The sequence below is a fragment of the Gadus morhua genome, chromosome 16, assembly GCF_902167405.1.
Source record: "Gadus morhua chromosome 16, gadMor3.0, whole genome shotgun sequence".
NCBI lineage: Eukaryota > Metazoa > Chordata > Actinopteri > Gadiformes > Gadidae > Gadus > Gadus morhua.
Window position 1 is genome coordinate 33,271,718 of NC_044063.1, and position 144,179 is coordinate 33,415,896.

Here is a 144,179-nt window from a genome sequence, read left to right on the forward strand (position 1 = left end):
TTGCTGCTGGCCCTGCTAAGAGAGTGAGCGACATGTCTGCACTCTATTTAGCCCCTTCTTCTCTTAGAATACAAGGGGACGGCAGTTCGGCCATATTATGCCCGAACCCGGCTTTTACACCTAAGAGTATTACTAGCTCGTTCAGATCGAGAGTAATAACACTCAATGGTTTCTCTCTCCCTCCTCATCAATCTGAGGAGGAGGCAACAGCCCATCTCTTGTGCCCCGTACGCGCGCTTGCCTGTTATTTGTGCATTACAGAGAACATTCCCAGGGCCTCCCCCTGACGAAATAACGGCTGTCACATTATTATTATACAACGTCATCACCCTATTCCGCTCCAACCACTTGATGGAAACGCACCTAATTCAAATTACTTTTTTGTGACCTTTCTAAAGATTCGCATCACCTTTTAGATGGAAACGCAGCTTATGACACACTCAGTTCTAGGTGCTTTGTCAGAGTGAGTGTGATTGTGTGACTATTCCCCTCACATATTAAACAATGTGAGGTGGAGTCAAATCTTCATGCTGAGAGCTCTTGTGTCTTATCAGACACATTAGAGCTGCTCGTTGATGACGTGCCGTTAGACGCATGACGTATGTTATGCTACGTCTGACGCATGATACTAGCGCGTATGTAGCTGTGTTTCTGGTACTGATCGGGACCAATGAGGCATAGACTATATCGTGCTTCGCCCTTTAACCCAATAGCGATAGCCTTAAAAGGTGAAGCCTATACGACATAGAACGATAGTTACGTATTGTAACTCTAGATTCTATGAGTATAGGCGCAGCCTTTTAAGTGTCGGCCTCATTGTCCTTTAAAGACTATGCAACTTTTTTAGCCAAAATTACATTAATTATGCTGGTTGAGAGTTATCTGATGGTTCTGCAAACATTTCTGGGTCGTTTGGTGGGTGTGTCATTGCCCCATGTCACCTCTCCAAGGAAAAAGCGCACATGCAACTTGCTCTGTTCGGACCGACACAATCCGGATGTGACGCAGCGGAAGTATCCAATCGCGCCTCGAAAATGTAGTCAGATTGTACTTTCAAAAATGCTTTACGGCACAGACACACACCCAAACATGGCACCGGCTAGATATAAACAGCCAGTTGCGAGGCAATTGTTGCATTCATCATGGATCAATCGACTGATAAGGGACCCAAGAGGCGACTGTCGGTGGAACAAAAGAAGAATGGACCAGAAAAGAGATCAGACACGAGTGAAATGGGAACTATGCAACTTTTTTGGCTTGATTTACCTTAATATAACAGGCTAAGAGTCATTGCGATGGTTCTATTATACATTTTTGTTCGATTGTTCGTTGTTTCGACTCCCCCTTGCGCATCTTGGCGGAGAAAAGGAATATGTTTCTGCAGGCGACCCGCCGCCCACTCTCGCGGGAGTCTCGGGTCTCGCGAAGTAACAAATTGCTTTACGGCACAGACCCCAAAACACGGAACCGGCTCGATATAAACACAAGTAACTAAGGGATTGTTACATTCATCATAGATCAGCCGACTAAAAAGAGACAGAGAAACCCAATGTTGGAGGAACAGAAGAAGAGAAAAGGGAGACTGACCGACAGAGAGGCCAGACACGAGTAAACGTTGGGCAAGCTTTTCAGGAATAGCGTGAACCGAAAGAAAAAGAAGACTGCAAATCAGACGCCGACTTGGCTGTGTTGCTTGAAAGTACCCTTGGGTGAACTTTGTCTTCGTGGTATTCTTGATTCTGATAGTCTCTGTACAAATGTGTTTGCTCAACAATTTTGTTGTGAGCCCTGTAAAAATTGTTTTCTCGACCGTTTTGTTGTGAGCCCTGTATGTTTCTAGCTTGCTTGGTTGCAACCATATAAACACCTTTGTTTCCATGGGTGTTTTGCTGTTCGTCTGTCCCCCAGATACAGACTGAATCCCCGAATCCAGGTTCTTGTTTATTTTGATTATTATGTTGGCCAACACTCTTACACTGATTGTTCTGTTCAACCTAAGATAAAACAATTATAATCTAGGATATAAATTCTCCCCGTCAACTATAAAAAAGGATGGATTTATGTTTATTGCAATACAAATACACCATTTGAAAAATGTATAACCTTGCCTACACTTTATGAACATCTACTTCGGACATGGCTCCACGCATTCGCCGGCTTCTTTGAAAACAAATGCACATGGCTAGCGTAGAAGTGCATGGGGAAGGGTCGTCAACGAGTTGTTACGACAGTGTTGTAAAATATCTTCTCCGGTGCAGACATGTGGTCGCTGTTTCGGACCCTGCATACTGCTGCTCCTTTAGAGCTGCAGCGGCCTCCCGCAGCAGCTCCACGACCGTCTTTTCCGCCATTTTCACGTTATTAGGCCTACCATATACGTCCACCCAGTCAAACCTTGCACAATGCTAGGCATAGAAAATAAAGTGCCAAGTGCTAGGTCGTGGATGACCAGCTGGTCTGACGAGGAAGTGACATAGTTCCCGCCCAGACGCGATTGGCTGATATTTTTTTCTCGGATTGAAATGTCATTTGAATTTCGCAACACACGGAGCGCGGCGAAGTGCATTGCAATCACGGGGACGCTATAGCTTTTCAATTTGAATAAAGGAACTCAAAAAAATTGACAAAATGTTCTTCTATTTTTATTGTTATAACTTTTGCAAATTTAAGGATTTCATTGTCACTATGCATATTAATATACACTTTGAATAACGTATTTACAAATTACATTATTAATTGCATAATGAATTGTCAATTGCATAATGTAATGACTTATTGAATTGCAAATTGCAATGCCATTTGAGTTTTCATACACATATGCTCCCATACCCACGTGTTCATGTTTGGATTGAGGATTAAAAAACCTTCCAACATTTCACTTCAAAAGTAATTTTTCACTGACGTCCTATTTATAGGCATTGGGGTTTGCACCTACAACTCTGGAGGATAGAATCACATGAGAAATAGGGCAGAATAATAATATCAGAATAAAACTGTGTGGCTTGTTGCAGCTAAACTAATACGAATAAAGTATTATTTGATTTAACCTTGATGAAATGATCTGGGGAACACATCCTAAAGCTGATGCAGCGGCGGTGGGCTGTGGGCGCTAGTGGCTGTCTTCTGAAACAGACACTAGCGTGGCTCAACTGCGGTTCTTAAGCTGTGGTTTAAATTCCAGTTTGAAGTGTGTTGCAGCCTGACAGCAAACACTGAGAAAACTCTGCACACTCTGATTGATGATCCCTTTTAATGAGTGCCATGGACACAAAACATTGAGAACCCCTTGCTAAACACTAAGGTAACTTATACTATGGGTCAGCCATAAATACATGAACTTCTTAAATATGGCCAGGATCTTTGTGTGTTTAATGTTTACCTATGAAAAAATGCAGACCAATATGTGGTTCATCCTTCAACTTTAATATCAAACCTGAGCATTTTGTCAAGATAAAAACATTGATCACATTTGACACGGCAATATCCTACAACATTGACCAAGTCTTGTTATTTATGATATTGATAATGTTAATATAAAATACACTTCGAATCCAGAAGTTTGCCCAGGACCCTAAACCCTGGGTCCCTAGACTTCACTGCTCCCTTCCATGTGAACATAGAATCATACCGAGGCTGCTTGTTTTTCCCGGCAGTAGCACCAGCATTCCTGAGGTCCCATGAAGACCTGAGCCTCCATGTCTTGGACAGGAGAGCTTCTTACATGTTTGATCTTTGCATTTTTGAAGAAAAACAGGGGAGGTGATATTTCAAATCGTTGACTGACCGCAGCTCTTCTGTAGCTTGAGGTAGTTGGGTGTTCAACTGTGGCCTGATGTTCACGGCCTTCTAAGAGCTGATACCTTGCTGGTCATGTAGATCTTCATGGAGTCCAATGTCCTCTTCTTATACACTCCCATGATAACCACAGGGATAACACCGCTTCAAGGAGTCTCATATTGTCTGTTATGAGAGAAAGTTACACACACCCACCCCACCCGATGTGTTTCTTTTGAGGCCTGGTTCTCCTCCCTAGAGCTTCATTAGGTGGGGTGTGGGCTGGTCTCTAGCTAGACCCCATCATTACTGTTTAACAAGCCCTTTTATCGCAGATTATCTATAACTCCAGATTAACTATAACCCCAGGGCCCCGTTTCCCGATATCGATGGATCTTCGCTCGTAAAATGGTTTGAAAGAGGGATCTTTCGAACCATCGATAATTTCTTTCGAGCGTTTCCCGAAACTCCTCTTAACGTGAACGCGCATTCGCTGCACTCAAGACGATCTTAGGATTGTACCTGTCCACTGACATGGTGCTGAAACGGGCTATGACGCAGGGGGAGAAGCAGGAATGTCGCAGGAAAATGGGGTTAAAAAGGGTTAAAATATCTCCCCATCAAGCGCAGAGTAGCCTACGAAAAGAATAGATTGCAATAATATGAATGCTAAAGATATTAAAACACAATTGATTAAGCCTAGGCCGACATATACATCAGTCCTAATCCTGAGCGCACGATCGGGAGGTGGAAGTTGCGCTTTAGATGCCTTCACAAGTCCAGCGGAGGGCTCCAGTTTTCGCCGGCCAAGTCATGCGCTGTGATATGTGTGACGGCTATGTTGCACAACATTGCAGCTAAGGCTGGGGTGGCATTGCTTGAACCGGAGGACGCTGAGGACGATGACGACGAGGAAGATCGGTGTGAGGACGGCCTCCCTCATAACTACGCGGCTGGTTTTCATGCACGTCGAAGAGTGATTGAGACTTTTTTTTAACCCCCTCCACCCTCCCACATGTCACTAAACATTCCCGTCAACGTGACCAATCCCCACCATATCCCAGCCTTTTGCCTGCTCCTTTGCATTTTTTTAAATATTTTTATAATTAATATTTTTATTTTTTATTTAATTTTTTTTTACATTATTTTATGCTACGTTTTATGAGTAGCCTATGTCAGTCTGCACAAATCCCCCCCACTTTCTCTCACACATTTTAAGTGCCCTGCCTGCTCAAACATTTCCTGGACTGTCTGTCTCAAACTAAGAACATAATGGCCCACATAAGGCTCAGACGCACGTGATACACCATTACCAATGTGTTATAATAAAACGCATTCAATACTAGGAATGTCCGCTGGCTACGCCACTGAGGCTATAGTAGGCTAACGAGGCTCTTGGCGTCCTACGAGTACCCTGGAGCACTCGTTAGCTACTCGTGACTCGTGAGCGTTTTTAAGACGTTCGTTACCAAAGATGCTTTCGGGAAACGGTGTGAAAACTGTACGATGCTAGTACGACCCACTCTGCGATCCACTTAGGCTAAAGATGCTTTCGGGAAACGGGGCCCAGGTCAACTATAAACACGCATTAACTACAATACAAATAAAATAAACTAACATAATTCCATATTCATTTGTAACCCAGATTAACAGCAGTGTTTCCCCCAGTACTGTGTAGTTAAGGCGGCCGCCTTAACAATAGGGCCCCGCCTTGACTACCAATGTATATTAAAAAAATATTATTATTTTTTTATATAATAAACATTTTTGAATTATTATGCATTAACAAAGTAGAAAACTCTCGTAGGGAAAGAAAACATACTTCCATCAGGTGTAAAAAATAAAGATCAATAATGCATCAGTAATACTGTTACAACAATGGTCGTGCCATAAGGCTTTTTCAATGTAATTGAAACGGAGACCCCCCCCCCCCGCTCCTTGACCACCTTGACTAAGACATTTTCTGGGGGAAACACTGAACAGTAAACACAAATTATCAATAATCTACATTAAATGAAACCCAGATTAACATAACCCAGATTTAATATAAACCACATTAACAAAACCAAGGTTCACACTAAAGCATTTTATTAGAACTCCATATTAAGAATATCCACAGATGAGCCAACAGGCTGAGTGTCACTTGTTGGTCCAAACATGGAGGCAGCATGAATGCTTTATGTCCAGACTGGTTCTGATTTAAAGAGTCCTGGACCAAGACCGTCCTGGACCAGGACCGGGTCTCAGCTCTGATGCCCTACTGACGACAATGGAGCAAGAGATGGGTGTAGGCGGGGCTAAGGATGTAGGTGGTGTTTTGGTAGGTGTCGGGGTTAGAGGCTAAGTGATGTGGGTGGTGTTTTGGTAGGGGTAAGGGTTAGAGGCTAAGTGATATGAGTGGTGTTTTGGTAGGGGTAAGAGTTAAAGGCTAAGCAATGTGGATGGTGTTTTGGTAGGGGTAATGGTTAGAGGCTAAGTGATGTGGGTGTTGTCTTGGTAGGGTTCATAGTTGGGGTCGTTAACTAGCTGCGTGGCTGTGGGTTACGGGACAGGGCTGAGGGTGGGGGTGGGGGTGGAGCCAGGGCTAGGGGAGGTGGGAGAGTTGATCTGGAGGAAGCTGGAGGAGATGGAGTGGACCTCTCTGTCCAGAACATCTTCATCAGCACCATCTTCTTGGTCCTCCTCGTCCTCAGAGTGGATGCGGCGCTGCCAGCTGATGGCCACGCTGCGGAGAAATAACTTTTATTGTGAAGGGCTGCCGAGACGTGTGGGTGACTTTTTGTGAAGGGCTGATGAGACGTGTGGGTGACTTATTCTGAAGGGCTGATGAGTCCCCAGGATTGTCAAAGCTAAATTTAAGACTTTTTAAGACCTTTTTAATACCACTTCAAATGAAATTGAATACCTACATCACATCCATTTTGGCAGAATATATCAAAGACAAGATTAAACCTCAAATAAAGTGTTTGAACGATCATGACAACATGACAGCTTGCCTCTGTAAGGCCAAGACCCAAACAGCCTAAGCCTTACCGTTACCCAACAATCAAACCCAACTATCAAATTGTTGAAAGAAATACATATATGACTACTAGATGGCGCTAAAGAACATGTGTTCTGATTGAAGGCAATTCACCCATTGACAAAACCGCAACTCACTACCCGTGAACTCGTACCAGACTGATTCACTCCCAGTTCCAGCTCGTAACTTACGGGCTAAAAAGTGTCCCTGGAACGCAGCATTAGGTGTAGAGAAACGCTTGTCTTTATTTGAAGCACAATTATATATAAAAATAAAAATAAAGTGTTTCAAGTTTTTCGCTGAGCTGAAAATTTCTGGAAATTTTAAACTAAGAAATTTTGCAAAATAAAACATTTCCAAATAAAAAGGGCTTGTGCGGGTCATTCAGACTCTCTAAATAACTACTCTGAGTAGTAGGGCAGATTGGAACAGTAGGCTTTGTTTTTTTGAATGAAAAAACATACTATATTTTTACCTTGCTTAATTTTCCACGTTATTTTGTCGCGTTTATTTTCTTTATCCGTTTCAGTTACCCTGGCGCTAAAGTCGTTCACAATTTAAAAAATATAACACAAGCAGTGAACAGGACCAGAACCAATCAGAGGCAAAGGACCGACCGAGCTCTTTCTCTTTTCGGTTTAGACCACGATCTGATCCTACCATGACTAGGGATGGGGATCATTAATATTTATTGATATCGATACCATTTTCGATACTCCTTAACGATCCGAGTCTTTATCGATACCACTATCGATACTTTTCTATTAATTGGCGGAAATACAAAGCATTTTTAGTAGAGCTGTCAAGCGATTAAAATATTGAATCGTGATTAATCGCATTAATGTCATAGTTAACTCGCGATTAATCGCAAATTATTTTTCTATGCTAAATATCCCTTGATTTATTTGTCCCATAATTCTTCTCATTTTAATTCTCTTATCAACATGGTGAAGTGCATCGGCTTGCCTTGTGCAAATGATTTTTTATTGATAACAACATTGGCATATACTGATCAAAACAGGACGATACAAAAAAAGAGCCTATAGTGCAATTAAACGACTGCTTTGAACAAATGTCATTTGAACATAGCAGTCAGGCTACTGCTTCTTTGTTTTGGGCCAAAGGAAAAAATATATATAAATATATTTTTTTTAAATAAAATAATTGCGTTAATCGTGCGATACATTTTTTAACGCCGTTAAAATTGGTTTGCGTTAACGCCGTTAAGAACGCGTTTAACTGACAGCTCTAATTTTTAGTGATGAGGAAAATATTTAGGAAATAAATAATTGCATTTTAAATTAAATACGTAATTCTTAATAAATATTGACATCATTAGTTTTAGTTATGTAAACTAAAATGATTAGAGCACTATACAACTGTATTAGTACTACAGAAACATGAGTAATACAGTATTACTCACTGTCACCAATTGTCACCAAAAACTAAATTTACCGTTTCTTTATGTTACATTTGAACGCATCATGATAACAGTTGTTTTACTGAGCCAACCACAACACATCATCATGCAGCACATCTGAAACTTTATTTACTTTTTGAGATAAATAGCTTGCATGCTGCTGATTACAACACCGATTTCACAATTGGATTTCTATTTTTGACTGACGGGGCTAGCGACAATGTCTGTGTGTGCGATTACCGCTCGTAGTTTGAGTGGATGTTTAAGACGGGCCCGTCTGTGGTGCGACAGGAGAAGGAGGAGACAGTCTTTTCAACTCGGAGACAGTCGAAGGTACTGCATTTGGTCTTTATTTGATGCACAATGCTAATGTGCTTGGCCATTGAGGTTGTGTTCCTCTCATTTTCGTCCGCTTATCCGGGGTCGGGTCGCGGGGGGAGCAGCTCAAGCAGGGGTTCCCAGACTTCCCTTTCCCGGGCCACATTGACCAACTCTGACGGGGGGATCCCGAGGCGTTCCCAGGCCAGTGTTGAGATATAATCTCTCCACCTAGTCCTGGGTCTTCCCCGAGGCCTCCTCCCCACTGGACGTGCCTGAAACACCTCCCAAGGAAGGCGCCCAGTGGGCATCCTTACCAGATGCCCGAACCACCTCAGCTGACTCCTTTCTAAGTAAAGGAGCAGCGGCTCTAATCCGAGTTCCTCACGGATGGCTGAGCTTCTCACCCTATCCCTAAGGGAGACGCCAGCCACCCTTCTGAGAAAACTCATCTCGGCCGCTTGTACCCGCGATCTCGTCCTTTCGGTCATCACCCAACCCTCATGACCATAGGTGAGGATAGGAACGAAGATCGACCGGTAGATCGAGAGCTTTGCCTTGCGGCTCAGCTCTCTTTTCGTTACAACGGTGCGGTAAAGCGAACGCAATACCGCCCCCGCTGCTCCGATTCTCCGGCCAATCTCACGCTCCATAGTACCCTCACTCGCGAACAAGACCCCGAGGTACTTAAACTCCTTCACTTGGGCTAAGGACTCGTTTCCTACCCGGAGTAAGCAATCCATCGGTTTCCTGCTAAGAGTCATGGCCTCAGATTTAGCGGTGCTGATCCTCATCCCAGCCGCTTCACACTCGGCCGCCAGTCGATCCAGTGAGTGCTGAAGGTCACAGGCCGATGATCCCATGAGGACCACATCATCTGCAAAAAGCAGTGACGAGATCCTCAGACCACCGAACTGCAACCCCTCCCCACCACGACTACGCCTCGATATCCTGTCCATGTATATCACAAACAGGATTGGTGACAAGGTGCAGCCCTGGCGGAGACCAGCACCCACTGAGAACGAAACTGACTGGCTGCCGAGAACACGAACACAGCTCTCGCTTTGGAAGTACAGGGATTGGATGGCCCTGAGGATAGACCCCCTTACCCCATACTCCCGCAGCACCTCCCACAGTTTCTCCCGGGGGACCCGGTCATACGCCTTCTCCAGATCCACAAAACACATGTAGACCGGATGGGCATACTCCCAGGCCCCCTCCAGGATCCTTGCGAGAGTGAAGAGCTGGTCCGTAGTTCCACGTCCGGGGCGAAAACCGCATTGTTCCTCTTCAATCTGAGGTTCGACGATCGGCCGAACCCTCCTTTCCAGCACCTTGGAGTAGACTTTACCAGGGAGGCTGAGAAGTGTGATACCCCGGTAATTGGCACACACTCTCTGGTCCCCCTTTTTGAACAGGGGAACCACCACCCCGGTTTGCCACTCCTTTGGCACTGTACCCGACTCCCACGCGATGTTGAATAGGCGTGTCAACCATGACAGCCCCTCAACACCCAGAGCCTTTAGCATTTCTGGCTGGATCTCATCAATTCCTGGGGCTTTGCCACTGCGGAGATGTTGGACTACCTCAGTGACCTCCACCAGGGAAATTGACGACGAAACACCATCATCCTCGAGCTCTGCCTCCAACATAGAGGGCGTGTTATTCGGATTCAGGAGTTCCTCAAAGTGTTCCTTCCAACGTCCGACGACCTCCTCAGTTGAGGTCAACAGAGTCCTAACCTTACTGTACACAGCTTGGATGGTTCCCCGTTTCCCCCTCCTGAGGTCCCGGATAGTCTTCCAGAAACACTTTGGTGCCGACCGAAAGTCCTTCTCCATGGCCTCTCCGAACTTCTCCCACACCCGCTGCCTAGCCTCCGACACGGCAGCAGCTGCAGCCCTTCGGGCCTGTCGGTACCCTGCAACCGAGTCAGGAGTCCTCCAGGATATCATATCCCGGAAGGCCTCCTTCTTCAATCGGACGACTTCCCTGACCACCGGTGTCCACCACGGTGCCCGAGGGTTGCCGCCCCTTGAGGAGCCTAAGACCCTGAGGCCACAGCTAGCCGCCGCAGCTTCAGCAATGGAGACTTTGAACACCGTCCACTCCGGCTCAATGCCCCCAACCTCCACAGGAATGCCAGAAAAACTCAGCCGGAGGTGTGAGTTGAAGATACCTAGGACGGGGGCCTCCTCCAGACGTTCCCTGTTCACCCGCACTACTCGTTTGGGCTTACCAGGTCTATCCGGAAATTTCCCCCATTCCCTGATCCAACTCACCACCAGATGGTGGTCGGTTGACAGTTCCGCCCCTCTCTTAACCCGAGTGTCCAAAACATGCGGCCTCAGATCAGATGACACGATCACAAAATCGATCATTGATCTTCGGCCTAGGGTACTCTGGTACCAGGTACACTTATGAGCACCCTTATGTTCGAACATGGTGTTTGTTATGGATAATCCATGACTAGCACAGAAGTCCAATAACAAACGACCGCTCGGGTTTAGATCAGGGAGGCCGTTCCTCCCCACCACGCCTCTCCAGGTGTCTCCATCGTTGCCCACGTGGGCGTTGAAGTCTCCCAGCAGAACTACGGAGTCCCCTACTGGAGCCCCATACAGGACTCCATTCAGGGTCTCCAAGAAGGCAGAGTACTCTGAGCTGCTGTTTGGTGCATACGCACAAACAACAGTCAGAGTTTTCCCCCCCCCGCAGGGAGGCGACCCTCTCGTCTACCGGGGTAAACTCCAACACCGCGGCGCTCAGCCGGGGATTTATGAGTATCCCCACACCCGCCCGGCGCCTCACGCCCTTGGCAACTCCGGAGAAGAATAGAGTCCAACCCTTATCCAGGAGTACGGTACCAGAGCTGAGACTGTGCGTGGAGGTAAGCCCCACCAGATCTAACTGATAGCGCTCCACCTCCCTCACAAGCTCCGGTTCCTTTCCCCACAGCGAGGTGACGTTCCACGTCCCCAGAGCCAGCTTCTGCCGCCCGGGTCTGGTCCGTCGAGACCCCTGACCTTCGCTGCCACCCATGTGGCTGCGCACCCGACCCCAACGGGTCTTCCCACAGGTGGTGGGCCCATGAGATGAAGAGAGGGGGGGTGCCACGTTGTTTGTTCGGGCTGTGCCCGACCGGGCTCCGTGGCAAACCCGGCCACCAGGCGCTCGCCATCGAGCCCTCCGTCTGGGCCTGGCTCCAGACGGGGGCCCCGGGCTTCCTCCGGGCCGGGTCACATCTCCTCTTATTCCGATATTCATTGAGGATTTTTGAACCTGAAGGTTGTGTTCCCCCCTTTACAATAAATTATTTTCGCCCTTTTCCTACGTTCAGCCATCCTCACGAGAAAAGTAAACTGCCAGACTTCACTTGTTTTACTTGTAATACCTGTTTGCTTACAATTCCCTTCAAAAACATTGGTGGACACGCTGCAGTGAATGGATTATTTCATTTAAATGCCGTGACGCGACTTGAGGGACACAACATTACGTTACAGGATCTACGGGACAAAAATAATAATAAATGAACTACGGGACTCGATAGTGGTACCGATAAGCCCAAACGTTAATGATTTTCGGGTTTTGAAAAAAGTGGAACCGGAAAGATAGAACCGGGTTTCGATCCCAACCATTAGTGTGAGTTAGATTACAGGAGAACATAGAGAGATGATGCCATTAGGAAGGAAATTCGCAGAAAACGCAGCTGGTATTTGCGTATTGATACTGCAGAGATTATTGACATTTAAGACCTCCAGGAAAAAAAACCAAGACTTTGATGATGAAATTGAATACTTTTAAGGCTGTAATTTGGGGAAATGTAATTGAATACATTTCAATACTTTTAATACTCGTTTGGGTGACTTATTGTGAAGGGCTGATGAGACGTGTTGGTGACTTATTGTGAAGGGCTGATGAGACGCGTGAGTGACTTATTGTGAAGGGCTGGGGACTTTACCTGGAACAGCTGAGATCGGCTCTCTTGGTTTCAAACCTAGAAACATAACTACATTTGGACCACTACACACACACACACACACACACACACACACACACACACACACACACACACACACACACACACACACACACACACACACACACACACACACACACACACACACACACACACACAGTTAGTGATGTAGAGATTGATCAGACTGATTCCTTATCAATTTTTTGTTGCTCACCATGTGGGTGGGGTCGCTGGTTCCCAGGTGGACACTCTTCTGACAGAGAGACCTCAGCAGAGAGACGCCTGGTGGGAGGAGACACGGATTACTATAGCAACAAACTATTGCTATACAGAAACACACGCTACTATTGCAACAAACTTTACTTTAGCAACACATCACCATAGCAACACAACATACTATAGCAACACACCTGTCATTATACAGGGGTTGACACTAAGGTTTCAAAAGCACTTGCCCATCAGGCAAGTATGGGTCATGTTCGACTTGCCCGAACATAATGTTCACTTGCCCAAATTAATATCAGAATTGTGAACGGGCCTCTTTTTGCCAGGCACCTGGTCTAATTTTGGGAATCTCAGAAAACTCATCCTAGCTCAGACTGAAGCTGAATGTTAGCTTCCACATATGTAAGTGTATAAAAAATAACAAACTTCTTCTTTGTTTACTTATTTACCAAATGGTCACATCGTGCCATGAAGTGATTTCAGTCCACCGTTGCAACCTATTAATGCTATCGCCCAGTTATATGTAGACCTGCATGCTTTCATCTGGATTTTATGCAAATGTAAATAACTAAATGTCCAAGGTAGTAGCAAAGATATGTTGTGCCAACCCGGCTTGGTGAGTGACCCGCCTCCTTCCAATAAGCACACCAACTGGAGCTTACTTAAAGCCAAAAGGGCACTTATATTAATTCATAAATGATAAATCTAACAAAGCAAACCAAAAAACTAAGCTTTGGAGGAATCAACAGTCTTTTTCCTCCGGGTGGAATCCCATCACCCACGAGACTGGTCTCTCCGCACACGCGAACCAGGAGAGCCCAATGTGTGTGGAAGCATGCTTCCCACCTGCTCCTCAGGTGCTCCGCATTTCAATGATTGCCCCGGCCAGTGTCCCCCCTGGAACCTGTAGGACCTCTTGCCGGAGCGGTAGTCCTGCCCGAAGCGTAGCTGCTCCTGCTGCCGGCGCAGCTTGTCCCGCTCCCGCTGGATCCCGTACCGCTCATCCCGTACCGCTCGAGCGTGCGCTGCCGCTCACGCTCCAGGAACTGCAGCTCCATGCAGTCGGCGTCCAGACGCCGCTTCTCCACCTCCAGCCAGTTCCTCTTGCGGATCAGGTGCTCCCGTTCCTCCCTCTCTTTGAACTGACGGATGCGATCCCGCCTCTCCACCTCTCGGACGCGTCGCCTCGGCTGGGCTGCCCGTCCAGGTGGCGCTGTTCCCCGTCTGTCCTGACGAGTCTCAATTGGATTGGGCTGGGGTCCGACGTTGAAGCTCAGCTGTTGGGCGACCTGCCGATTCTCTTCCAGTTCCTTCATCAAACCCGACAGCTGGGCCTTCAGTGCCTCCCTCTCCCGGGACCAGTCCATGCTTTGGGCCTCGTTTCCGGCGGCAGTCTCCTCCAGGGCCATCTTGTGCTCCACCCTCATCTTCTCCAGCATAGTCCTGCTGGCCACCAGCTCCTCACCTTTCCTCTGGTCATCCTGGAACCTTTGTTCCTTCAGCCCCTGGATTATGTGCTCCTTCTCAGCGAGGGATTCCACCAACCTGGTGAGGGCGCTGTCCGTGTTGGAGGTGTCCGCCTGCAGCGACTTGATCCTCCCTTTCAGGCTGCCCATCTGCTTCTCCTTGTCCTGAAGCTGTTCCTGCAGGTTCTCCATCCCGTTCTGTAGGTCATTGACCTTCCGCTCCTTAACCTCCAGCATGTCCTTGAGGTCCTGGATCTCCCTGTTCAGGGTGCCCTTCTCCTCGGTCGTCTCGTTGAACGTGGGCCCCTGCTCGAGCCGTTGGACCGCCTCTCGGAGGAGGAGGAGTTCAGTTTCTCTCTGGGTGGCAGCTGCAGCTCTGTTGGGGCTCTGCATCGGTGTTCTGGGGTCCCCTGAAAAACCTGTGGCTCGGTCGAGGCTCTGCGTTGGGGTTCGTTCATCCATTGAAAAGGAAAAACAGTTGCGTGGTCGGATTGCCTCCATTTGGAAGTCGGCGTTCACTTAAAAAATGGTCCGTAGATTGGTCGAGCTGCCTGCATGCTCCACCATATGTCGCAACCCGGCTTGGTGAGTGACCCGCCTCCTTCCAATAAGCACACCAACTGGAGCTTACTTAAAGCCAAAATGGCACTTTTATTCATTCATAAATGATAAATCTAACAAAGCAAACCAAAAAACTCAGCTTTGGAGGAATCAACAGTCTTTTTCCTCCGGGTGGAATCCCATCACCCACGAGACTGTTCTCTCCGCACACGCGAACCAGGAGAGCCCAATGTGTGGCTCAACCTGCTCCTCAGGTGCTCCGCATTTCAATGATTGGCACCGATGTTCTTACTGGCGCCATCTGTCGGAAATCTGTGGTACACCGCCTCCACAACCTGCCCCCTTGGCCTCCAGGGGCGCTGTGCCAGAGACGGGCATTTCATTTTTGGTTGTTAAAAGAAAGGGGGAAGTTTCTTCTTAAGTTGTTATTTGCGAGTTTTAGTCCCAGAATGATATGGTTTAGATTGTCGGAATCAGTGGAGGCTCAGCTTTAATTTAATATATAGTTTGCAATTTCATGAAAAAGTCCGCTATTGCTGTGCATGTGCACAGTTATGAAACCCAAAACCCTGTTCTTTCATTTGCATATGACTTTAAATGATTCCTTTGACTTCCCTTGGTCATTTGCTTTGATCTAAAGTACTTCCAAACCGCACTCCTCCATCACTACTCCGTCTACCTTCTCTACCTAAAACGGTTGCAGCGGCGCTGCACTTGAGATGCTAGCTGTGTTGGCTAACCTTTAGCTAACACCGTCACACAGAGCATTGAGACTAGTGCCGAATCACTGCCAGAGACCGCACTGCGAGGGAGTGACAGGAGGCGGGGCTATGTTCGCGCTGCAGCGCTGTGAGTCTGTTAACTCCGAGAGAAGAGAAGACAGCTTGCTGATCAATAGCAAATACATCTATTTTGTGTGATTATGCGGAGGAAAGTGGTTGTTCTGCAGCATTTAGAAACTCTTACATAAATAGCCTTGATATGAACAAACCCTAAAAAATGCACTTGCCCTTACGTGGCACAAGAAATGGGTTACGGGACAGGGCTGGGTATACATATCACCCCATCTATCAATTGCCTGTATAAAGCATACTTTGTTCCCCTGATTCACAGAATTAAAGAGGACCTGGCGCACTGTACCACTCAGCCACTGTCTCTCTTGGAGTAAACCTTTTTAAGATGACCATACTCCAAGGATTTATTTTGTACCCCTTCCAAATGATCCCAGCTCGCTTATCTCTGTTATAAACAGCTCTCTATCTTCCTTTCTTTGGCGCAAAAAGCGGGCTAGGCTGAGACTTACCATACTGAAGTTCCCTTTCAATGAAGGTGGTCTTGGTGTTATATTAAACAAAAGATATTAAACAATACTAAATTGCATGCCTCTGCAGTTATTTATGGCAATGGTTTAAAGACGACCCTAAATCTACCTGCCTCACTTTTGCGGCTTCCCAAATGGCCCCTATTCCTCTCCGTAATGCTTGATACGCCTAGAAAAAATGGGTTAGTCATAATGTTAAGGGCAACTGTATTCTACAGAGCACTCTTAAAGTCTGGAGACTGCCAAGAAAATTAGCAAACCAAGACGGCTTCATCTCTTTCCTCCCGCCTATTCACTTAAATCAAGATTTTCCCCTGGTTTGGTGGACCATGCCTTTACTTTGTGGTCTGACAGTGGAATAAGGACAATGGGGGACTTAGTTATGGATTGCACTCTGGTGTCTTTTGATCAGCTCAAAGAAAAGTATCGTCTCCCTCAGAATAATTATTTCACATATTTGCAATTCCGTAGCTTCTTAACATCTGCCATTAAAATGCACCCTCTCAGCTGTGGAGAAGGCTATTCTAGTCCAAGACGCAAGAAAACTTGTCATCAGATTCTATAGAGCTTTGTCTGTCCCGAGCGGGGACTGCATGGTTCATGCCACGTCTCTCGCTGATATAGGTGTGAAAATCCCAGATGAGGAGTGGGGCAACATTTGGTCGAGCTCTTAAAGCTTACTTACCAACAAAGCCTGGGAGATGCAGTTTAGGGTTATAAAAAGGCTACAAATTACCCCAGTGAAACGTAACAAGATTAATCCTTTGTGGTCAAAATACTGTAGTAAATGTGAAACATTCAAGGTTAATATTTAGACTGTATTTTTGCATGCCCTCTCATGAATGATTTCTGGGTTGATATTTGTAAGGAACCTATTTTTCGAATCCTTGGAATACAATCGGCAGCGCTGATTCTTTGCCCCTCCTCACTGAAGCTGCTCCAGCTACTTATTTTTAATGCAAGGAGGTGTATTCTTCTCCAATGGATCTCAGACTCTGTCCCTACGGTCACTCATTGGATTCAGAGTGTTATGGAATTCATCCTATTAGAGGCTAAAAGCTTCTGGCTCAAGGAAAAGCCATTTCATTTCTTTGGCATATGGGACCCCTTTCTGGACTATATTGTGGATGAGGGGGCCCAGGCTCCTAGGAATGGTCTCTATGGACTGGCATGGAGTGACATCCCTAGGTACATTTCCACGTAAGCTATATTACTTGTCTACTAGGGCTGTAACGATACACAAACTCACGATTTTTGACCCACGGTTCGATACATCCCACGATTTTTTTTTAATTTAAAAAGCATTTTATTTAAACAATATAACAATTACCTTAATGTAACATTTAATAACAAATAATATGGAACACTGAACAGATTTGAACAGAAAGAATACTATTAAAGTATAGCTAAATTAATAAATACATAACCAAAGATTGCAGTTGGAGGATGCATGCAGGTAGGCAAAAACCCTCAACTAGTTTGGTTGGTTTAGTCAAATATCCTATTAGCGCTTCTTATTAGACTATGTAGCTTAAATAATGAGGCCGTATAGAATGCAACATGTTTAATATCCTAACTTTCAATAGATGGGAAAAACCATGAACGTCTAACACGAACGTCGCAATAACGAGGCATAGTGTTACGAGTAACGTAGGCCTATGTGTGTGCGCGAGAATGGCAGTGTGCGTATGTGTGTGTGTGAGTGACGTCAGCGAGCGAGGAGAGCGAGCGGTAGCGTGTGCGTCTAGTGAAGAAGCGAAAGAGTCCGGTAGAATAAAGTACCCATCCTGTCAATAATCGGTGGCCGCTTCATTACGACCTATAAGCAGACAAACTGCCAGTCAAATCACACAAAACAATAGAGACAGGGATCACAAAGGCAATTTTTATCACGCTTGGCCCACTCTGGATAAATGTCGTTGATGTCGCATATGAGGACTTCGACGAAATGCAATCCTCCGTAGTCACGGAGAGCTGTCATCACAGAGGGCATCTCGTCGCATAATTACGGCATCGATAAGAGGGGGCGGTGTCAGCAGACTATTATTTAGACAAATTATAAGCAAATTTCAATCTGACAATTTGACCGGAGAGTTAGAAAGGGCGTATGGCGCTTCTGCCTTCTCACACCGCGAGACAGGTTCGTGGTTCTGAGTGTCGCGATTTCGGTTTCGATACGCTTATCGTTACAGCCCTACTGTCTACCTTTGAAGTCTGTGTGCAAATCTAATATCATTTGTTGAATTATGTGTATCTTTAATTTTTTTGGTCTCTTGTGTGGAGATCGTGTTAAAAGAAGGCTGTATATATTTTTGTATTGCTCTCTCATTTATAATTGCCAACCCTTTGAAAATCAATAAAAAAAGTCACAGCAACACAACCGTCACGATAACACATCATCACTATAGCAACACACACCTTACTATAGCAACACACCTGTCACGATAGCAACATACCATCCCCATAACAACAAACACCTCACAATCGCAACAAACACCTACTATAGCAATACCCCCTTCATTATAGTAACAGACTATCACCATAACAACAAACACCTTACTATAGCAACAGCGTGGCGCAGTAGAGTACCTGTGTTCCTGTTGCTGGCATATCTGTGCTCCCATTGGCTGAGCAGGATGTTGAGGTAGCGGCGACACTCGAAGAAGCGCAGGTAGTGAGAGGAGGAGGAGGAGGGGAAGATCCTCTCAAAGTCCCCCCGACGCCCAAGCTCGTCCTCGCTCTGAGCCAGCACACACACGTCCTCCGGGGTGAGCACATCCAGCACGCTGGAGTACAGGTCCTAAAGCACAACAACGCACAACACACTATTATACACACTGATCAGAGTACAGGTCCTAACGCACAACACACCATCATAAATACTGAGTACAGGTCCTAATGCACAAAACACTTTAATAAACACTGAGTGCCGGTCCTAATGCACAACCAACTATTATACAAACTAACAGCAAACAAACGTCCTGTGGGGACATTGTGGCATCGGGTGTAAGCTGTGTGTGAGCGTACCTGTTGAGTCTGTGAGATGAAGAAGGCCCTCTTCACTTTCTCGTCAGTAGAGAGCTGCGTCCTGCTTTGCCTGCTGCTGCCACCACATACACTAAAAAACAGAAGTTTATACCTCAGTAATTTGCTCTCACATTCATTAGAAGGAAATCTAATCCAATGTGATTCTGATGAATGGAATGCCAATGTCATGTTACCCTGTGGTTACATGTGATTGTTAATGTGGAGGTTGATGGGACAGGTAAAGGCCTAATGTAACATTTCACATTCAAATATCGACAAATTACTAGAACTATGTTATTTAGTTGTTGAGTTGTCAACCTAAGTTTTTATATCATCCGGGGAAACACGCAAACACACTATCCACACTATCCATACTTCTCTAGCCATCTAGCTTATCACGATGTGATACTTCAACAAGTAGCTAATGTACTTGTCTGGGTCATTTGCTATTTATCCATTGAAGAGAACGACGCCGTCCAAGAACAATAGTGTTTTTCATACAGTGATTATTTATATTTATATATTTCATTGTAGAGTTTCATTGTAGAGATCTGAGAACGGCCTCTCCTCTCAGTACACTCTACGCAAATCTGAATGGAAACACACTCTAGACCTCCACCAGCCCTCCTTTAGTAGCTCCTAACCTGGTCTGAAAAAAGGCTGCTATAGTTTCCACCAGGGGTTTGCATCTCTCCTTTGAAGGACGATCAGATACACACCTAGATACATGCGCTACGATACGTTTCAGGGACGATACAATTTAATATGGAACGATTCGATGCGATTCAACGCTCTAACGATCCGGTGCGATTTGTTTTAATCCAATAGATGCAGTTAACATTTGTTTAATGTGAACGCATTAATCTTTCTATTATTCAGATAAGCCTTCTATAAAAGAACCATTGCCTACTTTCAAATAGATATATTGTAAAAGGCCCATGGAATCTTTTGATATTTGTTTTTTTTTTAATGGCATGGGGAAAAAAATTGAAGATAAATTTATAAATTTAGAACTACATGTCTATTTATTTGTTTATTGAAAGACTTAATCGCTGTCCTACACAATTTACAAATTGCGAGGCTTTTGTCAATATTCCCCTCCTTCTTATAAAACCCAAATGACTTCCACATGTTTGATTTCAGATTCGCTGGTGCATTGAAAATCGTTTCACCATTTTCAGACATGTTGTATTGTTCTATTTTTAATATGGCTTGCTTTCGCTCACTCACAACTCCGGTTGTTCCCTGCTCGCGAGACGCGGCGGTGCTCACGGAAACATACACAAACACACACACGGATCCGCCCACTTCCTCAAATTCCATTTTTCAGATCCGTATGGAAACAAAATGAAATTAGTTGACAATGCTATCTTGATATCAGGCAAAAGCTCAATCAACCAATTCACAATGTTTAAATCGGTGCATTGACCGATTCTTGTTCATTTTAAATAAGGGCCCACGTATCGATGTAGTCGCATCTGTGTTAATCCAATCAGATCCGATTCGTATCGGTGAATCGGTACACCCTTAGTTTCCAACAATGTACACAAACAGAAAGTCAGTTTAACCTGTTATATACAGTATATGTTAGGTCAGTTTAACCTGTAGTATATACAGTCTAAGTTCAGTCAGTTTAATCTGTATTATATACAGTCTATGTTAGGTCAGTTTAACCTGTATTTCATACAGTTTATCTTAAATCAGTTTAACCTGTATAACATAGTCTATCTTAAGTCGGTGGTCTATCTGTAACCGAAAGGTTGCTAGTTCGATCCCCAGCTCCTCCTAGCTGTTGAGTGTTGATGTGTCCCTGAGCAAGATCCTTAACCCTAACTGCTCCTGACGAGCTGGCCGTCGCCTTGCATGGTTGACTCTGCCGTCGGTGTGTCAATGTGTGTATTAATCGATGTAGGTCGCTTTGGATAAAAGCGTCTGCTAAATGCCCTAATTGTAATTGTAATTAAGTCAGTGACCTAAATTAGACTGTATATACTACAGGTTAAACTGACCTAACAGACTGCATAATACAAGTTAAACTGACTTAACTTAGACTGTATATACTACAGGTTAAACTGAACCAACATAAACTGACTTTCCGTATGTTTACATTGTTGGAAACTAGGGGTAATAACGATTCACCGATTCGAATCAGATCCGTTTGGATTAACAGATGCAACTACTTAGATAGCTGGGCGCCTGATTTGATTTAAAATGACCAAGGATCGGCCAATGCACCGATTTAAACATTGCAAATTGGTTGATTGAAGCTTTAGCCTGGTATCAAGATAGCCTGATATACAGTATACAGTCTATGTCAAGTCAGTTTAACCTGTATAATATAAAGTCTATGTTAAGTCAGCTTAACCTGTATTATATAGTCTATGTCAAGTCAGTTTAACCTGTATTATATAGTGTTAAGTCAGTTGAAAATGTATTATATACAGTTACGTTAATACAGTTTAACCTGTAGTATAAACAGTCTATGTAAGTCAGTTTAATCATATGATATAGTCTATGTAAAGTCAGTTTAACCTGTAAAATGTACAGTTAATGTTAAGTCAGTTTAACCTGGTAAAAATCGAAGTCTATGTGAGTCAGTTTAACCTCCTGTTGAATTTCCTTTTAGGTTGGCCATTGTTTAGTGAAGGATACTTTTTGACCAAACGATGGTTCAATAGAACGTAGCACTGTCTCCTGGCAGATACACCTGGTATATACAGTGCTAGAGACAGGACTCATACCAGGCTTTAATTCCCCGTGCACATCGCTGTTATCACTTCTAACCTCTAGCCAGCTTCCGTTCATCTACTTCTAAGGGGAACACTGTAGTGTGTGCGCTAACGTTATGAAGTTACAACGTTCAACTGAGAAACATTGCAAAAATCCGACCCATGTTATCTGCAGCAGATGACATGGGTCGGATTTTTGCAATGTTTCTCAGTTGAACGTTGTAACTCCTTTTAGGTTGGCAGAGTCACTGATTCACGCATTTATATCATCAAGACTGGATTATTGTAATTCATTGTTCTCGGGTCTACCTAACTCTAACACGAGAAGTCTACAGCTTGTACAGAATGCTGCAGCTATTGACTAGAACGAGAAAGTTTGATCACATCACTCCTATTCTCGCCTCTTTGCACTAGCAACCAATAACTTCCAGATTGGATTTTAAGGTGCTACTGCTAACCTATAAAGCCTTGCATGGATGACCTGAAGGACCTCATCATTCCTTATAGTCCTTCACGGCCCCTCCAGTTTTCGAGAGCTGGCCTTCTTTCACTACCAAAGGTTAAAAAGAAATCGGCTGGACAGAGAGTGTTTGCCTATCGAGCCCCCTTCCTATGGAAAAGTCTGCCACCTGTGGTCAGGGAAGCTGACTCTGTGCAGCTATTCAAAGCAAAGCTTAAAATGCACCTCTACAGCCTTGCGTTTGAAACATAGGGGTGCGAAAACGATACAGATGCGATATGATGACCGCTGTGTGTTTGTTCGTGCTTTTGTTAATGCAGTTACTAAATTAGAAGCAGTATACATTTCCACGATGTACTTCTTCCCTTTAATTCCCTATTCTGTCTGTCCTAGCGTGTTGCCGTAACTGTGACTGGATGCTTGGACGCTTCTCATGGTTAACCAACCAGCAGCACCCCATCATCAATTGGGCCTTGCATGGATTACGGGGGTCGATGCAGTTTTCACAACCTGACCGTTCGTGTTGTGTTAGTGCTGAATACGTGGACGAGTTGGATGACAAGCTCCGGGAGTCTTCGTCGCTGAATATCATGCAACCAAAGAAAAACCAGCAGAACGTGGACGAGATGGAGGATTTAAGGAAATCTCTTAGCTTGTGGCAAAACAAACACAACTACTTGGACTAATGGAGGAAGTGCGGCAGCTCAAGGTAATAATAAAGGAGAAGGATATGAAAATGAATAAACTGGAGCGACGAGTCGATGACTTGGAGCAATATTCAAGAATGAATGACTTGATAATAAGTGGACTAGTGACAAAGCATCAAACCTATGCCCGAGTGACAGGTGTCACACACTTCCTCGGAAAGACAACACCATCAAACCGATCATCATAATACGCTTTGTTAACAGAAAAGCCAAAGCCGAACTACTGAGCCAGGCCAGGAAGCTGCGGGGGACAAATGTGTTCCTAAATGACCACCTAACAAAGAAAAATGCGGATACTGCAAGGCAGGCACGTATCCTAAAAAAAACAAAATAAGATACAAGCTACGTGGACAATGAACTGTAAAGTGTGGATAAAGATGAATGGATCTCCCGAAGAAGCTAAAGTTATCATGGTAAAGGAGCGCAAAGACCTTGACATATACTGATGAACAGACAATGAATGACATGAGAGGACCAGATATGGATTACTCCCTACCATTTATAGACATACATGATGATGACTTTGGAGAAACAGGACCATTGGAACATACGGGCAGCAGCCTCAATAGCACGCTAGTGGTGCCGAGATGGTGCCTCATGAAACGTCAAAGCCTCGCAGCCAGATGAACCATCAAAGTGGTTCGACCTCGAAGCTTCAAATGAGTACGCTAGGGACACCTAGTGGTGAATGAAATTATGATGAAAGAAAGAGTTTCCTGTGATGATGTGATGTTTGCTTCGTACAACATCAAAACGTTTAAGAATTAGTCATTTCAGTGATACGTGTGAGTGTGCCGTTCATAAATATCTCCCGAGCTCATGGTAGAAAAAAAATCATTTGACAAAGATTTTAAGTCATCCCGGGCAAAATAGATTGTCTTATAACTACAGTAGCCTACTAATAATTGTAATAATAGAACTGCATGATGACTGAGAATGAGTGTGATTAATTACATAGCCATAAAAGTGATCTTGGAACTGGGCAGGGTCTTCTTTTTGTAAAAATGTGCCAATTGTGAACCCATATCGCGGAACAGCCCGAGATGAAGCCTCGAACGTCACACGCTACGACATTTCGCCTATGTGAATCCTACTCGATACGGAGCTTCGCTGGGGGAGGAGCCGAGGTACTCGACACACGCCCCGCCCCGATGCCTCGACGCAAACCATAACATCACTACCGCACGCCAGGACGACGCACGCCAACACGGCACGCACCACAAGAACGGCCTCACCGACGGGAGTGACCTCCCCCTCCAGGGACGAACCGGCCCGGCCGGAGAGACAATTCCCCTGGACACCACCGTGGCTCACGGAGTCACACGTATGATTTTTGGTTTTCCCGCGTTGGGCACCGACCCCGCAGGTTTTTCCCCTTTATTTAATGAATAAACGCCCTACCAGGCTTTGAACGACTTAAGTGTGTTGATTTTGGCGTGAGAGAGAGACATTCCTGAGGCCAGGTCGCCACGTATGGTGTAGAATGCAGGCAATCCGACCAAGCTACAGAACACTCACGCATACCAACCCGCCCGCCCATGCAGAATCCGGAGGGGGCCGCCGCCCAGCGTCAACAGCGGGACCAAGACCTGGCCGCCGCCACGCAGAGGGACACCGCAGAGAGCCACGTCCTCCTCCTGGAGGCGGTACTACGCCTCACACAACAGGCAGTGGGTGTGAGGCGGAGGCCCCGACCTCTGCCCCGACCTCCGCCCCGACCAGCCGCCTCACCAAGCTCGGTCCGGACGACGACGTGGAGGCCTACTTGGAGGTCTTTGAGAGGACAGCACGTCAAGAGAGCTGGCCGGAGGACCAGTGGGCCCACATCCTGTCCCCCTTCCTCACCGGACCCGCACAGCAGGCCAGCCAAGATCTGGTGCCGGAGCGCGCCAGCCAGTAACCGACCCTGAGAAAAGCGATATTGGCCTACTATTGACAAAGCCTCGCCGCCAGGGCCCAACGCTTCCACGAATGGCGATTTGACTGCCGGGGCGCCGTGCGGACGCAAATCTCCCAACACCGGAGGCTGATCCGCAGATGGCTCGCAGACGGGGAGGGACCCAGCCTCCTGGACAGGGTACTGATAGACAATACCATCCGTCAACTCCCTGCCGAAGCCCGGAGAACCCTCGCCAACAACCACCCCGACACGATAGATGAGCTCGTCCGGCAACTGGAAAACTGGCAGGTGGCCCAACAATTGAGTCGGAGCATCCGGAACCCCTCGCGGCCCACCGAGATCGGCGAGGACCAAGTCCCGCGCCCCGAATACCCCCACCGGGACCGCCGACCATCTCCCAGGAGCCCTGAGAGGACAGAAGGTGCTTCGGTTGCGGTCGTACTGGACACCTAGTCCGACAGTGTCCCGGGAACCGGGACGTTTCCATGCCGTCGGCCTTCGACCAGGGACGGTCAGGGCCGTGTCTCCTGACCACATGTTGGGCGCACCAGAAGCCCGGGTCCCAACCCTCCCAGTGCGGGTAGGGAGTCAGGACACGCAGGCCCTCCTGGACACCGGCAGTGTGGTGGCCCTCCTGCGCCCAGACCTAGATGGAAGGCGGCGAGGGGAACCCATAGAGGTTGCGTGTGTGCACGGGGACACACGCACATATGAGACCTGCCACGTAGTAGTGCGGACCCCCGAGGGATGTACACGGCACGGGCCGGGATCGTACCCCACCTCCCCGTGCCCCTATTAATTGGGAGGGACTGCCCAATATTCTACAGACATATTCTACATCGGGCTGCCGACCTCTGCAGGGCCCGCCACGACGACACGGTCGAACCGGCAGACCCGCCTACGGTGCTAGGGTGGCCCACTCAGCCCCATCGGAATCGTCCACCGAGGACGACGGACCCGAGGGAGATGGCCCCACCCCACCGGGCACCCCAGGCCACTCGACAGGGGGAACCTCCCGAGTGGAACCCACGGAACCCCCCCCGGACACTCCGGACACCCTGACGGCCACCGAACCGACCGGCCCACCAGGAGAAGCCGAGACCTCGCCTCTCACTGAGTTCTCTGATTTCCTTCCGACAGGGAGGGAAGGACCGGATCGACCCGGACAGTTTGCCAGTGCCCAGCTGCAGGATGACGCCTTGAAGCACGCCTGGAGTCACGTCCTAATATCATAATATCATATAATACATAGAAATCTGTATCATTTAATACATATTATCACGGCCAAAAGCTGTGTGCGCCTCCAGACGATATTATTAATCACAAACGACTTTGTCGGGTTCTGCGACGTCTCTGGTTCTTCCACTTTCACATCAACCTGAAGTCGACTGAACCGCGCGCTGCCTGCTGCCGGCTGCCCGCTGCCGGGCGATGGTGCCTCGCGGCAACCGGCGGCAAGTCGCAGTTCATGTACTTCAGCGAGTCAAAGCCAAAGTTCCTTTCCCCAATTCCTTCTCAACCATGGCTGAGATAACCCCCAATACGAGTCTCGTTGTAGAAATACCAGAGACGAGAGTCCGACGTGTTATGCGCCATATAACACCAAAAGCAGAACGGTTATCCAAATAATAAGGAAGTGTACAACACTTGCGTTACAGTCCTGGAGCTCTATATCTAAATAATATCATATAATACATAGAAATCTATATCATTTAATACATATTATCACGGCCAAAAGCTGTGTGCGCCTCCAGACGATATTATGAATCACAAACGACTTTGTCAGGTTCTGCAACGTCTCTGGTTCTTCCACTTTCACATCAACCTGAAGTCGACTGAACTGCGCGCTGCCTGCTGCCGGCTGCCCGCTGCCGGGCGATGGTGCCTTGCGGCAACCGGCGGCATGTCGCAGTTCATGTACTTCAGCGAGTCAAAGCCAAAGTTCCTTTCCCCCAATTCCTTCTCAACCATGGCTCAGATATCCCCCACAACAGTCTCGTTGTGGAAATACAAGACACGTCAAAGAACCGGCAAGAAACACTTGCGTTACAGTGTGTGTATACACACACACACACACACACACACACACACACACACACACACACACACACACACACACACACACACACACACACACACACACACACACACACACACACACACACACACACGGTCGAGTCTCATTGGCGGGCCAACGTCTCTGGGCGGGCCAGGGACGTTGGTCTACAACCAGGGAGCCCAGCTGCGCATATTCAGGCCCGGCGACCTGGTTCTGGGACTCATAACGACGGCGGAGTGCAAGTTCTTAGCAAAAGTGGCAGGGGCCCTACGAGGTGGTCGACCGGGTTGGGGAGGTGAACTACAGGGTGCGGCAACCTGGGAGACGCAAGCCCACCCAGCTTTACCAAGTCAACCTCCTGAAACATTGGCGAACTGGAGCGGACCCACTGGCACGGCAACCCTGGTCCTGGACGCCGGACGCGACCCACCAGTAGTTCCCATGGGAGATGACCTCAGCCCAGCCCAGAGACAAGACCTTGAGGAAGTCGTCCTGCAACACCAGGACGACTTCTCTGAGATTCCCGGGAGGACCACAATGGCCCAACATGAAATCAAGACGGCGCCAGGCGTCACGGTGCGCGTACCCCCCTACCGGGTCCCGGAGGCCCGTAGAAACGCAATCGGGGAGGAAGTCGCCAGGATGCTCCAGCTCATCGAGGAGTCGTGCAGAGCCTGGTCCAGCCCCATTGTCCTCGTCCCCAAACCCCACGGAACCTATAGGTTTTGTAACGATTTCCGGAGACTCAATGAGGTCTCGGACTTTGACGCCTACCCCATGCCCAGGGTCGACGACCTGATAGAGCGACTCGGGCCCGCCCATTACCTCACCACCCTGGACCTCACCAAGGGGTACTGGCAGGTGCCGCTGAACCGAACCGCCCGGGAGAAAATGGCGTTTGCGACCCCAGGGGGGTTATACCAATACACGGTCCTCCCGTTCGACGTCCACGGCGCACCCGCCACCTTCCAGAGGATGATGGACCAGCTCCTTCGACCACACCAAGCGTACGCAGCAGCCTATATCGACAACATCATCATTAACAGTGCCAGCTGGGATGTCCATCTCCGACAGTTGCGGGCGGTCCTGGGAGAGTTGAGGAGGGCCGGACTCACAGCCAACCCTGCCAAGTGCTGCCTGAGACTTGAGGAGGCGGCCGAGAGAGCATTCGGGGACCTCAGAGGAGCCCAGTGCTCGGAACCCGTCCTAATAACCCCTGATTTCTCTCTGCCCCTGATAGTCCACACCGACGCGTCGGAAGTGGGGTTGGGAGCGGTACTCTCCCAGGTCCAGGTGGGAGAGGAACACCCCGCGACTTACATCAGCAGAAAGCTCCTCCCCAACGAGAAGAATTACTGGACTGTGGAGAAAGAGGCCCTGGCCATCAAGTGGGCACTGGACAAGCTGAGGTACTATCTCCTGGGCCTGGAGTTCACGCTCGTCACCGACCATGCGCCACTCATGTGGATGGCCAGTGCGAAGGACTCCAACGCACGGGTAACGAGGTGGTTCCTGGCCCTCCAGGACAACAGGTTTCAGGTAGACTACAGACCGGGCAGGGAACACGCCAACGTTGACGCTCTTTCCCACCGAGACGCCTGTCTCTGGGCACTCACACGACCCGAGGCTTCAACCAGCGGGGGAGGAGTGTGGGAACCTGACCCAAAACCCTCACGCCAGGCGGCCAGAGGGAGAGGTGGTGGATGGCGTATACCGCCGATATCCACCAGCCGGAGCCAAAGAGCAGCCCTTGCGTAACCGCAATCAAGGCAATGGAGAACACCTGTGGCAGAAGATCAGGTACCCTTTAAAAGGCTGTTTGTTGCTCTCCCAGGGAAGGAGACCGGGAGACCAAGCGGAGCGGAATACCTCCAGGACCCGTTACGGACGGGCGGACTCGTGGAAATAACGGACTTTCCCCAGTGGCCACGAGAGGACCCGCACGCCAGGATGACGCACGCCGACACGGCGCGCACCACAATAAACGCCCTACCGGGCTTTGAATGACTTGGCGTGTGTTGATTTCGGCGTGAGAGAGAGACATTCCTGGGGCCGGGTCGCCACAGGTTCCACAAGGTTCAGTACTCGGACCCAAACTATTCTTACTGTATATAAATGAAATTTGTAATGTGTCTAAATTGTTGAAATATGTGTTAGCTGATGATACAAATTTATTTTGTTCTGGTGGGGATCTGAGGCAGCTTTTGGATACAGTGGAGAAACAACTGAAAATCCTAAAACAATGGTTTGAAATCAATAAGTTTTCTCTAAACTTAAAGGTTGGGTATGGGATTTGCGAAACGCCAGCAGAATTTGAAAACACACAAATGGTCCTACCCTCTCTCCTTCAACGCTGACTCTGACTCCACCCATTCCAAGTACATGGGTCACTCGCGGGGAGCGGGGGAGGGGGAGTGCAGTCCGACCTTTTGATTGACGTACTTACTGTCCTATGCCACTCGGTGGGTCTGGAAATCATTGGCTGGAGTTTTTCGAGCCCTGCCCGTTCCACAGATGATCATGGTTCTTGCACCATTTTTAAAGTCAAATTTAAGACTTTTTAAGACTTTTTAAGACCAACACATACATAAATTAAGACCCAAAAAATTATTTGATAGAAAAGGTGTGTATAATTGAGTCACTTATACACATCAACCGTAGCCGTAGTACTAGCAGTAGTAGTACTCTTGCAAAGTTATCTCGGAAGCGCGCGGACGCGACGATACGCGAACACATTAACCCACCCGTGTCACCCATAGTCACCCATGACCCGTCGCTTAGCAACCGGCACGCTGGGGTTGATATGTTACCGGACTACTGTAACTACTACGGAGTGATAACAAAGACATGAATCAGGCAATAAATCCACCGTCCTTGACAGCGGTGAAGTTTGGAGTGCGGAGTGGACCAAATGCGAACTACTGCAGCTTTCCTAAGTTAAACCCCAAACTAATCGGAATAAGTGTATGCATGTCGATTATAGCAGACTACACCACCTCTTCTGTAGCCGAATAGAATTATATTACGAACAGATAATTGTATTCCGATTGAGGCGTATTATATGATCCTTTTCTATTCCGATTGAGCTGTTCTTCCACATCTATGCGGATCAGATGTGTCCATGTAAACACGGCTGACAGTGATCACACACACACACACACACACACACACACACACACACACACACACACACACACACACACACACACACACACACACACACACACACACACACACACACACACACACGCACACGCTTTGAAGACGAACTTCCTTATTCGAATATAATGCGAATATCAAAAAATAAATCAAAATTCAAACGAATATTAGGCAGCCCTTAATATTCGAACCTGTTATGGCAGGCCAAGAGGGAGAGCGTCGGAGAACCCGACGCAGTCTACTAATAATGTTTTAATGACCACAGAAGAGGCATTGAATGAAGTATTGATTAGATTGACTTGTTCAATTTTCATGTCAGTACTTCTAACTCAGTGGCAGTAAGTGGGTTTTCAAAGGATTTCAAGTCATTTTGCAAAAATTGCCAAAAAAGAGAATTCCATACCCAACCTTTAAAGGTCCCATGACATGCTATTTTATGTATTCTTTAATATAGGTATTAGTGGGCAACTAACACAGTATTCAAAGACGTTCCTGAAATTCAGCCGTGGTGCAGAGTTACAGCCACTCCGAGCCAGTCGCACATTGAGCTTCCCCCAAATGCGCTGTTTCGGTGGGCGTGTCAAGGTGGAGGGTGGGGGTGTGGCCCTGAGCAGCTTGCAGCCAGGGACGGTACCATGCGCTCTGTTTACAGTGGATGTATCGCAATGGCGAGGCGCACACAGCCTTTAGCCGTGTTCTGTAAATATTCTAGAACACACGGGAGTCCTGGAGCTCTATATCTAAATATTATCATATATCCTACACAGATATCTATATCATATAATACATATTATCACGGCCAAAAGCTGTGTGAGCCGATATTCCGACGTTCCTGGTTCTTCAACGTCCACATCAACGTGAATACACACACTGTAACGCAAGTGTTTCTTGTCGGTTCTTTGACGTGTCTTGTATTTCCACAACGAGACTGTCGTGGGGGTTATCTGAGCCATGGTTGAGAATGAATTGGGGGAAGGAACTTTGGCTTTGACTCCCTCAAGAACATGAACCACGACATGGAGGAGAAAGGGATTGTTGGCGGCGAATGTCTCCCGCTTGAGCCCCGCTGAGGGACCACCGCCGGAGGTGCCTAAGCGCTGCCCGGCAAAGATCCCTTTCTCCTCCTTGTCGTGGTTCATGTTCTTGACTTGAGGGAGTCGAAGCCAAAGTTCTTTCCCCCCAATTCATTCTCAACCTTGGCTGAGATAACCCCCAATACGAGTCTCGTTGTAGAAATACCAGAGACTAGAGTCCGACGCGTTATGCGCCAAATAACAAGGAAGTGTACAACACTTGCGTTACAGTCCTGGAGCTCTATATCTAAATAATATCATATAATACATAGATATCTATATCATATAATATATTGTGTGCGCCTCCAGACGATATTATGAATCACAAACGACTTTGTCGGGTTCTGCGACGTCTCTGGTTCTTCCACTTTCACATCAACCTGAAGTCGACTGAACCGCGCGCTGCCTGCTGCCAGCTGCCCGCTGCCGGGCGATGGTGCCTCGCGGCAACCGGCGGCATGTCGCAGTTCATGTACTTCAGCGAGTCAAACCAAAGTTCCTTTCCCCCAATTCCTTCTCAAACATGGCTCAGATAACCCCCACGACAGTCTCGTTGTGGAAATACAAGACACGTCAAAGAACCGACAAGAAACACGTTACAGTGTGTGTATTCACACACACACATGTGGCGCTCGCACGGTCGAGTCTCATTGGCGGGCCAACGTCTCTGGGCGGGCCAGGCAGAGTAAGGGGAGGAGCCGAGATTCCTCATGACGTCATGAGCACAGACATTCCAAATCAGCGCGCTTGAGCCTCCGTTTTTTCAAAGGCGAGCAGAACAGCTAGTGCTCGTTTTACACCAAACGCAAGTTTTAGCCACTGGGGGACCATAGGCAGGCTAGGGGAACTCATATTTATGTTAGAAAACCTCACAAAGTGAGATTTTCATGTCATGGGACCTTTAAAGAAAACTAAGAAAATCAAACATGAAATAAAAATCATGATAGACAATGTTGAAATAGAAAGAGTCTATTAAAAACACATTCTTAGGAGTGATCATAGACCACAAATGATGCTAGAAACCACATATAAAACAAGTGAAAATAAAAGTATCTATGTCCACCGCAATACTAAAAACAAAAGATGTACTCAATGCAAAGTCTTTACACATGTTGTACTGTTCCTTAATATGACATGACATACTGTGTGGAAATATGGGGAAACACGTACAAAACCGTTACAAACCCTATTTTTATTTTACAAAAGAGGGCAATTGGAATCATTAACAGAACAGAATATATTGAACCAGCCAATACATTATTTATAAACTCAAACGCACTTAAATTTAGAGACTAAGTGGAGTTCAAAACAATGCAAATAATGTATAAAGTTAAAAACAGGATAGTTCCAGACTGTATCCAGAAATTGTTTCAGATTAGACAGAGCAAGTATGAACTAAGGGGAATGTGCATGTTTACAAAGATAAAGATAAGAACAAATGTAAAACAAAGATGTATATCGGTAAAAGGAGTAAACATGTGGAATGCCTTGGATGAAGAAATTTAAATGTGTAACACGGTAAAAAGAATACTGAAAAAGAAGATGCTTAACAAGTATAAAGAGATGAATGTCACTGTGAATATGAATTGTGGAATTATCTTTTTTTTTTGTGTTTTTACTTACGAAATAAACTCAACTCAACAAAAATGTAATAGGTTTTGCCTGTATGTATGTATGTCAATCACGGTTCCCACTGCACTCCCTGCCATGCCATCCCTGGAAGGAGGGATCCCCCACTCTGCGTTTCTTCCCAAGATTTTTTCCTTGCTGATTAAAGGTCCCATGGCATGCTACTTTATGGATGCTTTCATATAGATATTAGTGGGCCCCTAACACAGTATTTGAAGACACAGCCACTACGAGCAAGTCGCACATTGAGCTTTCCCCAAACGCGACGTTTCTGTGTCTGTAGCTTTAATGCAAATGAGGAGAAAGGCGGGTCAAGGAGGAGGGTGTGGGTGTGGCCCTGAGCAGCTTGCGCCCACGGTACCATGCGCTCGGTTTACAGTGGATGTATCGCAATGGCAAGGTGCACACAGCCTTTGGCCGTGTTCTGAAAATATTCACAAAAAAAATAACACTTTGGGTGCTCCAGCGGGAGTCCTGGAGCTCTATATCTAAATAATATCATATTATACATGGATATCTATATCATATAATATATATTATCACGGCCAAAAGCTGTGTGCGCCTCCGGATGATATTATGAATCTCAAACGACTGCGTCGGGTTCTCCGACGTCTCTGGTTCTTCCACGTCCACATCAACCTGTAGTAGACTGAACCACTACATGGAGAAGAAAGGGATTGTTGCCTGCGATTGTCTCCCGCCGGAGCCTCGCTGCCGAGGGACCACTGCCTGGGCACCGGGCAGCGCTTAGGGCACCACCGCCTCCGGCAGCGGGCAGCGCCGAGGCGGTGGTCCCTCAACAGCGGGCAGCGGGAAGCGGAGCCGTAGTTGGAGAAAATAGCGGGCAACAATCCCTATTTCCTCCATGTCGTGGGTCATGTACTTCAGGGAGTCAAAGCCAAAGTTCCTTTCCCCTAATTCCTTCTCAACCATGGCTGAGATAACCCCCACTACGAGTCTTGTTGTAAAAATACCAGAGAAGAGAGTCTGACGTGTTATGCGCCATAACACCAACAGCAGAACGGTTATCAAAATAACAAAGAAGTGTGCAACACTTGAACCGCGTGCTGCCCACTGCCGGCTGACGCCTGCTGGCTGACCGCTGCACGCTGCCGGGTGGTGGTGCTTTGCAGCAGTGGTGCCTCGCGGTGGCCAGCGGGGCTCCGGAGGGAGAAAATCGCGGGCAACAATCCCTTTCTCCTCCATGTTGTAGTTCATGTACTTCAGGGAGTCAAAGCTAAAGTTCCTTTCCCCCCAATTCCTTCTCAACCATGACTGAGTTAACCCCAACTACAGTCATGTTGTGGAAATACCAGAGACGTCAAAGAACCGATGAGTTATTCGCCATAACACCAACAACAGCAGAATGGTTATCCAAATAACAAAGAAGTGTACAACACTTGTGTTACAGTGCGTGTAATCACACACACACACACACACACACACACACGCACACACACACACACACACCTCATTGTCGGGCCAAATTCTCTGGGCTGGCAAGGCACAGGAAGGGAGGTTGGCATCTCCCCATATGACGACATAAAGGGAAATTCCAAAACGGAACGTCTGAGCTTCGTTTTTTCGAAGGTGGAGCAGAATGCCTATCGCTCGTTTTACACCCAACACAATTTCTAGCTACTAGGGGAATATATATAGGCTAGGGGAACTCATATTAATGTTAGAAATCCTCAGAAAGTGAAATTTTCATGCGATGGGATCTTTAAGGGAGTTTTTTCTTGCCCTTGGTGGGACTTGGGTCAGGGGGGGCTCATAAAATATATGTGCGGTCATGCATATTTGGCTTGTTAAGCCCTTTGAGACTGTAATGGTGATTAGGGCTATACAAATAAAATGTATTTGAATTAGGGCTGGGCGATATGACCAAAATATCATATCCCGATATAGGTCATTCATATCCCGATAACGATATAGCACATTTTCTGTAAATTCAATGAATAAATACCGTATTTTCCGCACTATAAGGCGCACCGGAGTGCCGCAGCAGCTAAATTGAATGATGTGTAAATATATAAGCCGCACTGGACTGTAAACCGCAGGTGTTTTAATGTTTAATTACCATTAGCCTTGCCCAAATGCCATTCTTCAGGCTTCGAATACTCCGAGCGAATATTCAAATACTCGTTCCAGAAAAAAACACCATCAAGACAACCTTAATAATCCCTATATACTCCCTGGAACCAATTTTGTATCTGCATATTTTGTTGAAGATTTAATAGCTTTTGAAGGTTAATTAGTAGGCAGTAGGTAGGTAGGTTGAAGTTCCTTAGTTTTTACCCGTGAAAGCGAACAGCGGTTGTTCCGTTCCAAATCAGCTTTCCTCTGCCGCACCGTTATATAAGTCGCAGAATCGAAAAAAAAAAAAAAAAAGGCACGTCTTATAGGCCGAAAATTACTGTAGTTTATATAAAGTGACCACATGGAAAGGCCTATTTCGTAGCCCCTCTTTTAGGTACGAGCTCACTTTGGCTGGTCGTGGGAGTCCTTCTCCTATTCAGAATTGTCACGTTCACTCTCCTCCATGTTTGTTTGTGTTGCGTTCATGTACCGTGTGGAAGAATGTAAAGAGTCGTCCAAATGACGTAAAATATTACTGTAAAGAGTTTGATTTGCGACAAGACGATATAAACGAGAGGATAATATGAAACGATAGACATTTTTATATCATCACACGATATATATCGTCATATCGCCCAGCCCTAATTTGAATTGAACGTACTAAAAGTTATTATTAGAATGATTGTTTTGAGCACTGGGCCATTCCACCACTGTATTCCCCACATAACCTCATCTACTGCTGTTTGAGTAGTAGACTCAACTGGTTGTAAGTAAGCAGGTTAATGTCAACGTTATTTTACTTGCAGTGATTTCGTTAGAAAGAAATGACAAAACATATATATATATTTTCCCTGGCAATGATGCTGAAGACAACTCCCAGGATCCCCGGTACTTCAGGACGTCCTCAAACAACGTATTTTGTTATTGTTTTGATTGAGTAACATTGAGCAATATTTTTGCCTCTAGTGGCAATATTACTTTAATATGATGTTAATGTAATGTTATGTGATGTGAAGGTTAATCTGACGGTGAATGAGATGTTAAGGTGTTGATAATCTGATGGTTGATGTGATGTTAATGTGATGGTATTTCTATCCTAATGGGAGGTTAGTCTGTGTGTGAGGTGCAGTACCTTCTCCCTACCTGCTGGAGGAGCTGGAGGTGCTCTGACTGCAGGCCGCAACCTGCTCTCTGGAAGGCAGCAGGAAGCCAGCTAGGTTCAGCACGTCTCTGATCATCTGACCTTTTATGGTCACATCAAGAGCTGTGTTGGAGTGGAGGCTAAACACATCGGAACACAAGTTAATACACACAGTTCTGCTAAATACTCACTACATACACGGGACCACAGGAATAGTTTAACCACCATGGGGATAATAAGACCACAGGACTAGTTTAACTACCATGGGGAAGAAGAGCATAGGACTAGTTTAACTACCATGGGGATGATTATGCAACAGGACTAGTTTAACTACCATGGGGATGATTAGACCGAGGGACTAGTTTAACTACCATGGGAATGATTACGCAACAGGACTAGTTTAACTACCATGGGGATGATAAGTCCACAGGACTAGGCTCTCCCGGTAGAGGCAGGTTGGTTAGTCCTCTAACCCAGATCAATGAACGGTTGATGTGTTCATGGTCAACTGTAGCTCTGCCGTTTTGAGACTAGAGTTTCCGGGCAAGTGTTGCGCGTGCGTTCAACCTCTGGTTGTTATTAAACCCATAGCTATGTGGAAACCCCATTCGATAATGTAACAAATTTCTGAGCGCATAATACAATAACATTTTGCCTATAATGTTACAACATATAACATTTGGTTCACCTATTGGGTAATGAAGCAAGCATAATAATTTCCTCCTTATGTTATAAAGCAAGCATACACATTTTCTACTTATAAGAGGTTTTCACACCTGTCCTCTGCATTTTTGCCACATTTGTATATCAGGAGATTCGACCCGACATCGATGTTGTTTAGACATCAGTAGAATCAACGGGGGGGTTTGGGGGTTGGGCTTGGATTATGCGGGATACGATGTAGGGTCTAAGTTTGCCAGAGGCGGGATAAGTGTGGCCACTGTCGCTGTAGTTTGTTTTGGTTTGACCACAAACAAAATTTAGGCAGATTGGAGAACTCATCAAGATCATCACCACAAAATCCGAAGCATTGATCGATGAAAGATTGGCTTATGAAAGACAAATAGAAGAAACGACGAAGATAGAAGAAAGGCGTCGCGAACGACATTACCGGAGAAAGAGAGCGTATTTTTTCACATATAACAAACGCTTGGACAAATGTAGTTGATTTCCGTGTTTAACTGAGAAAATGGAGTGGAAGGACAGGACCCTATAATGTTCAGCTGACTGTTGTCAATGATAATAAGAAAAACATTTTCTATACGTGTGCAGCTGTGAACTCTTTTAGCATTCACCACGAATGACTCTTAAAAGCAGTGCCAACATTTAAATATTTTTTAACCATCAGCGAATAAAAGGTAACAGGCTGATTATCATTTTGGGGGGCATTAAATGACCAGCAGAAGCGTCATAAACACGGCCACTCAAGTGGTGCGAGAAATCGACTTATCTTCTCCTAATTCACATATAAGGTAATTTACATTTCCTATGGAGAAAATACTACCTCAGGGGTAGTATTATTCAGGAGATTTTCAGGGTACAAATGTCAGAATATGTTGTTTACACATACGGCCCATCAGGAGAATATCAGGACTTAAGACATGTGTCTGAAAGCAGCAAGTGTGTGATCATTTGATTAAATTATAAATGAATCAATTAATGGGTTACAGGGGTAATTATTCAATGGAAAGTGTAGTATACTATGCATGCAAATCAATTATTCAATAGCTTTCACTGTTATTCTGGGATCAAAGTGCATGGACATTTTAAATGTTAGTTGAAATTAATAATAGGGCTGGCCCGAATGTCATTTTTTAGGCTTCGAATACTCGTTGGTTTTTCCGAGCGAATATCCGAATACTCGTTCCAGAAAAACACACCATCAAAAACAACATTAATAATCCCTATATACTCCCTGGAACCGATTTTGACAGTATCTGCATATTTTATTGAAGATTTAATAGCTATTGAACGTTAATTAGTAGGCCTAAGTAGGTTGAAGTTCCTTCGTTTTTCCCCGTGAAAGCGAACAGCTGTTGTTCCGTTCCAAATCAGCTGTCCTCTGCCATCTCAGCCCTTACGGGAGCTTTTTGAATTCATCCTGGAACGTGAATCTTTTCAGGGAATTTGTACAATAAATCCAGAACAAATACCGAATATTGATTGTCTTATGCGTCCATATTATATCCATTATATTGACCGGGTATTCCCAAGACTCTCACGCTCTGCAGAAAGCCAGTCACAGTTGATTGGCGCAGCGCTGTACAGCGAACGTAAACAAACAACTAAGCTAAGGTTAGCATTTCGCTAAGTATTACTTTTCCTCCCGAGATCCCGCTAATGTTGTGTTATAAAGTAACGGGAAACAAGATATCTATTCTTCCTCCACCTCTCTCGCTTCTCTGCTTGGTGTCGCTGATGCTTATAATTTGCCTCCCTCGCTCTGGTAACGTTGCGTACGTGGAAAAAAAACAACGAAGCTCTGAATACTGATTTAAGCTTCGAAAACTAATTTTCCGAATGAGTATTCGAATATTCGAATAATTCGGGCCAGCCCTAGAAAATAATAATAACAAACAACTGAAAATTGAGTTCATTTACAGAAGCGCCTTAGTGAAATAAACTAAGTGTAACAACAGCAAACGCAGCAACCTACCTAACTATAGTGAAATAAAGCACAGGCTTGTGTGGGGGAGAGGGATAAGGGGGGATTTGAGGGCAAAATTGCGGACTGAAAATTGTCTACTTCACGTGAGAGTTTAATATGTTTATTTTATTATTTTTTTTACCAGAAGGATACTTCATTGAGATTAAACATCTCTTCTAGTGACCTGGCCTACACCAGTGGTTCCCCCCTGGGGGGTGCCAGAGAGCCAAGGGGGGGGATGAAGCCTCTGACGGCTAGAAGCAAATTGACGTCCGAGGTGTGCCGCAATTTCAGAATGTAGCAAATGCAGCAGCAGTGCGCCCGTGCCTGACTTTATAACAGCTCATCCCAGCTTGAAAGAAATATTTAGATCTCACGGGCCCCGCGATGGAAAATAGACCTAGTAGTCACGGCCCCCGTCGTTACCATGACGAACTTGGAAAAAACAAACCAGACTCGATAACAAAAACATATGGAATAATGTCAGCTGACAGTATATCAAAGCAGGTTTTGGAGAGGTTTCTTTCAGGATCAAACGAAAAGGGCCTACATTACGCTATGGAGGGATACTCAAAACTTTAAAATACATACAGAAGGTAACAAGCTTGAATTCAGTAGGTATTCTGGCATGCCGCACAGTAGCCGTGTTTACATGACACTTCTCAGATTAGATTTCTAATTGGAATAGATCTATTCCTATCATGCGATCCGAATGTACTGTATCGCATTTCCAAAAGTGAAAAGCGTACGTTCGTATGTCTCTCGCGCACACCTGACACATCTGGACCGGCGGCGATATTTTTATGCATTTGATTTTAATGAACGCTCAGCAGGAGAGAGCTTTTCTCTGCCTGCTCCTTCAATTAAGAAGAAGGAGGAAAGCACAGCTACGTCAGTTTCTCGTTCGGTCTTTATATCTACCCCCTCCGCCGCCTCAAACAATACTGCCGCAAACAGTGCTATTATGTAAAGCCAAGTTCAGACCAAAGATTCACCTCGCAACGACTTTCAACTCGCGACTCCTTGCGACGAGACGGGCTGCGACGTCAGGTGGTTTCCCTAGCAACTGTGGACGCTCTGGCACAGCTGAGAGCCGCAACAGCATCAGCATCACACTAAAAAGTAGCCTAACTTAGGTTTGCAATCAGGTTGCTAGCACCCCAATTTACCCCCCCAGACCCTACACACATTGTCGGCTTATTGGCTTTCATTCTGTTGTAAATGCAACGGCTCCACGGTTCCGGGGGGGGGGGGGGGGGGGGGGGGGGGGGGGGGTGTTGCTGTTGCTGCGCTGTCTCCACAGAGACAACGCAGCGATATCATCATGAGTAGTTCTAACTGGAGAGAAAGTGAAACCGCGAGCTGCTGATCATATGAGAGATGATGCAGTCGCATTAAACAAAGACGTTGAAAGATGGTGCGATCAACGAGAGAGACGCAGAGGAACTGTCCTTAGGAGGCTTTTTTCAGGTTAAAATAACAAGTGGTCATCAAAATAAAGAATATGTTGGCATTTTTGCAATTGTAAATAGTTAATCGCGTTTGTAGCCTACACTCAGACGTGAAATTATTCTTAAGGAGTATGCAAATTATTCTAAAGAGGTCTAGACTCCGTGCGCAACCTAGCATGGGTAGCCCGCCCATTCTGCCTGCGATTTCAGTTCGCCCTGCAGAAGGGTCTGGAAAAGAGCAATACATTTCTTTCTGCTTCCGATACGTTTTTGCGGGAGCCAATCACCAAGCTGGCTTTTCCACTTGGCGTGCTATTGGCTGTTATAACACAATGAGTTTGAAGTTTGAGCAACATAGTGTAAGGCATTACGGGAGGCTCAAGGAGTAGAGTAAAATTACATTTTAGCAACACAGTGTGGTCTTGTGGTAGACTCTATAGACATAATTCACCATACAGTGTTATTGACATGTTTCATTCTGTATTATAGGGACACCGTCTCTTTAAGATCACGTGACTTACGTTTTTTATATGATCAAATGAACAACCTGCCATTGTGTTGTAGACCTGAGAAATTGTCACTTCACTTTTTTTATCGCAATTTCTACAGTCTATAGACAGAACATCTTTCCTGGGAGAGTTTTTGTCGACGGCGGGGCCATTAAAACAGTCGGAAGGGTGGAGGGCTGGGATATGAATATCGCAAGACATTGCGGGATGCACTGTCATCTATGGATAAATATCCATACAGATATATATATCTATAGATGTAGTATTATAGATATAGATACATATCTATACACACACACCTGGGAGAGATGTTGACCTCCAACACCCAGGGTTTCAGCTTGTCGTCCAGCATGATGTCAAACCCAAACAGCTCGTGACAGCTGTATGGGGAGCGCACGTGCATCTTCAGCAGACTGTTGATGTAGGGGTCTGACCTGCAAACACACACACACATTTAGAGACTAGTAGAAGGGAGGAAACTAGTAGAGGGTGAAGAGACGAGCAGAGGGGAAGGAGACTAGTAGAGAGGAAGGAGACTAGTAGAGGGGAAGGAGACTAGTAGAGGGGAAGGAGACTAGTAGAGAGGAAGGAGACTAGTAGAGGGGAAGGAGACTAGCAGAGGGGAGGAGACTAGCAGAGGGGAGGAGACGAGTAGAGGGGAGGAGACTAGCAGAGGGAAAGGAGACTAGCAGAGGGGAGGAGACTAGCAGAGGGGAACGAAACTAGTAGAGGAGACTAGTGGAGGACACTAGTGGAGAAGACTAGTGGAGGACACTAGTGGAGAAGACTAGTGGAGGACACTAGTGGAGGACACTAGTGGAGAAGACTAGTGGAGGACACTAGTAGAAGAGGCTAGGGGAGGAGACCAAGGGAGGGGGCGGAGACAGGTGTCGGACTCACGCAATAATGGTCTTGATGACCATGTCTTTGATCTTGTCCCAGATCAGAGTAGTGTTGATCCCTTTAGCACCAAGGTACTGCCACAGCGCCTGTAGAGCCCTAGAGAGAGAGAGAGAGAGAGAGAGAGATAGAGAGAGAGAGAGAGAGAGAGAGAGAGATCTTCTTAATACCGTAGGTTTGCAAAATTGACCGTTGCTTAGCATAATTGACCGCTGTCAAGGAAAGTAGATTTTTTTTGCCTCTGAATCACGTCTTTCGTAGCACTCCACAAGTAGTCTGGTAACTTATCCACCCCAGTGTAATCAAGACCCCTCCGGTTCGCCCTTATTATCCCAATACTGACAATACTGCCGTTCTAAACATTATCTCTTACATATAGTATAGATATAGTATATATATATAGTATAGATATATAGTTTAGATACACTGCCTCCCTTCAGAGTTCGGTAGATATACAAAGTATTTATATTGATATAGTCGAAGTAGGAAAAATTAAATGCAAGCGCTACTCGTTAGGCAATGCCCTGACACTCAATCTAGATCAACTAAATAGAACGGTAAACTGAAGAGAGGGTTCATGACCAGGGAGTGCGTGTCCTATTTTCATTGTTAATAAGCAGAGTGGTGTGACAGAAAGTGGCCCATCTGACCACTAATCTGAGGGGCTCCTCATCTCATAAATACGTGTATAAATATACTTTACCCAGCCTTCACAGCAATGTAGACATTCATATGTTAGATGTGTTAATATCTAGACATAGATCACCATTTGTGTCCCTTGCAGGCCTTGTTGTCGCTGTTGGTCTGGTACTCAGTGTTCTTCTTGTTCACACTGTAGTTGGTCAGGTGCATGAACTTATTACCCAGACTCCTCATGGAGGAGGAGTACCTACACACACACACACACACACACACACACACACACACACACACACACACACACACACACACACACACACACACACACACACACACACACACACACACACACACACACACCTTGTTAGGGCCAGCTGGAGGGATGGTTGGGGGAGGTCATTGTCGGATGGCGGTAGGGCTGGGGTAGAGGGATGGTGGGAGGGTGTTGGGTAGAGGGTGGGAGGGTGTTGGGTAGAGGGTGGGAGGGTGTTGGGTAGAGGGTGGGAGGGTGTTGGGTAGAGGGTGGGAGGGTGTTGGGTAGAGGGTGGGAGGGTGTTGGGTAGAGGGATGGTGGGAGGGTGTTGGGTAGAGGGTGGGAGGGTGTTGGGTAGAGGGTGGGAGGGTGTTGGGTAGAGGGTGGGAGGGTAGGGAGTTGGGGGTTAGTAAGGTGGGGTTAATAGGGTGGTCTAAGAGGATAAAGGGTGGGGTTAGTAGGGTGGTCTAGGGCAGGGTTATTCAACTAAAATTCAAATAGGTCCAGTTAGAGAAAATGTCCTCAAGCAAAGGTCCGGAACATCATAATGTCTAACTTGCGTTATGATTCAGTGTGATATATATTGAAGTTGCCTAGTAGTTGTATCAATGTCTGCATGTCATCAACAACTGACTGTCAGATCAATATAGCAAGAACAATTCAAAAACATTTAGACAATATTCATTGTCACTTTTATACAATTATACAGATAATAATACATAACTGAAGATATGTATTATTTAAGTAGGTTCAACTGACTCAACTGAAACTAATTACTTCAAAGGAAAAGGGCTGCATTTAAAATCAAAATGGTGAAAATAAATATAATAATAATCATAATAAAATATAAAATATATTCTTCATCTTTGAAAAATAAAATAAAGCATAGCAGCAGCTTGAGTTTCCCCTTTTTCTTTGTGAATGTTTTAACATTCTCAACCAATTTCAAAAACATATCTCAACAATTGAACAGTTTTAGCTTCTCTTTCTTTCCCTCTTTTATCCAACTCCCCCACTTTCTGTTGTTCAGTGAGAGAACTGAGCTCTAGCTTGTCCTGCCAGGAGCTTAAATCTAGGCTAGAATGATGTCAGGGCCATTCTCATGCACATCTGCAGGTGCTCATTGGTGAGCCTGGATCGATATTTACTTTTAATTATGTTCATTGCAGAGAAAACTGCCTCGCAGCTGTATGTGGAGCCAAACATTGTCTATGTGTATAGGGCTACTTTGCTCAGACCCGGGAAAGTTGTCTCAGAGACCATTTGGAGACAGAAAGTGGCGGTGTCAGTTATTCCAAACTGCTCTTTCAGCGCCACATCTGCTTGGAGATCAATCAGTTGCATCTGAGAGGCCCAGCATTTTCCCATTTGAAGGGTTGTGTGACTTATTTTGAGAACCCACTGACATCTGTGATTAGAAATGGGTTCTGAATGAACAAGGTGAGCTGCTGTCCAAAGCGGAAGCTGTAAAAACGTTTGGAGTTTTACAATCAGCTTATCGAATAAGTCACTAAAAGAAGACACATCTCTCTGTCCCTGAACCTGTTCCTGCACTGCTGGGAAGAGTGCACATTCTCGCTGCAGGTGTTCCTCGAACACCTCGAGTTTCCTCTGAAAGGAGCGGACAGCTGTCATCAGTTCACAAATTGTATTGTCCTTGCCCTGTAGCTTCAAATTAAGTTCATAAGGGTGTGAAGTGATATCAACCAAAAAGGCCACATTATCCATCCTTTTCTCATCTTTTAAAAAGAGAGAAAACTCTGTTGCCTTCTGACTTCTCAGCTCTTCCAAGAAAGATGCTACTTCCCCCTCATGGACCAAAAGCGCTCTAACACCCTGCCTTTGCTAAGCCATCTCACGTTGTTGTGCAGCAACAGATCATCAGCGTTTGCATCAAATGCTCTGAGGAATTCCCTAAGCATGCAATGCTGATAGGAAGAGGATGCCCTGAGAAAATTTATCATCTTCATCATTGTGTTCATCATTTCAGCATGCTCATTTGACAGGGTGGAGCACAGGACAGATTGATGCATTATACAGTGGTAAGAGATGAGCTCAGGATTGTCCTCTTTCATTCTTGCCACAGCTCCTTTCTCTCTCCCTATCATGGCAGGGGCTCCATCTGTGGTTATTGAAACCACTTGTTTGGCTCTAATCCTCGCTTTGTTAACATCTCCTTAATGGCCAGGTAGATGTCCTCTCCTCTTGTACGGGTCTTAAGGGGAGTTACACCTAACACATCTTCACAGAACTCTTTATTTTCTTGGTTGAAGAACCTTACATAAATTAACAGCTGAGCATTGTCAGAAACATCAGTGGACTCATCTACAGCTAAGCCTACACATGGTACCTTATGAATGGCTTCATCCAGCTTGGCTAGCACATCCTGGGTTAACATTTAACTTTTCTTTGTGGTTGATGATGCTGACATGGGTATTTGCTTTATTTAGTTATAAAGCTCTTCTTTCTGTTTCCCCTCAAGTAAGGTTTCAGCCGCTGCACTCATGCACTCCTTGACCACCCCTGCATCAGTAAATGGCTTTTTGTGTTCCAAAATCCAAATGACTCTGAGGAAACATTCATTAGCACGTTGTTGGGCAGTGAATGAATAGGTCAGGATCCGGGTGGATTGTTCATATTCGGCTCTGAGACATATTTTCTGTGACCGCAGTTCAGACTTGAGTGGGTATGTTTGGTGAAAAACGTTGTGCTTTGGCTCATATTGGCGTTTCACATTGGCACTTTTTATGAGTGTTTTTGTTTTTCCAGTGGGAAGAATGAACATGACAATCAGTCTGTCCTTTCTGGGTTGAAAGCTGTTTTCGATGTCCACTTTTCTCTTCTTAGAGAGCGCCATGTGTAGTTCTTTTTCTGTCTCCGGCTCACTCTGTCTGTCTCTTTTCTGTCTCGCTGTATTACTCAATCTTCTCCCGCTGTTTTACTGACTCTTCTTCCGCTGTATTATTGACTCTTCTCCCGCTGTCTTTCTAACTCTTCTCCCGCTGCATTACTCACTCTTCTCCTGCTGTATTACTCACTCTTCTCCCGCTGTATTACTGACTCTTCTCCCGCTGTCTTTCTCCCACTTCTCCCACTGTCTTTCTCACTCTTCTCCCGCTGTCTTATCTACCTTACTCACTCTTATCTGACTTCTTTCTCTGTAATTCTCGCACTTCTCACCGTCATCTCTCGCATGATCGCTCACTGTCTCACTGTCTGTGAGCCAGGCAGCATGCGCTGGGAATGCACAGATTCAATTGGCTGGTCACCGCTTGGTATTGGAACACCACCATGCAGGACCGTAAGGCTCTGCAGAGAGTGGTGCGTTCAGCTCAGCGTACCATATGGGGGGCAACTCCCTAATCTAGGAGACATTTATATCAAGGGGCAGGACCACCAGCATACTGAAAGACCCTAGCCATCCAGGCTACGGACTATTGTCTCTGCTACGCTCAGGGACAGACACCGCTCACTGGCAGCAAAGACTAAGAGACTCAGGGGCCACTCACACTAGGGCCGCGGCCCCGTGCCCGAGCTCATTTGCATACTAAAGTCTAGAACGTTTGGCTAGTGTGACCACGCCATCCGTATTCCAGCACGGAACAGTCCCTTGGCCACGGCACACTTGGGAGAGGTGTGCCGTGGCCAAAGTACAGATGCTGATGAGATGACAGGCGGATACGCAACGTGAGCGGGATGACGTAGTCCTTTCGCGACCCATCTTTCTTTATAGGTCCATGCCCTTCTTCCCCACAACAATCATTTTAAACAATGGCGGCAAGCGGTTCACGAGTGGGTTTACGTTGGTGCGATAGTGAAGTTGAGTGTTTACTTGAAATTTGGGCCGACGACAGCATTCAAGATGTTGTTCTCCATTGTTGTTATGGTGGCGAGGACGCTTGGTGATGACGTATTTATCGTATTACGATGTGATGACGTATGTATGAAGGAGCAATCGTGCCCAGGCCACGGCCTTTGGGAGCAGTGTGACCACGGGCCAGCGGGGGGAGTGGGGAGGGGGGGAATCGTGCTGAATCTTCCTCCAGCACGGAACAGGCAAGCTTGCCTAGTGTGAGTGCGTCCTCAGGAAGAGTTTCTAACCCCAAACTGTCAGGTATCTCAATGGCACTGATTAAGCCCTTTTGAGCAACTGCACTTATATATTTATGTAAGTAACCCCCTTTATTCCTATGTGCAATAACCCATCTTGAATGTATTTACTGTTATGTTATGTTTGTTATGTGTCTATTTAGCATGGAGCCGACTGTGAACATTTCACTGCAATGTATTGTGTATGTGACAAATAAAATCTGAATCTGAATCTGGTTGGTCTAGGACAGGGGTCGGCAACCTGCGGCTCCGGAGCCGCATGCGGCTCTTTAGCCCCTCAGCCGTGGCTCCCTGCAGTTTTCTTAAAAAAAAAAAAAAAAAAAAAAAAAAAAATTATATATATATTTTGATATATATCGTCAACTAAACGAGAGGTCGCAATGGATGCGCAATTGCGCTACCGTGAGGGGGGGAGTGAATGACAAAGCTTCGTTGATTTGCAGTTGGCTAATCCCAGTAGGAGTTAAATCTTTAACTGGCATCTGGCATCAGGAAGTAGCCTAGATGCTGCCATTGGCAGGAGGCGGGACATGCCAGTGAGCCGCCAATCAGCAGCATCCACCGTTGACAGCCAATTGCACGAACGAATACTGAGCGAGAAGGGTTTACAGCATTAAAGTTCTTGTGTTGAATATTAAAGTTTCAGTACGTTATATTTTGATAATAAAGGTCCTTACAGTTTTTTCATTACTTGACTATTGTATCGCTATGCTATGCTATCTATTCCTTGTTTACATTGCTGGCCATGACCGATCACGTAGAACGTCAACGGTTGACGCTGCTGACTGGCTACTGTAGTCTACTGTACTGTAGGCTACTCCCTGATGCCACATGACAGCTAAAGATTTATGTTATGTTTTTACAGAGTGTCACAAAAAATGTCTGTGCGGTGCGCAGCGTTAGCGTCTCCGGAGGGGGTGCATTAAAAAGTTTGCGGCTCCAAAAAAATTTTTTTTGCGGGAGATGGGCCAAAATGGCTCTTTTGATACAAAAGGTTGCAGACCCCTGGTCTAGGAGGATAGAGGATGGGGTTAGGAAGGTGAGGTTAGTCGTAGGGGAAAGTATGGAGTAGGGTTGGTCTAGGAGGTAAAGGGTGGGGTGAGGAGGATGGGGTTATCCTACTTGCAGCTGGCGAAGCGGACAAGGCCATCCGAGAAGATGTAGATGCGCAGCGGGTCGTAGGAGGTGACGTAGACGTAGATCCTCAGGTCAAACTTGTTCCCGCTGATGAGGTAGGGCTTGTGGAGGTACCTGCAGGCAGTCAGCACAAATGTACGTTAAATCACTCTGGATAGAAGCGTCTGCTAAATGCCCTGATGTAAGTAGCAGACCAAATGGTAGACCATCGTGGGTACATGGGGGGGTTTCGACCCAAGGACCTTCTGCCTTGCGGGCGTGTGCTCTGCTCATAGAGCTACTGACGGACACGGGTCAACAGTGGGAGGTTAGGACCGGCTTTAGAAGTAGGCGTTTACACCATAATTGGTCTTTCATTTACTCTGGCATCACACAGTTTGGTTGAAATGGCAAATAATTGGGTCCATGAAGGATGAAGTTGACTCATTGCTATCATTGTACAGTTAAAATGAGGTGCAGAATTCAAAGAAGGAAGTGCTTTTGGTGTTGTTAGCGTTTCTCAAACCACATTGGGTCTCTAGTGGCTTCTGCCTTCAAGGAAAGTGCTACCCAGACTAGTCACTGGGTGGGGAGATCGGTATATTCTTTTTTATTATTATTTATTTTTGCATTTTTTATGCTTCATTGTAGAGTGAGGTAGAGAGGAAGGTATGGGAAATAAAGGGGAGGAAATGCAGCAAAGGACCGCGGGCAGGATTCGAACTCAGGTCGCTGCGATCAGGACTGAGCCTATAAGGTACACACTCTACCCAGTGAGCCCTGAGATCAGTATATTTTTGACAACTAAGTGTGTTAGATTCTGTCGACCAATCAACTGACGGCTTGTGTCGCGTGAACTTGCCGGCACCCTTTCAGGCATCTCAGTACCCCAACGGAGGAGTACTGCGAGATGAGTACGGGTCAGTCCGGATCACGGCCACTTTTGGCGGTGGAAACGGACGCGTGCCGCACCTTTGCCAACTGAACCGAACCGCAGCCTCCGGTGGAAATGCTCGATTAATTTGGTGTGAATAGGATTAACTGTTTCGGAGACATGCCCATTTCCTGTTAGAGTGGCGTTGGCGCACATTACATACGAGTCCCTAGAGATCATATGGTTGGAGGGTATCAGAACTATTATGACAACGTTTATTCTTTGGGAGATTGGGAATATATTAGAGTTTGATTGGTTTAAATCGGGCAATAAGCCTTGGAGGAGATGTGGAAAGCAGTCTTTGTGGACTATCATAGTAAGAGCGGCAAAGTTGGAGGCCTTGAGAAGCCAACATCATTTGACACCAACTTTGCAATATAGAGCCAATTGAGATTTAGCATTTTGAAATGTTGCAACTTTGCAAATTTCTGGTGCCAGAGACTGGGCCTATTGGTTCCTCTTTAGAGATTGTCTGTTGTCCTAGTGATGATGTTGTGTTTTAGTGTTGTCCTTCTATAGTGCTGATAGTCATGTTGTGTGGGTCATACTGACTTCTGGACCAGTAGGGGCCTCTTCTTTGGCATCTGACACCACTTATAGATGACCTGGATACCTGTTCCCCTGGCAGAGGCAGGCTGGGAAAAAAATAAAAAGAGAGAATTACCATTCATTCTACAATATAATGGACACACAGATTAATTGATGGACTGGGAGGTATATTGATTAGAACCTACAGCGGTAACGATATATGAGGTCATTAACTTGCATGCTCAAATAAAGGTTGATGCTGCATTTTTAGGTTTCAGAATATATTGGAGAGGTAGTGATGGACGTACAGGTTAATGATTACTAGTGGTGCAACGGTTCACGGGTTACCCGTGATCCGTACAGATCAACCCTCACGGTTCGGGACGCAAGTGATCCGCGGATCGGCTGATAAAAAAAATAAGTTTTGCTTTCACGCGCTCAGCGCATGTTTAGAGGACAATTCCGGTATTAACAACAACATCAAGTATCGTAGCGAAATACAGTTTCTGTTGTGTTTTATTTGGCGTTCCGTAAATCCCATTGAAACGTAAACCGGAACCAGACATGTTTATGCTTGGTTGTAGTCTTTTCGCTCGGTTCTCCGTATCAACAGTAGGGCTAAAAGACTGAGCTAAAAGACCGAGCGAAAAGACTACAACCAATCCCCCTTGCAATGAGCAATAAGTCTTCTAACCGAAATCAATGGATTTACAAAATGCCAAATAAAACACGACAGAAACTGTATTTCGCTACCATACTTGATGAAAAAAAAAAAGAAGACGAGGATGTCTGCGGTGCCTTGGGCGAGTGTAGACTCTAAACACTCCCCAGGCAATGCATACATCCTGAATTGTAATTCCAGGGTTAGGGATTATTTACTATCTATGTTAAAAGAAGAAGGAATAATGCCTCAGATTGCAATTTTTTTTATTATAGACCATGCTTACAGGAAGCAGGATTATTACCTAATTTTTCACTTTATTTTGTTTTTACAAATTTGAAGATTTTTTTAAAGTCACATTTGTCTTGTAATCTTTATTGTTGTTGTTGATCCGAAAACGATCCGACCCGTGACTCAAAAAGCGTGACACGATCCGAACCGGGAGTTTTGTGATCCGTTGCACTCCTTATGATTACAGGTCTAATATATTGGAGAGGTAGTGTTGGACGAACAGGTTAATGATTACAGGTATAATATATCGGAGAGGTAGTGTTGGATGAACCGGTTAATGATTACAGGTCTAATATATTGGAGAGTTGGTGTTGGATGAACCGGTTAATGATTGCAGGTCTAAAATATTGGAGTTAGTGCTGGACGTACAGGTTTGATGATCCACTTCTGCCGCGCCCCTGCATCCTCCCAGGCCCTCCGCAGCAGCCTGATGTCCTGCGGCAGGATGAAGGAGCGAGGGAAGAAGCTGAACTCCTGCTTCCCGAAGCGAGCTCGCATCTTAGAGAGGTTCCTCCACAGACGGTCCTTCCTCCCTATTTGGAAGGAGCCGGGGAAGTGGTTCAGCTGGAACAAAACACAACGCACATTGTGAGGAACCTTTAGACAGACACAGACTGCCGTGAGGAACACACCCTTCATACAGATGCAGTGAGGACATCATCCTGTAAACAGACACACACTGCAATGAGGAACACATTTTTTATACAGAGACACACTCCAATGATGAAAACATCCTGTATTCAGACAAACTGAAGTGAGGACAACATCCTGATACAGACACACTGCAGTGAGGAAAACATCCTGAATACAGACACATACTGCAGTGAAGTCAACATCCTGTATACAGACACACACTGCAGTGAGAACAACATCCTGAATTCAGACAGACTGCAGTGAGGACAACATGTCCAGACACAGTGAGGCAATATTGTAAATAAGGGTCTTACCTTCTGATGCTCCTCGATGGTCTTGAAAAGAGGAGACTTCATGTGATGTCCCCAACATCCGAGCCAATCATGGCTTCCTACGGTCAACAACATACCAATCACGGCTCAGCACTATTCAAACAAACCAATAATGGCAAGAACCTTTTTTGCTATGTTATAATGTAATTAGGAAAGTGATGCTAGGCAGCGCTCAGCCTAACTTCTTCTTGGGCTTCACACCACGGTAAATATTTAACCTTTGAGCTTGGTGTAACATTTCAAGCGAGCGAGGCCCTGGCTTTGGCTAAAGCAAGAAATTTCTCACATCATGGAGCTAGAAACTTATTTCCCCAAGAAAAATACATTTTAAATCTAAATCAGTTTTGGTGGTTCATGTTTCACTGCATTAAATAAGACTGCTGAAGTTGCACTGATGCAGCAGTGCATAAGGAGCAGAGTGGGCCGCTTGAAAGGACAATGTGTTGATTCTGTATAAAATTAAGGCACCGCTGGCACTTAAAAAATTAAAGTGAATGGAAAATGACTGCATGAGCGCATGCAGGACCGTCTCCAGTACCTGAGAGAGTGCGGCCACACCAGACGCGTATCTCGCGTACTTCGCGTATGAAATCGCCATTTTCTCCATAGGGAACCATTGGTTTAGGCGCGTATTACGCGTATTACGCGTATTTCGCGTATTAAGCAACATTTTACGCGCGTATAGCGCGTATATTTACGCGCAATACGCGCTATACGCGCTATACGCGCGTATATCGCGTATATCGCGTACATTTCAAAAGAGTTCAAAAAATTGAACTTTTTACGCGAAGTACGCGAGATACGCGTCTGACGAGACACGCATTGCCCAATCAGCGTTGAGCTTGACCCGACGTCACTGGCAGAGAGTAGTGAGCTTGGACAGAAGCATACGGCCGACATCTTCCTTTTTTCTGTGTGGAAATAGTAACATAGTTAGGCCATTAAATGCTTTTATGGAAACATTTCTAGCGAGAAATGTGCATTTTACTTTCATAATGTTCACTCGGTGAATGTGAAGGATGTTTGGTTTGATAGTTATGACGAAGAGGGAACGCTCCGTTCACTTGCATGGACAGAGTCTCTGGTTACTAAGCAACCTCAACGTCTTGGCGGACTATTTCTCTGCTGGGAAACACACCAGACACACCATGTGAAGTTATTTAACCCGATTATTGTTATTTATATCCGAGATTATTTAATCTAACCCGATCTAAACTCTATCACCCAAACACGGCGGCGTTGGGGTTTCCTACCTCGGACTCCAGCGCAGCCACGGCCGACAACTTTCTTTATTCTGGGTGGAAATAGTAACATAGTTACGCCATTAAATGCGTTTATGGAAACATTTTTAGCGAGAAATGTGCATTTTACTTTCGTAATGTTCGCTCGGTGAATGTGAAGGATGTTTGGTTTGATAGTTATGGTCAAGCAACATTTTGCGCGCGTATCTCGCGTAAAAAGTACGCGAGATACGCGTCTGGTGTGGCCGCACGTGCGGCCACACCAGACGCGTATCTCGCGTACTTTTTACGCGAGATACGCGCGCAAAATGTTGCTTGACCATTTTGTGTCAAAAATGGTCGCATACGCGCAATACGCGCAATACGCGCTATACGCGCCTACGTCACTCGCCTAGATGAGTCCATGTCCATGCAAGTGAACGGAGCGTTCCCTCTTCCTCATAACTATCAAACCAAACATCCTTCACATTCACCGAGCGAACATTACGAAAGTAAAATGCACATTTCTCGCTAAAAATGTTTCCATAAACGCATTTAATGGCGTAACTATGTTACTATTTCCACCCAGAATAAAGAAAGTTGTCGGCCGTGGCTGCGCTGGAGTCCGAGGTAGGAAACCCCAACGCCGCCGTGTTTGGGTGATAGAGTTTAGATCGGGTTAGATTAAATAATCTCGGATATAAATAACAATAATCGGGTTAAATAACTTCACATGGTGTGTCTGGTGTGTTTCCCAGCAGAGAAATAGTCCGCCAAGACGTTGAGGTTGCTTAGTAACCAGAGACTCTGTCCATGCAAGTGAACGGAGCGTTCCCTCTTCGTCATAACTATCAAACCAAACATCCTTCACATTCACCGAGTGAACATTATGAAAGTAAAATGCACATTTCTCGCTAGAAATGTTTCCATAAAAGCATTTAATGGCGTAACTATGTTACTATTTCCACACAGAAAAAAGGAAGATGTCGGCCGTATGCTTCTGTCCAAGCTCACTACTCTCTGCCAGTGACGTCGGGTCAAGCTCAACGCTGATTGGGCAATGCGTGTCTCGTCAGACGCGTATCTCGCGTACTTCGCGTAAAAAGTTCAATTTTTTGAACTCTTTTGAAATGTACGCGATATACGCGATATACGCGCGTCTAGCGCGTATAGCGCGTATTGCGCGTAAATATACGCGCTATACGCGCGTAAAATGTTGCTTAATACGCGAAATACGCGTAATACGCGTAATACGCGCCTAAACCAATGGTTCCCTATGGAGAAAATGGCGATTTCATACGCGAAGTACGCGAGATACGCGTCTGGTGTGGCCGCACCTTTAGGGTCAAGAACATTCTGACAGAGACGCTCTCTCTGAAAGCCAATGGATGGACTCCAGAGGAGCGCCGAGCGACTGTCTAGCGTGAGAACACCGATGTGGATTTAGTCAGGAGAAATAACCAAGGGTTGTCTCAAAAGAGTGGAAAGATTGTTATTTTGTTCACAGAGTAATGTTTTGCGCTATATTTAGTTGCAAACGTTTTATGTTGTGTGTGTGCCTGAACTTTGTTTAGTTGGTCTTAGCACTGATTTTGTGTGTGGTGTGTGTTAACCCTGTGCAAATATCATTTGATGTGCTAAAACCAAGTCAAGTGTTCCGTTTCTCAGTTTATCACCCAATGCGGATCCAGGTTGTTAGTTCTAAAGGTCTAATTGAGCGGGAAAAACTGCCAAATCTGGCACCAATGCCTGCACGTCTTCGGGCTCTTACCTCAGCGTAAATCAATGAGATCAACTGAAAAGGAAGCCGATATGGAACTTAAACTGTGATTATGAAAAAAGGATAAAGGTATTCGAAATTCTGTTTTCAGATTATTGAAGATACAAGCGTCTTGATTTTTTAAACCTTTAAAACAAAGGTTAACGATAAACAATTGACCAAATTACGAAGGCTGAAGAAGTAGGTGACAGAGAATGGGTGGACGGCTCCGCCGTCCTCCCATTGACTTCCATTGTAAATAATAGTATTTTAAAAGTAGAATATCTTAAAAAGTATCAAATATTAAAAGAAATCTGAAAAGAAGTGAGCGATTCCAAGCTAATCTGAACATTTTAAAATTGGAATGGAGTCCCTAGGTGAAAAATAGAGGAAGGAGATAAGTCCCAAAATGTGGAGAGGATAATAAAGAAGAAGAAAGAATAAAACTTATGAACAATAGTTGAGGGCTGCATGAAGAACTCACCTAATTAGTATTATTACGTTATTAAAGAAATCCACCCCATATTTCCCATAAAATAAAGCCGACAGTCAAATAATGATCAAACAGAGATGGCCTCATTTAAAGCACAGGCCTTCGATTCATTTATGAAGAAAATTTTATTTAATTGAATACTTTTTATGACGTTCAGGCAGCGTTGACAGATTGGGCGATTTTTCCAGCACAATTGGAATACTTTTAATCACGTTAGGCTGGAAAAATTTGCATTAGGCGAGTACATACAATTTTCGGCTGTTTTAAAAAAAACTGGCGGGATTATTATAATTCTTTCTACAAACATCAATCAATACCATACCTTATATCATTTATGCAGCTAGTACCACAATTACTTCAGCTACTACTACTACTACTACAGCTAGTACCACTGCTACTACCATCTTCCAGCTTTTGTAACAATGTATTTCAGCACTTTGCCTCTTCAGATAATTTAATTCAGTTTTAAATTTCAGCTTCCGGGTTTTTCAGCAGTGCAGTGGAATACATTTGAAGTTTGAGATTCTTCAATTCAATTCCTTTTACATTTCTGCATTTTTAGCAATGCTTTGCGCTTTTCATTCAGCTGCCACTTTATTTGTTTCCAACCATTTACATTTTTTTTATTTTTTTTATTTTTTTATAAATGGTGTGCATTTTTACATTGTTTACTCCATTTAGACTTTTGAACTCTGTTCAAATCCCTTTGTTTTTACATCTATGTGGGTTGATTAAAACATATTTTCAACCTCACTTTATACTACAGCACTCACCGCATTTTCTGCAGGAAAAGCATTTTCTAGTGCGTTACATTGTTCAAACTGCACCATCAACCATGACGTTTGTGTACCTTGAGGTTTTGGTTTGATATTCTTTGTTTTTCTTAGGGTTAGTCCCAAAAAGATTCAAAACCACTGCCATAGTGTAAACTAAGCCTAAAGATATATTAATTAGTAGTTTCGAAAATGCTTTACAGCACAGACACACCCCCAAACATGGCACCGGCTAGATATAAACAGCCAGTTGCGAGGCAATTGTTGCATTCATCATGGATCAATCGACTGATAAGGGACCCAAAAGACGACAGTCGGTGCTATCGTTATGTATTATGTTGACATTCTTATACTGATTGTTCTGTTCAACCAAAGATAAAACAATTATAATCTAGGATATAAATTCTCCCCGTGAACTATAAAAAAGGATGGATTTATGTTTATTGCAATAAAAATACACCATTTTAAAAATGTATAACCTTGTCAACACTTTATGAATATCTACTTCGGACATGGCTCCACGCATTCGCCGGCTTCTTTGAAAACAAATGCACATAGCGTAGAAGTGCATGGGGAAGGGTCGTCAACTAGTTGTTACGACAGTGTTGTAAAATATCTACTACGAAGCTGTAGGGGGCGCTGTGTAGAGAGAATTGCGTGCGCAAACCAAGAAAACAGCGAAGAAATGGCCGATCCTGCATAGTGGGCCTTTAATACATCCATAAAATAGCATGTCATGGGACCTTTAAAACATGTCTTTCATCAAAGGTTGGGTATGGAATTCGCTTTTTTGGCCATTTTTACAGAATTACTTGAAATCCTTATCATAACCCACTTACAGCCACTGAGTTAGAAGGACTGACATGAAAATTAAACAAGTCAATCATCTGTGGAACGGGCAGGGCTCGAAAAACTCCAGCCAATGATTTCCCGAGCCACCGAATTGCATTGGACAGTAAGTACGTCAATCAAACGGTCGTACTGCACACCCCCTCCCCCGCGCGCGACCCCTTCGTGCAGTACTCTTGACCCAGAGCTCGTGACCCAGAGCAAGCTCCTGTTTGTTGTTATCCTGCGGTAGCTACTGGAACTAGTTAATCCACATTTGGACCTAGCAGTAGAAGACAATTTCCATGGCAGACAAGACGCCACCATCCCCATGTTGTTTTTTTAATGTTGCCATGTTGTTTAACGAAAACCTACGCTAGCCTGGCTCGCTCTCGCGCATCTGTGTTCGCGCTCGTGCATGATTGCGCGTCCAGGTACTTGGAATGGGTGGAGTCAGTCAGCGTAATGCACTGTATTTTCAAAATCTGCTGGCGTTTCGCAAATCCCATACCCAACCTTTAACATACGGTGCATTTTAAGATCAAATTAATAACATTTGCATCTCACTCAAGATTCAATGCATTTCAGTTGAGTGTGGCTTGACAAGGCTGCCTGCTAGCGCCAGCATCAGGGGCTGTGGCAGCTCGTACCTGCGAGCTTGCTACCAAATATTTTGCGTTGAGGTGATATTTAAGGGGCGGCAGTAGCTCAGGAGGTAGAGCGGGTTGGCTGGTAACCTGAAGGTTGTTGGTTCGATCCCCGGCTCCTCCTAGCTGAGTGTCAAGGTGTCCTTGAGCATGGCACCTAACCCTAACTGCTCCCGACGAGCTGGCTGTCGCCTTGCATGGTTGACTCCGCCGTCGGTGTGTGAATGTGTGCGTGAATGTGAGGCAATATTGTAAAGCGCTTTGGGTGGCCAATGATTAGAAAAGCGCTATATAAATGCATTCCATTTACATTTATTTAAGGGTTGATGAACTCCGGTGATAGGAAAATTCCTTACTACAGAGATTGCAGATAACGGTGTTCCTATCTAACACATCACACCTGTCCTCCGTGAACTCCATTGGCTTCCAATTAAACACAGAATCAACTACAAAATCGTACTCATCACCAACAAGGCCGTCAACAGCCTAGCCCCCCCCCCCCTACCTTGCCGACCTCCTCCATCACCACGCCCCCTCCCGATTCCTCAGGTCCAATCCTGCCAACCTGCTACAAGTTCCACGGACTGAGCGACGGACTTGGGGTGATCGGGCCTTCTCAGTTGCTGCCCCGACCCTTTGAAATTCACTCCCCTCCCACATCAAAGTCTCTCCAACCCTCTCTTCTTTCAAATCTGCCCTCAAAACATACCTTTTCACACTAGCCTTCCCCACCTAACTCCCACCTTATTCTTCATGTTTAACCTCTGTTTTTCTTTTATTCCTAGTCTGTTTTACATAGTTTTGATAGGGCAATATGTAAAGCGTCTTAGAGTACCATATTAAGCGCTATATAAATTTAATTTATTATTATTATTATTATTATTATCTACAGTTCCGTCTGGGAGTTTAAACTTGAACTTTTCGTTCACGGGGCCGAGCAGCGTCTTCTCGTTTGCCTCCATTTTGTTTCAACGCAAATTACGCACCGGGTCAAAGGGTACTATAGAAGCGCGATTAATCTGCGTTAATTTTTTTACCGCGTTATGTTTTCTGTGATAAATTAATCAAAATTAACGCGTTTATTTGACAGTCCTACTAATAATATTACAAAAAATAACTAAATAATAATTTATTCAATAATAAATAACTTATTATTATAAATATTATTTGTGTCATTCTGTCAGTGAATAACTTAAAAATACATACACATTTTGATACTTGAATGGACCAGTTGTTAACTGATAAGATGCCAGCAGCATTTCTCAAACAATCCTTTTTTTGCGGGACACCTCACACAATAGAGGGCAGTACAGGACACCTCACACAATCCATGCCAGTATAGGACACCTCACACAATAAAGACCAGTACAGGACCCCTCACACAATACAGGTCAGTGCAGGACCCCTCACACAATACAGACCAGTACAGGACAACTCACACAATCCAGGCTCGTACGGACACCGTTAATTAATTATAATATTAAGTTTGGTGCAATCTGCAACCTCACCGCTAGTTGCTCTTAAATTCTACACACTAGACATTTCAACTTTTCTTTTAACTTGTGTTCATCTATTCATTATGTAACAATTCTATACATGTTGAACTATTGAGCGTTATCAAACATATTTTTAAGATAATTTTACAATACAACACCAGATCTTTTGCAGAGAAGGCATTCTACATTACTTTCATTAACTATTAAATGGATTGATCAATCATTACATAATAAACATGCTTTGTATAGAGCAGCTGTCTGGGCACTTGATGGCCGGTTTGAGCCCAGCTGTAGCTCATGGGCCATGCAGTCAACCCCCCTAAAAGTGTGTGGCCGTACTTTTTGTGGTCTTGAAGTGGGACCTGGCGATGATGTGTCGGACCACGTTTGGAGTCACCGAGCTCATCTTCCACTTCAGAAGCCTCCTCTTTTCCTGAGGAAGCATCTCCACTAGGGGGAGACAGTGACACATCTCAGTACTACATACACACACAAACACCTGCCCCCCCCCCCCCTCTGAACCTGACTATGTCCACTAGGGGGAGACAGAGACACATCTCAATACTACATTCACATGCAAACACACACACACACACACACACACCACTAGCCTCTGGTCCTGACCATGTCCACTAGGGGAGGACAGAGACACATCTCAGTACTACATACACACGCAAACACACAAACCCCTGCTTTGTTCCTGAGGAAGCATATCCACTAGGGGCGCGCGCGCACACGCACACACACACACACACACACACACACACACAAACACACACACACTACAGTTGTAACAGAAGGCTTGGGGTGACCTCTGACCTCTCTCGTTGGCCCTGCTGAAGTAGAGCGTGGGTGGGCAGAAGGGGAACAGGCTGGGGACCAGGGCCGACCTCACTTCCACACCCACAGAGTCCTCCACGCTGAGAAGACGAGTTATAGGAAGAGCATAGGAATTAAAAACACCCTTAAGGGCTCTTTATGGTTTCACGTTCACGCAACGCAAGGGCGTTACAGACCCCCCCCCACGTCCTTGCGGCCACCGCAAGAGCCGGACGTGCGCCTCCCAAAAAATGTAACCTTCCGTTGAGGCGACGCAGCAGCAAGGACTGTGATTGGTCCGCTTACTAAAACCCGACGCAGAACCATAAACGTTCATGACTGCGTCGAAGCGGCTGCATGGTCATTGCGTTGCGGGAACGTGGGACCATAAAAAGGCCTCTACAGTTCATAAGGGGTTCTCCCCTACGAGGTAAATTTCAGAACAGGGCTGCTGTGTCGTCAACATTAAGTCTACGCCATCATTGGTTCCCATTTAGCAGCTGTAAGGGTTCAATGGGTTAAAACAAACTTTATTTGAATAAGCTTCAAAAAGCTATAATATTATGATGAAGTGATATGTGGAGGATGTCAGTGTCTCTTGGGTCCCCTCTTTGTCCGGGTGACAGGAGAGCTTCAATGTAATGAACCCCCCTCTCACAAGACCGGGGGGCCAGGCCGTAGAATGGGCACACCTCCTAAGACTCCTTTATGTCTTGTGATTATAAGCTGGATGGTACGGATGGCCCTGCATGTGCACTAAGGTTTGGGGCATTTGGAAGGTCTGGTGAGTAGGTCGACTGGGAGAGGTCTAGTGGGGAGGTCTGGAGGTCTACTGAGGAGGTTGGGTGGGGAGGTCTAGAGTGGAAGTCTGGTGGGGAGGTCTAGCTGGGAGGTCTGGTGCGGGGGTCTGGTGAGGTCTGGTTCGGCTGTACGGAGGGGCCGCTTTGAGAGCTCTCCTGTAAAACACGGTCCACTTAAGCTCCAATAAAGGAACACAACTTTGAAGGTACTGTGTCTTTCAAATGATCATCCAAACAGAATAGCCGTTTGTTCAGCAAAGCTTCAATGAAATGGCACGATGACTGATCGGCATAAAGAAAAATAAAAATAAGTCTATTGCCTTGACTACTACTGCTGCTAATAGGTAGAGCTAGTAGTTAGAGCTTTATGGTATATTTTCCAAAATTGAAAACACATCCGGAGGAGATCAGGAGGAAGCTGGACGATAAATAGTCAACAACGATTAATCCATATTCAACATGTCAGAACATAAACCATGGAAGGAGGTGGAAAACAACGTAAATGTTTTCAACAAGGTCAAAGTCCCAGGATTGTTTATGATACACTAGCGTCTTACATCTCCTGTTCCAATGAATATTCCTCACTCTAACAAACGGAGCACAATGTGTTATCCCAGCGTTGAAGGAACCAACTCACATGACAGTCATATCGGACGGATGGCTGAAGAACAACAGATGACAGGATGGTTTCTTCTAATCCTCTCAGATGGTGGCAGCACTAGGGTTCAGAGCCGTGATGAGCTAACCCTCGGCTGTGTGCTTCATAAAGCCAGCAAGGGGGGAGCAAGGGCATGCGCTAGCAGCACAATAGAGATCCTATCCAGTGTTGTTTGGAGAATGCACTGTGGAGCAAGGCCTTTAGCTCACACAACAACAATATGACATACAATAGAGTAGAGCTTTCCACCACTCTCTGCTGGAATTCACAGACCTATTGACAATACACTATACTGCTAGTGCTACACACTACTGCTAGCACTACACAGTGCTGCTAGCGCTACAGACAGTGCTACACACTGCTGCTAGCACTATACAGTGCTGCTAGCACAATACCCTGCTGTTAGCGCTACAAAGTGCTGCTAGCGCAACAAATTGCTTGTGCTACACAGTTTTGCTAGCACACTGGTGCAAGCGCTACACAGTACTGCTAGCGTTACAAAGTGCTGCTTGCACTACACACTGCTGCTAGTGCAACACACTGCTGCTAGCTCAACACACGGCTGCTAGCGCTACACAGTGCTGTTAACACTGGACACTGCTGCTAGCAATGGACACTGCTGCATGTGCAAGACATTGCTGCTAGCACTGGACACTGCTGCAAGCGCAAGATATTGCTGCTAGCACTGGACACTGCTGCTAACAAAGCACACTGCTGCTAGTGCAACAGACTGCTGCTAATGCAACAGACTGCTGCTAATGCTAGACACACTGCTGCTAGCACTACACACTGCTGCTCGTGCTAGGCACACTGCTGCAAGCACTACTGACTGCTGCTAGTGCAAAAACAATATGTATAGCCCTTAATCACCATTAGTCTCAAAGGGCTTAACAGGTCAAATATTTATGACACCCCCCTGAGCCAAGCCCCGAAAAGGGCAAGAAAGATCTCCCTAGCACTACACACTGCTGCTGGCACAACACACGGCTGCTAGCGCTACACAGTGCTGTTGACACTGGAAACTGCTGCTAGCGCAGGACACTGCTGCGAGCACTGGACACTGCTAATAGCATAACACACTGCTGCTAGCGCTGGACAATGCTGCTAGTGCAACAGACCACTGTTAACGCTAGACACACTGCTGCTAGCACTACAGACTGCTGTTAGCGCTAGACACACTGCTGCTAGCACTACAGACTGCTGATAGCGCAAAACACTTGCTAGCGCAATTCAATTAAAATAGCCCTTAATTACCATTACAGTCTCAAAGGGCTTAATAGGCCAAATATTTATGACACCCCCCTGACTATGTGTATTACACTGTGCGTGAGGAAGTGTATGTGCCTGTGGTTGTGTGCATGTATACTTACATAGGTAGTTACACATGCACATTGTGTACGCTATGTGTGTCTCACCTGTACAGAGGATCGAGAGCAGCAGCAGCATAGGGAACACAGATGATAGAAGAACAGTCAGAACTTTCTAAAAGTAAAAACACAAAACAATGTTACCTCATCTCTCCTACTGCTCCCTTCATCCTATTTGTTACACTAGCTACCTGTCTGCCCTCATCCTAGTGGTTACCCTGACTACCTGTCTCCCCTCACACTACTGGTTCCCCTGACTACCCGTCTGCTTCTCTTCCCCTCATACTGATTAGCCTGAATACCGGTCTCCCCTCATCATACTGGTTACCCTGACTACCCGTCTGCCCTCATCCTAATGGTAACCCTGACTACCTGTCTCCCCTCATCCTACTGGTTACCCTGACTACCTGCCCTCATCCTATTGGTTAACCTGACTACCCGTCTGCCCTCATCCTACTGGTTACCCTGACTACCTGTCTTCCCTCATCCTACTGGTTACCCTGGCTACCCGTCTCTCCTTATCCTACTGGTTAGCCTGACGACCTGTCTGCCCTCATCTGACTGGTTACCCTGCCTACCTGTCATTCTGAATACCTGTCTGCCCTGTCCATTCATGCTATATAGTGTATAATCGATATGTTAAAGAGGTCTCATTATGCAAATTGTGTGGTTAATCATTTCATTTTGGGCTTCTACTCGAAGAGGCTTAAATCAAACAGAAAACACAGTATTTCCAATCTGTATATTGCCACAGAACAGCTTTCACCCTTAGCCAGAAACACTTGTTTTAAGTGCGTGTCAGAGATGACACAGCTGTAAACATCGCCCTTTCAAACGCCTCGGTTCAGCCATACCCTTTAGCCTGATACCCAATCAAAAATTCAGGCCCAAAAGGACATATCGACCCGTAACACTGCTGCAACAAAGTAGTTATTTTGTAGCTACAACGGCTGGGCGATATACCGGTAGTAAGAGTCACCGGTATATTTTAGAAAGAGATATGTAGTTGAGACAATATCGCCATACCGGTATATTATATATATTTTTTGATCTTGCCTTGCGGGGGACTGCCAATTTCTTTGACGCTCCATTGTTGCGACCTCTCAATAACCCGAAAAATTCCCATTGGTCCTACAACCCACAAGTCCGACGTCCCTTTATTTCGAAAAAAAATAAACCCTCTGCTCCGACATCCCATTGTTACGACCATATAGGCTTTTGTTGATCACATGCCATAATCTAACATCTGAATCAACAATAACAGGCAAAATTACTTTTCTTTGATATTATGTCTCTGGTACTTCCACAACAAATAAATACTCATAGTGGTGGTAATCTCATCCAAGGTGGAGAAGAAATTGGGGGAAAAAAACTTTGGCTTTGACTCCCTGTAGTCCAGATTGAACCGCGAAATGGAGGGGAAAGGGATTGCTGCCCGGGATTGCTGCCCGGGATTGTCTCTCTCGGGGGCTCTGCCGCCGAGGCACCTCAGCCGGGGCTCCACAGCCGAGACTCCGCAGCCGGGGTTCCGCAGCCGAGGCTCCGCAGCCGAGGCTCCGCAGCCGAGGCTCCGCAGCCGAGGCTCCGCAGCCGAGGCTCCGCAGCCGAGGCTCCACAGCCGGGGCTCCGCAGCCGGGGCTCCGCAGCCGGGGCTCCGCAGCCAGGGCTCCGCAGCCGAGGCTCCGCACCCAGGGCTCCGCAGCCAGGGCTCCGCAGCCGAGGCTCCACAGCCGAGGCTCCACAGCCGAGGCTCTGCATCGCGGGCTCCGCAGCCCGCGCAGGAGTCCGGGAGCTCTGCTCCAGGTGACCAGTGGGGGCCCGGCGGGAGTCCAGGAGTCCGTAAAGGGCAACAAGCCCTATTTCCTTCATGTCACGGTTTAATCTGGATTTCAGATTAATTTAATTTACACTATAGTTTTTTTCTATAAAACTACACACTTTCCCAGGTTTTTTCTTAATATCGTTATATCGTATATCGCCATTCAAACAGAAAATATCACGATCTGAGTTATGGTCCATATCGCCCAGCCCTAGTAGCTTTGAACATTTCAGATGTAATGTAACCATCATTTCTATAGATCTAGCCAACAACCACATGCTCGTGTATATTTTTTAATTTCTTTTTTTAAAGGGGAACTATGCAACTTTGGCCACTTCTTCGCCGTTTTCTTGGTTTGCTCTCGCATTGAGCTCCCCCTACAGCTTCGGAGGAGATATTTTACAACACTGTTGCAACAACTCGTTGACCACCCTTCCCCATCCACTTCTACGCTAGCCATGTGCATTTGTTTTCAAAGAGGCCGGCGAATGTGCGGAGCCATGTCCAAGGTAGATGTTCATAAAGAGTAGACAAGGTTATACATTTTGAAAGGGTGTATGTTACAATAATAAACCCATCCTTTTTCTTAGTTGATGGGGAGATGTTATATCCTATATTAGTGTTTTTGTTTTTTTTGGTTATGAACAGAACGATCAGTGTAAGAGTGTTGGCCAACATAATACATAACGATAGCATGAACAATTTGCGCAGCAATCGTACATTTATGTATTTGCTCAAGTACGTCACTTGTGTATGGATTTACAGGGAAATCGATTCAGAGATCGAGACGGTATGCTGTCGCTAGTCCCCGCAGAAGAGTTGTCATAGGCAGATGCTGTGTCTGGAAGATTAGGGACACATTTTTATTTGCGGGTAAGTGCTTGCAAATAAACATTGTAAATAAATATTATTGTATATGGTCTTAAAATGTTTCAATTTTTTTAAATAACAGATGTTTGCACCACCTTTCTTTCATTTGTTCAATACTACACACTTTGGTAAGAAAAGTATTTATTTTAGATATTGAAAGAAATGCAATTGACAGGTTTTTTTTTTATTGCCTTACGGCTATTGTGTAACATCTTCTTGAGGGTTCTCTGGATTTCCTCGTGACACTAGTACCCGCACAAGTTCGGATGTGGGTGGTGGCTGTACCGGGGCAGGCAGGCCGAGCTGTCTTGGGTCATCAAGCCTCATAACAATGCTGTTTGCCAATGCTTGAAACTACGAAAAAATACAAAGCAATCTTTTTACAAACAAGTAGGGAACTACACCAAAGGTATAACATGGCTAAAGCTATAATGGAGGTTCACGTGTCGCAACAGTTCTGTTACCGACGAATATTTGCTAACTAGCAGCTCTCGTGCAGGGTACTAAATTATATGGCCAGCCGGACATATCATATGATATAGGCTATACACTCTTAGAAAAATCGGAGTACATTCGAATAGCTGTCTGGTGATCTAAATAAACAAGAACCTGGATTCTGGGATTTAGCCTGTGTCTGGGGGAGTAGACACCACAGGGCACTTACAATTTCAAGAGCAACACGGCCATGACAAGTCGGCATCTGAATTGCCGTCTTCTTTTTCTTTCAGTTCACGCTATTCCTGAGAAGCTCGCCCAACGTTTACTCGTGTCTGGGCACTCTGTCGGTCAGTCTCCCTTTTCTCTTCTTCAGTTTCTCCGACATTGGGTTTCTCTGTCTCTTTTAGTCGGCTGATCCATGATGAATGTAACAATTCCTTCGCTACTTGTGATTATATCGAGCCGGTTCCGTGTTTGTGGCTCTGAAGACAGCGGAGCGTATCACCGGCAGCCATCTCCCCTCCGTGCAAGGCATCTACAACAGTAGATGCCTGAGGAAAGCAAAAAAGATTCTAAAGGACAACAGCCACCCAGGCTATGGACTGTTCTCATTGCTGCCGTCTGGTAGACGCTACCGGAGCATCCGAACACGGACTACCAGACTCACAAATAGCTTTTTCCCCCTGGCTGTAAGGCTTCTGAATCAGAAACACTGAACCTCTGAACAGTTGCCACCTCCGCCTACTCCCTGCTCCCCCACTCATACAATTCACTTCATAGATATATTTGCACAATTTTAAAAACTTTTAACTTATGCTTAGCATTTCTTTTTAACTTATTCTCTATTCACACTTAAACTGCTGCTAGCCCTTCTACTGTACTCTGCTACAGAGATATATGTTGTTTTTTAAATTGTTGTATGTTAAATGTTACATTTTATTGTCATATTGTTTTAGAGTTTTATGTTATTTTTGTTATATGTATGACGTCTACTGCGTAGATGAATGATGCTTGCCAAGTCGTAAGAATTTTGCTGTGCTGAAGCAATTTGGTACATGCAACAATAAACACACTTTGACTTTGACTTTGACTCTGTAGTGCCATTGTGCTGTTCTGATGTTTATTTGGTGAAAGGGAGACCCCTAGTGGTCAACTTTTAACGCAATGTTTTTGTACTAGCAGTCTTGCCGTAGTTTGACGATGCATGGTGAAACAACAGTCACGTATTTTTCTCTTTTGTATTGGTTGGCCAGAAAACACGTTTGCCTGTAAGTAGATGTCATACAGCTATCTTGACATGGAATTAAATTCGTTCAGAATGTATATTTTGATCCTTTATGCTAATCGCGAGCATCTTAATGTAATTTCCAATAGACGTTAGCCCTAAGCTAACGCATGTGTTAATGTTTGTTATGAAACGTTTTAAACAGACAATATATGAATATTGTTCTTGAACGTCTGTATGAGATACTGAAAGATGTATTTTGTATCTGTCCAGTTTTACAGTGCTTCCTAAGTAAAGTTTGGAAAGGAAACAAGCTGCTTCATTCTTTATGAGGGAAAACTGTTAGCTATCTGCCGAGCTTATGTACCAGGCTAGTTCGCGCCACACACAAAGAAGCGGGGGCAGAACAGCCATAATGCAATTCGGTGCTTCGCGAGACCCGTTTCTGCTGGCGACCCCTGCTGGCGGGTCGCCGGCAGAAACTTGCATATTCCCTTTTTCCGCCAAGTTGCGCTAGGGGGAGTCGAAACAGCGACCAATCGACCCATAAAGTGTTGAACCATCACAATGACTCTTAACCTGTTATATTAAGGTAAATTAAGCCAAAAAAGTTGCATAGTTTCCCTTTAAGTGTAAACTGCGCCGAAGGTGGAGCTGGAGCCTGAAATTGATCCCTCTCCACCGGGTGGCAGTCGGACAGTACAGACATGTCCCTCACAGCCTCAAACTCATAACCAGCCATATTAAAATCACTATTTTCCGCCGTGGAGTGTAGAAGACGTTTGTGGGTCTGCAGCAACGACCTAGTCCTACCATGCCAGTGACGTCATCGGCGCTTTAATACTAAAAGACTAATTTTCTTTTGGTGCTAAAAAAAGCTATGTATTGATTTTTAAAATAATTTCTTTAGTGTAATTTTTTTTTATCAAGGTCATAACTAACACGTTATCGATGTTGATTATTTCAGTTCAGTTCATCTTTAATACATTTCTTGAACTAGCCTTTTTCCAGCCACCGTCAAAAAATGGCCCGAGGCCAAACTTAGTTGCCGACCCCTGCCCTACATGCAACACTGTAGTTTATTCATGTATGTTGAATGCTGTGTGTTTACCGTCATCATCGCATCCTTTCTCCACCTCATCAGGAAACTCTTCCTCTTCACCTTCCATCTGCTTAGCAAAACACTCATTTCTACACACACACACACACACACACACACACACACACACACACACACACACACACACACACACACACACACACACACACACACACACACACACACACACACACACACACACACACACACACACCTAGTAGATCAATTGTAAAATTCATAATCTAAACCAGTTCTAAATCAGATTAATGAGTTGACTCACCCAGAGAGCTTCACGCCTCCGTCATACTCCTCCTCCCCCTTGAGGAGGGGGTGTGGGGAGAAAGATGCAGATAAGGAGGGCATGGTCAGCTTGGTCAGATGGATGGCAGAGATCTGATTGGCCACAGCCCCCACGGCGGCTCCAGCAGGACAGGAAGCAGGTTCTAGTAAGAGAACAGGTGAGCTTTAAGCGAGGAGCTCTTGAATACGCAGGTGAGGTCTTTGGAGGTGCTAAAGACTTGGTACCATCTGGGGTCAGCCCGACTAGCCCAAAGACTAGGTGAGAGGTCCCTAAATGAACAGTCCACCGTGTCAGTGAACCAGCAGATGGGAACGCCAGAGTGGTCCCATAGCTTTCCAGGACTACTTCAATTGTTAAGAGTCTTCTTAACGGCTACTAAGTAATGAGTTAACAGGCTCAGCTTACGGAATGCTGGCCAGTGAGTGGAGGACTGGCACATTAGTTTAGACATGAGTGATTGACATCCCTGGTGAAGAAACACCAGCTGTTTCACCATCCTGATGATGTTACATCATTTCCTGTCTCTCTACAGCAGTTTTCGCCAACCCGTCGATCGCAATCAACTGGTTGATCTTTGAGCCTCTCCCTGTAACTCCCGAAAAATTATAGAAAAAATATGCCAATGTTCAGTTTTGCAAGAGCTTCACTCTTGTTCAGGGATGGGAATAACGGTGTTATAAATAACATCTCTCTCTCTCATGATGACGATTGGCTGAGGTAACATCTGAGTAATATCTCACGGTAAGCCAATCAGAGGTGTTGTTTACACATTCGAAAGCACGCAGCCGGACACAAAACGACACAGGTGAGTCAACGAGAAGCAGGAATGCTTAGCCAAAATAATTTAAAATAGCCTTCTTTAAATGGAAGTATAGCCATTACTTTTCCCTCCAAGAAATTATTGGAACGCGTGTAATCGTGAAATACATATTATACCCGGGACAAAAGTGCTGCTCCACGTCAGTGCAGGGCTCCAGACTAGGAGCACTGTGGCCCCCAACTGAAATTTGAGGGGCACAACCAGAAATTTTAGGGGGCTCACACCGTAAATCAACGTGCCAACATTTTTACGAATTTTCACTGTACTACTAATAAATTATGAAGGTGACCTGCATAAATTGGATGAAACGGGTGAAAAATAATGTACTATGTCGGACATGGGGGCGGTTCGGGTCGGACGCCTGAACAGCTCAGGTCGATGGCGGGTTTTGTGATTGCGCGGGAGACTTCTCTGGATATGTTTATCAGGAGCGGAAGAGTCAACTAAAACCCGTCAACAGTGGGTGATGTGCTTTGTTGCACAGCAATCTAAAGCACCACGCCAAACACCAGATAGTGTTATTCCCCGGCATTCCATCTAATGTGTCTAACTTTCCTTCGGGTACGGGTCGAGCGTCGGTTTCAATTTATAGCGGGTCGGGTGCGGAATATAATTCGCGCTACTGTAGGAACAAGGGTCGGATGCAGTTTTAGAAAGGTCCCATAACTTGCGACCAGTGTTATTAGCTGTTACAAGCTGTTTCGAAAATCGGCCCCTTATGACATCACAAGTGGGCGTGTCCACCTAGATGTGTGACGGATAGATGAGCAACGTTTGCTACTGTCCACTGGGTAGGCTGGTAGAATGATATTTCCAGCACACATCTAGGTGGATACTTGTGCCCACTTGTGATGTCATAAGGGGCACATTTTCAAAACGGCTTGAAAGGCAAATCAAACTCACACCTGGTGGCATGTCAAGGGACCTTTAAGTATTGTGGGTACGGGCGGGTGCGGGTTTGCAAAATAAGACCCGTGCAGGACTCTGACTGGCACTAGCACACACTAACCGCAGGTCGGAAGAACGAGTCAATGTGAAGGGACTATTGCGCAAGCATGCAGGTGGGCAGCAAGCGCCTGCGTGCTTGCGCAATAGTCCCTTCACAAGCTCTCATTCCACAACGTACTGGACAGACGCTGGTTCTGCCTGAGAAGGCAGTATTGCTGTCAAATCTGTCCCTAGTAAAGTAACGTTGCGCCGAATTGAAAAAGGAACTACGTTGCGTTATCATATTTTCAGTAGTTGCGCGTCACTTTACTTTTTAAATGAAAAAGTAGTTACGTTACTGGATTAACGTGTTACTTAGTTTATAACGCGTTATACACAACAATGTCTACCGGTCACACGGTAACGTCAAAATCCATACCGTAGTGCAAATTCACACCGGTGAACGTTGATACCGTACACCACTAATTTGGTCACAGTCTGGAGCCCGGCGGTGTCAAGTAATTCAAACATCTTTCAACGTTGCATGCACACGAACATGCACACGTATTTTGAGTTCAGATTAAAGAGTGGTGGAGATGGTGTCCAAATTATTTGACACATGAGTATTTGAAAATGTACTTGAAAGTAACGCAATAGTTACTTTCCACAGTAATATATAATAATATACATAATAATATAATCATAACTCAGCATAACAATGGGACTTCATATGATCTGCTCACTGCAAGTAAAATGCATTATTCTTAGGGGTCCTCCGAAATCCGTAGGAAACCTATTGTAAATATTAGTATTATTATAGGGTTGGTCGATGGACGATGCCATCGTCCATCGGCGATGCCATCGTCCATCGGCGATGCCATCGTCCATCGGCGATGCCATCGTCCATCGGCGATGCCATCGTCCATCGGCGATGCCTGACAGCCATCGCCGATGGACATGCCTTCGGCGATGGCTGTCAGGCATCGCCGATGGACGGCGATGGCAACGGCGATGGCAACGGCAACTTCCCCCCCCCGGGCGGCTACTCTTACTATTTGTCACAAGGGAAACATAGTAATCTACCTCATTCATTGTACATCTTGTATAGGAAAACTTTGAATTAAAACTTTAACTACTGAGCGAATACTCCCGTTCTCTCCTATGAACGAGTCGGACAACTATATGTATCAAACATGAAGCAAAGTGCTACGCCTATCTTAAATAATTAATAAAACGTTATATTTCATGTCTAGGAAAAATATAATCATTTAGAATGAATAGCAGTAACTCAGTACAAGAGCACACTTTATTGGCAAAAACATTCAAAACAAAGTTACACTGTAGTTAAATACTGCGTGAGAAATGCAAAGCGAATTATATACAATTATCTATTAAAGGAGCATTTCACCGTTGGAGGCATGAATATGTATTGAAATTGGGTCCTATATGTAGTCGAATAATAAAATAAAATTCTAACTTGGTGCCGTCTTGACCGAGAAAAGGCAGAAAGTGACTTTTTGGCGCTTGTGGATTGAAGACAACAACTCCCACCATGCACAGCTTCGCTGGCCACTCCCGCTGATCTAGATCTCTGCCTATCGGACACCTCACTGTTCCATCTACTAGGCTGATACCGCAAGACTGCTTGAAAATAATTTCACACACTTCTAGTGAAGAGTATTAGTTGGTGAACTCAGTGAATTACCGTATTTTCCGCAGTCTAAGGCGCACTTCGTAAAGACGGAGTCATTTCGAAACTGCATCGAGCTGTAGAAACGCTGTAGTAAATATTCAAGGCGCTGGTTCTCCACAGAAAAAAGTGGAGCGCATCAAGCCTGCGCGCTGTATACAAACATTCAGTCACGAGGAGATTCAACCTTTTAAATTGAGCAGAAATACTTTTTTAATGTACAGTTAGTAATTACATTTATCAAGGGGCTTTATTTAAAGCTACAAAAAGAATACAAATAAAATTCAACGCAACTCTGACGTCCCCCAGCTGGTGGAGAGCCACTGCCATCAAGCGTTTCAGACGTCCACACGAATCCTAACACGAAACCGCATGGGTCCGGATAGATTTGAAACCACCTCCGAGGGTGGTTTCAGAAATGTGCGGTTTGGGAAACCGGATTCGCCGGCTCCGTCTGGACGGTCGGCCGAACGGACAAGACTTATGCGGTTTCACCAAAAAATCGGCTTTGTGTGGACGGGGCCTTAGAAAGCGAACACACGTTCACCAAGACGGGGAGAGAGCGCCGGGCGACTTACGCCACTATCTGCCAATGGATCGTGGATGCCTGGGCTCATATAACAGTCTCAACTGTGCAGAGGCGGACAGAGTACACAGCTTCCTTACTTGAGTAAAAGTACAGATACCCCTTGCTAAATTTTACTCAAGTACAAGTAAAAGTACTACAGTCAGATGTCTACTTAAGTAAAAGTACTGAAGTACTTGTTTTTAAAAGTACTTGAGTATCAAGAGTACAAGAGTATGTTTTCTAAATATTGCATTACTACTGCCACAGTGCTTACATTTATGTATAGAAACGTCCTACATGGAGTTATGAAAAATGTTAACACCTTGGAGAATGTAAAAGGAATTGAAAGTAAAATCAAGTAATTTTCATCTTTTTACCATGGCAATAGCACAATAGTATACAGTATAACAGTTTACTCAAGAACATAAAAACAACTGCTCAGCTTACATAAATATGCAATATCAGAAAAGAAAAGTCAGCTAACAATTCTATGTATGTGTGAGTTTCTCCGTTTTTTTACCAATCAAATCAACAATCGTCTCTCATCTAATTCTGACCATGGAGTTGGCTTTGGCGGAAAGCGAAGGTGATTGCTGATAGGCTGAAGGCTGTCCTAATCAGTTTGAGAGGGAATCACGTTTGAGAGGGAAACAACAAATTGAGGGTTTCCGTGATTTTTCTTTTCTCCTTTTATTTTTCAGAAGGAGTAACGGGTACTTACTCACGGTTATGGATAGAAATGTAACGGAGTAAAGAGTACAATATTTGCCTCTCAAATGTACTTGAGTAAAGTCATGAGTACTCCCAAAAAATGATACTCGAGTAAAGTACAGATCCCTCAAAATTGTACTTAAGTACTGTACTCAAGTAAATGTACTCCGTTACTGTCCGGCTCTGCAACTGTGGTCCAAGCTTTCACGAAGGCAGGAATAATCACTGAACTGCCAGGCAACAGCAGCGACACTGACTCGGATAATGACGAGAGGGAGCCGGGCATGTTGGATGCCGTACTCGCCCAACTGTTCAATTCGGACACTGAAGAAGAAGAATTCGAGGGATTCGTGGACGGGGAATGAACTGAAAAAGTGAGCTTTACGCGTTATATGTAATTGAACAATGTTGAGTTATGCACTAACGTTTGAATTAGCGGTATCAGACTGTTTCTTTTACGTGTTTACAACTGAACAGGGCTGGGAGATATTGTTAAGATGCACATTAACGTTTGAACATCGTTACCTTGGGAGTGAACAGAGTTGTCAGAACGCTTAATAAAGTTTGACTTTATCTGACTGTTTTGTTGACATTCCCTTCAGCACAGCTCCATCTAGTCGATGCATAACGCAACCCCAGTCAAACGTTTGACTGCAGTATCTTCTATTCTATGCGCCTTATAATCCGGTGCGCCCTATATATGAAAACAGTTCAAAAATAGACCATTCATTGTAGGTGCGCCTTATAATCCGGTGTGCCTTATAGTGCGGAAAATACGGTAGTCCTCGTTTGTATTTCTTTCGAAATGGTGAACTTTTGCATGGTGCCATCTTCTATGTCAGATCCAGTACCCTCCGCCATTGTGCTTCAGTTTTATCAACAGCCTCTGTTATCTTAGCTTCAGACGCTGTGGATGTTAGTTTCTGCTGGTGAAGTCCCACCCACTGGCACTGCTCTAATAGGTCTGTAGCGTCAGGGGGTGGGACTAGTGGTTGTAGTCTTGCGAGAATCATCCCCTCTTACACTTCCTATTTTCTTGTACGCAAAAATCGTCATATTGCGTCATTGTAAACAGGAAGTGTTGGAGATCGATACAAATCTCTCCAGTCTCTCCAGAAAATAAGGGAATGATGCTTGACCATTCTAAAAAATGAGTGGGTTTCAAACGATACAAAGCTTAAGTGAAATGGGTGAAGTTGCCCTTTAACGAACGAAACGAATAATACTAAAAAGAATACAATTCAAAATGATTTAAATTGTAATTAGGCTAATCTAACACTCCAACCAATAATAAGGAATAAAGTTAAAAACTATTTACATGCCCTGGATAAACTAAAGTACAAGTGCTAATGCAAAATGACAGTGTCAAGAAATCAAACACATTTAAATGTCAAGGTTTCTGGCCAGAAACACCAACATGTTCACTTTTTCTGGATTTAACAAACTGCGGAGTGGGGTAGCAACACTACCGGCAGGGCTGAACGCATGTTCAGATGGCGCGCTGGTAGCACAAATACATAAATATTTACGTGCAAGCCTGGCCATTAGCGGAAACCGTCCCTGGTTATTTTTCCACCCAGTTAGAGGGGTTTCGTCACCATCAAGAGCCATTTCCTGCAGGTACAGTGTAATCTCTGCTGTCGCTTTCTGATTTGGTGTGAGAGTGGCGGTTGTAGCTGGTCTTTTCCCAAAAAGGCTGCCAAGCGAGCTTTTCTTGGGCGCGGTGCCAGCACCGGATTCCTCTTCCTTTCTCACTTGTGCGGGACCGTGTTCCAATATCCATACTATCCGTACTTACTAGCCTAAGTTTGAGTACGTAGGGTGTTCCGATTTAGATGGGGCGAAAATAAGTGTACTGAAAGGACCCGGATGGTGTACTCAAAACGGTCAAACCGCGGTGTGTGGCGATGTACACTTTTCGTACTCAACGGCAGCCATCTTAGCAAAGTCTGCGCATTTTCCACATAGCCTGCATTGATAGTCATTTTGTAGTTTTTATAGCTTTTTATAGCTGAGTTCACCGTTCAAAGCGGGATGTTTATTGCGGGGGAGGAGCCGCGGCGGCAGTCGTGATCGTAATTTCCGGTTAGTACACCACAGAGTTAACGATTTGGAACAACACTGACATCTGAAAATTGGCCCACTTATTGAGTGTGGATAGTGTACTTTGTTTAAGTGTAGTCATGGAAGAATGGATATCGGAACACGGTGTCGGACTTGAGCGTGTTGCTTCTGCTGCCGCCGCCATCTCCGCTACCAGTTCTGTTTTTAAATTGCTCAGATCAGGTGGCTTGATGTGGTCCCCTCTGTATTGTGGGTCAAGCAGTTTTGCTTTGCGCGTCAACTTCTGGGTGGCATCATCGTCATATTTCCCTTCCATCTTCTCCAGGATGACGCGCTTCAAGTCAGCTGTGAGTTGCGTATCCTCCTCTGACGCCTCCAGCTCGTCAATGACAAACTTCCTTTACCTTTTCTTTTTTTTTAAATAACATAATAACATGAGTAGTATTCGAAATATTTGTTATAATAATGAAATTAAGACTAAACTAAAAAATAATAAAATATGTAACAACCCCCCTCCCGACCCCGCCATCGGCCATCACAATGTTTTGCTTTCAACATCGTTGATCGGCCATTTCCTGGACATCGCCCAACCCTCTATTATTAGGGGTCCGAGCAGCGAATCTGCTTGGTCCCCTATTGTTTCTGTGATGTTTTTTTTTTTTCCTCAAATTCTGTAGAAGTCAGAATTTGCCTATACCGCGAGTCGGAAACCCTTGAAATTTGCAGGTAGGGTTACAAATAACCCCCACTACCCATAAACCCAAATTTGTTGTACTGCACCCAAAGGTGGCACTATTGTAAAAAATCATGAATTAGGCTTACTTCTCCTCACCAGATGACCTGGACTCAAAATTCCTTCATAATATTAATCTCTAGAATCAGATGCATAATTTAACCCTGTTAAGCCCTAAAAATGTTTACTTTTCCCACAATTTCATAGAAAAGCCAAACGTGATAAAAAGATTCACAGGCTACAAAAATTATCAAAAATGACCCAAAATCGCCACATAAACTCTTTAGACCAAGCCTCAAAGAAATCAGACAGAATTTGTTTTATTTTGTTCCATTTGAGAAATATTGGCCACTAAAGTTGGAGCAGTAAGCTAATTTTTTTTTTATAACCGTTTTGTTATTGTGTAAAAGAAACCATAAGACTATCATTAGGTCGATACCAATACCCCCCACTACCCATTAACCCAAATTGTGGTACTGCACCCAAAGGTGGCGCCATTTAAAAAAAATGAAGAACAAGCCTTATTTCTCCTAACCAGATTGACCTGGACTCAAAATTCTTTCATCATATTAATCTCTAAAATCATATTAATCTCTAAAATCTCTAAAATCCTTCCCACAATTTCATAGAAAAGCCAAAAGTCCACACTCAGCCAATTTTTCCTATATGACCATTTTTTTAATGCATAACTACCATACGGCTATCATTAGGTGGATACCATTAACAGTGCACATTTTCCGAACTGTACTCTTAAGAAAGCCCTTAATTCTCTTGTGTAACGTGTGCTTGGAGTTTTCTTAATGTTGTGTGCTTAGCAATAGACATTTTCACCATGTGAATGAGGCTTCATGCAGTTCAGGAATGTCAGTGGCTCAACGGGATAATGCCTTGCACTGGTGATCCTTAGGTTGAGGGTTTGAATTCCGATTAGAGCATTATGAACAAGCTGAACATGGCATTCTGTCATTGCCACCCATTTACTAAACAACATTGAACAGCACCTGAAATTCATCAAGCAATCAACATTCTGGCTCATTAGTTTCCAAGAATCTGACTGGCAAGACAGTATGGCATTTAAGAGTAACTTCTTTGTTTCCTTCATAATTAACTGTCATATTTATGTTTCTTCTGTTAGTGTTCTTGACTACAAATGTTTCATTTTCAACGATTTTTCAGGTATTTGCTTTTAAGAAAGCCCTTAATTCACTTGAGAGATGTGTGCTTGGAGTTTTCTGGATGTTTGCTTATCAATAGACATTTTCACCATGTGATTGACGCTACATTTCAGGTTTGTCAGATGCTCAATGGGATAATGCATTGTACTGGTGATCCTTAGGGTTCAGAGTTCGAATCACGATTAGACTATTAAGAACAAGCTGAACCTGACATACGGCCATTGCTCTGCAGCCCACTCACCTGAAAGCCGAGGCACAGTTTGGCATTAAGGGGAACATCTTTCCTTCATAATCATATATCATATTTATCTTCCATTAGTGTGTTCTTGACTTTTAATTTTGCTCGGGCACCGATAATCACCTCTTGCGGTTATATTTATTACCATTATTTTTTTTTTCTGACAAAATCTGCCATATCTCAAAAACGATATGGTCAAAAGTTTTGATTGGAAGGCTTGTAGAACTCGTGAAATGAGTGAGGGATAGCAAGGATGGGCCAGAATGAACTATAGGTGGCGCTATAACAAGCCTTTGAAGTGCAACATACTCATCAGGCTGCCATTTCCACTAGGAAAGTGCAATATGTATGAAACTTGTTATACATGCACCATTGGTGCATGAGGCGGAGTCACAGAATCCAAGATGGCAGCATGTTAGGTTGTATGTGAGTTGTGAGTTTGTCTCTCTGTCTGTGTTAATTTTTTGCGCTATTTTGTTTCTGCTACTCATTGAGCACACTGGATTTAAGGATATTATCATTCATCATATGAAATGAATGCAGACTACCTGGACTCTGAAGGGCTAGAACAAAGGCAGCAGTAGCAGCCTTGCTAACTCCCAAGGCCTCAGCAGCAGCAGCAGTAGCAGCCTAGCTAACACCTCAAGGCCCCAGCAGCAATAGCAGCCTTGCTAACACCTCAAGGCCTCAGCAGCAGCCTTGCTAACACCTCAAGGCCCCAGCAGCAGCAGCCTTGCTAACATCTCAAGGCCCCAGCAACAGCAGCCTTGCTAAAATCTCAAGGCCCCAGCAGCAGCATCAGCCCTGCTAACATCTCAAGGCACCAGCAGCAGCAGCTAGCATAGTAAACTCAGTAATTTAAAGACAATGGCATTTTTCTTAATTTTAATATGTTTGTTGACATTTTGGGACCTGACTCCAAGGAATTGCCCCTTGGTGAGTACCACTAGCTATGTGTCGAGCATGCAAGACACTAACTATAGTGGCACTAATGCTAATGTTGCCGGGCATTTTCAGCAACCACAGTCTGATTTGTTTTGGGCCTCAAACCTGTGGTCGGACCCACCTAGGGACTTACCTAAACTTCTACGTTTTTTTACTTTCTATAATCTTACTCTTTCCCTTAAGGAAAGGCATTGCCTGGCTTTAACACATGAAAAAACTGCTTCAAAATGTAATGTGAGACGAGGAGTGATGATTGCGCTACTCCTACTTCTGTCTGGAGATGTGCAATCAAACCCTGGTCCTGAATTGCAATGTATCCAGACTCCCGCTGATTTAAATTTAATGTCTGGTCTCAAATGTATTCATCTTAATGTGCGCAGCTTAGTACCAAAGATGGACATGGTCAGAATTTGGGTTAAATCAACAGATGCAGACATTGTGGTCATCTCAGAAACTTGGCTGACAAAATCTATTACAAATGAAGACATTAGCATACTCGGATACAATGTTTATCGTAGTGATAGGCCCAAGAAAGGCGGTGGTGTAGCCATTTTCGTTAAATCAAGATTTGATGCTTCAATTGTTCTGTCCGAGTCTATCTCTAAGCAATTTGAATTTTTGGCATTGAAGGTGGAAATAGCAAAGTCCCTCTCTATGACTGTTGTCGGGTGCTATAGGCCTCCATCTGCCACAAAGGAGGCATTATCGTCATTGCAGCATCTTTTGTCCAAATTAAATTATAATGAGCTTTTAATGGCTGGAGATCTGAATTGGGATTGGCTAAATGCAGTTTCGGATTAATTTAAATCTTTCTGTGACTCTATTAATCTTATCCAGCTGGTCAACCTACCTACAAGGCCAAATCTTAAAAATTCTGAAAAGTCCACTTTGATTGATCTAATTCTCACAAATGTTCCTCATAAATTCTTATCCTTGGGAGTTTTCTGCAATGATTTGAGTGATCATTGTGTTGTTGCTACTTGCAGGGACACAAAAATCCCCAAACGTAAACCACGCATTTTTTTCAAGAGGAATTTAAAAATATTTAATGAACAGACATTTCATCATGATTTGCCTTTGGTAAATTGGGGACACATAGGTCTTTTGCCGGACGTGGAGTTAGCTTGGACATTCTTTAAGGAACACTTTGGGAAAATTGTAAATAAACATGCCCCCATCGGGAAATTCAGGGTTAGGGGACGAGATAATCCCTGGTTTTCCCCAGAGTTGTCAGATACCATCCATCGACGTAATGTGGCATGGGCCAAAGCCAGAAAAAGTGACTTGGCCTCTGACTGGTCTATTTTCAGGCAACTAAGGAACAAATGCACTACTCTTATTAAAAAGGCTAAATCTGATTATTATTTATCTGTCACAACTGAGAACCTTATTAATCCACATACATTTTGGAAAGTAATTAAATCTATATCTGTAAGTAAAAGTCCTCCGGCTCTTCCGATATTTGTTCTAAAAGACTCGGTCCCAGTCTATGAAAAAACGAAACAAATGTTTTCAAACTCTAAGAAAATACCTCAAACTGTCCCCACAGTGTCCACTCTTGAGGGAAATGTCATAGAGGTGGTTCATATCTATAAATATCTTGGTGTCTTGGTTGATGATTCCCTTTCCTTCAAACCCCACATTGACAATCTTGTGAAGAAATTGAAACTTAAATTGGGCTTCTTCTTCAGGCACAAATTTTGTTTCTCTTTTGAGGTGAAAAAGCGGCTTGTCACTGCAACATTTTTATCCAGTTTAGATTATGGAGATTTGATTTATATGAATGCCTCAGCTAAATTTCTATGTAAGATTGATGCTGTTTACCATGCTTCTCTGAGGTTTATTACTAACTGTAGAGCCCTGACCCATCACTGTGAATTGTATTCTCGAGTGGGTTGGCCCTCTTTGTCCACCAGGAGGCTGGGACATTGGTGCACTTTTATTTATAAGGCCATGCTTGGGCTACTGCCATCATATATTTGTAATTTAATCACACAGAAAAGTGTTGCTTCTTACAGTCTGCGTTCAAACAATCAGATGCTTCTGTCAGTTCCATTTGCCCGCACTGAATTAGGAAAAAGGGCATTCGTCCATTCTGCTCCCACCACATGGAACTGGCTGCAAAAAGATTTTAAATTAACCGAAATTATTTCTTTGAATGCTTTTAAATCTAAGATGAGAGCATTTCAGACCACTTCTTTTACTTGTAGATGTATTTGATGAATTTTAATTTACTTGTAACTGTTTTTTATCATTTTAATTTCTGTCTATATGTTGTGAGTGTAATATTGTGAGTGTATATATGTTATTTTTTGCTGCCTCTTGGCCAGGACTCCCTCGAAAAAGAGGTTTTTAATCTCAATAGGACTTTCCTGGTTAAATAAAGGTCAAATAAAATTGGTCATGATGCAATGAACAACTTTCAGAGTCTGACCCATATGGTCAGATCATTAAGACTTAATGCAATGGCTATAACTTGATAATGGCAGTGAAACACCCACACATTAACTGCTTTGTAGGGGGTGTAAATCTCTGGTTTCACCACGATACGATATTATATTGATTCATTGGACAACGATACGATATTTGCCGATATCAAAAGTCTGCCACGATACGATTTTGATTCAGGGGCATGCGATCGATATGAGACGATATCATATGCCCATTTAACACAACCTCTTACAATCATATCAACTCACATCAACTGAATTATAATTTCATCATTTTATTTCTTTGCTCTTCCGGATATTTAAAACAAAAACAATCCATTTTTAATACAAATAATAAAGTGCCACATAATTGCATTTAAGTGCCAAAGGTTTTTTATGGCTTAAATTAAAGAGCCTGTAATGATCTTTCATTTTGAACGTAGACCATTCCCAACCGATCTGTGTGGATAGTTTTCTTCTACAAACAAAACATCCCTCGGAATCATCTTGGCTGTTAAGATAAGCCGTCCGTGTTGCCAGATTGGGTACATTTTTCAGCCCGATTTGGCTACTTTTAATCACGTTAGGCTGGAAAAACGGGACGTATGCCCAATCTGGCAACACAAAACGAAACTAGACATCCTCGCGCTCACACATGTGCTCGCTGTTGCCTCATTTAACCGGTGAATGAATACGAGCGGCTTGGCGCTTTGCGCAGAAATAGTTTCACAAACACCCGCGAAAGGAGATATATAATAATAAAAGCGTGTAATACAGCGATATGCATCGATGTTTGGGCGTTGCATCGATGCAGCTGGATCGTTCGCCAATCAATCGATGTATTGATCTACATCGATGTATCGTTGCACCCCTACTGCTTTGGTGCGGAAAGTGGTAAAAGCTGCAACCATATACTAGGTGACTTTGGGACTATATGGTGTGAAATTCATAGAAGTAAGGCTAAAAATGCAGAGATATACATTTTTAAGTGAAATACAGGCATGGCTCTAAAATTGCCTCAAAAACACGTAGGCTCCGCTGTCAAATATGGCTATGCCAAGTTTGAAGTCGATATCTGAAAATAATTTTTTGACGCATTTGTTTGACGTTGCCTTTTTGAACCGCAGTCTCTCTACAATGCAGGCTGGGCCTTAAAGCGGCACACGCGTAATTTCGCAAACATCCGTTTGACAGTGGATTTTGACACAGTATGCTTTAGAAACATGGTTGGTGATTGTTTTGATATGTTAACTTCTGGTTTTTAAAGGCATACCAATGCCATATTACAATACCGATCAAGCTCACATACCTCAACATACGGAAGACTTCTATTTCTCAAAATATACTCTAATCTACCCTTGGCAGTCTGTGGTCATACTGTCAGTCAAACAGTCACTGTCGGTCATACTGTCCTACTGTCGGTCATATGGTCATACTATCAGTCATATGGTCATACTGTTGGTCATACTGTTGGACATACGGTCATACTGTCGGTCAAACACTCAAACGGTCAGACAGTAGAGTAGGACCCATGGTCACTTACAACTATATTTTTTATTGGGTGTCAAGCAGCAAAGCTGCGAGACAACTTATTGTTTTCGTACTGTTTTTCCTATTATTATTATTATCCTTCAGTGGGAGTCTATGGCAGCCCATAGAACGCCTTGGTGAAAAGTTTTGGTACACTGGTTCGGGATAGTCCCATTAGCCCATGAAGCAAATTTTAGGACGCTAGCTCATCAGCTCTAGCGCCACCAACATGTCAAAGTTGGACATGGATTCATGTTTATAACTTCCGACCCACTCAACCAATATTCACAAACAAGGTATCATTGGAGTCCTTGGGCCAAGCCGAGTTCAACGCAACCTATGTCGTCGTTCTGCGCCATGATGGATTTTCCGCCATCTTGGTTTATGTCAAAAACCTTCAAAATGCATCTCCTATCACAAATTTTGTCCAATAATCTCGAAACCTGGCACACATGATCTTCAGGCGATGCTTGATAAAAAACATCGAAAGATTTATGAAATTTAAAACCATTTCGCCGCTACAGCCAATCAAATTCGACCGCGAAGCCGCCAAATAGAAGTTAGACAATATCTCAGCAGCCCTTTGACATATCATAACCAAATTTGGTGACCGTCGACCTCTAGGGGGCGCTGTAATTAACAAAGATGCGTTTTAACTCATCTCTCTTCTCATGAGTATATTTCAAACTAATTTTCAATGCCTGGTGATACTGTCAGACCGCCCCATATAGATTATAAAATATTTCCCATGGCAACATCAGAAATTGGCTGCCACGTTGAAAGTTGTCAATATCAATATTACATATCCACAGGCCACAGATTATGTCCATTTATCAAGAAACTTGCCACATATGATCTTCAGACCAAGCTGAACAAATGTGCCAAACAGCTTTTTCTAATTCAAAACCGTTTGGCTGTGACAGCCAATCAAACTTGACGCCAAAGCCGCCAAACAAGAAGTAAGCCTGTTCTCAGCAACTCTTTAACATATCATAGCCAAACTAGCTACATAGACTCATGACATAATTCTGGGGACACCCAAACAATTTGGTGACCATGGACCTCAGGGGGACGTCAAACAACAATGACTTTATTTACCATTCCGCCCACTTACAGTATAAACTGCAATTCTTACTGGATTAGATGCTTCATGAACCACCTCAAGAAGGGATGCTTGTTAATTGTGTCTCTGTTAGGGATATTGTTCCTAATACCCCTAGGTATTTTGTCAGACCACCCCATATAGCTAATAAAATATTTCCCATGGCAACATCAGAAATTGGCCGCCATGAGGAAAGTTCTCAATATCAATATAACATATCCACAGGCCATAGATTGTGTCCAATCATCATGATTTTTAATTCTTGAACTTGCCATATATGATCTTCAGACCAAGCTGAACAAATGTGCCAAACAACAAAACCGAACAAAACCGTTTGGCCGTGACAGCCAATCAAACTTGACGGCAAAGCCGCCAAACAGGAAGTAAGCCTGTTCTCAGCAACTCTTTAACAAATCATAGCCAAACTTGCTACATTGACTCATGACATCATTCTGGGGACACCCAAACAATTTGGTGACTATGGGGGGGACGCGCAACGTCTGGCCTGCAGGGGGAGTATGGGCCGGTTGGGAGCGCACCAGATTGGCTGGGGGGATTGGACCTGAGTGCGAGCAGGTGTCAGCACTCAGGCCAATCAGGGAGTGTTTGTACTTATGTGCCTGCTTTGTGTCGTAGTAGGAAAGGAATCCAGGAAGGAGCGGTAGCAGAGAGACAGGGGCGATCGCCGCCAGAGAACGCACCCTGTGACCCCTGTGAGTTATGATTTACGTTTGACGACTTGTGTTTTGTTGGACTTCTGAGCGATCGAAATAAAAGGACTTTCGATTGGAAAAGCAAACCTGGTGTTCAAGCGCTCTGTGAACCCGATACAGTGGAGCCCAACGTCGGGATCGAGCGCAGGGAAAATGGACCAGTCCCCATTGGGAAACGTACTCGGGCACCTGGCCCAGATGGCCGAGCGACAAGGCCAGCTCCACCAGGTGCAGAACGAGGTGCGCTCGGACCTGGCCCAGACCGTGGCCGCCGATCGGGCCATGCTACGGGAGCCTCTCGCCTCCGGCGGACGCGACGAAGGACCCCGAGGGGCGGGACCCGCATCTCACATACACGTTCCGAAGATGGGGGAGGCAGACGACGTGGCCTTCATCTAGACCTTCCAGGGGGTGGCCTCGCCCGGAGTGGGCGCACCGTCTCCTGCCGCTCCTAACAGGAGAGGCGCAGCTCGCGGCCGCGTCACCGGTGCCCTGTCTCCTCCCCACGGTCCCGGTGAGGCGTACCGTATCCCGGTGAGGATACAGCGGGGTACGCACCAGGCGCTTTTGGACTCGGCCTGCATGCAGACTAAGGCTGGGACAACGCGTCGACGTAATCGATGACGTCGACGCATAAATTACGTTGACACGAAAAATGTGCGTTGATTTGAAAAACCCAAAACAAAGATGGCGGTGCCGGAGCGTAGTAGCAACGCGAGTGGCTCCTCAGACTTTCATAAGTGCAAGGTGCCACACACTCGTTTCTTTTAAGTATGGGAATTCTTTAATGTAAAAGGAAACAATGCCGTGATATGTCGTCTTTGCAAAATGGAGATGGCTTTCCATTCTAGCACCACGGCAATGAACCAGCAATGAACAGGCGCCACCCGGGAGTAGCTGCAGATGACTGAGCACAGTAGAATTCTAAGAATGCATTACTTTGCACTTTTATTTTGGAATTGAAAGGCAATAAACATGTATTGCCATGTTAAGGAATCATGTTTTTTTCATTCAGATATGTAAATCAACATGTATAAATTGCTATTAGTCAATTAATGGGGAGATAATCGAGAATCGAATAGAAAATCGAATTGGACTGAAAAAATGAATCGTAGATTCATCGATGCATCGAAAAAATAATCGCTAGATTAAACGTTTAAAAAATAATCGTTTATCCCAGCCCTAATGCAGACCATGATCCACCAGCGCCTGGTGCAGTCCGAGGCATTGGTGGAGATTTGTTGTGGGGGAAAAAAGCAGTGTTAAGGCGGCGGTTAGTTTGAGCCTCACTCACCCCCTTATTCTTGGGTTGGATTGGGCGGGGTTTCCACAGGCTGTACGGGGGACTATGGGGGTGCGGACACGACCGGTAGGGACATGTAAGTCGTGTGCTGTGTTGTGCGCCGAGGCGGGGGCGGCCGACGCTGCTAAGAGATCGGGGAGGCGGGGGATCCCCAGCGCCGAGGTTCCCAACGGTGGAGGATTTCCCCCTCGAGCAGTCTCGGGACGCCACACTGAGCTCAGCCTACGAACAGGTGATGGCTATTGATGGGAGTAAGGTCCGGCCAGACGCAGCGCTGACTTACCCACACTTTATAGTGGTTAGGGATAGGCTTTATCGGGTGAGTCGTGACACACAGAGTGAGGAGGTTATTACCCAGTTGCTGGTACCCAGGAGCCACCGGGAAATGGTTTTCGAGGCGGCGCATTAACCCAATGGCGGGCCATTTGGGGTACAATAAACCACTTAACCGGATAATGGCCCGGTTCGGGCGGAGGTGCGCAGGTGGTGCGCATCCTGCCCCGAGTGCCAGTTGGTGAATCCCCCGGCCGTCCCCAGGGCTCCCTTATGGCCCCTTCCCCTGGTGGAAGCCCCCTTCGACCGCATAGGCATGGACATTATCGGGTCATTAGAACGTTCCGCACACGGGTATCGATTTGTGTTAGTCCTGATCGACAACGCAACCAGATACCCTAAAGCAATTCCGTTGGGCAACATCTCCGCGAAGAGTGTTGCGCAGGCGTTGTTTCATGTCATATCGCGGGTGGGAATCCCGAAAGAGATTCTCACTGACCAGGGCACCAATTTCATGTCACGCACGATTAGTGAACTTTACGGGTTGTTGCTCGTAACCTGTGCTCTCTCTCTCTACAGGCTGACCCGAAGGCTGCAGTTTGACGCCGCAGACGCAGCCGGGTGACGCCGCAGACGCAACTTCCGGGTAGCCGGCTTGGTTTGGTTTGTTTGGTTTGGTTAGCAGGACGCTTAGCGTTGACCTGCTATCTCGGTTTGTATCTACTTTTCGGTATTTATATCTGTGACCTGTTCTGCATACTCTGTATTGTATTCGCTGTTTCTTCGCTGGAGCTCCGTCTGCATCAACCACGGTAAGCATGGATTCCGGTTGTTCTTGCTCTGCCTTTCTCATGGATAAGATAGCTCTGTTAGAGAGACGTATCTGTCAGTTAGAGGATGAAAGGGTAGCGAGCGTAAAGAAAACAGATACTCCAGAAAGTATAGAGAAGAGACCCGCCAGGCGGACTCGTGGAGCTAACGCTATCGTTAGCAGTGACTCCGTCAAGGCAATCCTGTCGGCAGCACCACTTGCGAGGCAGGTTGCGGTCAGTTCCCTGCCTCGCAAGTCTTTTTCGGGGGTAAAAACGCTAGTCATAGGTGACTCTGTTACACGTAAAGTTAGGCTACACTCGCCAGCGAAAGTTATTTGCCTACCTGGGGCCAGGGCTCCCGACATTGAAGCTAAACTTAGGGTGCTGACATGCGGTCAGACCTCATACGGTGTTAGATTAGATGCATCAAACACCGACACGAGTTTCGACAACATTGTAGTTCATGTCGGCACCAACGATGCAAGGACAAGACAAACTGAGGTCACAAAAAGCAACATAGCTAGGCTTTGTGACTTCGCCAGAAAGATGCGTCGGCATCGATTAATTCTCTCTGGCCCTCTACCCGATAAGGGTAATGATGAGCGTTATAGTAGATTATTGTCTCTAAATCGCTGGCTGGCCCTATATAGCTCAGAGCAGGGCTTTGGTTTCATAGATAACTGGCCCTCCCTGTGGGGTCGCCCTGGTGTGCTCATGAGAGACAGCCTACACCCTACTGGGTTAGGCGCCTCAATTATGTCAAAAAACATAGATAGATGTCTTAGTCAGGCGTGACTCATCCACTCACAGCACGCTGGCCTGCAGGAGTTTAGCAAACCTGCTAGCAACATGATAGTTAACGTTGCAGAGTCTAGAACAGCAGATGGGTTAGCTGAACCAGTATCTATTGCACCAATTGTTTCAGAGCTGAGTGTTAACCGGACTCCCTCTGAAACTAACGCTGTACCTATATGTACGGTGGTGCGGCCTCGCGCTGTCTCGAGGAGTAAAACCCGCAGGCGAGGGCCGCGACCATTATGTCCAACTCCGGCGATCCCACTGATCGCCTCAGAGCTGAGTGTTAACCAGACTCCCTCTGAAAATAACGCTGTACCTATATGTACGGTGGTGCGGCCTCGCGCTGTCTCGAGGTGTAAAACCCGCAGGCGAGGGCCGCAACCAGTATGTCGAAACCGCGGCATCCCCTTGACCGCTTCAGAGCTGAGTGTTAACCGGACTCCCTCTGAAAATAATAAAATGGAAGCACTCAGAATAGGGTTCATGAACATAAGGTCGCTTTCATCGAAAGCGCTCTTGGTCCATGATCTAATTATTGATAAAAAGATCAACATACTGGGGCTTTGTGAAACCTGGTTAAAACCAGATGAGTTTCTAGCCCTAAACGAAGCTACTCCACCCCATTACGTTAGCACCCAAGTATCTAGAGAAGTTAAGAAAGGTGGTGGAGTAGCCCTGATATCTAATTTTAAGCTTAATTTAAAGCCAAAGAATAGATATATTTTCAGATCCTTTGAGGTGCTAGCGCTCTGCACCTCAGCTCCCCGAGAAGCGAAACGAGTTCCAGACTCTTTTGTTTTAGCTGTAGTATACCGTCCCCCAGGACCGTATTCAGTTTTTGTTGATGAGTTTTCTGACTTTGCAGCTGATCTGGCTACATACTCAGACAATATTTTGCTGATTGGGGATTTCAACATTCACGTGAATAACCCGTCTGATGCCCTCACAAGGGCTTTTCTGTCCATTACAGATACGCTTGGCTTCAAACAGCTCGTCCAGCACCCAACCCACATCGGTGGAAACACGCTGGATCTCGTTCTGACCCGCGGTGTAGACATTTCACAGCTAGTGGTCTCTTCCTACACCTCAGCTTTATCAGACCACTTTTTGCTCACTTTCCAGGTGGTGGTATCCTGCCCCTGCGACGATCAGCAAGCTACTTTCAGCTGTCGCCGCATCACACCTGCAACCATTACAGCTATGGCAGATAAGTTATCTGGTTCACTTGCACCTCTCTGTAACTATAGTGGTTCTGTGGAGTGCCTTAGTGATGACCTCAACATTGCCTTGTCTGTTGCCATTGATTCAGTTGCTCAGAACTTAACTAAAAAACGAACATTGAAAAAACCAGCCCCCTGGTTTAATGCAGAAACGCGCATTTTGAAGCGAAACTGCAGGATCCTTGAACGCAAATGGCGCTCGACTAAACTTGAGGTCTTTCATCTTGCATGGCATAACAGTCTGCTCACCTATAAGGGTGCGCTGACTATTGCCAGGAACGCCTACTTTTCTAGTATCATTAATTTGAATAGAAAAAATCCTAAGTTTCTTTTTGACACGGTGAGGAGTCTCACTCAGAAACAGAATCAGACCGTAGGCTCCTCGATCGTGGCAGGTGAATTCATGGATTTCTTTGAGAATAAGATTCAATCAATTAGAGAGGAAATTGATGCTTGCCGTGCGGCTAATCCTACACATCCTGTGGGGCAGGATGGGGTTCTGCCAAGTAGGATGGTGAACTCTGACGCAACTCTTTTGGAGTTTAAGGCAATTTCTTTGGTGGAACTTGAAAGGGTGATAAAGGCCTCAAAGCCAACAACTTGTATGTTGGATCCTCTCCCTTCCAGGGTTCTTAAGGAACTTCTTCCAACGGTGGGGCCTGTAATCCTCTTGCTTATGAATCTTTCGTTTTCAACAGGAATTGTTCCCTCCAATTTCAAGGCTGCGGTGTTAAAACCGCTACTCAAAAAGCCTGGCCTAGATCCTGAATTAGTCAGGAACTATCGGCCTATATCGAATCTGCCCTTCCTGTCCAAGGTACAGCAAAGGATTGTAGCAAAGCAAATCGTTGATTATCTGACGAGGAATAATCTCTTCGAACCTTTCCAGTCGGGGTTCAGGAATTTCCACTCAACTGAAACTGCTATTACAAGAGTTATAAATTACATCCTTTTAGCTTTGGATAAAAATACAAGCACAATGCTTGTGCTGTTGGATCTGAGCGCTGCGTTTGATACGATCGACCACAGCACTCTTCTTCACCGTCTTGAACACTACGTTGGTTTCGGGGGTACGGCTCTTGGTTGGCTTGAATTGTACCTCACAGATAGAACCCAATTTGTGCTTCATGAGGGTGCAGAATCAAAGCACTGTAAATTGCGCTTTGGCGTACCACAAGGGTCGGTTCTTGGTCCATTACTTTTTGCAATTTATATGCTTCCGATGGGCGACGTTATCCGCAGCTTCGGAATTAGTTTCCATTGCTATGCAGATGACACCCAGCTCTACATTCCTGTAGATTCCGGGGACTCGGCCCAGATTCAAAGGGTTGAGTCCTGTCTGGCTGCTGTGAAGGGCTGGATGTCACAAAAATTCCTACAGCTTAATACTGGGAAGACAGAGCTGATAATAATCGTCTCGAAGCGGGACCGGGAAGAGTTTGAGGATGTCTCTCTGTGGTTGGATGGCTTCGCCATCCCACAGAGTGCGTCCGTCAAAAATCTTGGTGTCCTGTTTGACCCTCAATTATGCTTTGACCAACATATAAGAAGTATAACTAGAATTGCCTTTTTCCATCTGAGAAACATTGCAAGAATCAGACCAATGTTATCTGCAGTGGATGCAGAGACACTGATTCATGCATTTGTTTCGTCAAGACTGGACTATTGCAATGCACTGTTCTCGGGATTACCGAACTCTACCACAAAAAGTCTACAGCTGGTACACAATTCGGCAGCTAGACTGCTGACCAGAACGAGAAAGTTTGATCATATTACACCTATTCTCTACACTGGCTACCAATAACTTTCAGATCAGACTTTAAGGTGCTATTGCTAACCTATAAAGCCTTGCATGGATTATCTCCATCCTACCTGAAGGACCTGATTATTCCTTATAGTCCTTCTCGGTTCCTCCGGTCTTCGGGAGCCGGCCTTCTTTCATTGCCGAAGGTTAAAAAGAAATCGGCTGGACAGAGAGCGTTTGCCTATCGAGCCCCCTTCCTATGGAATAGGCTGCCATCAGCGATCAGGGAAGCTGACTCTGTGGAGCTATTCAAAGGAAAGCTCAAAACGCACCTCTATAATCTTGCATTTGGAGTGTGAAAACAACAGATGCGAAGTGAAGACCACTCTGTTTGCTTGTGCTTTTCTTATTACATTATACATTCCCACTATGTACTTTTCCGTTCTAATTCACTATTCTGTCTGTTCTAGCGTGTTGCGGGTACTGGACTGGATGCCTGGACTCTCCTCATGGATAACCGGCCAGAACCCCATCACCATTTTAATATGATGTGCATGTATTTACCTGTATGTCAATTGTGGCACCCATTGCACTCCTGACCATCCTTGGAAGAAGGGATCCCCAACACTGCGTTTCTTCTCAAGATTTCTTCCTTGCTGATTCAAGGGAGTTTTTTCTTGCCCGTGTGGGGGCATAGGTAAAGGGGGATGTCACAAATATTTGGCCTGTTAAGCCCTTTGAGACTGTAATGGTGATTAAGGGCTATACAAATAAAATTGAATTGAAGGTCAAGGCCATTCGCACAAGCGTCTATCACCCAGCCACGGACGGCTTGTGTGAGAGGTTTAACCGGACGTCAAAGTCCATGATCCGTAAGATCGTACTCAAGGATGCTCGAAATTGGCTTCAATGGCTAGACCCTCTGTTGTTTGCAGTGCGGGAAGTTCCTCAGGCTTCCACTGGGTTTTCCCCATTTGAGTTGCTTTATGGGCGCAAGCCCAGGGGCGTCCTGGACCTCATTTAAGAAAAACTGGGAGGAGGGGTCCAGTTACAGCAAGAACGAAATCCAGTACGTCATGGACTTGCGTGCAAAGCTTCACTCACTAGGGGTATTGTCACGTGAGCACTTGTACCGAGCCCAGGAGAGTCAGAGACGCCTGTACGACTATGTACGATTACGTGATCTCACCCCAGGGGATAAGGTCCTCGTACTATTGCCCACCTCTAGCACCAAATTACTCGCAAAGTGGCAAGGGCCCTTTGTGGTCACACGGCGGGTCGGGGACGTGGATTACGAGGTAGCGCGTTCGGACAGGGGTGAAAACAAGCAGGTCTACCACGTCAACCTCCTAAGGAGGTGGAACGATTCGGCCCCTTTTGCATTTGCGTCGAAGTTACCGGAGAGGGAAGAGCTCAGGCCGGATGTCCCTAGGCCAGGCCCCACCCCCCCGGTCGGTCAGGGCGAGTGTCTCTCAGGGAGTCAGGCGCGGGACGTTGCCGGTCTGCAACTCCGGTTCACCGACGTCTTTTCGCCCCTGCCCGGTCGCACCCCACTAATTACTCACAACATCGAGACGCAGCCCTGACGGGTCTGTCCGGTTCTTTGTAGACTACCGTAGGGTGAATGCGGTGTCGAAGTCTGACGCCTACCCAATGCCTCGGATCGACGGCCTCGTGGACCGGCTTGGCATGGCCACCTACTATACGACTCTGGACTGCATGAAGGGCTACTGGCAGATTCCGCCGTCTTCAGCAGCCCGGGAAAAAACAGCCTTCTCCACTCAGTCTTTACCAGTTTAAGGTGCGTCCGTTCGGGTTGTTCGGGGCCCTGACCCCGTTTCAGCGGCTGATGGACCGGTTGTTACGGCCCCACGCCGCATATGCTTCTGCCTGGCGGCCGTTCTTCAGTCGCTGAGACGGGTGGGGCTCACGGCCAAACGGAGGAAGTGCGTGATCGGGCGGAGGGAGACCAATATCTGGGGTACCACCTGGGGGGGGGGGGGGGGGGGGGGAAGGTCCGGCCACAGGTCACGAAGAGCGGTCGCCGCCTCCCCTCGGCCCAGGACCAAGAAAGAGGTCAGGCAGTTCTTGGGGCTGGCAGGGTACTACCGGCAGTTCGTGCCACACTTCTCCGATCTGGCCAGCCCCTTGACCGACCTCACCCGGAAGAGGGCCCCAGATACAGTCCAGTGGTCGGAGCCATGCCAGGTGTTGTTGGAGGCTATTAAAACAGCCCTCTGTGGATCCTGTGTGCTCCTAACTTTGATCTCCCTTTCTCCCTGCAGGCGGACACGTCGGATAGGGGGTTGGACGCAGTCCTGACCTAGCAGGTGGAGGGGGTCGACCGCCCGATGCTGTACCTGAGCCGGAAATTATACCGTTACAGTGACCATTCACCTCAGGGGGACGTCAAACAACAATGACTTTATTTCACCATTCCGCCCACTTACAATATAAACTGCAATTCTAACTGGATTAGATGCTTCATAAACCACCTGAAGAACGGATGCTTGTTAACATTGTGTCTCTGTTAGGGATTTTGCTCCTAATACCCCTATGTATTTGTGTCATTTGTTCTGTTGGACAGACGATAATGCCCCCTTACCACTAGGTAGGGTCATTTTTCCATTTTGTAAACATTAACGCGTACTCGCATAATGCTCTAGTTCATTCCACAAGCTGTCGTCATTACCGATTACCGAGACGGTCGTCATGTAGCCACCTAGCCGATTTGCCCGGCAGAATTATGTGGTTTTCTTTCTCTCAACGCTTCAATAGGTAGAGCTTGCCTTCACCAAGGCTGAGGTCAGGGATCTAGGGCTTAAAAAGGTTGATGACCACTGCTCTACAGGATCAGTCTATACCTCTGGCCGCCCACGTCCATGGGCGGGATCACTTGCCTTGATAGACAAACTCCTTCAGCCAAACCGCGTAAGAAAGCATGTGTGCCATGGCGGTGTTCAGCAGAAACACAGCATAAACAACAAATAAATAAGAAGGGCTTTCTGCCAAGAAGCTCCACTAGGGCTCATTCTGGTTGGATAGTTGTTATTGAGTCTATTTCTGCAATCTCTGCCTTTGTGGCTTTACTCTACTAATGCAAAAGTTAACCACTCTTTTTTCGGGGGACACCATTTGTTTTTTGAGCTGCAGCCTGCTTTTTCAACTACGACACAGTCCCTAATTGGCCCGTTTACGACATCAACTACGACGCCATACCTGTTTGCCCCATTTACGTCATCATCTACAACACAGTCCCTGATTGGTTGATTACATTGTCATTTCTGGAAACGGTTGTGGATGTCTAGAGATCCAGAAATATCCGTGCACAGAAACAGGATGTGAGGTCACAGGATCAGGAGGGTCTCCAGGAGACAGAAACTCTGGATTGAGCTTGCATCACAGAGAAATCCTGATGAACCCGGCCGTTATGGAGAAATGTTTGCATGTCCATGAAGATTATCTCAGGTAGTTTGTATTCAGAATACTTTTCAGAATACGCTTTTTTTTTTTTTTTTTTACATAGTTTATGGAAGAAATACACAAGAAAATGCTTCCATTGTCTGGAAGGTGTATTAGTTGTGAGTTGTGAGTTATATCACTGTGATAATGCTACCAGGTACGTATGATAGGATCACTGAATTCGTAGAAGAAGGGTGGTCCCACTCCTCTCACCCTTGGAAGCAGTGTGCGAAATACATGGGGGTGTCCAGGGGGGCTCGACCCCCCTGATTTACCCACGAGTCCCCCTGAAAGCCTCAAAAGCAAAATTTGAAGGGGCTCTCAAATTTTATCAAAAAATACCTAAATATTTTATTGTCACTTATGGTCACTTAAATGTTTTTAAGCTCGCTACGTCCAGTATTCAGAATTAAAAACATCTATAAACGAATATGTTTTATTTTTTGCCAAGCGGAGCCATCCAGTTCTATGCACTAGGGGTGTAACGATACACAAAAGTCACGGTTCGGTACGTACCTCGGTTTTGAAGTCACGGTACGGTACGGTTAATAGTTAAGGGGGAAATAAAATAAAAACCTGCTTGTTTCGCAACCCGTAGATAAGCAGCAATGAAAACACCAATAAACTTGGTCATGGCATTTGCATTTCTGAATTCCCAAACAAGGGTTGTTGAAATAGTGTTAGTAGCTGGGTTTGCAAAGCTCTTTTTTTTTTTTCACACTAACCGTGATAGTAATACCTGGATGGTGCCTTTTCAAATGTGAATGTTAAAGTGCTATGGAGAGGGCTATGGAGAGCCTGTCAGAGACCCTCTCCTCAAAGTTTATTTACAACACTGCTTACATCGTTTGTGATCAACATATAAAATGGATCGGGCAGCGAATTGCATTGCGTATCTGACATCCCGACGGAGAGCTGCTGAGCGGATTACGGAGTCGGAGTAGTATACTTTGGCTAAACGGTCCGGGTGGATCTCCGACTTCAAGTTTTAAATTCCACATCGCAAAACAAGCCTTTACATTCACCATATTAATGCTATGTACGCCACATTTACGAACCGCGGTACACCTCTGTAACCACACCGAAGTGCCTGTACTAGTCCCCGAAGCGATTTGTTTTGAGAATAATGGCTGGCTGATGAAGTTATTGGCTGGCTAGCCGGCTCAGCCAAAACCTAAATGGCTGCTGCAGCCGCCAAATTTCCATGGCTACAAATGTCTGAATTTTTCGTGTGTATGTCTCTATGTGATAGGGCTAGGACTTTTGCCCAAAAATCATATTCGAAGTTTGTTTGTTATTAATATTAATATTCAAATATATTCGAAAATGTATTAATAATATCTTGACCATTAAATGCTTTCAGTAAGACCTGGATTGGGCTTCGCAAGGTTTATTTACTGGCGTTGCTATGGTTACCGGTCTTACGTGATCCAACGGTTTATTAGGTTTCTAATAAATCGCTGTCTAATCAATACTTCATTGACATTCGGAGTCAAAGCCCTACTATGTGATATCATTATTGCTTGATGCAAATAATTCTAGCTGGCTCAGCCAAAGTTTATCAGATGGCGGCTTATTTTGGCTTTTACAATTATTAGCTGGCGGCGGCTTCGGGGTGTAGCCTGTACCGTGACGGATTGGTACAAATACGTGTACCGTTTACGGCTGCGACAACGAATCGATAAAATCGATAAAAATCGTCGATTCGTTGCGTCGCACGATTAATAAGTTACTCATAGGCGCAGCACTGTTTACAGCCAGCCGCCGACAGGTTGGTTCATGGTTCATGCACGCCCACAGCGAGCTTTAGTGTGAGCGACCACAGCTTGTATTTTGGTCATATCTTAAAACTGGACTGTAGGCCTACATAAAAGTGTTGTACCTTCACTGTCTTTGGGTTAAAAAAACTCCTTCAACTCAGTATCCGTCTAGTCCAACCGAAAACTGTCAGCTGCTGCTGCTGCAGACGTTGTGCAGACGGGCTCGGAGTCGGCACCGCGTGCATCAACAGTCATTCAAAGCAGAGGTAGTAATCACACAACCGGACGGTGTAGAAAGTCCCGTAAGTTAAAAATAGTAATGCAGTTTTTAAATCCATGTTAAAATCGGCAGGATATAGAGCTAGTAGCTTAAAATAAATAAATAACCAATGGTCACAAACAGTGTCAAATGTGATGTGTTCAGGTCGGCTCAGTAATATGATTGATGCGTTCAAATGCAACAGAAAAAAATATATATATATTGAGATTTTGGTGAAAACTTGTTTTCCTAGTAATATAAAATAGTTAGTAAAGATAGAATTATGACCTGTTTTAATGTCCTATCTTGAACTATCATCATCTTATCATCAGTTAAAGCAATATTACAAGTTCTATTTCAAGGAGTCTCGAAAATGGTATCAATAGGTTTGACTGGTTAACCATGGACATCCCTTATATACATATAAAAGTATATCATACATTGTATGTTTTTTTTTGTGTCATCCCAGTTATGTTTTTTTAATTTTTTTATTATTGACTATTATTTTTAATAGTTCCGGGACGTTGGATCAATAACCTGTTGTTTTACACTTCAGTCTGCACTGTGAATTTGAAGTAATGTTCAGTTTTTGAATAAAGATGCGGCAATTCCAAATGTTTCTTTTTTTTTATCCGATTCATCGATTAATCGAAAAAATAATCGACCGATTAATCGATTATTAGAATAATCGTTAGTTGCAGCCCTAGTACCGTTACATACCTACTGTGCACGTATGAAAATTAGCCATATGCCCCAAACAGAAGACGTAATGTTGAGAAGTCTGGCTTTGGCATACTGCATGGTTATGTAGGCCTTGTGGTTGGTAGTGGTCCAATGCTATAGGCCTACTACATATTGAGAAAATTGGTATTGCGCAACAATCGGGAGATGGAGAACCCCCCGAATATTGACGGGTAATTTGCACACTGCTTGGAAGGATCAAGACAGGCAAAACAGCCCAAATCCTGAACTAACCCTTCAAAAACAGCAGAAAGGTGTCACGGCTTGTTGGGTAGTGTTCCTTACCTTTTGTCTTGACCTCGTTGGCTGTGGAGTAGGCAGAGGACTCAGAAGACAATATAGTGCTCCCCCACCCAGACTGGAGGGAGCAGCCTTCCCCGGAGGCCGAGGGCCAGGGCTTTGGCAGGGAGTGGCAGGTAGCTGCTTCAGTTTTTGGAGCGCTACATTGGGTAGCAGAAGGTACTTGGTGACTCTGGTACTCTGCTGGTGCATATCCATTATGCGCTGTTGACTGCTTGGTGGGCCTTTTTGTTGTTGCCGTGTGCTTTCGGTTGTCGGGGTGGAAGGCACTGCTGGTCTCCATGTCCTCCTCTGGGGAGAGGGCCCTCTGGTAGTGACAGGTGAGAACACACAAGGTCATCCACAAGAAAGGACAGAGCAACAAGGAGAGGAAACAAGAAGAGGACAGACCAACAAGGAGCGGACACAAAGAGAGGAATCAAGGAGAAGGCAGACCAACAAGGGGAGGGAACAAGGAGAGGACAGACCAACAAGGAGAGGACACAAGGAGAAGGCAGACCAACAAGGGGAGGGAACAAGGAGAGGACAGACCAACAAGGAGAGGATACAAGGAGAGGAAACAAGGAGATGACAGACCAACAAGGAGAGGACACAACTAGAGGAGAGACCAACGAGAGGAAAAAAGGAGAGGACATACCAACAAGGAGAGGACACAAGGAGAGGAGAGATCAACAAGGAGAGTACAGACCAACATGGGGAGGAGAAACCAACAAGGGTAGGACACAAGGAGAGCACAGACCGACATGGAGAGGACGCAAGGAGAGGACAGATCAACAAGGATAGGAGAGACTTACAAGGAGTCAGGAGAGACATCAGGAGAGACTAACAAGGAGAGGAATCAAAGTTTTTTTAAAAACTGCAGAACCTTTTTTTCCCCCAAATCACACAAAACAGATATATTTGCAATTGATCAGCACACTCTTTGCTTCTCTCGGACAGGGAGATAACATGCAGACACGCATCGCTGCAGCTGGAACATAGCTGCAGCTCGAACATAGCCCCACCTCTCGTCACTCAGTCACCAGTATGCCTATAAAGCAAATAGATTCACAGAGGACGCCGTCTCCATCGCATTTCACACAGCCATGTCCCACCTGGAGTACCCGAACACATATGTAAGGTTGCCCTTTGTGGACTTCAGCTCTGCCTTTAACACCATAGTCCCGCATTAACTGGTCCTCAAACTCATTCATCTTGGTCTCCCCACCTCACCCTGCTCATGGATGCTGGACTTTCTTTCAAACAGACCGCAGAATGTCAGAGTAGGGGATCTGACATCCTCAACTATTACCTTGAACACTGGTGCGCCCCAGGGGTGTTCTCAGCCCAGCCCTCTACACCCTCCTCACCCATGACTGCGTACCCATCCATTCATCAAACACTATAATCAAATTTGCTGATGACACCACTGTGGTGGGGCTCATTAATGACAATGAGTGCCATTATAGGCAGGGGGTCCAATACATGGCAGAGTCGTGTTTGGATAACAACCTGGGGCCTCATTACAGAAACTTCCTAACTCTGAAATCCTATCCTGAGATAGAAAGGCATTTAGGGGGTTTGGTATTACAGAAGGAGGTTTCCTTACTTAATTTAGGAATAAATCGTATCTTATCGTGCCAATTTAGCCATTACAGAACTATCCTAAGTTAGGAATTTCTTAAGTTAGGATCCCTAAGTTAGGTGTCCATACACTAGGGGTGTTACGGTACACTGAAGTCACAGTTTGCGTCATAGCTCGTTTCAGACATCACGGTTCGGTACGAGTTCTGTACAATGCAGGGAAAAGAAAAAACAAAAATGCAGAAAGCAATTCTTTTTTTATTGTCTCAGGTTGTACCACCTATGCCACGTTTCCACTGCAGGGTGCGGTACGGTTCGGTTCGCCTCAGTCCGGTATAGCCCAGCTCAGTTCCGAGGTCGCGTTTCCACCGCCGACAGTACCCTTTATGGTAGGCCGGATGTCGATCGCCGCGGCAGCTACGTAAACATCGTGACATCATAGCAGCGCGACACAGTGTAGCCTGCTCAATAAAAACATTGGAAGTGTTGAATGCATTTTATTGCCTGCCTGTTCCTATCTTTTCGTGTGTTGTAAATCATCTTCCATGCAATCCTTTGATGTATGGGCCTGTTCCTCGACCCCCTGGCTAGCGTCAACAAAGCCAGAGGGTTAGATGGCACGGCCGCTACCCCCTCCAATGGCATCCAGGGCAGCTACAGTTGTAAAGATAACCATCTGGTACACAAAGGCTTTTGGTTTATTGGGGGACACACCCCCTCCAGAAGCCAACCGAAGTGAATAAGAACTCATTGATTCAAACACTCAGTGGACTTCTCCCCAGCGTACCTTCAGGGAATGAAGTAACACGCAAAGAGAAGCTCCCATCTGAGGCCTCAGATTATTGTAATGTTTGCCTGTTCTGTTGTTTGTTGATGCATGTTGTGATGTATCTTTGTTCGTACTTTTATTACAAATATATATGATCATTAATTGTCAACAGTATTGTGTGCTTTTTTGCATCTAAATATCTCATCTGTCTTAGACGCAAACTCTGATAGAGAAATTGCCACGACAATTTTGGGGCTCGTCCGGGATACCTAACCTGAAGATCCCGTGAAAAATCCCTAGGTGTCTGCCAAGTCAGGTCTGAGGATTCGGTCTCAGTCCCAAAGCTCTACCTCGCCTCCAGGTGACTGTAACCAGACTAATGGGGTCGAGGAAAGGGTGTCTGTGGGGGATGAAGTAGGGGTATTCAGTACGGTATCCAAAGGAAAAAGAATTTGAGCAGGTGAGATCACAATACTGTTTAAAGCTTCCAAATAAAATCTGTTACAGGAACGGTATATAAATGTTTCGGTAAACGTAAACTTATATCTGAACTTAGGCCTCGTTCAAGGAAACTCTGTTATAGGAACATACGGTAAAGCTCCGGTTCCGTCGATATATATATGGCTATATAGGTAACAGAAAGGGCAGCTAGAGTCCGTCGGGAACGGTAAAGAGAAACCCGTTGAAGCGCGGTTGGTGTTATATATATATATAAATAATAATAATAATAATAATAATAATAATAATAATAGGCATTCATTAATAAATATGTATATATGTGTAGTAACAAGGAGGTTACGGTGATATTAGATAACAGTAAATAATAGTGTGTATGGATCTAAAAATATATAATAGATCGGGAGAAACATAATGAAATATTGGTATAAACTGGGCTTAAACGTTTTAGCTTAAACGGTTGTTGGGGCCAGGATAGAGAAAAAAAAAATCAGCCAGGGACAGAGTGCGTAGAGAGTGTAGGAATTTTTTATCTCGATTTCACCCGAGATGTAGACCCGGACCTGGACTGCACCGGTGGACCGCATGCGAATCCCCCTTCACCTCCACCGTATGACGACAACGCCCAGGCCGCCACTATCATTCAACCTCTATCCAGACCTCACGGCAAAGGAGGCACCCGCTAACAGCGCAACAGGGGTTATGGCAGTCCGGCATACGTTTTCCGTGCATGGAGACCCAGTGACATTAAAGACATAGCTGCAGTGGGAGGGGAATCCCTCGCTCCAGCCATTCTGGAAATGGCCCATCACCCATCGGCGAACCACGCCAAGTCAAACTGGGCCTACGGTAGGGTCGTATTCAAGGCGACATTCCCGGGAGAGACCAAGCTGAAATAATGTTCGTGGAGGCGCCGGACGGCAAGGACGACCACAGGAAAGTGGGGAAGCACAGAGGCAGGCCTGCTTTCGTTGTGGCGTCATGGATCCTTGGTTCAACGATTCTCCCGAAAGAATCGACAAAGACAATGGAAGGGCCGGCTGGCAGTTCGCACCTTCCCGTGAAGTGACTGTGAATCATCCAAGAGGCAGAGGTGGAAGGGGGCATTCGCATTGACGGGACGCAGGAGCAGGCCAGGTCCAAGGAGGAGGTATGAGCACCATAACACATAACACCAACACCAAACCAACACGCAAAATGGTCTCAGCGTCACAACGCACGCAAGCACCACATCCAAATGATTGTTGTATGGTTCTCACCAGCCTTACGCGACCTGATCAGCTAAATGTAATATTATATATGGTTATTATTAGAGCTGTCAGTTAAACGCGTTATTAACGGCGTTAACGCAAACCCATTTTAACGGCGTTAAAAAAATTATCGCGCGATTAACGCAATTGTTTTATTTAAAAAAAATAAAAAAAATTCTTTCGCTCAAAACATAGAAGCAGTAGCCTGACTGCTATGTTCAAATGACATTTGTTCAAAGCAGTCGTTTAATTGCACTATAGGCTCTTTTTTTGTATCGTAGTGTAGTACAGAAGTGTATTGCCTAATATTGAAAATGCAGATTTTTATATTATGATATTTTGTTAATGTTTTATTGCCAAAATGGCAACAAGTTGAATTGACGAAAGTATGAGAGAGATTGGAAGAAGTATGTGTTATGGAAGGAGAAGAGATAGATGAGAACGTAAGGCAAGACAAGATAAGGAAAGGGTTGGGGAGAAAGATAACCCATCTGCATCGAGTTTTGTTCAAATAGATCCGGACCTGGACAACGCTCCTCCTTCTCCTGCTTTCAGCCCGACCAGTGGCCCAATACAGTGCAAATACCCCACGTCACGACTCCTCTACATCAGACTTTATGAAGTTACAGACCATGGGAGGCCCACCTGAAGAGCTACGGACCGGTCTGCTGGACGACACAAGGAGACAGTCCAGCAGGACCAACAGCACCAGAGTGGTGGCCTCCACGGTGCCTGTGTAGCCACATTGAAGTGGCCTGAACAAAGAGACAAAGGAGGGTCAAAGAGACGGGAGAGACGTGGGGACAGGCACTTCAAAGGACAGCCCGTGATGCGGATGAGAGGCAGGAAGCAGAGAGAGAGGTGGAGGCGTGTCCAGGCGGATGGAGAGAAGAGCAGTGTACGGAAAGTATCGCACTAGACACAGCATTCACGCATATTACAAGAGACGAGATTTAATGTGTAACTAGGACCGTGTATAAATTGTGTGATAATTTCTAAAAATGACATCTGAAAGGTTTGAAAGTCATCAGGAAAAGTGGTTTGAAGAAACATAGACAAGTAGAAAAGTTGAAGGTTAAAGAAATGTGTAAGACAGAGTCCAAATGTACGACAGCGGTAGAATTCATTAAGGCACAAAACGTTAAAATTGAACCCCAAAAAAGCATAATCATGATGTATGCTACAATGTTTTTCAGAGTTAAAGTAGAGGGTTTTTGGTGCGCTCGCAACAGCAAGCCATGCTTACAGGCCTGGGCTTTCCCTTATTATGGTAAATTGACACATGGGAAAGTCCATGCGTCAAGAGGGGGGATGGGGAGCCCACAACAACAACCTTGGGTATACCAAAGCAAACCAAAGGAAATAATTACTCAGAAAAAAAAATGAAACAAACCCCATGCAGGTCCCTCAGAGACATCATGAAGGACAATGGGAAAGAGAAGAAGAATACCGTAAACATTTTGGGTTATACTGTGTGTTATTAATACTGGCTGGATGACAATTAATGTTTAGAGTAGTAAACATCAAGTGCTTGCCAACTACTCATGTGTTTGTATCACGGAAGCAGCACATCAACACAGGACACATCAAATAAGAATATTTTTGTTTAGAAATGTTTTTAAAAGGTAGCCTTGTTTCTTTGTTTTAGTTTTTTTAGTTTTTATTTGTATGACTTTTGAATATATGGAAACAGATGACTTGATTGTAATGTTTATGTGGATAATTATCAAAAGGGGGGATTCCCAAAGAAATTATCCAGTGACAATGGTTCATATTTGGTGAACCAAGTCATCCAACAGAATTGACCCACGCAACCATTGTGCGTACCACCCTCGGAGTGGTGGGACAGTAGAGAGGGAGAGTGGTCCCGTAGAGAACAACGTCTACGGGACAACAAGCCAAGGCAACTGCAGATACAGCCCAAGGCAGGGCAACTCCACGATACATGGAATACTATCGGAGACGTGCCTGGAATTCACCAACGTGGTTGGAATCATTCCAAGTCCTGTGGATCACAGCAGGGTGGCTAAGAGTGCTACCCAGACCCACACCAGCCACTGCAAGCGGGCACCATCACCAACAACAAAGGTCACTTCCGACCCAACCCCCTTGAGCGTCACCCCAACACTGAAACCAGGGTGAAGTGCAAGTAACTCACCCTTGCACACACAATCACGTCAGAACCAGGCCCAAAAGACTGTCTCTGGCCTGGGGAGAGATGGGGCCAGAATCGACATCATTCAGAATGGATGCCAGCCCTGGACCACTATCTGATGGGATTGATAGTGTGATGGAAGTTTAATTGTATTTTTCCATGTGATGTTAGGTGACTTTTAGACTACCTTCTGTAAAAGCGAACGTTGGTATAAATATCTGTACTTGGAGGCCATGGTCGGACATAGTAGATTATGAACATATCCATGTTGTGATTAAGTGATCATTTTAATCTCAAAGGTTGCATCATTTTGTGATTATAAATAATCAAAGGGGGGATTGTGATGGAAAATCTACGTGTTGTTATGTTTTTGGTCTATCTATGAACTTAAGTTTTGTTACTATTTTGTGTGATGCATATATTGCCTGCCTTCTGCTCTCCTTTTGGGTCATTTAAAGTGTGAACGTTCGAGGGTCGTGTGATGCATTTTATTGCCTGCCTGTTCCTATCTTTTCGTGTGTTGTAAATCATCTTCCATGCAATCCTTTGATGTATGGGCCTGTTCCTCAACCCCCTGGCTAGCGTCAACGAAGCCAGAGGGTTAGATGGCACGGCCGCTACCCCCTCCAATGGCATCCAGGGCAGCTTCAGTTGTAAAGATAACCATCTGGTACAAAAAGGCTTTTGGTTTATCCAGAAGCCAACCGAAGTGAATAAGAACTCATTGATTCAAACACTCAGTGGACTTCTCCCCAGCGTACCTTCAGAGAATGAAGTAACACGCAAAGAGAAGCTCCCATCTGAGGCCTCAGATTATTGTAATGTTTGCCTGTTATGTTGTTTGTTGATGCATGTTGTGATGCATGTGTAAGGATGAGCGAATTTTCTCGCTTTTAAATGAAAACAACCTACCTATCATTCGCTGCTGCTGGAAAAAATAAAATAAAAAAATAAAATGACCTCAACTGACAAACAGGAACCAAACTTTTTGTTTGTTTTTGGCGCATGTAGGCCTATCTGCCTAAACCCAGGTTGAAATCATTTTGATGTTGAATGTTGATGGCGCAGTTGTTGAAATAAACAGATTGATTTCATACAAATCATAAAAGCCTCTCCCCGTGTCATCATGTGTGCGTGTATAAGAGGTGCGTGTCTGCGTGCGTGCGTGGGGGGTTAGGGTTTGTTTCCCTGGCACAAAAGGGGGAATAAATAACAAAAAAACATCGGTATCGGCATCGGCTATCGGCCAAATTGTTATTTTAAACATCGTATCGGTATCCACCCAGAATTTCACAATCGATGCATCCCTAAAAAAGATCTGAGGAGCTGAACTCCAAGACCTGGACTCTGTGTGTGGTGACCGCCTGAAAAGGAAGGCAAGGTCAATATCCACAGATAAAACACCAGGGATGCAAACACATGTATGACAAAAAAAGTGTGTTGAAATTTTCTTTTTGGAGTAATATCCTATTAACATGAGAAGGCCTGTGCTATATGCTTCAATAAATAGGAAATGATAGTTAGTAGAAGAAATTACCACACATAGCAGGTCACGGGCAGTGATGTAAAGGTCCTCACGAAGAAAAGCATTCTAAGACAACTAGGGCTGCAACTAACGATTATTTTAATAATCAGTTAATCTGTCGATTATTTTTTCGATTAATCCATGAATCGGATAAAAAAAAGAAACATTTGGAATTGCCGCATCTTTATTCAAAAACTGAACATTACTTCAAATTCACAGTGCAGACTGAAGTGTAAAAACAACAGGTTATTGCTCCAACGTCCCGGAACTATTAAAAGTAATATTAAATAATAATAAAAATAAAAAAACATAACTGGGATAACACAAAAAAAAACATACAATGTATGATATACTTTTATATGTATATAAGGGATGTCCATGTTTAACCGGTCAAACCTATTGATACCATTTGAGACTCCTTGAAATAGAACTTGTTATATTGCTTTAATTGCTGATAAGATGATGATAGTTCAAGATAGGACATTAAACAGGTCATAATTCTATCTTTACTATCTATTTTATATTACTGGGAAAACAAGTTTTCACCAAAATCTCAATTATTATTATTTTTTTTCTGTTGCATTTGAACGCATCAATCATATTACTGAGCCGACCTGAACACATCACATTTGACACTGTTTGTGACCATTGGTCAGTTTTTTTTTTTAAGCTAACTAGCTCTATATCCTGCCGATTTTAACATGGATTTAAAAACGGCATTACTATTTTTAACTGACGGGACTTTCTACACCGTCCGGTTGTGTGATTACTACGCGTTGCCGACTCCGAGCCCATCGGCAAAACGTCTGCAGCAGCAGCAGCAGCTGAAAGAGTTTTCGGTTGGACTAGACGGATACTGAGTTGAAGGAGTTTTTTTAACCCAAAGACAGTGAAGGTACAACACTTTTATGTAGGCCTACAGTCCAGTTTTAAGATATGACCAAAATACAAGCTGTTGTCGCTCACACTAAAGCTCGCTGTGGATGAACCATGAACCAACCTGTCGGCAGCTGGCTGTAAACAGTGCTGCGCCTATGAGTAACTTATTAATCGCGCGACACAACGAATCGGCGACCAAATTCGTTGCCAACGCATTTAGTAATCGATAAGCGATAAGGTCTTTAATTGGTCAGCATGAAGGCAGATTTGTATTACTCTGTAAAGTGCTGTACGTAGACACGGAGAGCCCTCTCCGTAGCGCTATGTGCGCATCCAATATCTTTTAACCATCCGTCGACGGAACAGAGATGGACGGAGATAAGATTTAAAAAGGTTTAAAACTTTAATTAGAACACTTTTTACCTGGTTAGTAGCAGTGTGGCAAATTACTTTAAAAAAAAAAGAAGCAATTAGTTAGTTATTAGTTACTTCTCCCAAAAAGTAACTAACTAGTTACTCAGTTATAAATTATAAAAGTAGGCCAAAGTATACTACTCCAACTCCGTTACTACAGAGACCCCTTAAGCCATCGAAATTCTCCGTCGGGATGTTGGATACGCAATGCAATTCGCCGCCTGATCGATCTTATATAATGATTACTAACCATGTCAATAGCGTTGTAAATAAACTTCAAAAGCTTTTCAAATCTTATTTGGTGTTTTATTGGTCCTTAAGGTACAAAGTAAATAAGGTTTAAAGTCAAACCGGGAAGCGAAATTGCGAATCCTACTATGTCCACGCCAATAACCTGAAAAGACACGACAGCCTCAATTACTGATTGGTCCGTCACACACATCACCCCTATCTTTGATTCTACCTTCTATGGATTCGACTACCGCACTTTTACTAGCTTGATATTAGATGCTATGGTTAGGGTTAGGGGTAGGGTTGGGTATCGTTTGGGTTTTATCCTATACCGGTGCCTACTCTGTACTTTTCAAACGGTTCCGGTGCTAAAACGGTTCTCGAACCGGCACTTAAAAAAACGAAACTGCACACACTTGCATACATGCACGACTTGTTATGGGTTTCACATTAAGCAGAAAGTCAGCGGACACTGAGTTGAATGGCAACGATGTTTGCTAGCCTACTTGATATGCAAGATTTACGGTTGGCATTAAATTACTTATATTAATTATTTATAATAATTAATATAAGTAATTTAATTTATAATAACAATTATTATATTACTGATAAATATCTGTAAAAAAAATAATTACTAATAATATTAATTACTCGCTGAAAGCAGGCAAGCACGCATCATGGCGCAACATTACTGCCAAAGTCATATTAGGTAATATAACTCAGGTGCGCAAGGCAGCCACAGGAGGAGACGCCAACATTGTTTTCAACCGCTCGGTACTGCGCTGTATTAATTCCCAAGTTTTGAAAAGAAAAAGTATTTGAAGCGAATTACGACTCTGTTTTTGATTTGTTTATTTGGTTTTGAACGGAAAGTTTTGGATGCATGCATCGGCTTTGAGTTTGTTTGTTTGTTACTTTAAAATTACATTCGCTCGCAACACACCCATGTTCATTCACGTTCACCCACTACAACCTGCCGATCTTCAATCAAAACAACATCAAGTAAGCGATGCCGCAGCGCGTTGACAAGTCCGTCCCGAGTCTCGAGGCGCCCATAGGCTTTATGGTTTATATCAGGGGTTTTCAAAGTGTGAGAGAGTGAGCCCCCCCTCAGAGAAAAAAATTCAGCTGAGCCCCCCCCCCAATTTTTTTTTTCTAAATACCTGTGTTTTGAAAGCTATTTTAATTATTTTACACATTTTAAACATCTCTGATCATAATTTTAACATTTGAAACATATTTTTTTAATCATTACAACATCTTTGTGTGTTTTTAAACACATTTCTTAACACAATTTAACAACTTTATCTAAGCATGTTTTAGCTTAACCTTTTTTAAATACATTTGAACATCTTAATCTGTGTAAACTGCCAGTCGAATCAGATCTGCATTTTCAGTCCAGTGTTTAATGGTTTGAATGATGGTAAACGGTTGAAAAATGAATGAGTTACGATGTCTAGAAGTAGGTGTATCAGAATGGGCTGACGTCTTCAATGAAAACAGCTGAAAACGAAGCGGTATGAAACTAAAACTGTGATTCTGAAGAAATTTTAAATGATATCAAAATTCTGTTTCGATATTATTGAAGATACAAGTGTGTAGATATGTTAAATGGTTTGCACGAAGATAAACGGTTGAAAATGGATTCAGTTATGTTACTTCTACAGTTGAAGTACGACTGATGATTTGAATCATCGACTTTCAGGGTTTTTTCGGGTTTATCTTTTTCTCACGTCGCGCCCCCCCTGAAGAACTCCCCACAGTTTGAAAACCACTGGTTTATATGTTTGAAAGCCGTGACACACTCTTACCAGTTGGCCTGAAATACCACGCCTCGCAGTCATGGACCTATAAAGAAAGTCGTAGTCGTACCATGCGTGTTTAGCGCAACATTGAAAAGGGTCCCGTCTGAAACAGTGTCTGAAACACGCCGGTATGGCGGTATATAAAAAAAATCATATCCTAACGAAAATACACACCGTTATTCAGTGTGAACCGGTATAGCGCCCAGCACTAACGCAAGTTGACGCCACAACACCATGGGGGCGGGGCAGGGGGCGTTAAAAAACGCCAGCCCCCGCTATGAGGAACCGAAATGTGCGTTCTTATTCGATCTCGTTACAACCGTTTACGTCGGAACCGGTTCCCTACTGGAACCGAGTTTCGGTGCTCAACCCTAGTTAGGGGTGAGGGATTAGGTTTATTTTGTGACGCTCTCGAATGCTCACAGCGAGGGTACCGTAGAGGTCTAAAGCGTCCAGTTGAGTTGCATGTAACCCGGCCAATCACAGACAGAGTATGGTGGGTCTTCGCGAGACCATAGTAGGATTCGTAAATTGTCCGTGCTGTTAGGGGAGCATTTATAATTGTTTACTACTTTAACGGCACCAACAATCCAAAACCCAAGTGGAATCTAGATGGAAAAAGTGTGTGGTGCGAAACGTGAGCAGCTTTTACTTCTTCGCCACCTACAGAGTTTGTTATGTACGATCATTCAAAAACCCCATGGTATTTCCCATAGACATTTGATCGATGGAACCAAGAGCCTCGGAGGCGGGACTTATTCTTCAGAGGTCTATACGCAACCGGAAAAAGTGATTCGGGAAAAAAAAAATGTGTTGGACCAATCACAGCCCTTTCCGTCTCCGCCGTCTTCGTTGCGTCGAGGGATAGTTAAAAAATATGGGATACACACGTACATCTACGGAGAGATCTACGGAGAGGGCTCTCCGTGTCTACGTAGGCTACAGCACTTTACGGAGTAGTATAAACCAGACTTAACTAGTTACTGTGGAAAGTGACTATTGTGTTACTTCAAGTACATTGTGATCAAATGATCAAATAATTTGGACCCCCACTCCACCCCTCTTTAATGGAACTCAAAATACATGTCAATGTTCATGCACGGAAGCATGCGATGTTGAAAGATGCTTGAATTACTTGACACCGACGTGGAGAGGCACTTTGTCCAGCGCATAATGTGCATTTCACGATGTCACCCTTTCATTTAATTGCTTTGAGGGAAAAGTAATTCAATCCACTTCCATTTAAAGAAGGCTGTTTTTGGATTACTTGGGCTCGCCATTCCTGTTTCTTGTTGACTCACTTGTGTCGTTGTGTGTCCGTTTACACAAAGTTTCGACTTTGTGTAAACACCCGCCCCTCTGATTGGCTCACCGTGACATAATACTCTACCTCAGCCAATCGTTATCACTAATGCGATTGTCTCGTGCCGACTAACCAAGGATGAACAGTAAAGAGAGAGAGCGAAATCTAGTTGGTCTGATGAAAAAACAGCTTCAATTATAGTAACGCGGCGACTTTTTTGGAAGTAACGGTAACGGTGTTATAAGGATTGGAAGAGTACTCAATTAGATTACTCTCGCACCGATCGCCCGTCATTTGCATGCCTGAAACACACCCTGGACACACCTTGTCACACAGCTTTTTCCCAAGAGCTTTGGCCTCCATCACACCCTAAACCCCCGCCCCTCCCAAACCCTCCCCCCTCCCCCAATTGTTTTCACCATTTCTGTCATTTTGACTTTGTCTTTGTATCATTTTCTTATTTGGGGACAGAGACGCATTCGGAAGTGCATTTTCAGAAGTGCTGGCTACAATGAGGAAGCACTCTTTTTTCTCTCTTTAGTGCCGGTAATGAAAGGTTCTGAAAGACGGTATACCCATGTAGCTAATTACTAAGGAATAAAATGTATACAAAATCTGTCTGGCACGTTTTACGAAGAAAACGTTTCCAAAAAAGCATCGGACATATGACCCAGTTCGGCTCCATGTATCCAATGTTGACAACGTGACATGACATGGCTAAGCTAACAACATAAACAAGAAGAGCTAGGAATGGAAATTAACTGCGCGTTTAAGTTCAGAAGGGCCGAACGTGTGGCTACACACTCGTCAAGATTGAAAAAGAAAAAAATATTTGTTGCACAGAACGCTGTATCACATCATGGGCTGGCTGTTCTCAATTCACAACACGCATTTCATCCAATCTAGCCTACATCAGGCATTCAAACCAAAACTCTTGGACTCCCCCCCCCCCCCCCCCAACAATTATTCCAGAATTCAAGTGAAGCAAGAATGACCAAAAGTCACTTTGTGTCAACAAGAGACTGACTCCACCGACTATCAATTACAAGTTAAAACAGCCGACCACTTGAAAAAAAAAAAATAATAACTTCACATGGTGTGTCTTTTTACAATTTATTTGTTACCAGCATTCATAGTGTTGATCAGAAGAGAAATAGTCTGCCAAAGACGTTGACGTCGCCTAGCAACTGAAGACGCTGGGGTTGAAAATTTACCGGACTACTTGAGGAGTGATACCAAAGACGTCATTAGAGGCAAAAAGTTATTTGTTTTCCTTGACAGCAGTCAATTATACTTAGCAACGGTGAATTATCAAATATAACACACCGCCGGAAGTTGGGAAGAGCCCATACAAGTAAACTGAGAATTCCACGGCATTGAGAAGACCCGTGTAATAATCCATAATAATTCAACTACCCGGTAGGTTATTATTTTTTACAGGTGGTGGGTACAAAACTAATCTTGACGAAATCTGGTGGGGACGTGTCCCCAGCGTCCCCGACGCCTATGTATTTGTCATCGTCTTATTTTGTGTTTTGTGTCATTTAGACATTTAAACACCAAACTGTATTTCGATGTGTATTACAATGACAATTAAACTCCTTGAATCCTTGAAGGAGAGGACACAAGGAGAGGACAGACCAACAAGGAGAGGACCAAAGGAGAGGACAGACCAACAAGGAGAGGACACAAGGAGAGGACAGACCAACAAGGAGACCAACAAGGAGAGAAATCAAGGCGAGGACAGACCAAAAACTTATTGTGAAGGTATACTATGGTAGTCTATAAATTAATGTAGGTATTTAGCATGGTGTATAATGGTACATTGAGTGGCACAAAGTAGACTACATAAACTTCCAGCCTCAGCATGGGGTTAGGATATATATGACAGTCCCTCCAGAAAAACGTGATTATGCGATCGCATAATTCAACGCATAATCAGCCTAAGTCTGCATATTCATGCAGGGGGCGGCATTTTTTCAAATATGCCGCACTTTCACCGCATAAATGGCCAATTTCCACGAAAAAAGCAGCGATTTCCCCCTGTTGCCATGGGAACGTTATGGAGTGACGTAATTACTAGAGCTGTCAGTTAAACGCGTTATTAACGGCGTTAACGCAAACCAATTTCAACGGCGTTAATTTTTTTATCGCGCGATTAACGCAATTATTATATTTGAAAAAAAAAAATCTTTTTTTTTTTTTTTTTCTTTGGCTCAAAACAAAGAAGCAGTAGCCTGACTGCTATGTTCAAATGACATTTGTTCAAAGCAGTCGTTTAATTGCACTATAGGCTCTTTTTTTTTGTATCGTCCTGTTTTGATCAGTATATGCCAATGCTGTTATCAATAAAAAATCATTTGCACAAGGCAAGCCGATGCACTTCACCATGTTGATAAGAGAATTAAAATGAGAAGAATTATGGGACAAAAAAATCAAGGGATATTTAGCATAGAAAAAGAATTTGTGATTAATTGCGATTAATCGTGAGTTAACTATGAAATTAATGTGATTAATCACGATTAAATATTTTAATCGCTTGACAGCTCTAGTAATTACGCAACGTGAACATCATCGCAAACCCCGCGACGAAGGCAAGATGAAGTGGTCTCATTTGCCAACAAAGATAAGTGCAAAAGACCGTGCAAAGCAGTTTGCAAAGCATGTTGGACCACAGGCGGAAGTCAACTCTGGAAAACCACTTTGCCGCAGTCAAATATGCAAGGATGGTTAAAAAGATGGACGTTGAGGGAGAGGGGATGGAGGATGAGGAATGATTGGCTAGTGTTAGAGGATACGCAGTTAGTTTTCATTTTCACAGTGGACTGTTGTAGTTTCATTCAATGAGTTGATGCAACTTTGCAGTTGTAAGATTGCACTTTTTTGTTACTCTTTTGAAAAGCTTCCTCTGTAAAACAGGAAAATTTATTTATTTATTCATTTTTACAGAAGTTGTAGCAGATTCTTTTTGTAAAGCTACAGAAGTTGTACTCAATGTTTTTTAAGTTTGAGCCATGTTTTAAGGTCTCAAATAAAACAATAAAACAAACAGAACTTAAATATTCCAATTTACAATTAGGGCATTTAGCAGTTGCTTTTATCCAAAGCGACTTACATCGTTTAATACACACATTGACACACCGGCGGCAGAGTCAACCATGCAAGGCGACAACCAGCTCGTCAGGTCAAGTTGTAAATTGTAAATATTCCCAGCACTTTCTGTGATGTAGTATGCTTGTTTATCATAGAAAGTAATAAGAAATGACTCTTTACATTAAGGTAGTAGCCTAGTGAGTTCCCGCAATTTCATCGCATAAAATTGCATAAATATGCCGCATATTTCATCGCATTTTTTAAGAAAACGTGCCGCATAATCAAGGATTTTTGGCCGCATGAATCACAAACAAACGCTGCATTTTTCTGGAGGGACTGATATGAGGTTGCTAAATGAGTACGATAAGTATATAAAGAGACAGAATATTATTCTAACTAGGACAAAAGACCCAGGGCCCAGTCAGGTGACCACTACACCTGATTTCCTCAGTTCCCTGGGGCTTTGTGACTCTAGGCAGTACTAAATGGGGGGTCTCTTCCTGGCATTGGGACATAGTGGCAGGGGCCTGTGGAGCCTTATGGCGCGTTTCCACTGCAGGGTGCGGTACGGTTCGCAAAGGTGCGTTACGGATTGCGTTTCCACTGCCAAAAGTGGGCATGACCCGGACTGAGCCGTAGTCGTTTTTCCCTCGTCTTCAGTACTCATCCGTTGGGGTACTGAGACTCCTGAAAGGGTGCCGGAAAATTCGAGCTACACACCCCTTCCGTTTATTGGTCGACAGAATCGTCACTTCCGGGCGAAGTGGGGATAAAAACAAACAAACAGTAGCCTCGAGGTATTATTCTTTACAATGAAGATGTCGCGTAAAACGCGACATGTAAAACGCGACAATAACATAAAACTTTTCCGATGTTTAGCTGCCGCGGCGATCATCATCCAGCCTACCATTTGGGTACCGTCGGCAGTGAAAACGCGACCTCAGAACTGAGCTGGGGGGTATACCACAAACCTCGCTGAACATACCCAGGCTTTCTTGGGAAAACCTGGCTCGACAGAGCTGCAACTCACAATCAGAGTTAAATGGTACCACGAAGCTCACTTTAGATTCAATTAGATGAACCAGGTTTTCCGCTTTAGGTTCAGTGCGCGTTCACTTGAAAGGGGCTTTTTTGCGTCATTTTTCTCACCTTTACGATAGATCAAGCAGTCTATATGCATATAAGTGAAAAGATTCTGCATATTGTCTATAAAATAACTATGCCAAATGCAGAATTGTTCGCCATTAATCCAAATAGAATGATGATGATTTAAAAATGCATAAGCAACGTCCATCCTGCCTTATTCTATCATTTAGGGAATTCACTTTAAATACACCCTATGTAAGAAATGTATCGCATGTTTTCAACCGCTGAGAGGTAGCGGCTGTAGCGTAGTGGATTAGTATAAAACCTGAACGCCAGCGACCGGGGTTCAAATTCGCCGGTCTATCATCATGCATTTTACCCCCATAGATGTGGTGCCAGCAAGGCCTTGAAAATATGGGTTCAAGTTCGAAATAAGCACAAAAATATAATTCCATATGCATGAGAACTGGGACTTTTTAAGCTTCACTTAAATTCGTGTCACTTGGGAGTCGAACCCCCCGCGCAGAAATTCAAGACTGACGCGCTACCTCCACTCTATCACTCTGTCACGGAGACACAATGCGCAACAGTAAGCATTGTCTACATAAGGTCCAAAAGGACGATCAAATAACGAACACCCTCTGATGAGAATCTGTATCTCTCATGAAGAACCCAGGGCTCCAGAGTGCGCCTAATTTGGACGCACATGCGCCTAGAATTCGGAGTAGTGCGACCAAATATTTTATTTGGGCGCACCGGTGCGACTGAAAATTTATCTGGTATAATTTTTTTTTTTTTACAGAGCAGTCTATTCATAATATTGTAATGACCACAGAAGAGGCAGTGAATGAAGTATTGATTAGACAGCGATTTATTAGATACCTAATAAACCGTTGGAACACGCAAGACCGGTAACCATAGCAACGCCGGTAAACAAACCCGCAAAGCCCAATCCAGGGGCCTGTACTACGAAGCTCGATTAGAGGGTTAGCGAGGTATGTTGAGCTGAAAGCCTGGGTTAGCTGTACCACAAAAGTCGATCTCTTTAATTGTCTCTGTATCACCATGGTGACTTACGCTCCCAACCAAACCTGGTCGGGAGCAGCTTTTCAGCTTATGCTGCGTTTTAATATCCATCCGTCTCGGAGGTCCGAGGACGTTGCCTAGCGACACGCACAAACACGCCCCTTTTCCTCGGACGTCGAACTCGCCATCTCGGTTGAACTCAGTGGTGACCGAGCAAAATTGCGAGACAGAATTCAAGATGGCTGCGCCCATTGTGACTTCAAGTATGAACGGTTTTCATTGTGCTTGGACCACTTTGGTGGTTTAAATGGCAATTTCAATCACTCGTATTACTGCAATACCTTACTGCATCCGTGTCTCTGCCTATGGCCTATAGCCTACTTATTTTGGAGCGCCTGGTCCTCTGCCAATGCTACCGCGACAACAGCTTTCCGGGTGGCGTCTAGGGCTGGGATAAACGATTATTTTTTAAACGATTAATCTTCTTAATTTCCGATGCATCGATTCATCTAACGATTCGAACCGATTTCGATTCGATTCTCGATTATCTCCCCATTAATTGACTAATAGCAATTTATACATGTTGATTTACATATCTGAATGAAAAAAATATGAATTCCTTAACATTTCAATACATGTTTATTGCCTTTAAATTCCAAAATAAAAGTGCAAAGTAATGCATTCTTAGAATTCAACGGTGCTCGGTCATCTGCAGCTGCTACCGGGTGGTGCCTCTTCAGGTGCTGGTGAATTGCCGTGGTGCTAGAATGGAAAGTCTCCATTTTGCAAAGACGACATATCACGGAATCGTTTCCTTTCACATTAAAGAATTCCCATACTTTAGAGGAACGAGTGCGTGGCGCCTTGCACTTATGAAAGTCTGAGGAGCCACTCGAGCCACTTCTTTTATTTATTTTTTAATCGACGCGCATTTTTCGCGTCAACGTAATTTATGCGTCAACGTCATCGATAACGTTGACGCGTCGTCCCAGCCCTAGTGGCGTCCATGTTTTCCTCCAACGACCGAGCAAAATAATAAAACGCTTGAAGTGTGGGCGTGGCGTCAGATCCGAGATCCGAGTCGGTTCGCAGAGAATACTCGAACGCAGCATTAGTCTACCCGGAGTTCGGCTACTTATATCGGCGTGCGCAGCTTCCTAGCCCCTCCTCCGATAATGGCGTCACCATTTGTGGGTGTTCCCCTGGACCACGGCGTACTTATCTTGCAGGCGTCTCTCCGGAGACAGAGGGTTTTTCGGGAGAGAACCGATCCCTTGGCATTGTCAAACGATATTCTCTATGAGAGATACAGATTCTCATCAGAGGGTATTCGTTATTTGATCTTCCTTGTTGGACCGTATGTCAAGTCAATGCTACACAAAGAAGCTGTGCACTTACTAGCCGCGTTGACATGGACACATCTGATCTGCATAGATTTCTATGCGGAATAGAAGATAATCATATAGCCTACGCCTCATTCGGAATACAATTATCTGTTCGGCATTGAATTCTATGCCGAATAGAAGAGGTGGTGTAGTCTGTTTTAATCGACACGTATACACTTATTCCGAACAGATTGGGGTTTAACTTAGAGCAGCTGCAGTAGTTCGCAATTGGTCCACTGAGCTCCGTTGGTACTTTTATGCACACCGAACTTGACCGCTGTCAAGGAAAGTGGATTTATTGCCTGATTCACGTCTTTGTTCGTAAGTAGTCTGGTAAACGTGTCTGGTTGCGAAGCGATGGGACATGGGTGTTTATTAATGACGTGTTCGCGTATCGTAGTGTCCGCACGCGTCCGAGATAACTGTAAATGAGTAGCCTACTACTAGTAAATTTGCAGGCTGAACGTTAAAATACTTCTTAATTTAGAGAGACCACTCTCTCCCACCAGTCTCCCACCAGTCTCCACCACTCTCTCCCCCCCCCCTCAACAACTCAGCGGCAGGCACGGTCCAACGCCCCCCCGCTCTCAACAACTCACAACTTGGGTGCACCATAAATACGTGCTGGTGCACCCAAATGAAAAATGTAGGCGCACCAGTGCACCCAAGGAAAAAAGTTAGTCTGGAGCCCTGGAAGAACCCCAATTTCGTTGTTTGCACAATGACAATAAAGTCTGAAATCTGAATATCGTCAGACAATGCCAAGGGATCGGTTCTGTCCCGTAAAACCCTCTGTCTCCAGAGAGACGCCTGTACGAGAAGTGCGCCGGGGTCCACGGGAACACCCACAAATGGTGACGCCATTGTCAGAGGAGGGGCTAGGAAGCTGCGCACGCCGATTTAAGTAGCCGATCTCCGGCTAGACTAAGCCGAAAAACTGCTCCCGACCAGGTTTGGTTGCGAGCATAAGTCACCATGGTGATACAGCGACGCTAAAAGAGATCGACTTCCGTGGTACAACTAACCCAGGCTTGGAGCTCAACATACCTCGCTAACCCTCTAAGCGAGCTTCATGGTACAGGCCCCAGGGCTATACCGCCCCCCCCCCCCCCTACCGGACTGAGGCGAACCGAACCGTACCACACCCTGCAGTGGAAACGCGGCATTATTGTTAATCCTGTCCCCACTGGGCCCGTTTTTACTCCCAGAATGCATGAGTGACAACTTCCTGGGACAGTGTGTTGGGTGAGGCACCTTAGCAGCAGTGGTCATGGTGGTAGGGGAGTCTGGCTTTGAGGGGGTCCGCAGCCTCCCACTGCCCCAGGGAGAAGACTGGTTGGTGGGCATGATGCGTCTAGGGGCTGTTCTTAAAGACCTGGGGATCTGAAGAGGGACAAGTGAGAGGGCAGGCCAATGTCTTTGCAGTAGGATATACAAAGGGCTTCTCCCAGAAAACAATCCATCTCACCTGCGCACTCCACCGTCAAGAGATTGGTTGTCAGCGATCCGATGGTCAGCGATTGCAAGGTCAGTGAGGGGGTCCCCGGTGTGGTCAGCTCCGGATATCTAGCGCTAAACATACGCTGTAGCTTCTTCCTGCAACTCCGGAAGTATCCCACAGCATGCTGCTAGCAGTAGTTAGCTGCTAGCAGCAGCTAGGAGAAGACGGCTCGCAGGACTGCTAGTTTCAGTGGCTAAACTATGGTCTGTAGATAGAGATTGCAGATGGGCTGGCTTGGGTAGGGGCTCTCGTCATTGGATGCGCCGGGGGCCTGGGTTCTGGTGTCTAGGGGGGTTGAACACAGGACCACCCGTGGAGGAGACCCAGTGATGTGCAGTGGCTCAGAAGCTCCACAGTACGCAACCGGAGAGCCGACCGGAATCTTCTGAGCTGCCAGCCTCATCAGATACCCACCAATGGGCTGTCAGATATTGTTCGCTGGCCTGTCAGGTAAACCAGATTTACATTTAAATTACTTTGATCCATGGTCGATCAATTTGAGCAATTGGTTTACATTACATACATTAATTTACAAACATATGAAACACTAAAGTATGTCAAGGTAATAACAATGTACAAACCGCAATCAGTAGGGAGTGTATTGGTGCGGGTGCTCTGACGGGATAAAGGGTCTGGACGGAGGGTATGATGAGCTATGATATCAGAGATGAAAGGTTATCCTCAACTCCTCGGTGTCCATGACAACAAACAGATTAACGAATCTTCCAGAATCTCAACACAGCGCAATAGTCACTTCTATAGGCAGAGTCCTTCATATATCCCTCAATGTTGCATCGTTACAACCAGTACATTCTTTTAAAACACAAAGCTAGATGTCCAAGACCATAGTTTACCCCACTGTGACATGCTACATGCTAAGCTACCCACGCCGCTCCACACTAGCAGTATAGCTAGTGTTAGCTCCACTTCAACACACCGACACTCAATAACACGACAACACAGCAGAGCCCGCCGTGTGTGTGCGTGTGTGCGTGTGTGCGTGTGTGTGTGTGTGTGTGTGTGCGTGTTTGTTTGTTTGTGTGAGTGTTTTACCTGTCAGGACGAGGCTTCCCGTTGAATTAAGAGGAGGACCGCAGCACCACGAGCTCACCGACGGAACTGACACACGCTGCACGAGCTGCAGAGAGCTCCGGCCCCCTAGCAACCAACAGCCTGGTAACGGCGGGTACAAGCTTTGTATCCTAGCAACTACCGACCCCCACCACCAGCGGTACACACGAGCGTCGATGCACTAACGACCACTACAACAGCCTCCTGAATAAAAACAGCCCCTAAAATCTGTTGACCGACAAAACACAAGGCCAGTGGCGGTTCTAGACACATTTTAATAGGGGGGCCAAGGAGGGACCAGTGTTCAACCAGAGGGGCTCAAAAAAAGCCAAAAATATATATTTAAGATTATAAACTTTATTTTACTTTAAAATCAAACATTTAATTTGAACAAGAGTTTATAATTTCAACAGTCAGTATTTTTCTTTCAAACTATCTTAAATTAATGGAGCTCATGCCCTAAAATCCTAAATCATCAAAATCATATAATCATTTGTTTTGTACAAGCATGCAAGAAAGGTAGGGCCATAAAAAATGACAAATAAAAAATACAGTAAAGGGTACAAGATACAACGTGTCAATGTGAAAAAAAACTCCAGGGTACACCGAAGTGCAAAACAATGTGCCATTTCCTATTTATTTTATCAGTTTCAGTGTGGAGAAACTGTGTTCCCAAGAGGCTGAGCTTACGGGAAGGGTTACAGCAATCTTGCACAGTCTAAAGAGCTCAAAGGAAACTTCCCTGTTCTACAGTTCTTTCCTCATTTAATGATAGCTGCTATTATGGCGCATTTCCACTGCAGGGTGCGGAACGGATCGGATCGCAAAGGTGCGGGTCGGATCGCGTTTCCACCGCCAAAAGTGGGCGTGACCCGGACTTTGCCGTACCCGTTCCGACCCCATTTTAGGGACTCCTCCGTTGCGGTACCCAAAACGAGACCAGACGCCTGAAAGGGTACCCTGGAATTCTAGCTACACCCCCCCTCCGTTGATTGGTCGACAGAATCGTCACTTCCGGGTGACGCGGGGATAAAAACAAACAAACAGTAGCCTCGAGGTATTATTCTTTACAATTAACATGTCGCGTAAAAAGCTTGCTTGGGCGAACAAGGAGGTGGAGACGTTCGTCTGCATTCTTGCGGAGGAAGACGTTGTTTACGTAGCTGCCGCGGCGATCGACATCCGGCCTACCACAAAGGGTACTGTCGGCGGTGGAAACGCGACCTCGGAACTGAGCTGGGCTATACCGCCCCCTCCCTACCGCCCCTTTGCGATCCGATCCGTTCCGCACCCTGCAGTGGAAACGCGGCATTAGAAGAAAAAAAACTATTAGGCAGATAGCCTACTACTCTGTACTCAAATGTATTTGTAATCCCAATGCAGCAGCCAAAACGGATGAAAATACGTGTTTAATATCGCAACATTGTGTAGCCTAGACCTAGCAAGGACACTGATATTTGGATACTCGCTTCTGCTTCGATGAGTTTGCATAGATATGATTACGTTTCTAAATATATCGAGACCAGACATTTACAAACTTAATTTCATCATCAGTGTGAGGAACTACAGTAACCCGGTTATGTGCAAGAACAACAAGTCACTTACGAAATTAAATCGTTTTGTTTAGCTTTGACTCTTGCAACAGGGGAAATCATGGCTCCTTCCTCCAAGAGTAGTTGCTGAGCTCTCATTTACCGAGCGAGCAGCAGCAGCACGTTGTTTGGGTGCGCCGCTGTAATTTACCCGTGTAGAATGATGCATCGCATTAGTTCCGTAAAATTAGTAAAATCATAATTGTTTTATTGGTCAGCATGGGGGGGCCACAGGGGGGACCAGGGACATGTCTACTGGGGCACTGGCCCCTGTAGGCCCCCAGGTAGAACCGCCATTGCACAAGGCTGTTCAACTTTGCTCAATTATACATTATTATTGCTAATACTTCTTATTATTATATATACATTTAGAATGACTTTCAGATCAAACGCATTGAATATTAAAATATAATTAATATTTCATCAACCAATCTGGAGTCTGCTGTTGTGTCAGGCCGTCAGTTTCCAGCGAAAACATTCTGCTGTAGTCAAGGGAGGGGTCGGGAAATGTTAACACAGTGTCCTGGCTCTTAACGAATACAACCTGACACCCTATAGGACACCAGATACCTCTCACACACAAACACACACACACACACACACACACACACACACACAAACACATTCTTTACTTAGTTTTCCTTTATTTCTCGTGTTACTTTTTCTAAGTTAATTACCGAGCCACTCGGTGTCCATGTATTGATGAATTATCCATGTTTACAACTAGCAGGAAACTAACATTTTTTGCGGAGACACATTCCTGTTCCCCACTTGTATTGGAGTGAACGGAGATGTCTACTTCTGGGTCCCATGATTTGAGGGACCCGTCCACAGCCCGCTTAAACAGCTGCAATACCAGGCTTGGCCGATGAGCAGGGGCGGACTGGCCATCGGGAGGTTCGGGAGATTTCCCGAACGGCCGGTCGATTTCAGGCCGAGCCGGCCGGCCGTAATTCTTTTAGATTTTCTATAATTATTATAAATATATATATATTTTTTTATTACATATTTATATTATATTTTTTGTTGTAAAAGATGTAAAAAAAAAAATGAAAAAGTTAAGTAAGCCGTGATTTGGGACGGCCTGCGGCCGGATATTTGCTTACAGCGCGAAACGGAGCTCTTGCCTGACGGTGAAACGGGGCCGATGTATTACTGTCAATTTAGAGGGGGGAGCACCCCCACAGTGTATGGGGGCAAAGCGAGCGGCCAAAGCGAGCGGCCGAACGGCCCCTCCCAACTTGGACTGCTCCGCGGTCTGTCATTTCTGTTTGGCTCAGCCTGACACACGGCCGGGTCACTTACTTCTCGTTGATCTCACTGAAGTTACACCGAAATACGAAAATGTCAAAAAGGTGTCGGAGAGGAAAAATAATTGGGTGGCACTCAGAAGTTGAGGTTGAAAAGGAAAAAAATGTTAGAGCAAGACGCAGCCAAATGTGCTAAATTAACCGACCATTTCCGTGGAAAAGCCAAGGTTGACGGCGACGCCTCTGTCAGCGAGACCAATGGTGAGGCGGGAACAGGACACAGCAACATAGCTATGACAGGTGCACTAGCGAGCATGTTTGGCAATATAATAATGACTTAAACTAATTATGGAAGTACCAGAGACGTCAGAGAACTATTCATAATATTGTAATGCCCACTGAAGAGGCAGTGAATGAAGTATTGATTAGAGAGCGATTTATTAGATACCCCCGCTAATAAACCATTGGAACACTTCAACACCGGTAACCACAGCAACGGACAACAAACCCCGGCCCGCCCCCATCTCCCAAACCCTGTGTATGTGTCAATGACAATTTTTTTCCACTAAAATAATTCTATCTTGCACTATTTAGATCATTTTCAGCCTTGATTTACCTTTCTAGGCACATGCAATTTCTAATATTTTGTACATGGACAAGATTGCTTATAAAATATTTCCCAGTGATCTTCACAATATTCTAAACACATGCACATCCCAACATTGACATGCAGTTGCAATGCACATATCCACGGATAAGGACTCATTTTTATTATTTTACACCAGGGCAAAATTCTACACGCGCTATTCCTGCGGTCTCATAAAAGGCCTCTCCATCCCAAAGTCCCGGGCCAAATTTTTGGGCCAGTCCATCCCTGCCGATGAGCACTGGTGGATTGCGGAAGTATGCAGTGTTCCTGGGGGCTGGGGCCATAGATATATCAGAGCCCGTCTACGAAGAGCCTGGGCACTCCCTATACGCCCCATTGTACCGATCTAGGTTGTAGTTCCATCAGACATCCACTGGGTGTGATCGCGGGCGCGTCCAGAATGAATGGGAGTCTATGGGGCTAACCCCCATGGGCTAGACGGCTAAATATGTCTCTTTCACCTGCTTTTCGTTGAAATATCGCAAATTTTATTGTAGATTCCGCAAGTTCAATATAGATTATAGGCAGTGGCGGCTGGTGGTTTTTAAAGTGAGGGAGGAAGGACTGCGCGCTTGGTTGCCATTGGCCTGCTTGCACTGTTGGTGTATGGTGGCATAAGAATGTGAGACTCAAGTTGTTTCAGGGTGTTTTGGTGAACTACAAAATAGCAGGGAGGGAGTTATGTGAACAAAATGTATACAAAGCCACCAGTGGCATCACTGTAATTTGAGAAGGAAAGGATGCAAAGCATATTAGTCAAATCAGGCCTACTATTGATTTGTAAAAGTAAATAAAAAAATCTGGGCCTATTATTGGGCCTATTTTTGCCCTCACTGACTGAAGTTATTTAGCCATGTTTATTTTCAGTTACAATTGCTTGTAATGCTACCAGTAAGTCATGCGTACCTAGCAAACCATGTAGCACTCACAACACTGACGTTGCCATTACTTCTGATGACCTTGATTTTGGGAAGTGGTCTACCTCTTTCTGAATGAATGGAATGTTTTTTGTAATAAGACGTTAACAATGTCCTCCGTTTCCAATGTTTCCATTGTGCATTTAGGATCTCGCTATCGCAGATTTCACTTCTGCGTCTCTCAGACTGAGCACCCGCGGCAATGCAGACCGGGTTTGTTATCGACAGCGTTGCCAGATTGGGCAGATTTCCCGCCCAATGATAATTCTTCCAGCCTAACATGGTTAAAAGTAGCCCAATTGGGTGGGAAATCGGACCAATCTGGCAACGCTGCTCAACATTCAGGGATCCTGCTTATTGGTTCATAGCGCAGACGGATAGATTTTTGCGCGAATCAGACCCCTTAAGGTCCCACCCACTCAGAGGAGGATTTTCCTCCTCTCTCCCATTGAAACCCATGTTATCCACCGGCCGCCAGTACTTTCGGGAAAATGAATGGGAGTGGACGGCGGCGGAGGGAGGACGTTCCTCCCTGAAGTAATTGTCAATAGGCGATAGGGGGTGCTAATGTCCCTTTACCCAGGGAAACGAACATTATATATTCAAAGGCAATAAAGTAGTCATATTTAAGGGCATTAATTCATTACAATAGTCGGGGCAATCTAAATTTTTTATTCTCAACAATGTTAGGGAGGATCTTCCTCCCTCTCCTCAATGGAGAAGCCTCCACTGATTATAGGTCAAAAGTCAAATGAATGAGTACTTATGTCCTTTCGATTTCTTACAGTTTGGGCCGTTGTTGGCCGTACACGCTAGCATTCTGCTAATGAATGCTGATTGGTCAGGGACGGACTTGCGACTGATTACGACCAGAGACTCCTCTTGACGGCATCTGAAGCTGAAGCACGATCAGAAACATTCCGTCGAAGTTAATTTTCTGTGTACTGTATTTATATTTTCCTGCAGGCCCTTTTATTTTTTATATAGCCTAGTTATGTATGGCCAAAGTCATCATCATCTCATTTTCGTCCGCTTATCTGGGGTCGGGTCGCGGGGGGAGCAGCTCAAGCAGGGGGCCCCAGACTTCCCTTTCCCGGGCCACATGGACCAGCTCTGACGGGGGGATCCCGAGGCGTTCCCAGGCCAGTGTTGAGATATAATCTCTCCACCTAGTCCTGGGTCTTCCCCGAGGTCTCCTCCCCACTGGACGTGCCTGAAACACCTCCCAAGGAAGGCGCCCAGTGGGCATCCTTGCAAGATGCCCGAACCACCTCAGCTGACTCCTTTCTAAGTAAAGGAGCAGCGGCTCTAATCCGAGTTCCTCACGGATGGCTGAGCTTCTCACCCTATCCCTAAGGGAGACGCCAGCCACCCTTCTGAGAAAACTCATCTCGGCCGCTTGTACCCGCGATCTCGTCCTTTCGGGCATCACCCAGCCCTCATGACCATAGGTGAGGATAGGAACGAAGATCGACCGGTAGATCGAGAGCTTTGCCTTGCGGCTCAGCTCTCTTTTCGTTACAACGGTGCGGTAAAGCGAACGCAATACCGCCCCCGCTGCTCCGATTCTCTGGCCAATCTCACGCTCCATAGTACCCTCACTCGCGAACAAGACCCTGAGGTACTTGAACTCCTTCACTTGGGCTAAGGACTCATTTCCTACCCGGAGTAAGCAATCCACCGGTTTCCTGCTAAGAGTCATGGCCTCAGATTTAGCGGTGCTGATCCTCATCCCAGCCGCTTCACACTCGGCTGCCAGCCGATCCAGTGATGTATGGCCAAAGTACATGGGCATAATGGAATTTCTTCCATTTCTTGTGTTCAATGTTCAATGTGTTATATACATGGTAGGTACGGTATGACCACCTTAAATAATGTGTGTGTGTGTGTGTGTGTGTGTTTATATGTGTATGTATATGTGTATGTATATGTAGTGTGCTGTCTATGTGGAACTTCCTGTGTCTTGAATAAAGTTATAATAATAATAATAATACAGTCAATGTCCCGCTCAATATAATTTCATCTGTCATTGTCTATTTTTCGAAAATAAAGATAGTTTAAAAAAGAAATGCCTCGCAAATGTGCAATGATAAACTGCTCTAACAGTGGAAACGGATTGTCCGTCTTTTCGTTTCCCAAGGACAGAAAAGGGCAACGTTCTTGCTTGCTCCTGTATGAATGGTCCTAGGCTACCTGAGGCTGCACCTGGTAGGGAAAGTTGCGCTGGAGCCCGGGTAAAATCTTGAGTGTCGAGACTCAAGCACTTAACTTACCTTAACCGATTGTTCCATACAAATTGTTTGTTAACGATTTAACAACTTCAACATCTGCTATTACTCCAGTTCTTTTTTGTAGGACTTACTTGGGCTAATGACCTTGCACAGAGCGAAAACCATCTACACCACTGGTCATTGATTGCTATGCATTCACTGATCTTTACAGATGGGTTTGTTTTAATCCATTGAATATAATTGCTCTGCCCTGCAACACATTATAAGCTACGCATGTTTGTTAAATGAGAAATATGGTCTGGGTCACATTGAAACAGTAACAGTTGTATAACAGTAATTATCCAAACATTATACCAACATTGCAACAGGCAAGTTTATTCAAACATCACAATAACAAGAACACAATAAGAACAGTAACTAACTAATAGTAAATAAAATAAAAAAAGATAAATTATTTAACAACACTAAACATACAGAACAGAGGCAGGGAAAAAGGACAGAGGAAGAAGACTTCTCCGTTGTCACAGCATCAATGTCCAACTGTAGAGATCAAGAAAGGAAGAGGCATGAGGAGGAGCACAACAGAACACTGCTCTCTAGGAAATTGTTTACTGATGTAAACTTAGTGGATGCAGTCCTAAAATTATGATTCTAATCCAGGTTTCTATTTCAGGAGAAAGAAATGGCTCATAATCGTTACAAAAAAAAAAGCTTTATTATCGGCACTAGTGAGGATTAAAAAAAAACACTCTGTAAGTTACATACATATGTAAAACATTCGCGCATTTCTTTTTTTTACATTAGCTCACTAAAGCTCGTAACTAGTAAGCAAGAAAAAGCCTTACGTCCAACAGCCGTAAAGCAGTACCTCTGACAGAATGACAATGTGTGACGTCATCGTATTTTTTTAAGACCTTTTTAGAACAGATACGTGACCTTAAAAAATGCAATATTCAGCTGGGTTTATTATTTTAGCCCCACCTTTTGAACGCAACTTTCAAATTACATCGTGAGAAAAGTGGATTCTGAGGATAAAACCCCATAGGCTTCCATTCATTCTGGACTCGCCTACGAGCGCCCCGCGTGGACAGAGATTATTACTGCAACCATTCCAGAAATCCGGAACCAGCGCAAGAGAGCTGCAGACATCCACTCACACGCTCCAGACATCCACCCACATGCACTTCCGCTGCAGACAGAAATATCCACCCACACGCCGGAAATCGGATAATAAAAAATAAAAATCGGAAAATAAAATAAAAATCGGGCGTTACGTAATGTGTTTACATAAATGAAGGGGCGTTAAGTAATGTGTTTACATAAATGAACGAAATAAATTAAGTTATAAAATCGGATAAACGCTTCCGGTTTTGGACAGAAGACCTGACACTCGCTGTTGACTTTAAGCTGGAGTTTATGGCTCTTCTCTTTCTGTAAATACACACACCTTATTCAGAATTCCCTGTGTTATACTGCAATCATCTCAATTTAATATTTGATAGGACACAAACTGATACTCGTATTGTAAAGCTGAAGGGCATCAGAGATTGAGGCTAATAATTATTTTAAATACTATGTATGAGTGGACAGGAATAGTTAGAACAATTCCCCTTTAGCTTCACCTTTTCTGACATATTTATATTAGGTCTAGCTATGTTACATTCTGTTGTCTTAATATCATAAGGTTCGACTGCATTCCAACATAATTTATCATATGTTATTAGCACTTTTGCATTCCTAAATTCTTACTCTGAACCATCATTCATTTAATATCTGGCTCTAATTGTCTATAATATTGTCTTACCTTGTGCTGCTGGACCACCTTATTTGCTCATATTTAAATACGACAAACTCAAGTCTGTGTTTTAACTTAGCTCTGTGTGTTACCAAAGTGAATAAGTAAAGTCATACAAAAAATCTATACATTGTAAACGTTATAACACTTTATTAAGAACACTCAACAGATAACTGAAGTCAGAACCTCAACACACACACACACACACACACACACACACACACACACACACACACACACACACACACACACACACACACACACACACACACACACACACACACACACACACACACAGCAATGTCACTGGCTGTCCACCCAGCGACCCAGAAACATGGCGTTGACCCGAAGATCCTCCTCAGCTGCCATGTTAAGGAAGACCTCCATGTCTTCCTGAAAATCAAATGTGAAGAGCAGGGGATACTTTTCTTCTTCATCAGTTGAAGAACGTATCCTTTCCAGGAGCTCCTGCTGTTCTTTTGCGTCCATATTCGGAAATGCGGGCTCGACCACCTTCCCCCTGAGAAAACCTGCATTCTGACGCAGCCAGGAAACTCCAGCCACAATGTTGTCAAGTGGCCCCTGTTTAATGGAAAATGAAATGCCACCAAGTTGGAATCATTTTATATTCAATTATATTATTTTTGCAACCAGTTAGTTACTTAAACTAAGACTTGGAACTGTAAGGTTCTACACCCCGGACTGCAGACAAGCCCATCCAGATAATAACACATCAAATTAGACAACAACGGCACTGTGGTGGGAAACATAACTGGAGGGGGTAAGTCTGTCTACAGAGAGGAGGACCTGAAACTGTTGAACACTGAGTGAGTTGAACACCAGAATAATTTTGTCCTCTTTAAATACTTAAAATAATGAAAGACCATCACACCTAGGAGGATGGCACATTCTTTACAAAAGATTATTGTCATGACTGAACGGTGGAATATTCAGGGAAATTATCATTGATCTTTGTGTCTAAGATCAATGCAGGCAAAAGATAGAGGAAAATAAGTCAGTGACTTATAAAAGTAACCAGACAAACATTCATAAATATTGTCTACAGACATATACACATACATTCTTATATTCTTTCTACACACATACATATATCACCTTTAAATGTAATGGAATGTTTTATGTGGGATTCCAGGTGGCACTGAAGCTTCGTGTTTACGGTTGGTTTAAAAGTTGGGCATAGGGGGCAGTGGAAAAGTGTGCAGCAAGTTGTGCAGCATTTGACTTCTGGCTTTGAATCATCCCTAAAAATCGAGTGATGCATCTACAAAAGACAGAAAAAATTAAGATCAAAGACGATAAATTCTCACAGCACAGCAAACTATTTAAAGGCCGTAATTCAGTAGTGGTTGTAGTCTAGACGAAAAAGGCTGAAATAGAAAAACTTAACATTTATTAGGGGTGTGCAGCAATTATTGTCCCTTCAGAGCATTAACTTTAACTATTATTGGCATATAAGTAATGATGAGATATATTTCTACCTCATACTGTACTTTACATCTGTTTCTCTCTGTCATATGTTTTATGAACTGTCTAACCCCAGCACCCTATTGACTGGGGGACATGAACATTTAGAATCTGAGACAGGATAGTAGGCTATTACATAACAGTAATTCATTAACTTTTATCCGTTTTACCCCTGATAACTGAACTAAGTGCTATCTATGATCTCTTAGTTATAAACAGATTGTATGAACTAAACAGGCAGATCAAATATTGAACGATTGATTTTGTCTATTGAATGATATAACACTTCTCAGCCACCGCTGCGGAGATGAACAGCTGATAGGTGCAACTCTAGTTAAAGCGAAACGAGCTGCGCCAATTCAATTCGTGGTAATTATTTTATTACAACTTACTCTGTTTTGGACTACAGATGACTGTCAAAAGTCCAAATCTTAAAATCGTTTAATAAGACCGACTATAGGCTACACAACGTTTACAAAAAACATTTGCCTATCTTGCAAAAATGACACCTAGCTAGCGTTTGCCACCGTCAGTGTGGAATAAAACAACAAATGCTTCATATTGGTGTAACGTTCTGTTATTTGTTTGATGAAAAAATCTAAACTTAATGAAACTAATAGATCGGTAAAGAAATGCAAGTCTCGTGCATTTATAATTGTATCGCTGTGTTTTGAATAGTCACCTACCATAACCTCCAAGTGCAGCTGAGCCGAACGTCACATATTCGTGCAGTGAGTCCCGTTGTTACACCGAATTCTGCGACCCACCGAAAAGTGTGACCCGAGGGGGCGCTGTTGAATAATGTGCAACTCGCGCTCCAGACATCCACCAGCACGCAATTTCCGGCGTGTGGGTGGATGTTTCTGTCTGCAGCGGAAGTGCGTGTGGGTGGATGTCTGGAGCATGGGACTCTCTAAATCGACGCCACTTCGACCTGGGCGTGACTTTACGTCCTATGTCACTCGCTATGGGTTTGCATGTGTGCGCGTAGCCGTTTGTCTCAGGGATCTGTGCACGAACTCCCTTGTACTACAGATTACGAGCGTCAGTGTCGTACGCGATGGAGGGTGGGTGACATTCCAACAGTCTGTGATGATAGGCTATATTTCTACAAATGACTTACTATTACTAGCGATTAACATGACGAAACAACACGAACTAAGCTAACATTAGACTATAGTCATACCAGATAACGCCATACCAGCTAATGTAACGGGTCCCAGGTGGGATCGCCGTGGACAGATTATAGATAACTGAAACAAAGAGAAAAGAATGCTGACACGGGAGACGTGACTTGTCTTTTCAGATCCTCATTAGTTATATTTATTCATTTAACTTCTCAATTTACTGAAGGTTACCGTTTATCTTCACATTGTCCATGCATTTTAAACTCAGCATCATATTACTCCATATGTTGTCTAATTAGACATATTTTCCATGTTCTTAAAACAAACCAAAATACACAAAAAATACTCTTCAATTCAAAACACACCTTTTCTCTGTGTTGTTCTTTCATCTCTCTGATACTATAAACAGTTTGTACAAGGTATATCTTTAATGCTCTTAAAACCCATTAGGTTTTACGGAACTAGTATTTTTAATAGTACCTACCTTGTAGGCTATATCAAACATTTTCTTATTACTGAACTTCAAATAACTTTTCTTAACGGTATCTTTAAGGTGCTTTACAACAATCAATAAACATTTGAATACTTTACAAAACGTAAAGAAGTGTGCCACGTGTGGTGTTATTCCAATAAAACAAAAAGGTAGAGACGAGCGTGATCCGTATTAGCTTAAAGCTACTAGCCTAACGGTAAAACTTCCAACGGCGCCGTCATTACAAGTCTCTCGGCGGGCGTCGGACCTTACTAGCGAGTAGCTTAAAGCTACTAGCCCAACGGTAAAACTTCCAACGGCGCCGTCATTACAAATCTCTCGGCGAGCGACGGACCTTACTAGCTACACATGTACTCATTTTAACACTCATACTTTACTAAAACATTTCACCACACATTATCCAATCACTAACATCAACTTGTTTTACATTTTAAACACATAACCCACCTGAAACAAAGAGAAAAGAATGCTGACACGGGAGACGTGACTTGTCTTTTCAGATCCTCATTAGTTATGAGGATCTCACGGGGATTCAGGCAAACCACAATATTACTGTGCCTCCTACTGGCAGGATAGTGCAATTGCATTGTGAAAATGTAAAACTATAAAAGATATTGCTCATACAAAATAAGATCAATTTAGTAGGAAATAGTGTGTCTTAATAATATAAAATGGTGTAGTATATAAAAACGTAATATACACAAATGTGGGCACACATTAGTGGGCATCACACACTCCCCGACAAAATAAAAATGGCCCCTGACATTTACAACACCTCAAAAACTTATATTTCCCCATTGGTAAACAGGTGTGGTGTATGGCATGTAATATGTGTATGGCATGTACATAGGTGATGTGTAGGGCAAAGATGAGAACAATGGTCGGATGTAGTGTGGCATACTAAGAGAAGGTATGTGGGATGGTGTAGTGCAAGTGAAGACTGTGTCTATGTAAGCATGTAGAGAGGGTTGGCCAAGTGTATCATATGTAAATAACTGTCTTGGTCTCCTCTCTCTGGCCGACTGTCTGACTTCTCTGTATACATCCCTTGCAGGACTAGACACCACAAGGGGGGGAATAAGCCTCTCTTCCTGTCTTTGTTGAGGGTATCCATCTTGTTCGCCTTCCTCATGCTCTGGCATGTTTTCAGCGTCCGATAGTTCATTTGTCTGTGTTCTATCTCCCATCAACATCCCATCTCTTTCAGGATCGTTTTGATCATCCTCTCTTTCAGGAATGTTTTGTAAGTCCTCTATTTCAGGTATGTATTGTTCATCCCCTCTTTCAGGTAATGTATTTGCATGTTCTCTGTGGGTTATGGCAGGTTTACTAGGAGTCTGAACTGCGGCCTTTGCAGATGACGATGGTTCTTGGCTTTGTCCCATCCTGTTTACAGGCGTCCTCAGCCAGTAACCTCCTGTCCATTCATCATCAGAGTCTGATGTCTCCTCACTTTGATCCAGGTCTGTTGTAGCGCTTGCTCTCAGCTGAGACTTATTTTGCCTTTGTGGTGGTTTTGCAACTGCGTTGGCTGACTGTGGTGTTGATTCAACCGGTAAGTCATTGACTTACCGGTTTTTCCTTTATAGTCTCCTTCTGGTTGAATGATATACACTGGATTGTCTGAGACCTGCTCTTTTACCACATATATCCTCTTCTCCCAGTACGAGCGCAATTTTCCAGGCCCTCCTCGCTCACTTAAGTTCCGAACTAGCACTCTGTCTCCTGGTTTTAGAACTACGCCTCTCACCTTTTGATCATAATAGGACTTGCCCTTAGCACTAGAGGCTAGGCTGTTTTTGGTTGCAATTTGGTATGCCTCTTTCATCCTTTTTGACCATTTCGCCGCATATCCTGTGTGTGTTACCGGGTCTGTCTCTTCAAGTAATCCAAACAAGAGATCCACAGGGAGGCGAGGGTGCTGTCCATAGAGTAAGTAATGGGGTGAGTGCCCAGTTGACTCGTGGCGCGTACAGTTATACGCATGTACAATCTGTGGAAGATGTTCTTTCCATTTATCCTTTTCCTTTTCTTCCAGGGTTCTTAACATTTGCAGCAGCGTTCGGTTGAAACGCTCCGCTGGGTTACATTGGGGGTGGTACGAGGATGTTCGAGAATGACCGACACCTGACATCCGTCCAAGTGTTCTGAAGAGTACATTTTCGAACTCACGCCCTTGGTCGTGGTGGAGTTTATTTGGGTATCCAAAACGAGGTACATAATCATTATAGATTCGCTCTGCTGCGGTTTGTCCAGATTTATTTTTGGTTGGGTAAGCTTGAGCGAACCGAGTAAAATGGTCGATTACAACTAAAATGTACTCGTAGCCTCCCTTGCTCTTCTCTAGATGCAGATAATCTATGCTAGACAAGGTCAAGGGGCGAGTTAGATGTTATGCCACCCATTGGTGCGCGCACATGCGTTGTGGGCTTCTTCTGTTTTATACAACTGCATTTCTTTGTCACATAGTCCTCTATGCACCTTTTCATATAAGGCCAGTAAAACCTTTCTCTGGCGAGTTGAAGCACTCGTTCTGTACCCACATGTCCCATGTTATCATGGAGGTGTTTCAGAGCAACAGGTTGGTACTTGACAGGAAGAACTAACTGTTTTCTTTCCGTTGTCCGTCGGTATAGGATTTCATCTTCAAGGTGTAGTTGATTCCACTCATGAAGGATCTTTCGAGTGAGCCCACTCACAGACTTCCGTGTTGCATCAGTAAGAACAGCATTCGTCTCTTTTAGCCTTATTACTTCCCCTATTGCCGGGTCTTCTCTTTGCGCTTTTGCAAGCTCATCATGACTGATTTCAGGTAGGGTCATACGAGGCTGTGGGATTACATCGAGAGATGAGGCGTAGAGAGCAACTATCCAGGCCACTTCTTTTCTCTTTGCTGCTTGACTACCGTCCCAGGTTGCATGTAACACTTCCTGTGACTGCTCCTCAGTACATGTCTCCACATAACTGTTCATATCCAGCGGGATGCGGGAGAGTGTGTCAGCATCAATATTGATCTTCCCAGGCCTGTATTTGATGTTGAAGCGGAAATCTGATAATTCTCCAACCCAGCGATGTCCAACTGCATTGAGTTTTGCAGTGCTCATTACATAGGTCAGTGGGTTGTTATCAGTGTAGATGGTAAAGTGTGGAGCATAGAAGAGATAATCTCTAAACTTCTCACACACTGCCCACTTTAGAGCAAGGAACTCAAGTTTTCCGCTGTGGAGGTTGTAGTTTCTCTCCGCATGTGTCAATGTTCTAGATCCATATCCAATGACTCGCAGTTTCCCATCTTGCTGCTGGTAGAGGATTGCGCCAAGCCCTTTCTCTGACGCATCAGTATGCAGAACGAATGGCTCCTCAAAGTTTGGATATGCTAGAACTGGGGGATGCGTTAGCATGTTGATGAGCTCTTCTAGTGTACTTTGGTGATCTGCAGTCCATTCTATAGGCGTCCTGGAGGGTAATTGAGGACCCTTGGACTTACAGTGCCGGGGGGGTTGTTTTGGCATGGGGGACTTCCCTTGGAGCAGCTCATATAGTGGTTTGGCTATCTTGGCGAAGTCCTGTATGTAGGATCGGTAGTAGCTAAGGAAGCCAAGAACCTGTCTGATGTCGCCGACTGTTTGTGGGGTTTTGGTTTTCAAAGCCAGCACAGCCTCAAAGTCTTTAGGGTCAACTCGAACACCCTCGGCTGACACCATGCGCCCAACATATCGAACTTCTCGCTTGAATACCTCACATTTCTCCGGTCGAAGCTTCACCCCATGGTGCTGCAGAGCTTGGAGAACCTTACGACACACCTCCACGTGATCACTGAAGGACTTTGCATAACACAGTATGTCGTCCAGGTAGGGAATGCAAGATTCATCCCTCAGGGAACTCAACATCTCCTCCATGCTTCTCTGGAAAGCAGCAGGTGCATTAGATAGTCCAAATGGGATTCTTACCCATTCATGTAATCCCCAGGGGGTGATGAAGGCCGTGAGATGTCGTGAACCCTCTGCCACAAAACCTTGGTGGTACGCTTTGCCTTGGTCGAGGATGCTGAACCATGAGTACCCTCCCAAAGTGTGTCAAGTCCTGAATCCGAGGCAGTGGATGCCTATCAGGGACAGTCTTTTGATTTAACAGACGATAGTCTATGCACAGGCACAGTGTGCCATCCTTCTTCCGCACACATACGACGGGTGCAGAATAGGGAGACTTAGACTTCACTATCCATCCCTTTAGTATGAGGTCTTGGATATATTCCTTTACCTCTTTGAAGAGCGGTTTTGGGATGGAGTTGTACGATCTTTGTACAGGGATATCGTCTTTCAAGTTTATCACCATTTGTAGGTTTGGAATGCAGCCGATGTCATTTCCATCTCTTGCGAAAGCACGGGACTCCTCATACAACATCTGTTTAACAGCTTCCTGTTGTTTCTCATCCAAGTGGTCGAGACTTACAGGTGGGTGCCATAAGGGTGGAGCTGGGTCACTGGTTTGAGTGGTGGTGACCTCACTGACTGTCACTGCGGACTGTGTTTTGGCGGGGACGTCACCCTCCACAACTTTTTCAACATGTTGCAGGGTTCCTAAAGCTGTCTTTCGGGGTAAGGTAATGTCATGATTGGTATTATTACCAACTGGTATGGTGACATACGGTTTTACAGTGTTTTTAATGTCAAACAACCCTGGCCCCACGTCCAACTGCTCTAACGGTACACTATTTTCTTCTGCTTCAAACAAAACCATGCTGTCATGAGCATCCATGTTTGGTGGAAGCCGGCATTTTAACCACGACACACTACCAGCTGGGATGACAATATCCTGGGCACCTGTCCGCGGATGTCCCTGTTGCATGACTGGCCTTGCTGTCTGAATAAAGCTCACAATAGCTTCAGCTTTTTCACTGGGGACAGAGATAGCATTACAAAGCAGATTAACAAGGACAGGCACCAACCGTTCTGGTTGGTTGGAGATGAGCTGTTCTAAAACATTAAAACCAAGCAGTGGTCTCTCCAGGGGTAAGGTACTGACAAGGAATGGGACACTGATGGAGAGACTGGGGTCTTCATTTCCTGTTAGATTTATCTTTATGGCTACCCATCCATCAAATGGCACGAGATCTCCATTAACAGCAAAGACTTTTAGTTCCTCTATTTCTTCAATTATTTCAGACACTGGGTGAATATCAAGGTCAGGCAGGTATTGGTCTTTCCAGGCACGGTTTATCATGCTAACTTGTGCCCCTGTGTCTAGCAATGAGGTGACTGCTAGCCCGTTGAGATTACATTGGACAAAGGCTTTTCTTCCAATTAGGTTGGCAACAGCTCCTCTTGCTGTAAGTGGTGGCTTAGGAGAAGGCTGAGTTGTTTGTTTACAGTTATTTGGTCTGCTGACTGTTGTTGCAGCGGATGAGTTAAAGCTGGTATGATTGTCACAATTAGCCTTTGTTGAACATTAGATTGGGACTGTCTTTGAGATCCGGTCACTGGATGTCCCTCTACAGAGGCCGGTTGAAGTTTCCCTGTTTATTTTGTCGCTTTAGACAGCCAGCTGCCCGATGTCCTTCCTCCTCACAAATGAAACAATGTTGACAGTCTTGACGGTTTTGTTCAACACATTTCGGGCAACCAAAGGGCTTTCCACGCCTGGATTGAGCCTTATTTTGGTTGAAACGGTGCTCACTGTAGAATGGTTGTGGTTGGGTGTGTTGTTGCATGACCTCCACCATTTTTGTAAGTGCATCTACTTTAGCGGCAAGTTCTTTAAGTGGATCCGACCTTGTTTTGTGGTCTGCACTCTCTTGTTTATTGCTAGACCCCTTAACTGCGTTAAGTTCAAGCTGTGCGCTGTGTACATTTGTTGCAGTTTGTCGACGGGAAGAGCCGAGTCTCTTCTGTCTCTCGCTTTCCTCACTTTGGATTTGCATTACATGGCGTAATATTGTCTCGTCACTGACGTCACTGTTTGAAAGGAGAGGTTTTAGTTCTCGGCGTATGTCTGTGTGTTTGTTTCCAAATCCTTGGTACTGTAGAATGTTGGTGTATTTTAGTGTCTCTCTGTTGTTCACATTTCTAGTCTAGGAACAGGCCAGGGCCTCTCATACTGATACAAGGTGTTATCCTTAACATTCTGCCATTGTTATGTCTCAACAAGGTTGAACCGACCTGGTCCTCCGGGACATAGCCAGGGCCAAATACCTTATCAAGGCTGAGAGTGCGTCTGTTCACGTGTTATTCATGTATCCCCTTTTTGTATAATACTCGCCCCAACCCTTTGGTTCGAGGAGTAGAGGGTTTCGACAGCCGAGGAACAAGTCATCGACCACCGGGTCCACTATAGATTATTCAACCTAAGTCTGTATCTCGCTGTATTCCTGGAAAATAAACCATCTATTCAACCCTCTAATCCAACCTGTCAAGCTGCTTTGTTTTCGACTTCAAGAATTACTACTACGACTGAAAATACACAACGCAGAGTCTGTCCGAACAGTTTAGAAATAAGCTGAAATCTAACATTTGGTGCCGTGACACCGTCTTGAAGAGAGAGGAGTGAGAAGACGATTGCCTCTGAAGATTGCCCTGTGACCGAGAAGAGCGTGCGCCCTGCCTGGGAACGTCTGATCAGCGCCTGCCCTGCTGAGGGACCCGCATCCACAACGCGGCTGAACCAGCGCATCTCTATGCACCACGTGGGAATCAACGGTGACTGAATCTCATTCCACACTCTCGACCAAGAGAAAAGAACAAGAAAGTAATCTTAAAATAATCTACACACACATAACTGTGATTATTATTATTTGTTTTACTATTAGGCTGCACTACATTTGCTGAGTAATGAAGTTGTGTCATTAAGAGCTTGACGAAGTGAGGACCTGTATTAGTGATTAAGAGTTTGTGTAATAATCACTGAATATACGCCATATGAAACTATTGATTGTTTGTTGAATAAGGCCTTTGGTCTGGGATTGAGTCCTAGAATATTGTTTGTTGAATAAGGCCTTTGGTCTGGGTTTGAGTCCTAGAATATTGTTTGTTGAATAAGGCCTTTGGTCTGGGATTGAGTCCTAGAATATTGTTTGTTGAATAAGGCCTTTGGTCTGGGTTTGAGTCCTAGAATATTGTTTGTTGAATAAGGCCTTTGGTCTGGGTTTGAGTCCTAGAATATTGTTTGTTGAATAAGGCCTTTGAGCTGGGATTGAGTCCTAGAATATTGTAATAGCATGTCATTCAAGTGATTTGTTCATCTGTGCTAGTTTGTCAATGTTGATACGTGTCCTGAATATAACTTAAGACGTCTGGTTTGCTCAGGGCTTTTGTTTTACGACTTGTCGGACAAGGAGTGAAACCGTATTTGTATTGAATTCACTGGTGAGGTTACATGAATCGCTAGAGTTTTTTTGTTTGTGCTATGTTGTTTTGATCCCCGCCGAGGAATCATCTGTATTGTTTTTTTAATCGAAGAGGGAAAAAGTGTGCCATCATCTGTTGTTGGCATACCGAGCTCCGTGGGAGGCGTCTATTTGTTTCTTTCTAAACAGCGATTGGTCGCTAGTTTTAGTTACTTTACAGATAGAAAAAGATAGAAAAAATGCCGAAAGGTAAAGGCAGGAAGAAGACAGAGGAGGAGGAAGAGGATAGCAATCTGAACCAAAGGAACAAGATGTTTTTGAAGTGGAGGTTAGAGAGATTGATCTTTATTCAGTTAGCGAGACTCTGTAACAAAAAGAGAGATGAATTGGAAAAGACAACTGCTCTGAAAAAAATTAGAGAGCAAATCAAACTGCTTGCCGACGAAATTCGTTTGTTCAAGGATGAAGCGACTCGGAACAAAGAGCAGAGGAAGTTCACAGACCTACACACGACGCTAGTCGGAGAAGGACTGATAGCGGCCCACCCCCTCGACTCAGGGCCCTCTGAGGGGAGTGACCAAGGCAAAGGAGGAGGAACCTTGGGAGCCTATGGTTGCATGTACCCCAAACTGCCATTGTGTGGCCCAGATGGGGAATACATCTTCCCTGGTGGTTTACAGGAGTCGAGACACAGTGTTCTTTCAGACATCAACAGCTTTATAGGCGAGTACCCGGTCATCTGCAGTACTCCCCACGTGCCACAGAAGGGAAATCCATCTGCCCCACCTGACTATGCTAATTATGATGCGACCCAGACCCCACAACAATTTCCCCAATTCACCCCTGTCCCACCACATTCCTTTCTTCCACAACAATGTCTACATCCGAACCCCCCAAAACAACAATTCTCCCAGGAGAGGTCTGGAGCAGTGACTAAGAATGAGTCACTCTATGGAGGATTTGATGAAAACATACAACCACACATGAAGACCACAGACGAGAAGAAGGAAATAGCCAGGGAACGAGAAAGATTCCCCCAGTCCAACAGGGACAGAGGACGATTCCCCCAGTCAGACAGACAGAAAGAACCTCGACCATGCCACAACTGTGGACAAATTGGACACTGGATGAGAGAATGTAAAGCCCCTCGAAAGATGTACCGTGACCGCTCCAACGAGAGAGTAGGGGAAGAAAACCGCTCAGACAAAATGAGGGAACGATTGAAGAAGTTACAGGCGAAGAGTGTTGAAGAACTCAGCCGCATATGCGATTCAGTGTCGGAAACAAACAATAACACCGACTTGGAATGACACTTGTTAGATTTGGCACGCAAACTAACTGATACGGGGTGAAGAGTAGGGAGTGTTTGAGTGTTTGTTATTTTCATTCCTTTATTTTCACAAGAGGTTAGTCTTCGAAAGATGCTAGGACTTTTGTCACTGCCTATCTAAGTTCATGTTGGTTCCTTCTTGACACAACTGCTCAGCTTTAGAACATTTTGTTTGTTTTGTTTTATTTTTGAACAAAGGTTCAATCATTCATTCATTCACACAAGGTTTATTGAGAACTATGATGACTGATTACTGATATAACCATTTTTGAATCAAGCGATTTATTTTTGTATGATCATTTTTCATTGTTTATCGAATCATTAAGACAATTACAAACATAGTTGATCATCATTAATGTTGGAGGCTGTGACAATGCCTCCCCCATGACTGATACTGCACTTTTTCTTTGTTTCATGTTTCATCGTACCTGGGAGATCCAGGAGACACGGACACTTGTTGAGTCCTTGGGAGGAGTCCTTGAACTGAACTGTGTCTGTGTTTGTCCTGACGCCCTACTACGAACTTTCATCCTCATCCCCCATCACACCTGCGGTGGCCATCAACTGGAAAATAACTCTGTTGCAACTGCTACTCAAAACCAACTGAGTCATGCAGTATTGTCGGTGATGTTGTTGTGCCAAGCAGAGGGAGGTGTCTCGACAGTTGACTTTCTTGATTCTTTAAAAATGTTTTAATCATGAGTAACCTAATGAGTTTGTTATTTTCTTTATTATAGTGGCCTACACCTGGTTTACTTGTGTATGATTTGAATTTACTTGTCCTATTGCCTTTTATGCTTTCTTTCATTGATTTAGTTAATTATTAATGGGTCACCAGAAAATACACTGAATTCTCTTTTTGTGGGTGATCTTTAAACTATGTTTAGTATGATCAAGAGGGAGGAATGTAGAATGTTGGTGTATTTTAGTGTCTCTCTGTTGTTCACATTTCTAGTCTAGGAACAGGCCAGGGCCTCTCATACTGATACAAGGTGTTATCCTTAACATTCTGCCATTGTTATGTCTCAACAAGGTTGAACCGACCTGGTCCTCCGGGACATAGCCAGGGCCAAATACCTTATCAAGGCTGAGAGTGCGTCTGTTCACGTGTTATTCATGTATCCCCTTTTTGTATAATACTCGCCCCAACCCTTTGGTTCGAGGAGTAGAGGGTTTCGACAGCCGAGGAACAAGTCATCGACCAACGGGTCCACTATAGATTATTCAACCTAAGTCTGTATCTCGCTGTATTCCTGGAAAATAAACCATCTATTCAACCCTCTAATCCAACCTGTCAAGCTGCTTTGTTTTCGACTTCAAGAATTACTACTACGACTGAAAATACACAACGCAGAGTCTGTCCGAACAGTTTAGAAATAAGCTGAAATCTAACAGGAAAACATCTTGTACTGTAGCTGCAGAGTATTTTATTCCTGTATCTGACAGTTTAGATGTGAATAGGATACGCTGTTTCAAGCCTATCACACGGTAAAGGAATTGTTGTGGCGTTTCATTTTCATCCTGTTTTGCGCACATCAACTCTTGGAATAACTCTGTGCTGTTTTTTTCTCTTAGGTGGGTCTGGAGGAACCCCTTAAGTTCAGTCAGTGTTATGTCATCCTTACTTATTAGCATATCTTTGAAAATTCCAGGTTTGATTATTCTTAACACACCACGGACTATTTCTGCCTCAGTGAAACGTGCCTTGATTCCTTCTTCAATCTGTTTGCAGACATTATTGTAACTGATGTCTGCTGATTGGTCGCCAATTTGTCCGCCTTGCACTTTAAACTCACTTCTTTGAAGGAAGGAAAGTTCTCTCATGGAGATCATCCCCTCACGGCCTGGCTGAGTGACAGATTTAGCAGACGGGTTACTGTTTGGCGGTTCACTTTCAGGCTTGCTGAATGAGAGTGAGGATGGTTGCAAGTCCCCTTGTGAGTGTGTAGCATTTATTGGGATGCACTGTATTAGCTTCTTGCTAAGGTCTTCATAGCTAGCCAACACTTTTAACAACTCAGCGTTGGATGTGTCAGATGTGTTTAGCATTGTAGCACTAGATACGCCTGAAGTTGGGACAAAAGTCAATGTACTAGCGCTAAGCCTATCAGTACTTTGGCTAGGCAACGCAGAGCTGAATGAGACAGTTGTGGCGGGACTAGAGCTGACAACAGCTGGAGTTATCTGTTTAGGAGTGTCACCTATGGTAGGTTCAGTGGCAATTTGGTTTGACTGGGTCGCATTAATATCAATAGTGTGAGCAGGGCGAAATGAATAAGTGTCAGTCTGCATGGTATTTGATTCAACATTACCCATCGCATTTAACAACATTGCACCACGGTGCGTCAACACATCATCAACAGCATCTTTCAACATGATTAAATCAACCATACCACTGTCCTCTGAATCAAGCAACTGCTTACTGTACATAAACGCGTTGATATATTCGAAACATCCCTCCTGGTCTCCCTCAACAAGCTCGGACTGTTCTTTGCCCGACACTGGACCCACGGTCTTGGTAAGTTGGTAGAGCTCTTCTCCTGACAAGGCGAGTAGACTCTTCCTAATGTCCCACACTAGGTGCTTCCTTCCACTGTCAGCCATAGTTGCTCCTCTCCTACCTCACGATAGGTTATGCAGTTCGGTAATGCACGGTCTCTGTTCTGGGACAGGGTTCTCCACTCGTTCACGTTCACAGCAGGCCTCCACACACGTCAGCGTCTGCGTTGGTCATTGGTCCTAGATGTCATTAGGATGGATCAGCGTCCGGCCAGAAGGTGGCGCCGATCCCGGACGAGCCCCCAAGAATCTGTAACGGGTCCCAGGTGGGATCGCCGTGGACAGATTAAAGATAACTGAAACAAAGAGAAAAGAATGCTGACACGGGAGACGTGACTTGTCTTTTCAGATCCTCATTAGTTATATTTATTCATTTAACTTCTCAATTTACTGAAGGTTACCGTTTATCTTCACATTGTCCATGCATTTTAAACTCAGCATCATATTACTCCATATGTTGTCTAATTAGACATATTTTCCATGTTCTTAAAACAAACCAAAATACACAAAAAATACTCTTCAATTCAAAACACACCTTTTCTCTGTGTTGTTCTTTCATCTCTCTGATACTATAAACAGTTTGTACAAGGTGCATCTTTAATGCTCTTAAAACCCATTAGGTTTTACGGAACTAGTATTTTTAATAGTAGGGGAGAGCCGGGTCGATTGAAACACTTTTCAGTTAAACGTCTTTTTCAAAGATGACGTTACGTATACAAATAATTTCAACATGTGATCAACAACTCACATGTGTGTTATCTTAGTTACAAGTGTAATTTAATACATATGTTGGATGATCGAGCTGTTTTTTAACTTTGAAAGTAAGTTGACATCTGTTTCAAACGCCCCGCCTAGTCGGGACGTTTGAAACACACATGCGGGACAAATGAAACAGCATATTTTAAAAATAAACAATTGAACTTACTCTTGTTTTTTTGCAATATACCGGACAACACAGTAGTGTACTTGTCATTGCTAAAATTTCACATAATTCCGCATACTATGAATAGGTTAAAATATATTTTTGGCCCGTGCGTAATTGTCAAGATGCACGTTTTGATTAAAACTCACCTATTTTCTTTTGGACGACTAAATTTGCATAAATGTTACTTATTTCCCTATCCTAAGTCATGTTTAGGGATACACAGTTGAACATCCTTTTATTTATTTTAAACAAAAACTACCACGTCAACCGGATAACATGACTCCTGTTGCGTTTGAAACAAGTGTTTCAATCGTCCCTACAGCGACTACTGACACTTAAACCTTTTTTACCTCTAAACTTCAAAACACTGACATTGCACACTTTAACACAGGTTTAAGTACTAATTCATCTGTTGTATAGTCATATTATTATGGCATGAAACAAAAAACACAACTATTTATTACAAAAAAACTACCGCAGGAAGGATTTTAGTTTCCGCTCTCGAAAACAGGTTTGGGGGATAACATTTGAACGGTGGTACGTCATTACACGAAATTTCGTGGGGTTGGTCAGGCTTCCGTGCTGAACGTAGTGACGAAATTTGACGTGAAAGCCTTGCGTGGTTTTCGAGGAAATCGCTGTGTTTCAATCGTCCCGTGTTTCAATCGACCCGGCTCTCCCCTACCTACCTTGTAGGCTATATCAAACATTTTCTTATTACTGAACTTCAAATAATTTTTCTTAACGGTATCTTTAAGGTGCTTTACAACAATCAACAAACACGTAAAGAAGTGTGCCACGTGTGGTGTTATTCCAATAAAACAAAAAGGTAGAGACGAGCGTGATCCGTATTAGCTTAAAGCTACTAGCCTAACGGTAAAACTTCCAACGGCGCCGTCATTACAAGTCTCTCGGCGAGCGTTGGACCTTACTAGCTAGTAGCTTAAAGCTACTAGCCCAACGGTAAAACTTCCAACGGCGCCGTCATTACAAATCTCTCGGCGAGCGACGGACCTTACTAGCTACACATGTACTCATTTTAACACTCATACTTTACTAAAACATTTCACCACACATTATCCAATCACTAACATCAACTTGTTTTACATTTTAAACACATAACCCACCTGAAACAAAGAGAAAAGAATGCTGACACGGGAGACGTGACTTGTCTTTTCAGATCCTCATTAGTTATGAGGATCTCACGGGGATTCAGGCAAACCACAATATTACTGTGCCTCCTACTGGCAGGATAGTGCAATTGCATTGTGAAAATGTAAAACTATAAAAGATATTGCTCATACAAAATAAGATCAATTTAGTAGGAAATAGTGTGTCTTAATAATATAAAATGGTGTAGTATATAAAAACGTAATATACACAAATGTGGGCACACATTAGTGAGCATCACACTAACCCTAACTATTTCTATTAAACTCTGAACCATTTTGCAACAGGCAACGGTGTGTTGGTGCGTCTTATTGCTTCCCACGTCTGCGTCTGCATCTTTCCCACTCCTGGCTAATAGTTTCAGCTTTTGTACTGTGTATCAGAAATGATCACCCTGTACCACACTGCTGAGTTGTTGATGTTTTGTGAGCACTCACGCATTTCTCAAGGTATCTTAAGTTTCCTACTGGAGTCATCAAAACTTTGGACTTTGTTATTGTAAGAAATATTGTGTTGCAAAAACACTTTGTGTCTTACCCTTAGCGTTACCCTAAACTTAACCCCAGTAACATTTCTTCATCATAAACTACAAGTTACGCAAAATGGCATACAAACATCCAGTCCAATATGAAAGAAAAAAGCTAGCTTCATTAAGGAATCGAACCCCTTATCCCCGCGTTAATGACTTGTTCTCTGACCACTAACCCATCAGGTCTTAGTACATGCGACTCAAGAGTTAACGACTTGACAATCTTTAAACTTCGGTTGCCTAGAAATTGTAAAGACAGTGATGTGTGTACATTGTGCGAGTATCCGTCACTCGCGATGTGTGTGCAGTCCAAAATGAAAGAAAAAACCTTGCATCACTAGGGAATCGAACCCCCAATCATCAGTTGGTCGTTGGTAACTGTAAACAAAGAGATCGCATTTTGTTTAACTGCTAACTAACAAACGGGTTTATGCGTTCACTGAACAAAGATTATGGAAATAAAAGACCACTTTTCCATCAGAAAAATCATCAGAACCGTTATTACCAACCCATAGACACTAAAGCCAAAACCTTTCTCACATGCACACCCATCGCGAGTGACGGCTATGCGCACACATGCACACCCATAGCGAGTGACGTAGGACGTAAAGTCCCGCCCAGGTCGAAGTGGCGTCGATTTAGAGAGTCCCTCTGGGGGATAGACATCTTATATGATAGACGGAGCATCGAATGCTACCGCCTACTGGCGCTGACGAGACGCGGGGCCGCCATCATGGAGTGGTCATCCGCTCCACTCAGTGTAATCTGTTTGGCTGGAGCAATGAACTGTCAGCGCATTTAATTAATCATACCTCACTGAATACCACTGATTTTCATGCGGTTTTTTGTCATACGTGTAGCTATGATAAAGGCCACATGGTTTGCCGTGTTTTATTATTCAATACTAATTATACCAATAGTACGGTAATGTTAAATCTTGGTTGTGAAAAGTAATCCCCCGATTCCTATTACGGATTGTCCGCCGATTTGAGCAGGAATACGCTGAACAGCCCGGCATCCTGTTTCTGCCGCTGTTGCTGCTCCCGGTTGACCACTCCAAGATGGCGGCCGTATTTCTCGCGTCCCAGCAGCCAATGCTCCGTCTATCTATAAGATGTCTATGGTCTGGAGCGTGTGGGTGGATGTCTGCAGCCAGACCCCTCTCAACCAGCGAGTGCCCATTCTCCTCATATTAGACATTCTCTGGATATATATATTAACTAGATGCCTCGTCCGCGGTGCTGACCAATGGAGTCGAACGTCACCACTGGCGGCCATCTTACCACAGTAA

General features: G+C 44.6%; 1 protein-coding gene across 6 annotated transcripts; it reads right to left on the minus strand.

Moving 5' to 3' along the window:
- Positions 1-5,845: 5,845 nt before the first annotated feature.
- On the minus strand, positions 5,846-117,728 carry ttll4 (tubulin tyrosine ligase-like family, member 4). Of its 6 annotated transcripts, none has more exons than XM_030380677.1 (23): positions 117,477-117,728; positions 117,005-117,076; positions 116,391-116,866; positions 116,177-116,297; positions 95,968-96,289; positions 67,645-67,807; positions 67,377-67,456; positions 61,962-62,028; positions 59,089-59,189; positions 58,609-58,719; positions 51,036-51,112; positions 50,458-50,652; positions 49,161-49,243; positions 47,681-47,809; positions 42,323-42,445; positions 41,557-41,655; positions 40,956-41,090; positions 36,052-36,189; positions 19,114-19,204; positions 18,676-18,886; positions 12,728-12,795; positions 12,496-12,557; positions 5,846-6,499 (listed from the first exon to the last, which is right to left on the minus strand). In XM_030380677.1, the coding sequence occupies exons 4-23, from the start codon at positions 116,267-116,269 to the stop codon at positions 6,316-6,318; spliced, it is 2,532 nt and encodes an 843-aa protein (XP_030236537.1). In that variant the 5' UTR covers positions 116,270-116,297; positions 116,391-116,866; positions 117,005-117,076; positions 117,477-117,728; the 3' UTR covers positions 5,846-6,315. The 6 variants fall into 6 exon arrangements, with proteins under 6 accessions (XP_030236537.1, XP_030236536.1, XP_030236538.1 ...); XM_030380676.1 differs by having other exon boundaries at positions 116,177-116,305; XM_030380678.1 differs by lacking the exon at positions 117,005-117,076 and having other exon boundaries at positions 116,177-116,305.
- Between the last annotated feature and the right edge of the window lie 26,451 nt (positions 117,729-144,179).

Excerpts from the sequence above, each read along its gene's own strand:
- ttll4 (XM_030380678.1), bottom strand. The coding sequence starts at position 116,269 with ATGCCCACCAACCAGTCTTCTCCCTGGGGCAGTGGGAGGCTGCGGACC. Across the intron at positions 49,244-50,457 it reads AGAAGTGGATCATCAAACCT|CCTGCCTCTGCCAGGGGAAC; the intron begins GTACGTCCAGCA and ends TTTTTTTCCCAG. Across the intron at positions 18,887-19,113 it reads TCATCTCACAGACTCAACAG|GACCTGTACTCCAGCGTGCT; the intron begins GTACGCTCACAC and ends GTTGTGCTTTAG.